We start from the raw sequence: 139,994 nt of genomic DNA, 5'->3' as shown, positions 1-139,994 counted from the left end.
GGTGTTTGCTTTGCAGATTTGTGCCATCCCCGTGTCACTGCCCTTGTCAGTGACTGCCACAGGAGCTGTCAATGCAGGTGCCAGTTCATCTTGTGATGGGATGAGTGAAAATCTCTGCTGCTTGTCCCTCCTCTGGGCATGTCCCTTCACAGGCCCTGTTAGGCTGTTTGGATGCACCCCCTTCCATAAGGAACCTCCAGGAGCCCAGAGGAGGGGAAGGGGCTCTGTGTGAGCACACTGCTCCCAGCTGGGTCTCAGATACATGCAGGCAGGCTTCCCTGCAATGGTTTGGCACTTGTATTTCTCATTGGGCCAGATATTCTGAGGAGAAAGAAATATATTTAACTATTACAATTTGTCAAAGTTCCAGTTTAGCTTGACATTAGACGAAAAGGAAAGCAGAGCTAGGGAATAGAATAATTTTTTATCAGTGACTCAAGATAAAAGATTCAGTGAGAGGCACCCTCTGAAGTGCTAAACTGATGATGAGTTCTGAAGACATGCCTCGGTTCTGACAGGACCTAATACTACATAAAAGATATTTTTCAAGAAGCAGCACTTTAAATATTTACTGGTCAGAGAAGAGGCTCTTAATGTGTACATTTATGCAAAATATAAACCACAATATTAACCTTCACTAAGAGCAGATAAACATTCTGTGCATTGCTTGGAAGGCATTAAAGACGTAATTTCAAACATCCTGATTTTCTTCTGCCTCTTCTTTTTCGTCATAGAGTGGGAATAATGTGCAAGATCAGGTCATGCAAGACTGCAGCTTGCACATGCTGCCTGTGGGACCGAGGCACACAGCTCCCATGGTTTGGCAACCAGAGTCACAGCTCTGAACCAGCTCAGGACACTCCAGAATTCTGCTGCTCTCAGCATCCACGCAGCACATGCAGCAGTGTGGGTGTCAGGGTGTCAGGGTGCTGTTCCCAAGCTGCTGGAGCCTGGGCACTGGGCTCACACTTCTCCTTGTGCAACAGCTCAGGAGCAGCTCCACTCCATCCTGCAGCATTCTCCTGCAGCCACCTGCCTGCACCAGCCTGTCCTCTTGCTCCAAGCTAGGTTGGCATCTGTACCAGGAGATTTGGCAACTGAGTGCTGTTCTGAGGAAGCTGATGGCATGTTCTGGAAGCCAAGGGGTTTATCAATTGCTTTAGTTACTGAGTAAGACACACCCAGTCCAGCTAGAATCCAAGTTCCACGTCCTCTGTTAATGGCTGTCCAACTGAGGCCAGCAGCATGCTTTAGTGCCCTGGCCCACAGGAATCAGCCTTTGCTTTACCCAGACAAAGAGGGCCTTTGTTCCTTGGGAAGAAGGCACCTGACTGAAGCAGGTGACACTGATTTGATCCTGAGACTTGGGGAGGTTAAAACTCCCTCACACTTTGTTATCCAGTGCCTGTAGAGGAAAAGTCCCCTCCAAGATACCCTGCTCTGGCTGATTGGGCTGTTTGCTGATGCTGTTATCATTCTGCTATCAGTGGTGTGATCTACCCCTCTCCATGCTTGGTGAGTTTCCCTTTGTTGTCATCCAGGTCACCAGGTGATCCCTCAGCTGTGGTCCCCATGATGAGCTCCACTGGAGCCCAACTTTGTTTGTTTCCCTGGGATTTCACAGGAGCAGCCAGTCGTGGAGTCCAGGCACGCGTTCCTCTGAAGTGATAAAAACAATATTTCTGATGAAGCTAGAAATGTTGCTGTGAAACATTTTCTGTGAAAAATCAGACAAATTAGTGAGGGAACAGGGAGGAGGAGCACAGGTCTGATGGAGAGTGGCTGAGGGGGTGCTCAGCCTGGAGAAAAGGAGGCTCAGGAACTCCCTGACAGGAGGTTGTAGCCAGGTGGAGTTCAGGCTCTTTTCCCAGCCAACAGGGGTCAGGACAAAACAGCTTCAAATTGCACCAGGGGAAGTTTAGGTTGGATATTGGGAAAATTTATTTTCTTTCCAGAAAGGACTGTCCCTGGAGGACATTTATCCCTGCAGGGATTTAACAGGCACGTGGACGTGGGTCAGTGGTGGCCTGGGCAGCGCTGGGGAAGCAGCTGGACCTGATGATCTCTTTCCAACCTCAGTGCTGCTGTGATTCTGTGCCTAAGGAGGAAGTGGAGAAGAAGAAAAAGGGATGGAAACTCAGGTGGAAGTTTGCTGGCTCAGTCCAACAGGAGTGCATTCTGTGCCAGTCATTCACATGAACATGCTGAGATATGATTAGCTTTGACTTCTCTGATACTTATCTGCATAATTTGTTCTATGTTTTCACTTATCTCTCCTTTAATAAGGAAATGTGCCAATAACTGAATGTGTGGGTCAAGTTCTATTTGTCAATTTAATTTGTTTTGGCTACAACATGAAGATTAAAACATGCAAGTGAGAGGGAAATAGGCTGAATACGAAAGCAAGTGATCTGAAAGCACAGCCAGAAACCTGGGCTTGGACCATCCACTGCAAACCCCCTACCTGGGTCAATAACACTTTCCTATAAAAGGGATCTGATGTAATCAGGTTCAAAGTTGCTTCTGGTGAACCAGATGTGACCAAAAAGGATCTGCTCATTAAATATGAAACACAAATATCTCAGACCTCCCATTCTGGATTGTCCTAAACACGTCTGATTTTATTTTTTTTAAATTGGCTAGTAAATGCAGCTGAAAATAATTTTTCTTTTTGTAGCTGCTGGTATCATACAGATATCACATACCTAGAGCATTTTGGAAGGAGGATTTAAGGGAAGGTGCTGTCTGCTCAGCTGAAAAACAGAAATTCAAAGGAGAGGCAGACCTTCCCTGGCATTCACAACATCCTGCCCTGAGTGGAAAGGGTGTTGGACACCACCACAGGTGTAAGGGGCTTTTACAGAGGGAGCAGTTCATCCTGCAGGCCATCCAGGTACACCCCCTGAGCAAAGATATTTTTCCCACAAGAAAAGGGGATGTAAGAAAGAGTGATATTTAATGTGATGTGAGAGGTAATTATTCGTGGCAGATGATGGTGACAGCTGGGGAATCACAGTGTCAAACTCAACAGAGTGATGGAGAGGTTGTGCACACTGGGAATTGTTCCTTTCCCCCTGAATAAAACATACTTTGCTTTCACACATACTCACTGGTGTGGCAGGCAGGACAGTGCAAAGGATAAAGGAAACTTTCACTTAAGAGCTTCTAGGAAGGAAATCTTGTTTTGTTGAGTTTCTTATTTCGCAGAAGAATCTTGTGTTTAAAACCAACCCTGCCTGCTCTCAGCAGAAGGCAGCTGAAACTGAACCCTCACACAATTTAGGGTAATTTTGTGTGTGGGAGCAGTGGGGTAATAGTTAGATTTGATGATCTTAAAGGTCTTTTCCAACCTAAACGATTCTGTGACTCAATGGAAATCCTGATTAGCTGGGGTAACAGTTAGGACAGACCTGAAAGGACTGTCTGCTTCTCCTTGACTCCAAAGACAGACTATGATACCTGGGCATGCTTCTCGTTAGAGAGCCTGATCAGGGCTGGCTCTTCTTGCTGTGGGGTTTTACCGAGGCTGAGGAATATCCACTGCCAGAGCAGGCAGCACACAGTGACTCTCTGCTATGACTCACTTCTTGCCCAGGCTCAAAGCAAGCTGGAAAATCTTGAGTTGAAGCTGAGCCAGACTCAAGGGACATCCATCAGCTGCCTGAAGGATTCTGCTGGCTCCTGGCTGGGTCATGGCAGCCCAGCCCACCTCACCTCTCTGCTTCCAGCCGTGACAGGATGAGGGATCTCTCCCCAGACCAGAGGGGGTCACCCATCAGGAGAGCAATTCCGTGTGTGTTACCTGCTTCTACCTTCTCCCCGGAGCCAGGAATGTCACAAGTGAGCGAGCAGCTACAAAAGAACCATCTAATTAAGACCTGAAGTCATAAATCTGTGGTAGTTTGTTTTCACTGTGGCTTTATTTGATATTTGCCTCAAAAAGATCAAGAGAGTCAAGGGCAAACCAGGCTGTAAGGAATGACGTGATGGCTTTGTCCACTGTTTCCTCCTGCACCAGCAGGGCCCAGTGTGCTACAGGCAGCTGTGGACAACCCTCCCCTCCACCCTGAGGAAACATGCCAGGCAGGAGGGGCTCTGTGGGCTCCTCACACTCCTCACACTGCCCACAGGGCTCTGCTGAGCTGGGTCTCACAAGTCTTCCTGGTCTGGGGAGTCTTTGGGCTTGTGTTCATCCATGGACATATCTCACCCTCTGGAGAAAATAGGAGATTTGGAAAAGCTGAGGTCTGCAGCTGGGTGAGCATTTCTGTCCAAAGCATTCAGATCAAAGTCAGACAGGGAAGATGTTGGAGGCAGGAAGGAAAAAACGTTATCTGGTTTGTTTTTCTCTTCCAAAAGAAAATGAGCCTAGGAAGAAACATATCAAAGAGTGACATTGCCTGGATTTCTGAGCAACTTTCCTGGGCACTCCAAGGGCTTGGGCCAATAAATGTTTGAAGCTGTGAGTGCACTGGGTCCTTCAGAACAGACTGACACAATGACAGCCTCCTCCATGATGTGCACCAAGAGAAATTGTGGCCTGGGCCCCTCTTTAAGCAGTTTCTATCTTTCAGCCCCACATCCCAACCTGGCAGCACTGGAGCTGCCTGCCCCTGTGCCCATGATCACTGTGCTGTGAAAATGACCTGCAACAGACTCATGGACATGGCTGCTCATTTATAATGTAGCAGAAAAAGTTATTATCACTGCCAAGAAAAGACAAAAGGCCACCAAACAATAACCCAGCCGTAAATGAAGGCTATAAATATGGAGATGGGTGGGAGGTAACTGCAGGCTTCCTCTCATACCAGCCTGGAAAGTGTCCTTCAGGTCAAGATGCTGTGTGTGCCATAGCAGCTTTTTCTGATCAGAAATTTTTCAGTGGGGGGGAAAAAAAAAATAAATCTGCTTTTCTTACTTTCCATTGGTCAACCTTAGGATGCAAGGTCAGAGCTCAACTTTGAGTGGAAAACAGGGATAAGTGATGCCTGTGGCCCCTGGACACCCTGTGTCTCACACAGAGGGAGCTCCTGCAAGGATTTCAAAGTAAGTTTGAAAAATCAATTCAAAAATATGATCAATTGCATGGAATGAAGCTGAGGGGACAAGTGAGAGCAAAAGGATGCACAAAGATCATGGTACATTAAAAAATTGCACTGATTGTAGCTGCCTGCATGCTGTTACTGTCACCCTGAAACAGCTCTCTGCAAGTTTCATTGGGCAAAGGCTGAAATGTTACTTAGTTCTACAATAACGCCATAACTGTGCCACAGCCATAATTGTTGCCAGGTGGATAAGAACAATTATTTGCATTAAATCCTGAGGACATACTTTAGGCAGCAGCTGCTCCTGCCATTGCTGGGTTTCAGCCCAATTCCTGATCCCAGATGCAGCTCTGGCAGAGGATGCACACACATTTAGGGCTGGACTCTGTTCTGCTGGGGATGGACTGTGCTGGCCACATCACAGCATGTCCTACGAGTCAGATGGACTCAGCGGCAGCAAGCGAAACCAGAAAATCTTCCGGAGAGGAGAGGACGAGTGAAACGGGGTGCAACAACAGCAGGTGAGAAAAGGACAAGGTACAACTGAATCTGTGAGCTCCGTGCACACCTCGAGCCCCGGGAAGCTGCTGATGCTCGGTAGGGCAGGCTCCCGGCGATCACCCAGTGCCCTCTGCTGACGCCAGACCGGAGCAGCCTCTTGATACCGAGAGGAATCAACCGAGTCGTTCAACAGAGATCCCGAGCTCTTAATTCTTCTGGCAGCACAAAACCACAACAATTCACCTCTGGGAAAATGCTGGAAGCTCTCTGGCCTGTCCCTTCCCGCAGCTCCTGCGGGGATGCCCCGTGTCCTGCCCGTGCCTGCCTGCCCGAGTGCGCCAGGGAAACACCCGTCACCCAGCCTTGCTGGGGAAAAACACCCCTGTGAGACGGACTTCTGCACCACATCGTGTGTTAAGGGGTGATCCTCCCGTCCCAGAGGGTATTTCTGCGTCCGTGTGTCCCTGTGTCCGTATGTCCGTGTGCGGGGGGTGCTCACGATCTGCTTCGCCTCCCCAGCAGATTCTTGCCTGGTCTCGGTGCCCTCTAGTGTTGTGAACACTCCAATATGTAAAAAAACCCTGTAAAACTGATCTCTGCTTCAGAATTCCTGGCTTTGCAAAGTCTTAATGCACTAATTCTGTTAATTATGCAGCATAGTTACAATTTAACAGAGACAATGTGACCCTGGGAATATCAGATCATCACCACCACCAGACACCTGAGAACACGGTTCTGTAAGCTGAAGTGAACATCTCTAGGGCCTCAGCCTGCAAACCACACCTAAATCTGCTGGCTGTACAGCACTCTACCTGCTGCCATCCCTGCATCTGGGATTATCAGCTCTCCCAGATGTTCTCCTGGCTGTGACTGCGAGGTGCTGACTGAGCTGGGAAAAAAATCCACCTCAGCAACATCTGGCCCCAACAGACAGGAAAGGGGATTAGAGCAGGACTGCCTGGTTTGGTCTCAGACCCGGAGCTGGTGGGCTCAGGCTGGTCAGAGCAGGGTGGCTTCACAGGACCTCAGTGAGGACCACCACAAACCAACCACAAACTATCACTAACGGCCACAAACTACCACAAACCACTACAAACTATCACTAACCACCATAAAAACTACCACAAACCACTACAAACTATCACTAACCACCATAAAAACTATCACTAACCACTACAAACTATCACTAACCAACCACAAACCACTACAAACTATCACAAACTACCACCAACCACTACAAACTATCACTAACCAACCACTAACCACCCACAAACCACGACTAATCACCACAAACTATCACCAGCCACTAACAACTACAAACTATCTCTAACCAACCACAAACCACCACTAACCAATCACAAACCACTACAAACTATCACCAGCCACTAACAACTGCAAACTATCTCTAACCAACCACAAAATTATCACTAACCACCACTACTAACCACAAACCACCACAAACTATCACTAACCACTACTAACCACAAACCACCACAAACCACCATTAACCAACCACAAACCACCATTAACCAACCACAAACCACCATTAACCAACCACAAACCACAATTAACCAAGCACAAATCACCACAAACTATCACTAACCACCACTACTAACCACAAACCAACACAAGCTATTACTAACCACCACAAACCACTACAAACTATCACTAACCACTACAAACTACCACTAACCAACCACTACAAATGATCACTACCACAAACCACCAAACTATCACTAACCACTACAAACTATCACTAACCACCCACAAACTACCACCAACCACTAACAACTACACACTGTCTCTAACCAACCACAAAACTATCACTAACCGCCACTACTAACCACTAACCACCACAAACTATCACTAACCACCACTACTAACCACAAACCAACACAAGCTATTACTAACCACCACAAACCACTACAAACTATCACTAACCACCATAAACTGTCACCAACCAACTGCTAACTGCCCACAAATCACCACTAACCACCACAAACTATCACTAACCTCTACAAACTACCACTAACCAACCACTATAAATGATCACTACCACAAACCACCAAACTATCACTAACCACTACAAACTATCACTAACCACCACTAACCACCCACAAACCACCACCAACCACTAACAACTACACACTATCTCTAACCAACCACAAAACTATCACTAACCGCCACTACTAACCACTAACCACCACAAACTATCACTAACCACCACTACTAACCACTAACCACCACAAACTATCACTAACCAACCACAAACCACCATTAACCAAGCACAAATCACCACAAACTATCACTAACCAACCACAAACCACCATTAACCAAGCACAAATCACCACAAACTATCATTAACCACCACTAACCAACCACAAACTATCACTAACCAAGCACAAACCACCACTAACCAAGCACAAATCACCATTAACCAACCACATACCACCATTAACCAAGCACAAATCACCACAAACTATCACTAACCAAGCACAAACCACCATTAACCAAGCACAAATCACCACAAACTATCATTAACCACCACTAACCAACCACAAACTATCACTAACCAAGCACAAACCACCACTAACCAAGCACAAATCACCATTAACCAACCACATACCACCATTAACCAAGCACAAATCACCACAAACTATCATTAACCACCACTAACCAACCACAAACTATCACTAACCAAGCACAAACCACCACTAACCAAGCACAAATCACCATTAACCAACCACAAACCACCATTAACCAAGCACAAATCACCAGAAACTACCACTAACCACCACTACTAACCACAAACCACCACTAACCAAGCACAAACCACCAACCCCCACCCCGAACCAGCCGCAGCAGCTCTGACCAGGGCAGCTGTGCCCGTGCCCGTGCCCACCCAGCAGCGGGGCGCTCTGCGGGCACAGCCCTCCCTCTGCTGCAATGGGCTCGGAGCAGAAATCAGCTCTGCAGGTGCTGCCTGCGGCCGGACTGTGCTCAGCGAGCATCTCTGGTGCCAGGTTCCCGCAGGGCAGCCGCCGGTGTGTCTGTCCCACCGCGGGAGCCCCCCCGTCCCGTGGCCGTGGGTGATGCAATGGGGAGATTGCATCAGACTGAGCCCGTGTGAGCGATGGAATCATCCTCACCGCCCAGAACGGCTCTGCCGAGCTCCCCTCGCCTGCGAGGATATTCACTGAGCGGCTGAAGAACCGGGCTGAGAAATCCCACCAGGTAGTGGGGGAGCAGTGGGAGAGAGAGCAGCTCCCACGGGGAGCGGCTGAGGGAGCTGGAAAGGGGCTCAGCCTGGAGAAAAGGAGGCTCAGGGGGACCCTGTGACTCTGCACAACTCCCTGGAGCGGGGGATCGGGCTCTGCTCCCACGGAACAGGGTCCGGATGAGAGGAAACGGCCCCAAATTGCACTATGGGAGGTTCAGGTTGAATATGAGGGAAAACTTCTTCCCTGAAAAGTAGTCAGGCACAGGTTGCCCAAGGCACTGATGGAGTCACCATCCCTGGAGGTGTCCAAAAGGAGTGTGGTGTGGCACCTGGGAGCATTGTTTAGTGTGAACACGATACGTGCCAGCGTAACATTTGGACTCGATGTTCTTAAAGGTCTTTTCGAACCGTAATAATTTTGTGAAGCTGACTAGTTAATAGAATTAATTATTTAATTATTTAATTATTTAACTATTTAACAGATTTAATTTCATTAAAGCCTTTCAGTTATTCCAGTTTGACAGTCTGGCTTCTGTTGAAGCTGCTCCACAATGACAGTGGGGAGCTGAGGAGAGATCTCAGAAGCATTAGCTGGAATGAGAGCGCTTGAAGTTTGAAAGGAAAGAGAGAGAAATGGGGTCCATTCCCCAAAATAACAGGTTTAAACCCGAACACTGTTCAGGTATTCATCCTGGCACAGCAACCAGTATGTCCCAGGGCACAGAAATGCACAGCACTGACTGCACATGCTGCCCCTCCACGAGGCTGGGAAGGCAGCAGGGTCCTGTCGTGGGCCTGGGTCGGGACTGAGGAGCAGCAGTTTGGGGACATGGCACTGAAGGGGAGCGCTGAGGGCTGTCACAGGGAGAGTTAACTCCGGTTAAGGAGGTTCAGTTCCACACACCAGCTTGGTTCACACTGCCGTAGAGTCAGTCATGTCACGGCAATCTTGGGATACCTCCGGCGCGGCTCCCCAGAACCACCCAGACAAAGGGTGGCTCACGGCTGGCACAGTTAATGCTGAGCCTGGAGAAGCCGTGTGTCCTGGGCCCGGTGTGTGCTGCCCACACAAACGACACACACAGAGCACACGGTGCACACACACAGCACACGGTGCACACACACACAGCACACGGTGCACACACACAGAGCACACGGTGCACACACAGAGCACAGGGTGCACACACACACAGCACACGGTGCACACACACACACAGCACACGGTGCACACACACACAGCACACGGTGCACACACAGCACACGGTGCACACACACAGCACACGGTGCACACACACACACACAGCACACGGTGCACACACACACAGCACACGGTGCACACACACACAGCACACGGTGCACACACACAGAGCACACGGTGCACACACAGAGCACACCGTGCACACACCCTGTGCAAGGCACAGCCGCATCGGAACCCGCCAGTTTATTCCTTTCTGGTGCGTGTTCCCCACGGCTGCAGAGGGACGGCCGGGCCCGGGGCTCCTTCAGCCTCCACCTGAGCTGCCGGACAGCCTCAGGTCCCGCAAACCCGCGGGCTCTCTAGTGTCACACCCCGGCGGGTGACAGCGAGCTGTCCCGGCCTGCGCTCGGCGCTGAGCTCCGGCCCCGCCACCCCCCGGGCCCGCCCCGGCGGCGCCGCCGCCAATGGGGGCTGCGGGGCGGGACGTGGGGCACTCCCGCTGCCCGGGCCGGGACGGGCTTCGAGCCGCTCCGCTCCACGCGGGGCAGCCGAGTCACTGCCGGTGCGGTGCCGGTCCGGATCCGGGTCTGGGTCCGGGTCCGGGTCCGCGCCTCTCTGCCGGTCTCGCCGCTCTGCCGGTCCCGCTCCGCGCCGTGCTGCCGGCACCGGGACCCAGGTAAGCCGCGGGGGTCGCGCACCTGCCCGCCCGCTCTCGGCGGTGCCGGTTCTCCCCGGTGCCGGTGTCACCGCCGGGCCGAGGCGGTTGCGGGTCGGGGGGAGCGGCGGGCCTGCGGCGGGTCCCGCTCCCGGCAGCGATACACGTGGGCTGCAGCCGGCTCCGCGATCACTTCCGAACGCCGGCGGTACCGGGCCGGGCGGTACCGGGCCGGGCGGCACCGGGCCGATGGCTGGGTGGGACGGGAGATGCGGAGACCGGAGCCAGGGTCCCAGCGGGTGCCGGGCGGGTGATGCGGGGCGGCCGCGCCGCGGTGGAGCTCCTGGCCGGGATGTGCCCGGGCATATCCCGGAGCGCCGCCGCCTTCCCCGAGCGGGCGGCGGGGGGCGCCGGCGGGGTCCGGCCGGGCTGCGGGGGCGGTGGGCGGTGGGCGGTGGGCGAGCCGGGCTGGCGCTCCCGGGGCGCACCCACGGCCGGCACCCGCGGGGGCTCCGCGCACCGCGCTGCCCCCGCACCGTCCCGCCGCCAGCCTCGCCTCGCCTGCTTTTCCAGAAACGAGCAGCTGCCAGATGTGGGGGTCGCTAGGTTTAGGTCGCGCATTAGGAATAAGTTCTTCCCCAAAAAAATTCTTGCCCCGCCACAGGCAGTGGTGAAGTCACCGACTGGGGGGATTTCATGGACGCGTGGATATGGCCCTTGGGGACGTGGCTTGGTGGTGGCCTTAGCAGTGCTGGGGAACAGTTGGACTCCATGGTCTCACAGAGCTTTCACGGCTTCGGCGGTTCTCTGATTATTTCAGGAAGATGGTGAAAGTTACTGAGAATTAGATGTGGGGCAAAAAACCAGATGGAAATTCAGAGTTTTGTGCAAATTGATAGGAGCTTTAGGGGTGTTACTTGAGATACCTGTTAAGGCAGAGTGTGGGTTTCCAAAGTGGGCAGCCCTGACTTGGCAAAAATCACTGGAAAGTGGGTATTTTGCCCTGGGGACTCGTTCTGTGCAGGAGTGAGAGTGTGAGAGGAGCTCGGAGCACTTCCTCTCCCATCCGAGCACACGGTGCTTTCACTTACAGCAAACACAAGCCCCCAGCCACTCCAGATAAAACAATTAGTGGGCAATTGTGTGCGCAGAATCTCCAGTTGGGAAACCTGCTGATTTTTGAGCCACGTGGAAAGCCTCAGATTCCACCCTTTTTCCTCTTTTTTTGCTTGTGTGAGAAGCCCTTTGCCCAGAGGAGTCCCAGTGCTGCAGAGGTTCTCCCAGCACGGTTTGTAGCACAAGGAGATGAGGAGACACGGCCTGGACCAGAGTGAGGGAATGACTGAGCAGGAGGCTCGAACTGACTGTGGCCAACCATGAAGCATGCACTCATATTTTCCAGATAACATTTTTTTCCCCCTGCCTTTCACTTGCAGTTCTTATTTAGGATTTCGGCTCTCTGTTCTTAGGTTCCAATGTATACAAGTGTCTCATCTTGTGCCAGTCAGTCCTGCAGCAGAGTAGAAATCTGTAATGTGTGTGCTGGCTCACGTGGTGACATGGAAGAGCCACTGCTGGGGTGGTGGGTGGGTGTCTGAGCCCCTGAGGGTGGCTCTGGGCACCTCCTGTCCCAGGCAAACAGAGATCCATGGCTGGAGGGGACAGAGTTTGTGGCTGGGATGGGAAGCAGCCCACCCCATCTCCTCCTGTCCTGCCTGCATCCCTGCCAGCCCCCCCTGCCCCAGTACCTGCTGGGCAGATGGGGAGAATCAGCAGCCCTGAAGGTTTCACTGACTACTTTCATTTTCTACCTTTTCACTTACTATTTTCCTCACTCTTGTTTTTCTCCCAGAATCCTTTAGCTGCACACAAAAGAAATAGATTGGACTCCAATACTAATTTTTTGAAAGTCTAATTTTGTTTTGAAAATTATACTTTCATAGAGAAAAGACAATGGCTGAGCTGTAGTGTTGTCACAGGGTGGATAAACTGCAGCTCATGCTGTGGCACTGCTGGAACCATTTCATCTCATGCAGTGAAACTCATTCAGGAGCTCGTGGTTTTGGTATCTCAAGGGCTGATACAGTGGGGAACCTATTCTGCTTTCCTGCTCAGGCAGGATGTCTCTTTAAGACAATAAAAGAGTTCTTTAACAAATTAATTATGTTTTTAAGTTAGATATCATGTTTCTGGGACTGATGGCAGGGAGGTTCTTCTTTCCCTCAGCCTCTAAGTACATTGCTACTGTGTCCCATGTGTACTCATTGTTACTGTGTCACCTTTATATTCCCTTGTGCCAGAGCTCTGGCAGTCTCAGGGAGGCTCCATGTGGGTCCCAAAGAAGTGGGAATTGTTGACTTTGGCTTTTCCTTTAGCCTCAGTAAGACCGGTTGGTGATCCGAGGTTGCTGCCATACCAGGGCAGCGCCAGGTGGTTTAGGTGTGTCCTCCATGTACAAATCAAATGTCTTGGGTCTGCTGGTGTTGGAATAAGAAGCACAAAGATCCCCCAACTCTGAATTTCATGCCAGATATTCAACAAAATGTTGAGCAGCAGCAGACCTGCCCTGTGCCCAGTATCCTGCTGGCACATGGGGTATGGCTGCCTCCTCCATCCTGAGTGATTCCATCATCCTGGCAGACGTCCTTGTGCTTGGAGCAGCTCTGACACAGGATTCCTTTGGCCTGTGTAACTTTCTGTATTTGGCAAACTGCTTTAAACCGGGTTCTTGTGGGGAGGGGGCTTCGAGGGCATTGTCTCAGCTTCAGGCCCTTTGAAAGGCTGGGAAATCCTGTAAATAGATGAGAAAAGGTGGCAAAGTTGTGTTCAGAGGACAGTTTCACCAAAAACCCTGCTGGTCTGGGGGTTTTTTTGTTTTGTTGAGGTTTTTTTCACCAGTGCCTTTTTCCTTGTATTACAGCACTTTAGAGAATAAGTAAAAATCAGCCCCTTGCTTTCCATATTCTCCATATTCTGGTATCTGGGCTCCTTTCCTGTTGCCTGCAATTCTGTTTCATTCATTTTGTGCTGTTATTTAGGGGCAGAAGCCTGAACCAAACTCCAGACCAGAGCATCAGCAGTGCAGAGGCAGCTGCTGCCAGGGGCGAGCAGGGCTGTGAGCCCTGAACTCACCCAGAGGCTGGGCTCAGGCCCCTGGCACGCTGACCTGCCAGAGCAGCTGGGTGACTCCTGCCCGCTGTGCCAGCCCCCCAAAGGACGTGTGTGTCACTCATCTGGGACCTGGCTTTCCTCTTTTTATTCTCCCTCCTGCATTCAACCTGTAGCTGAACCCTGACACCAAACCCTGTGCATCTCCTGGGGCGGTGACACCGGGCTCCCTTTTCACCACCTTCTGAGATGGTGACAAATCTTCTATTTAATGGTGTCAGGAACCTTTATGCTAGTTATAAGCTGTGCCCACGCCCCTCCCGAGGTGCTTGCAGGACAGATTTAGTCCCTTCAGCTCCTCCTGTCGCCGTGGATTTGGCTGCTGATCCTTGTATCAGTCCATGTGCTGCAAGCAGGAGCTACGTGAGGGTGACTCATGCGCTGTGCTGGTCTGGACAGACCTCATCTCCCATGAATCCAGGCCCTCCAGAGCCGGGGGAGCCCAGCCAAGTGTCCGCTTCCAAAAGGCAGCGGCAAGGGAGTGGTGGGATTAGGCAGAGGAGGCAGAAAAAGCCTGCAGAGGAATGCTGCTGTGGGAGGGGAAGGAGCTGTGGCAGGAGGTGCTGGGGGTCCTGTAAATAATCCCCTCTGCTGCAAGAGCCTTGCAGGGGCCAGACATCTGGCCAAGCTTCCCTCCTAGAGAGCAGCTCTGGTTGAAGTGCCAGGTTCTTCAAGGCAGTTCAGGGTGGTGCCTTCCAAAAGGTGTTCACTATTCCTGATGGGTGTTGAGAACTTGCTCCCAAGGCAGCTTGAACAGGTTTTCTCCTGATTTTCTGCACAGGGTATTAGGAGAAGCAGAGTGGAGATTGGTCTAGTGAAAGTGGATTTTATTCCCTGTTGACATGGGAAGAACCCATCTAGAATTTGCAGAAATAATCAGGCAGCTCCAAAACTCCAAATAGATTGCTCAGTTTTGCAACTTCAGTCTGAACTGCTTGCCCTGATCAAGATGCTGGTCCTGTGCTGCCCTTTGAGCCCTCCTTTCTAACAGTGTAGCCCTGTGGCTCCTGGGCTGGTTCTGTTGTTCTGCTGAGCCATTAATGCACCTCAGGAAGGCTCTGAAGGGTGTTTCAGAGGGAGGTGAGAGCTTCTGTGCTGGTCCTCTGAGTTAGCTGTGAGCGATGCCATGCAGAGCTGAAACGTGCATGGAGCAAGAGGCTGAGCGACTGCACAGCTCCAGGGTGGAGCAGCAGGACCACAGGGGTGTGTGTGTGTCCCTTTCTGCTGGCGGTGCAGGGTGTGTGTGGAGCAGTGTGTCCTGTTCTGCCAGGGACACATCAGCCACCAGCATTTGGTGCTGTCACACCAATGCTGGATCCTGAAGCTGGGACTTTGCTGAGCCTTTGCTGGGGCCAAGCTCTCTACTGATTGTCTGTGGTACCCAGAGCCATGGAACAGAATGGGGAGGCTCATCACGAGCCTTGCTGGGAAGCCTGGAATGGATGGAGCCATGTGGAAGGAGCCAGGAATTACCCCCTGCCCAAGTCCCACCCATGGCGCTCAGCAGTGTCGGCTGCTGTCCTGGCCGGGTGGAGATGTCCACACTGATCATCCCAAATGTGTTAGGGCTGGCTTTGATCCCTCTGCCTTCTCTTCCTCCTGTTCTCAAGCTCCCCTCTCCTCTTCAGCACAATGGCCTGCCAAGAGAGCGAGTACCTGGATGACCAGAAGAAATGTGTCCCCTGCAGAAAGTGCATGCCTGGGCAGGAGCTTTCCAAGGTAAATTGACTTCCCTGTAAGGAGCAGAAATCATCATGGGTGGCACAGCTGGGTTAATCCTCTGCCAGCCTCCCTTCAGAAAGATGATCTTAGGTCCCAGCATGTTGGGAAGAGCAGAAACTTGGTAGGATGGGATGGTGGATTGTTTCACTTACCCTGGTAGAAGGGTGAGACAACGGAAGCAGGAGGTGGTGGGGGATTTAAGACAGCACAAGAAGCAACTTGATTTCCTTTTTTTTACTGGTAGAAGTCAAAATTTCCCCTGGTCTGTAGCCCTGAGCAAGGTCACACTGCCTGGCTGGGCTGCACATGGGTGGGTGCCAGCAGGACACTGCTGCAGGGGGTCCCAGCCTGGCCTCAGGGGTGGGAGGTTTGGACTGGTGGGAGGCAGCAGGGTTCCCCTGGTGGTGCCTCCTGGGGCGTGGTGCTGCTGGAGCTTTCCAAAACCCAAAGCACACCAGTGAGCCCCAGCTGGGCATCAGACAGGTCCCCCACTGTCTCCTGGGGACTGCACTGGTGGCAGCTGCTCTCAGCTGGGTTCTGAAGAACATGAGCTGTGGCCCTGCCACCCTTTGCCCCCAAAGAGGGGACACTGTTTCCCTCAGTTCCTTTTGGAACCCACGGTGGCCCCTCACCACAGCCATGCCCCCAACCTCATACCTTGCAGGACTGCGGCGACGGCAGCGGCGGGGACGCGCAGTGCGTGGCCTGCCCGCCCAGGAAGTTCAAGGACCGCTGGGGACATCACGGCTGCAAGCCCTGCCTGTCCTGTGCCCTCATCAACCGCCTCCAGAAGTCCAACTGCACAGCCACGGCTGACGCAGTCTGCGGGGAGTGCCTGCCAGGGTGAGCGGGGCAGAGCCACCACAGTCACACCTGGGGACAGGCAGCGAGGGGCTGGGCAGAGGGGGCTTCACCTGAGCCCCCCATGGTCCCATGTGGGACCTGAGAGAAGCCTGGTGACCCAGTGATGCCTCTGTGAGGACACTGCTAATGACATGGAAGTCAGACCCATCTGGTGGGTCCCATTGTAGCTCCAGAGAAGGGAACCTGAAGGTTCCTGGAAAAGAGCTGTGAAAGAGAACTTCCAGACTCTAGGTGTTCTGTAGACACCAGGGTGGCTGAGCCATGGAAGATGGAGGGTTGTAGACCACTATGGTTGGTAGTCCCCAGAGAGGGGGTTTAAGGGGTGACTGAAATGAAGTGGCTGTGTTCAGGCAGCCTGTACCAAACCCAGGTGCTGCAGACACCGCTGGCCAGTGGTGGGCCTGGGACAGGAGTGAGTCAGGGCTCCAGTGTATGAGCCTCTTCTCACTCAGAGCTGTAGCTGGGGTGTTCCCAGCCCTGTGGGGAGCCATTAATCATTAAAATCCACTTCAGCAGACACAGGGGTGGGAGTGCTGTTAGAAAGATGTTGCTTCTTGACAAATGTCTCGACATGAACGAGTAGGTGTGGTGTGGCTCCAGCCAGCGCTGACAGCCCTGCTGCTCCTGTTTGTTGCCAGCCAGGCAGGAGCGCAGGGTCAGCTGTCCCCCTCTGCTGTGGGGTGGGTGGCACAGCTGGCTGCACAGGCAGGGTGGTGGGAGCTCACTGGGGACCAGGCTGAGCCTGTCTGCTCTGTTGGCAGGTTTTACAGGAAGGCACGGATCAGCGGGCAGCTGGAGTGGGAGTGCATTCCCTGCACCAAGCAGACGCCATCCTCCGAGCCACAGTGTAGGTGCCCCCACGCTGGTGGGCTCGGGGCAGGTGATGTGGGCACAGGGGAGCCTCAGCCCTGCTGGAGGAGGCACAGTCATGGCATGTGACATGGGATGGGCAGGGAAGGGGTGGTCCAAGCCTCGGAGTTTGGCTCTGAGCCAATCCAGCATTTTGTGGATTATGTTTGCAGGTCGGTCCAGAACAAACCTGGTGAAGGTTGCTGTCCCTACTGTACCTCCACAGGACACAGCCCTTCTTGCTCTGACCAGCAGTGCCCTGGTCATCATTGTCTTGGTGCTTCTGGCACTTTCCATCATCTACTGCAAGCGATTCTGGAAAAGCCAGTGCCAGAGAGGTGAGTTGGTGCTCTCCTCCTTGCTGTGCCATTCACCCGTGCCCATGGCCCCTTCTTGCTGGTTAGAGCATTGCAGCTTTCACAGCACAGTGACCCAGCTGTTCCTGGGTTCAGCCCATACAGAGCAGGCACCTCATCCTCCTTCTCATGCCTGCAGGACCTCTGCTGTGCTTTACCTGCTCAGTGTCACAGAGGAGCCTCCCTCCTTCCTAGGGCCATCAGGTGCAGGAGGCTATTTCACAGTCAGAACTGCCAGTCTTCCCTTCTGAGGTGTTTCTGCTTGGGTGGCTCTTTGCTGCAGAATGAAGAGGGCTGTAGGTTTGGTGGCCAGGGTTGGGGCAGGATGGCATCCAGCAGCATGCCAGGGAGCTGCTGGGCTCCCAGCTCCTCGCTGGCAGACATACCACAGGGCTGAGGACATGCTAGGGAAGCGAGCCAAACCTCTGCTCAGGCTGTTTCTCCTCTATCCTCCAAGTCTTCCTGAGGACACAGAACTTCTCGGGCCAGCGAGCAACGTTCCCGACTGCAGCCACACCCGGCAGGTTCCTGTGCGAGGAGCAGATGTCTGGACCCTGCTGCCTGGGTGTGAAGAATTTGAGCCCTTGCTACAGGCAGGCAGAAGGTACCAGCTCTTGCTGCCTTCCCTGGGGAGGGGAGGGTGGTGCTGGGCTCCAGCTCACATGGTCCCAGGATGAGATGCCCTTAGGCAGAAGGATGGAGCTGGATGTTGAGCTTCACTGATCCATGCTGGTTTCTGGTTCCAGGCCCCGTGGAAGCGGTGCAGTTCATTTCGGATGGGGAAGCCGTGGGTCTGCAGCTCCCCTCTCTCCAGCCAGAGATGGACTTGCCACCAGCCACTGCAGTCAGCACTGCCTCCAAGGCCCAGCTGGGCAGGAGCCTCCTGGAGAGCCAGCCCCTCATCCGAACCTCGGGCCACGGTGACTGCCTGGAGGGGGTCCTGCCACCCCCCACCCCCAGGCAGGGCCGGCCGGGCACGGTGGAGGCCCTGGCCCCGCTCTCCTCCTGTGCCTCCGAGATGCAGCACAAGTGGCCACATGCACCCGTGGAGTGCACTGAGCTGGACCTCCAGAAGTTCTCCACCCAGGCGGAGTTTGTGGGCGGTGAGCGGCTGGAGGATGCAGCAAGCTGGGCGATGAAGAGGATTCCAGCAGAGAGTGGTGCTGTGGTGCAGGAGGGGGCTCATCACTTGCCCATGGCCGAAATCCCACCTGGGGAGCAGCCGGTGAGTTCCTCCAGCCTCATCACTCCTCAGAACTGCTGCCAGTTGCCCAAGGCTCAGGCACAGAGGCTGGGCTCAACACAGGGGTGGGAACATGGACTGAGTTACATTAATATAGGGTGGTAAGGCTGGAGGGACCATTCCCTGAGCCCCTTTGACAGCCCTGGGAGCAGAGCCAGGCATTGCTGTTCTCAGTAGACTGCCACCAACCTTGGGGTCTTTGTCTCGCCAGGTGGATGATGCCCAGAGCCTGGTGACTCAGATCAGCAGCACAGCCAAAGGTAAGGGGCCTTCCAGTCTCACCTCTGTACTCCAAGTATGGGCATATCAGAGGCAGGTTCTTGGAAGGGAGCTCCTCCAGAAGCCCACCATGTCCCCACCAGGGACTTACCTGACTTGTGGCCTTTGGTGCTGCTCCACAGGGTATAATTTCTGTGATGCTGCCTGGAGTGGCCTGTGGGCAGGTGGCCCAGCTGGTCACCAGTTACCAGCTCTCCCAGGACTGAGCCAGCTCCATGTTGCTGGGCTCTAAAAGTGATGTTGGAGGAAATACCTGCCCTGGCAGGGTGGCCTTTCACCTGCTCATCAGGGGCTGAGGCTGGAGGCTGGCTGTTCTCTTTGCCCTTATTCTGTTTGGGTAGGGTGAGTACTAACCCAGCTTCGCTGTGTTGCTGCCCCCAGGTCTCCCCATAGCAGAGCTGCCCCATTCCTTGGTGCAGTCACTTGCCTTCTTGTTGGACCCTTCCTTGAACGGTGTGAAGAACTTCAGCCACGTGGCACTGGAGCTGGGGCTCATGCCCCAGTTGCTGGGACGGATTTCGGGGTTCGAGCAGTTGGTCACACACTTCACCTACGCGGGAGCCGCCGTCACCGTCCCGCTGCTGGCGCAGGCGCTGCAGCGGCTCCAGCGGTTTGACGCCTTGCTCCTGCTCTGCGACCACTTCACACTCAGCCCCACGCCGGACCGCCAGCACTAGAGGACAGGGAGGGACAGAGGAAGCTGCATGCACTCATGTGAGAGAGGATCTGGTGGCCTGCAGTCACATAACCTCCCTGGAGCGCATGGCAGGAGCACACAGAGGTGGTCTTTGCGTCGCGGAATGGAAGGACACAACAGGGGCATCTCTGCACAGGGGTTCCAGGAAGCACAGCTGTGCCTTTTCCCTGCTCCTGGGGGAGGGCTTGCTCAGGCCCCTCCAGAGGCTGTTTTTCTCTGGCTGTGACACCCTTGCCTGTCAGTCATTATGCTGCCTGTGCTGTGGTGCTCTGGCTCTGCAGCCTCTGCCCCACTGTTGCCACAGGGCTCCCTCAGCCATGGGGCTCTGTCTTTGTGGGCAGTGTCCTCCTATGGACCCAGCCATCTTCTCCCTTCCATTTCAGCTTTCCCATCCTTCCTCTGGCCCATGCTCTGCTTTCCTGGGTGCCAGTTGCCACTTTGTTTACTTTTCAGTTGCTTCTCTCCCTCTGTGTTGCAGTTTCCTGGCAGAAGACCTGGCCATGGCTGATGTGCCAGGCTCCAGCCTTTGTCCCTCTGTGCCACCCGGGCACCTTCCTCTCATGTTCATTTGTGGTGCAGTGTGGCATCCTGGCACAAGTTTCAGACAGGTTCCCAAGATGGGCTGATGTAAATCCTCGTTGGGCTGTGGCTGTTGGCTGTGGGCAGGTGCAGGCTCACCCCAGCCTCGTGGCTGTTCCCTGCCCATCACCTCCAAAGCTTCACAAACCACCTGTGGTGGCACAGGGTGTCAGGGGCAGGGACACTGTGCCGTGGGTGGCAGCTGAGAGCTGAAGCTGTGACCAGTCACAAGCAGCAGTGACGTTCCTGTGTCAGCCACAGCAGGAGCTCCTCCTCTTTTAAAATAATATTTTTCTTTTTTTTTCCTGCCTAAAAATGGCCAGATTTCTCATTCCTGGGAGCTGCTGCTGGGAAGGGGGAGCACCCTTCTGCTTGGTATTTCATCCTGGGGGGATTTGTCATAACTTGCCACAGTCTTGCTGTCACCGCTCACCCTGATTTCGGTGTTGTGCCTGAGCCTGGGGGCTGCAGGCAGCTGGGCTGCTCTCGGTCTGCCCTGGCCACTGGGGCTGTGCTGGTGGCCCTGGACAGGAGCGGGGGCTGCAGGACACGTTCCTGAGCGGGGCACAGCGCTGCGGGGGCGGCCAGGCACGCAGGCGGCGGCTCCTCCAGGGTCACGGGCAGAGCAGCTGCCGGCGGGGCTGCAGCCGTGGCTCAGAGCCCAGCAGCGCTGACAGGGCTGAGGCTTCAGTCCCTCCATGGGCCATTCACTTAGGAGTTAGACTCCAGGATCTTTGTGGTCCCTTCCAGCTCAGGAAGTGAGTGTGGTGTCACCCTAGCTGTCCCGAGACTCCCAGACAGCATCACTGGGGCTCTGCCTCTGTTGCTTTGTTCCTCACTGCCATGGAGTGCTTTCTGCTCCTGCCTGTCACCGGGGTCTCAGGCCGGTGGTGTGGTGGTCACCAGCAAGTGGCACTGTTACCCCACTGCCTGCTGCCCCCACCCAGGCCCCCTCGGCTGAGCCCACAGAATTCTCCTTTATCTGACCACAGTACCTGAAAGAAGAGGGTGCCCTTTCAGGAAGGCAGACCCCCCCCCAGCCCAGGTAATAACAGCTGCTGGTGTTTCCTTTCCCTGTTTAAAGATGTTGAGGCTTGAGCACGCCCAGGGCGTGCTCAGATAAGTGAAGTCATGGGCAGTTTGAGCTGGACCTGGCACCTCCCCTCACTGCTTGTTTCTTACACAGTCGAGGTCATTTTGCTGCTCTTTGCTCCCCAAGACCCACAGGGTTGAACCTTGTTCCATGTGGGGCCAGGATTAGTCAGACTCTTGCTGCACAATCGCTGTTAGGGAGCAGCCAGGAGTGTTGCTATAGCACACACAGCCTGGGGCCAGGGATTTCCTGTTTGAGGCTTTTCTGTGGCAGGGAGAGTGCTGGGTTTAATCACCTCACAAAATCCAATAAATATTTAATCCCTCTGTGGACATAGTCACTTCCAGTGGGAGGAAAATAACTTCACCCACTCCATCTGACTAAGAGCCTCCCTGCAGCTCAGCTTGCTGGCCCTGGCTTTGAAGCTGGAACTGGGCTGGGTGGGTTGTCCTGTGTGTTCCCATGTCACCAGTGCCACCAGCATGTGGTCACTTGGGACAGCCAGGCAGGATGGCAGAGCCAGCCTGCTCCTGTCACATGGCAGTGTCAGGAGCAAGAGGTGAGCAGGAAGGGCTGTTAAATTAGAGCTGTGGATAGCAGGGACATGTCACAGGTGTGTGCTGCAAATCTCTTCACATGCTGAGCAGCTCCATCGCTGTGCCAGGGTGGGACTCTGGGCCAAGCAAATGGAGTGAGGCTTTAGTTCATTTGTTTGGAGATTTTCCTCATTTTTATAAAGAAATCACCCCTTTTCCTTCATAGCCTTTAAGGTAAACTTACATTTCAATTGTTTGCTATCTGAGCAATATTGCAGTCAAAACTTAACCCCTGCCTTGAGGGTGCAGCGCTGTGCTGTGTGTGGGTCTGAGCCACGCCATACAGGGTGTGTAGGGTGGTGTGTGCCATGCCACAGCTCCTGCCCCTCAGGAGGCTGTGCCACAGGGTGTGCTGCCTCAGCACTGCTTGCCAGGGACTGGTTTCATGTGTTTGAGCTGTTGTGGTTCCCCCGCAGAGCCTCAGGTCGGTGCAGGTTGCACTGGTGGTGCTCCAGCAGGGCTGGACACTGCACAAGAGCATTGCAGGACGTGGCTGTGAGGCTCCCCCAGCTCCCAGCCAAGGGCTGCTCCCCACTCTCACTGTGCTCATGGCAGGCACCTTCCTTCAGCTGTGGTGACAAAGCCAGCTGTGTTTACAAGGGCCAAAAGTTCAACAGGTAGCCTTTAGCCCACCCTAAGACCCTTTGGCCAGGCTGCCTCCAGCCCAGCCAGAGCCCTCAGGGAACCATGAGAGCCTTGAAAACCAGGATAATGCCATGACTGGGGCATCAGAGCCACGGTGATCCCTGAGCAGGGAACTGCTTCAGTGGGGAACCAATGGATTTGATACTTGACTTTTACTTTTTAATAGTATTTTCAACATTACACATGAAATGTAAGGGAGGGAAATTCCTGTAGTGCTGGATCTCATGCCACAGCCTCAGGAAGCCATTTGTGCCAAGCTGGCATGGCTCACAGAGAGGTGAAAGAAATCAAATAACTCTGCATCTGTGCAAGCTTGAGCTAGGACTGAACAGTGGAAACACTCCAGTGCAATGGGGTTATTTTTTTACAAGTGATTGGTTTCCACACCACTCTTGCCTGGAAGTCTGATTTGCAGAGGAATTTGTATGATAAGTTTAAATCCAGCCCTGTTCTGGGAAGCTCTTAAGCATAGACTTAAAATAGACACATACTTCACTGTTGTTAAAGTGTTTATTCTGGTAAACAATTGGTGAACATCCCTCGGGTACTGTTCCTGAACAGGGGGCTCATGAGAGCTGTCCCTCCAATGTGCTTTTAACAGGAATGGGCAATACTGAAGAAACCTTGGTGTTACTGATCTGGGCACACTTCTTGGAAGAGTCTGCAAGTGCTGGGGGGAGATCCCATCTCTGTGCTGGATTATTTAATACTTCAGACTCTGGTGCTTTTCAAAAAAAATAATCACTACATTTCTGTAGCCACGGTTTACCCAAGGGAATACATGTTGTTTTTTATGGTAGATGTTATTTTTCTTTAAGGTTATGAATAGGTTATTTATATTTTTGTAAATTCTGTGCTGTTACCATTGGAATTCTTCTGTAGCGTTGTTACTGTTGGGTTTGGGGTGTTGTTTGTGTTCAAATCAAGCAGAAGTTGAAGCTCCTACCCCCTTTTAATGGAAGGGGGTTGGTCCCTCACATTCCTCCAGACCTGGTGCTCTTGAGTGATGTGTGTTTGTAGTTCAATAAACTTTGGAGCCAGACATGGTGACGCTTGGTGAGTTTTGCTTCCTCTCCCCATTGCTGCGGGCCCCCTGCCCACCTGCTGGTGGGGCTGAGGCTGCTGGGCCCTGGCTGGCAGGGCAGGCAGCGCTTCCCAGAGAGATGCTGCAGCAGCCGAGGTCAGCAGCCTCATCCCTGGTGTGGGAACGGGCAGGAGGGGCTGCAGTGGGTGGTGCTGGATGGGGGGGCCATGGCCCTGTCCCCTCAGGGCCCCCCAGAGCACCACACAGGCATCAGCTTTGGTTTTTACGTGGGTTTAACATTCCCCATAGTGGCCAAGTCTCAGGTGTGGTTCACTGCATGGCCTGGGGCCATGGGGAGGAAGGGACCCCTAAACAATGCCCAAGGAACTCCCATTCCAGAAGCTTCACTAAGGAACAGTTACTGTTTAAGCTCGGTAATTACAGGGCTCATTAAGCCTATCCATGCCCTTATGCTGGTATGTTTAAAATAATTATTAGCATGAAGGATGTTTTCTATTCTAATTAAAGCTATGATACTTGCCCAGACTCTGGCAGGCTCTAGGAGTGCTTGCAGTGCTGCAGCTCATCCTGCATGTGAGGATGCAGTGCTGTGGCAGCAGGCCTGGCTGCCTCTGTCATTCCCCAGGACAACAGCTATGGACAGCACAGCCAGGGCCCAGAAGAGCCACTCATCCACCACCAAACACAAAGCCATGGCAGTGGTGGGGGAACTCAGCATCCACAGCTTCCAAAGAAGCCTTTTCTGTGGAGCATGGTGCCTGGAGCCTGCTGTCACAGATGCTGTACGTGCTGCAGCCCAGGTGTTCTGAGAGTGCCCAATCTCCCCACAGTCTGCACAGGTTCAGTCTCAGTGTTCCTGCCTGCACCAGCCTGAGGCTGAAGGTATGGGCAGGGTGCTGTGGCCCTCCCGTGGGTGACCTGAGCCCAAAGCTCTGCCTGTGCCTGTCACCTGGCTGAGGCCACTGTCGCTGCAGGAGGAGAGGGCCAGAAGTGTCCATTGGGAGAGAAGCTTCCTGCATGCTTTTGGGGTGGGATTCAACCAATGTCATGCCTTACTTTCGAGTGATTCCTGGCTCTGGGGTTGTAACCATCAGGACTCTGCATTCTCAGGTGGCTGGACACACTGCAGTAGGCAAAGGGAGGTGGGTTTGGCCACACCTCGAGTCTGTTCTGGAAGAACAGGGCTGCCCCTCCCATGCAGAGCAGATGCTCCCACCCAAGGCAGGAACTCCCAGGGATCAAGAGGTTTACACCCCCTCTGCTCCTCACCTCAGACCACTTGTGCTGTCTGGTCTTGCCTTGTTTTTGGCTGAAGCCCAAGGAGCGATGCTAAATCAATCATGTTCTCTTCAAAGTGCTTTGGATTCTTGTACTCCAAGCTGGGATAAGAGGCAGCTCCTGTGAAGCAGAGCTGGCAGAGAAACACACGTACTCCATGTGAGCAGACAAGTGTGTGGCTGAGGACCTTGGTGGTCAGAGCAAGGCTGGCTTCTGCCCCCAGCACTGGAGCCACCTCAGCCACTCTTCCCAGAGAGGCTGGCAGCAGGTCAGGGTGCTGAGGTACCCGCTCCTTCCCTCAGCTGCCTCCAGCAGGAACATCTCCAGCTGGGATGCAGAGCCGTGCAAAGGCACTCACAGCTTGGCAAGCCTCCAGCTACAGGGGGAATGCCAGGGAATGCTGTTTGGCCCATGAGACACACGCACTGGGCCCTCTCCTGAGCTGTCTTTGAAGGCAGATGAGTGTCCTGCTGCCCCCAGCAGTCACAGATCACAGCCAGCAGTTCTGCTGAGACACATGCTCCTGACAGATGGGGTTTTGCTTTAAAGAGCCCAGGTGAAATGTGTGTGGTGTGGATACCTCACCTGCACGCCCTGAAATGAACCTGTAGAGGTGGGGACCGTGGCCCTGTCCTTGTGCAGACAGGGACCCCTGAGCTGAGCTTATCTCAGACCTGCTGGGGTGAGATTGCAGTCACATGAGGTCTTTGCATCCTTCTCACAGGAGACCCTGCTGGGGGGGCATGTCCTTCTCCCCATGAGCACTGAGAGGCAAAGGGGAGCTGCTGGAGGTGTTCCCACTAATGAAGTGTTCCGAGTGGGATCCTGCTTGGAACCAGGCTAATTAATGAGCCCTGTGTTAACAAGAGCTGCATGGTCTACAGACAGTGGACTCAGAGGAGCTTTCTAAGATCTCCCTCATGTGCAGGTTCTGGAGGCACAGAGCAAGAGCTTTCACAGTTGCGTTTTTTACTAAAACCCTGTGTTTGCTCTGGGCTGAGGTGACCTGGATTAAGAACAGTGTTTTGTTAAAGCACTGACTGAAATTCTGTAGTTACAGGGAGGGGGTGGCTGCCCTTTTCCGTGCAGGAGAGGGTAAGCACAAAGTCCTCAGGGGAGTCTGATCTGCAGCATTTAGTGAGAAAAGGGCAGGAATGACACCAACAGCTCTGGAATGCCTTGGCAAACAGCTTCCCTGCTTTCACACTTCATTTCCTTGTCTAACCCTAACCAGGAGGCTCACCAGTAAAGAAACCTTAAACACCTGCCCTCATGTGCCCCTGGCCCCTGCACAGGGGCTGGGGGACAGGCAGATCAATTTCCATTGCTAAAACTGAAGACTGAAATTGGTTAGAGAGACATGAATTTCCTTACAGAAGTTCCTTTCCTTCTCCACTTTCCTTCCCCGCAGGTGTTTTTTACTGTTTCTTCTTTACTGTTTCTTCTCTGATTTTCTCATTCTGTATTTCCCCCAGGCTTCCTCTGCATGCTCGGTTCTTACCTCACTGTGTCTCTGCAGGACATGAGGGCAATCACAAGCAAAGGAAAACACATTTTGCAGCACATTATTGAATTGGATGTGTTTGCCAGGAGGCAGAAATCCATTGTTCTTCTGCCTTGCACCCTCACCTTCCCAACCTGTCAGCTCACTCACAGGGAGTGAAAAAGCAGCTGAAGAGGTTCACAGGGCATGTTTGGGGCACGGAGTTCAAGGCTGCTGGGTGGCCCTGCAGGGAGTGCCACTGTCACCCACAGCCTTGGTGGGCAAAAGAGCCACCAGATTCTGAGGAACTGGGCAGAATGCTTGGGGGAGCATTAATGAGCAAAAACCATCTCATCTAGGACCAAACTGTGAGCAGCATCCACAAAAAAACAAAAACAAACAAAAAAAACCCCAAAACAAACAAGCAAACAAAAAACACCAAACCCACCTGATTCTTTTTATTGGCAGCAGATGTTGATTTTTTAAGGGGAAACAAATCCAGCTCCAATCCCAGAGCTCTGCTGGAGGCAAAGAAACACTGTCTTTGGGGACAACCTGATGCCAATAGTTATTATTATCCTTCCAAAATACATTATTATCCCAAATGAAATTCCTATATTCCTGCCCTGAGCCCTGGTGGTAAATGAGGTTTTTGAGCCTGGCCAGCCTGTTTCTCTATGACAATTAAAGGAAGCTGATAGCCTGGGTACTGGGCTGGTTTGCCTTCTAACGCAGCAGCACTAGGGATGGAATTTTAGCAAAAGAATAAAGTGTTATAAAAACCATTAAATACCTTTTCACACACCCCCTCATTCTCCTCTGAGCTGGTTTGAAGGAATTAGAGGATTACAAATAAATACCCCAATCAAGTGCAGTAACAACAGGGCCAAGGTTCATCATTTCTCACCTCCTAGAGCTAATGTGAACACGTGGAGCAAGGAGCACCCAATGCCCCAGGTCTGTGCCCTGGCCACCTCCAAAGTCAGACCAGCCAGACGTGACCCCAGGCTGGGGCTCCCATCCTGCCCCAGCCCAAGGATATCTCCATCGACAGCAGGTGGGCTGTGAGCTGCTCTGCTCCACACCATGACCTTACCCTGGTCCTGTCCCGCGGGTCTTCCCAAGGCATCAGCCCCACATCCTCTGCCCTGGGTACCAACAGGGCTGTGCTCCCGCCCTGAGGCACCTGTGCCATGGAAAGGCATTAGAAATGGCAGCTTGGAGTCCAGAGTGTGTGTGTGGACACAAACACATCAATACAGACAGAAAAGAAATGGGGGAAAGGCTCCTGTGCCCACTTTGTACGGGGAGGGGAGCAGAGAACGTGTCAGCAATGCTCAACACTGCAGACAGGAAAATGGGACACTTGTCCTACCTTCCCCCTCAATCCCTCCTTCCTTCACAGTGACCAGGAGAAACAAAGGCAAAACAAACAAATTGGCAACTTGGCTTCACAAAGAAGCTGAGAATTAGTCAAGTGGTGATGTTCCCATTTACAGCTGAGATGCCTGAATATTTTGCTAAATATTCATGGTCTTTATTAGCTCTGTTAATCATAACAGTTCTCCTGGAGAATGAACCTCCCTACACCCTGCCCTGCAAGCCATGCAAGACAGCAAAATACTTATATTCTCCTGAATGGAAGGCAAAGTAAGGCAAGTTAGTGCAATTCTGTTAAATACAACGCAGGGTGTGTCAAATCTAATAATGGGGGAAAAATGTATATCCTGCCATAGAAAAATGAACATAAAGAGGAAAGGGACACTGCATTAAAGACTTTATTTGGAGTGCAGCCATTGCCATCTCCATGAGGGAATGGTCGGCATCAGTCACTGTTTGTCAGCACGAGCAACTGGTGCATTTAATTCCAGAACAGGGTGGGAAATGGAGACAAACAGTTAAATAATTGAACTGTGAAGAGTTCAGGAATGACAATGTACTGTGAAAGAAAAGCTGTAATGGTAAAACCTAAAACTCGATTCCTTTCCAGCCCTTAGGAGAGACTTGGTTTATGAACCTGAATATGAAAGGTGCAAGCGGTGTATCACAGTTCAGTAGCAAATTAAACTCTCCAAAATAGCCCAGAGCCACCCAGCCTACTCTAACTCCCCACTGATGGAACTGTGGTAAATCCATCATGGAAATGATCCAGGCACTCCTTGTGTTCTGAATTCTGCCATGTTTGCCATGTATCACCAGTAAAAGGTCAAAATAAGCTGTGAAAAGAGAAGGAAGCTGCAAAAGGTTAAGGCTATTGATTAATTGATCACTTAATTCCTGTGGAAAACTGCCTGAGGCAGGATGTGGCTGCAAAAAAAAACATTGTCTCAAAAATAGAAACAAAATCTGCTGCTCTGAAACTTGCTGCCATCATTTTTGTTAGGTATGATAAATTATCTCCTAACAGTACCCACAGTCTGGGCACCCTGGAATCACACTGATTGTGGTGTTCAGCTTGGCTCCAGGTGTGGGTTTGAAATGGAAATTACTTCTGCAGTGCTGTAGGAACAGCAAGAAACTATCAAAATGAGGCATTGAAAATTCCTGTAGCTGCTGTCAGCTACAAACAGCAACTGCAGGTCCCTGCAGAGTGGAAATCCTGGAGACAGGAGACCACCAAGGTGCCACAGCCTGCAGAACCCCATAGCAGATACAGATGAATGCAATGAGAGCATGTGGGAATGATATAGAGGATATAAACCTTTATGCTCTGAAGCCCCATTAACTGTAAAGTAATAAGCAGGAATTCCATTAATGGGGACCCTCCCTGTACTTGCCCCTTACAGTGTCCCATAAAGCAACTTTGTCTCCAGCAGATGCATTAGATGGTCCATTCATCTGATTTTATAAAGCAATTAGTCTGTTCTCATCTGCCAAGAAGACTTTTATGGGCCTGTCACGGAGAAGTCTCTTCAAGTGACAGACTATTGTGTTGTACAACCAGTCCTGGCTCCTGCAGGGCTCAGCCTGTGGCTTTTGGGGGGGTTTATTACTATTTTAATTTCCCTCTCACGTCTGGTGTCAGTGACAGCTGCCCTCCACTTCTACAGTTTGGCACTACTGAACTGGGCATCATCAGCCAGTGTGGGCTGCTGGGGGAGTGAAACATCAATCAAGGACCAAGCACATTAACTCAGCCCTTATTACCAGGGCAAATAACAAAATACCAGGGATGGGCAGCAGGGCAAGAGGTGCTTTTGCTTTGCTGCCTGTGGAGGCTCCATGTGAGCTCCCGAGGCAGGGCTGGCTCCAGCACAGCCCCCAGCACAGCACCCACACCCCGCCTGCTCTGGGTCCCTCCTGCTCTCCCAGCACTGCTCAGAGCAGCGTTTGGGACCGGCTGCTGGCCCATGTCCCATCCCATCGGGGACCACAGAAACATTAGTCCTGCTCCAGTGCAGAAACCTGCCATCACAGCACACCTGGGCAAAGTCTCCAATGTACCTGCTCAGCACGGATTGGGAAGAGCTGAGCTCTGGGAGTGCTCTGGTATCACCTCAGGGGAGCAGTTTAGGAGCAGATCCTGGAACTGGGGTGGGGTCTGAGCACCGGTGGGACAGGGCAGCTTGTGAAATGCCCTTAGTCTTCAAACCAAGCGCTGACTGCAGCCCGTGCCTGGTGCTAAACCTGTCCTCACTTGCCAGTATTCCTGCCTGGGCTCCATCCAAAGTCTGGGAGATCAGAAGCGTTCCTTTGCCCACCGCAGTGCAGGAGCGGTGCTGGGAGGAGGCAGCGGGGGAGAGCAGGCGGGATCTGTGGGGACAGGTGAGTTCTTTGGGGACAGGCGGGCTCTGTGGGGACAGGTGAGTTCTTTGGGGACAGGATGGCTCTGTGGGGACAGGTGAGTTCTTTGGGGACAGGATGGCTCTGTGGGGACAGGTGAGTTCTTTGGGGGACAGGATGGCTCTGTGGGGACAGGTGAGTTCTTTGGGGGGCAGGCAGGCTCTGTGGGGACAGGTGAGTTCTTTGGGGGTCAGGTGGGCTCTGTGAGGACAGGTGAGTTCTTTGGGGGGCAGGTGGGCTCTGTGGGGACAGGTGAGTTCTTTGGGGGGGCAGGTGGGCTCTGTGGGGACAGGTGAGTTCTTTGGGGGTCAGGCAGGCTCTGTGGGGACAGGGGAGTTCTTTGGGGGGCAGGTGGGCTCTGTGGGGACAGGTGAGTTCTTTGGGGGGCAGGTGGGCTCTGTGGGGACAGGTGAGTTCTTTGGGAACAGGATGGCTCTGTGGGGACAGGTGAGTTCTTTGGGGACAGGATGGCTCTGTGGGGACAGGTGAGTTCTTTGGGGGGCAGGAACGTTGTCTCCACAGTCAGTGAGAGAGCAGAGCTGTGTGCCCCGGCTCAAAGGAGAGATTTTGCTGCTGCCTGGGGCACAGGGTGGCTGCACATCGTCTCCCACGCGGGAATTCAGGGTGTGCCTTTCACATCCAGTCTCCCAGGTAAGGGCCAGGCTCCTTCCTCCTTCTTCCTCCCCTGATCTGTGAGTGACTTAAGATGCCAAGTTACTTCCCAGTACAAGATGATGGTTTGACACTGGCCCACCTACACCCCCACTTCCAGGGCTTAAACTGGATTTAACTGAGGACATTCCCCTTTATTCCTGCAGCATGCTTTGGCCAGCCCCTCTGTGCTGTTTTCCACTTGAAGAGCTAAGTGATGATAATTGTATTCTGTTTCTCCTTCCTGAGCTAATTTTCTGACTCATTGTGGGGTTTTTTCTGCTAGCTTTTTGTTAATCTAGTTGGCATGTTGTGGTTTCTTTGTTCATTATATGGTGGGGCTATATAAGAGGATTTGCCTCTGGAATTCAGGTATTCCCTGCACTGTGCTCCCCGTTATCGTCTTCATCAGCAACTCTGCTGAAGGCACTCTGCTGCATTTGGCATGAGCTAATCTTAATAAATTCGGGCTGTTAATCACTCAGACATGTCTTGCTGGATCTTTGCACGCTGATTTGTGCGTGCTCAAATAGTTTCCCGGGAGTAGGCCTGCGGTGACTCAGTGTTTCAATAATCTGAAACTGTCCCTGGGGGTTCTCCCTCCCGGGGGGCTTCGCCTGCCCAGGGCACCGGGTGAGGGCTCGGTCTGCAATGGGAAGAGGGAGAGGTCTCCTCATGGCAGAGGCCTCCTGGTGGATTCTCCCACCCCACACTCCTGGGTTTGGACCGAACCGAAGCGGCAGCACAGCCTCGGTCTCCAGGAGCTCCCCCTCAGGAAGCCACTTCCACAGGTGGGTGGTTGCAGGACTGGAGACAGCTTGGGGAATGTTTGTAAGGAATGTTTAAGCATCTGTTTACGTGCTGAGTTGACTCCGACCCAGCAGAAGCCGAACTTCACAGATTCCCGTTTCCAGAGCCTGGCTTGGAGTCCAGCAGAGATGCAGCTCCTGCCCCCCAGGCACTGGCCATGCCCTGGTCAAACAATGCTCAGGTTATACTTTTATATATATATATATATATATATATATATATATATATATATAGTGCATTCCATGTTTGCCTGAGAGCTGCTGGGATTCAGGGCATCCTCAAGTGATAGAGGAGCCTTGAAGCACTGGGTGAAGCATGTGAGGCTCTGAATCTCACTCAGGCATTGATAATTATCAGTCCAGATAGCTGAGCCATTACAGAGATTCGATACAGTCAGCTCTTACATCCTGCCCATTTAGGGGAGAAAAATTCAGCAATGAGGAGATGCTGCAATTGACAGATCCAAGGAAAACCAGCCAGGTTCTTTCTGACAGCAAGAGATAGCTAACTACAGGGTTAGTTACCAGATTAGCAGAAGATCAAGGGAGTGTGGAGAGACCCCTTCTTTGGAGTAAAGGCTTGGATTCCTCCAGGAAAAAGTTATTCAGCCATTTAAAGAAAGAAAGGAAGGAAAACAAACCTAAGAAATAGTAAAGACAATACATGGCAGTTTGAGAGCTGCTCACCAAAAGCTAGTGAGGAGTGAGGAACAGTAAAAAAAGCAAATGATAGCTTCTCTTAATAATTCAATGAGGTGATGCTTATTAATTAGAGATGATTTTAACATTTTGAAAAAACTCACAATGATGTTTTTTGACTGAAAACAAACCCTGCTGAACACTGAGTGAGGACAGTGCTGGCACCCAGCACAGACAGCTTTGAATTCCGATGTTCAATAATTGTGAGCTCTGAGCAAAGTGCCTCAGGGCCCAAGCATTCACCCATTCCTGTTGCCACTCCTCATGTTCTGCTGTTTTCTTCTGGTGCAGGCATTACAGTGCACACCCAAGGTGCCCAACTGGGGACAAGTGGCCTGAAGCAAGGACCCCCCTCCTTTCTGTCCTTTTCCTTCTCACTGCACAAATGGAAAATAACAAAAAATAAAAATAAATCAGTCCTTAGTTTCCCTTCTTTGGTCTGGCTTATCTTCCCCCAGGAAGGGGGTGGGAGTATGTTCTTATTCCCTCAAGCCACTCAGGCCCCCACAGCGTCTCTGGGCAGAAGATCTGTCTGGGCTATTGCCAGCACAGACCAGGAGCCCCCCAGCAGACACAGCTGCCCTTGGGCTACTGAAATCCATCACCTGGTTTGCACCAGCTAGACAGCCCCAGAGACCTTGGTTGCTCCTCACAGGACATTCCTTCCAGCCCTGTCTTGCCCTCCTGTTGTTTAAATGAGACTTTTACAGCAACTAGTAACAATGCAGAATGATTCCATTCTTCAGTGAGTGAATGCTACAGCCCTGATGAAATATTTTGTGGCCTTTTGTAAAGTGCCAGTGTAGCTCTCTTTACTGAATTAATATATTTATAATAAGAAGAACTTCTCAGTGGACTAGATTAATCTGTCATCGTGCCAGCTGAGCCCACGGCCATGGCTCCTGGGGTGCGTCTCTGCTCCCCTTGTCTTGGGGCTGGCTCCCAGCTGCTGTGGGTGGGACAGAGACAGGGCAGGAGAGCAGCAGAATCTGAGAGCAAAATTGCTGTTAAAATCCTTACCTCTGTTGGAGGCTTTGCTATACACTAACTGGTGAGACTCCCTGTGGATGGAGTTCCTCTGCATGTCCAAGTCCTTCCTTCAAACACCTTTCATCACAGATTTGTTTCTGCTGCTGTGCAGAGCCCCACGCTATTGCACGTGCTACAGGCCAGTGGCTCAGGCCAGTGACAGAAACCCGGGTCCAATCCCTCTGCTAGCAATAAATGGGAAAACCTGAAAGCAAATCACCATGTCTGAGAAGCTCCATGTCCCCCATACACATTCCTGCCCCCTGGACCAGCTGCAGCATGGATTTTACTGGTGGAGTGCTGGAGAGACTGTGTGCCCACCATGCCAAGCAGAGGAGGGGCTACAGTAAGACAAGCCAAAAGTCAGCAATGAAACAGCAGCGCAGCAATGCTGGCTCCTAAGGAGAGACTGGAGATGCCCTTTGATGCCTCCCACAAGCAGGTAACTCCCCTCAGCCCCGTGGCTCACAGGTCCGTGTTGGCCGTCGGGAGGTTTCTGCTGGAGCTGCTGGCCTGGGAGGCAGGTCCCTTCCTGCACCTGGTCTGTTCCAGCCACGCCTCGCGGCAGGACACGGCCCTGGCTGGCAGCGCCTGGCCCCGAGCCTGTGGCACCTTCTGGCAGAGGCAGAGCAGGGAGCGGAGCTCCGTGCGGAAGCTCTCGTTCAGCCAGCAGTAGATGAAGGGGTTGTAGCAGGTGCTGCTCATGGCAAACCAGTGCAGGGCGAAATAGAGCGAGTTCTTTGTCTTGATGCCCAGACTGGAGATGAGCACCACATAGCAGTTCAGGGGGAACCAGCAGACTGCAAAGACCACCACCACCAGCATCAGCATCTTGATACTCCTCTTCTTGTTCCTGTGGTGGGTGACATACTGCTGCGTGGTGATGTCCCCGATGGCATTGCGGAGCCACAGCTTCTTGGCCAGACGCATGTAGGTGACGGTGATGATCAGCAGAGGCAGGAGGTAAAGAAGGAGAAAGGTAGACAGGTCCAGATACTTCCAGACCAACTCTGCGGGCTCAGGGAAATCAGGGAGGCACAGACTCCGGACAGTGGCTTCCCTTGAAAACAAGAAATACAGATTTGGCACATGGCCATTGCTGTCCCATGGGTGCTGCTGGCTCAAACCACAGTGGGGGTCTCACGGTGCCCACAGCCACCTGCTCACAGGTGCAGTGAGGACAGAGGGAGGACACAGAGCCAAAGTTCTGGCATGTCTCTCTCAGGCTGGACCTGCAGCCCCTGCCCTCCATGGGAGCACCCACCCTGCTGTGCCCCACAGCAGCCAGGAGCCCCTGCCCTGCCATACCCACCAGCACAGGATCCCTGCAGCAAGTGGCCAAAGCTGCTCTGGCTGGAGGTTGTGAGAAAGACTCACAGGCCTGACCAACCCACCTCCCTTCCCCACCCACCATTCCCTTGCCATCAGCTCCTACAACCTTCCTGCTACCTCTTAAAACTGGTGTGATGATTAGTGACTCGGCTCCAGTTGAACCACTGACAATTAACTAAGAACCGACTGTAACCATACACACAACAGCTCATTTTAACAACTTACACCTGTCGCATCCCATCCAGCCCCAGGATCCGAGTGTGTTCTCACTGCCTGGCCAGCAGTGGCTCTCATCCCATCACCCTTCACTGCACTGAGTGTCCCCTCCACACCCTGCAGCTGGTGACTGGAAGTGATGGAATTCATTTCCAGTGGAGGTTTCCTCCTTTTCTTTCCTTTTCCCTTTATTTTTCTTTCTCTTATTCCATTTTATTCTTCTCTCTTCATCCCTTGTCCTTGGTTCTTCTCTATTCAGCATAGATTTTTGCCCCCCATCAAGCTGCACTATTCATTGCAGTATTGATTAATATCTTTAATATCCTGTTTTCAACTGCTGGAGCTACCTTTTGTGCCACAAATAAGAGATTGCTGAGAACAGGCAGCTGGAGCAGGAGATGAGGTCAGAGGAGGGTCAATGGGTCCACCGAGTGCAGAGGACCCAGAGATGCCACTCAAGAGGGGAACTGACGCAGAAGGGAAAATCATCTTGTTTGAACTGCAGTCTTGACTTTTCCTCCCCTGGATCTGGGGGACCTCACCACTGGAACAGAGGACTCGCCAAAGAGGATCTGGCAGGACATGGTTTTGGTGAATTCTGATATGATCAGGGACTCAGGTGACTGCTGTGTAGTGCAGCCGGAGATGGATGCTGCTGGAGCCCCTGCTTCCCATTCCAGAACCCTAACCAGTCCCTGGTAGTAATCTCAGGAGCCCTGGCCCTGCAGGAGCTATTACAAGCAATATTACAACAGTGATTTTTTTTTTTTCAATGGAAGGCAGGGACAGGAATAGCATGTCCTGGAAGTCCTTATATCGCTGAGCTGCCTCGTGCCAACACAGGGCTCAGTTTCCTCTGGCCATGCCAAAGGATGAGCAGAGACAGGTGCCCCGAAACAGATCGTAGGTTTCGTTCATTCATGAGCAATTTGTTCCCTAATCCCCAAGCACAGCTGCAGAGCAACACAAGCACAGAGTAACCCTGCCCTGTGTTTACAGTCTGGACAGTTGGAGGTATGACATCCCCTGGCTATCTCAGGCACATCAGGCACAAGCACAGGCAGGGGAGGGCTGCGAGGCCCCCATCACACTTCCAGCTGGTGCAGCCCCACGTACACCAAAAGCAGGAGCAGCCTATGCAGGCACTCACACTCTCCTGCCTCGTAAACAGGAGGGATCTGGCTGGGCTGCAGGAAATTAGATTTGTCCTTTATACAGAAGGTCAGTGTCTACAACAGAAGCCTCATTCCTGCTGCCTGTCACAGTGTCTCCTTGCCCCACTCCCTGGGATGCTGATCTCAGCCTGAAAATACAGGTCATGGTAAGATTATCCCCTTGGCCTCGAGGCTGGCATTCCTGCGAAGGGCAGCACCAGCAGCGTGACACCCGCCACAAAAATCCCACTTGGGTACTGTTACGGACTGTTTTCTAGACAAGAGAGGTCACAGCAATGCCACAGGCTGGTGGGGACAGGAGGGACAGAACAGGATGGGTACCACAGAGGAAAGAACTGCAAGGACAAAGAACCCCAGAGTTTGGGTTTTGTATTTCTCCCTGGCAGAGGGTGACAGCAGAGACAAGTGTGATTGCTGGGCCTTTTGTGGGGAGATAAGCTTCTGCTTTCAATTTTTTTTCTTTTTCTTTCCCTCTACATCAGAACCTTCTCCTTTTTTCTGGTATTTCAGTCCTCATATGGATGTGAAATTCCACTTCATCAGCTGTCATTGTGTTCAGCCAAGCAAAGGGTTCCTTTTCCTGAGGGGAGGCACCATGGCACACCAGGAGAGCTCCAGCTCCTCCAAAGCACTGGTCCCTCACTGGGGCCCTCCCAGCTCCACAGTTGTCCCCCCACAGCCCTGTTTCATGAAGAAGGGGGTGGGGGCTCCTCTTTGTTTTTCTCATTAGTGTAACATTGGGCAGAGGAACCTCACACTTCAGGGAAGGTGGGTCCTGCTTTGTAAATCCACATGGATGAAATACAGGGGAGTCACAACCTGAGACTCAGTGTATGAAATCCCGGGGAAGAGGGATCAGTAGCCCTGCTGACAAACCAGGGTGGTCTCCTGCTCCCTGCAGAGCCTCGGTGATGTCAGCACAGGTATTCCCAACAGAAGGTTTCTTTTCTTTCTTTTTGAAACTGCAGTTTGACTCTCTCTGTCTCCTCCCTGCCTGAGCAAGTTGGAAGGGCTTGGTCTTGCTGGGTCTGAAGAACCGAGCAGGCAAAAGGAGGGAAGAGGAAAGTCCCTCAGGAGAAAATTAACTTCTTGGGACAGAGGCTCTCCTGGCAATGCCATGGCACTGGAGGAGGTGTGTGTTGCCAGCAGCTGTGCCCCAGCCAGGCTGTGCCTGGGACTGCCCCAGCACATGGCTGGGAGTGGAACCCAGAGCCTCGTCTGAGCACGCAGGAGGTGGTGAGAGCAAACTCCAGACAGCAGCCCAGGCAGCTCTTCCACAGCCCCAGCCTCTGCTGTGGGAATTGGGATGTCACCCACACCCCAACTCCCTCTCATCCCACATCGCCCCTCCCCATGCCTGGGACACTCCGGTGCCCTCCCTGCTGAGCGAGTGACACTGCACAAGGGCTGACAGGCCTCCAACACTCACTGGGGAGAAACACTCACCTGTAGTTGTACTGGAAAAGCTTTTGATAGACAGCATGGGGCAGGGAGAAACAGGTTGCCATCAGCCAGATAACAGAGATGCTGAGAGCTCCCTTTGTCAGGGACATCCTCTGCTTCAGCGGGTTCAGGATGACCTACAACAGAGACTCCAGCATGATTCCTGTCCCATGGGAAGCAAAGGCCCTCACAGCCCATGAGGGGAGTGGGCAGTTTGTGACATAATCTCACACAGCTAATGATAGGAAAATGACAACCATGATTAGGAAAATGTCCTATTCATTAGAATGACCTGGAAAATGGGAAACGTTGAACTTCTCAGTCTGCTCAGAGGAGCTTTCAAACTTTATCCTCAGTCTTGTTATGTGAGAATCATTTTCCTTAAGCTGGAGGTTACATTAGGTCAAGAAAAAAAAAAAAGAATGTATCTAGCCAAGTGTCTTCACTCAAGGGTGTGTTTTTTATTCTATATGAACTATATAAGAAATGTCTCTTGTTTCAGCTGGGCCTGTGAAACTGAGCTTTTCTCCCCTCTGCTGAGGCAGAAATTCACCTTTCACAAAATTTTCTTTGTTAGACCTTTAAGCGGATAAAATCTGATAGTTTGGAACTTACTTAGTATTTGACAACAGCACGGGAAAGGGGAGTGATTGCTAGGGACAAGCACATGGCCTGGGCTGTCCTTGCTGCCCTGCCCTGGACACACAGCCAGTGTTTGACATGGCCATGGACAGACACGGGTCTGTCTCACAGCTGAAGTCTCCTTCCAGAGCCTTGCAAGGAGGAGAGGGTGGGCAGTGTCACCTGGTGCCTGTCGAGAGCGATGGCCGTCAGGGTCAGCGTGGAGACGTGGAGGGAGCAGTACTGCACAAAGCGGCTGATGTGGCACATGGCCTTCCCAAAAATCCATGTGCTGTTCACAAACCGGACCTGATGGGAAACAGCAGCTCATCAGCCAGAAAACTTGGTGAAAAAAAATCCATGGGGATTGGCTTTGTTTTCTAACAAGTCCTTTGGCTGGAACCTGAGCTGGCTCAGGGGTTCTGGCTGGTTGGGCAGCTTCACCTGAAACTCATAGAAAGATCAGCTAACCTGATCTCTGAAACACCTTTATAGAAGAGTTTATAGGGTCAAACCCCACTGATTATGAAGTGGTGATGCCACAGCCCTCCTGGCCTGTTCTACAAACATTGCTTGTGAACAGTGGTAGAAACTTTTTATTACGCTAACAACTATACTTGGAAAAAGTGGACCAAGGTTTTATGTCAACCCCACTGTCAGATTTGGAGAGCTTCCATTGAAGCCTTAATCCAGCTGGCATCTCTGAAAAGCTTGACTGCTTTCTTCCAGTCACCCAATATGACTGGCATTCAGACTGTTCTGACCCACTAAGGGACTCTCTAGTTCTCTCCTGCATGAACTTTAAAAACACTTGTTCTCATTCCCCAAGAAACTCTTGCTGGGGTTTGGTAGCATACATTGTGGTAGACTTTGGAGTTTCTACAAGTTACAGAATCTAACAGAGCAACAGAGAGCCCACAGGTCACTGAACAATGCTTTACTTCCCTGGCAGTTCTCAGTTAGACTTGGTGGTGTTGGGTTCCCACCTCAGCCCTAGGAGAGAGTGCACGGAAAGCCTGTGACCACCAGGCAGAGTTCTGGTGGGGGGGAGACTCTGTCCTGGTTGAAGGGACAGCAAGACCAGCTACTTACCAAGGTGAAAGGCGTGTTGAGCAATGTGATCATGATGTCTGACACTGCCAGGTTGACGATGAAGAGGCTGGTGGCTGAGTGCATCCTCTTGTTCTTCAGCACCACGTGGCACACCAGCATGTTCCCAAAGAGAGACATGACAATGATGACTGAGTATGCCACGATTAGGAGCGCTTTCACTGTTGGTTTCTGGGATTCTGGCTCATATTTGGCCAGCTCAGCAAATTTCTCCCACTCGACAATGCGGCTCTCTGTCCAGTTGAAGATGGTCCTGTTAGTTGCGTGGTAGATGGACATGAGTTTGGCCAGGGAAGAGTAATGGTCAAACTCCTCAAGAAACGCCATCACCTGTGACCTGTATGGCTGCAGCAGTGAGTGAGGCATGGTAGGTCAACGCTGGTCTTCCCTGTTGGGGAGCAGCTCCAATGGTGTGGCAGGAAGGGGCTGGTTTGGGATCACACACTCCCTCACACAGCAAGAGCAAGAAGTTCACAGGTGAGCTCTGGGCTCAAGCAGGCTGCCTGACCATCCTGCGCTGCTGTCACAGAGATTTCTTCCCAATGCAGAAGCCTTCACCTTCCACTCTAAACAAATCCAAACAAGTCTCTCCAGCAACGATCTGAATTCTGAATAGAAAACAACACTTCACTTCCTACATCAGACAGGTGACAGTGCATACATTACAGCATAATTACACCCCTGTTCCCTGCACACTCCAACAAGGAGAAACCAGACTCCCCACCCTCACCCCCATCCCTAACCTTACCCTTACCCCCCCTCACTCACCTTGCACTGCCTGAACGTTTTTGATCCCGGCGGTGCCCGGTCCTAAGGGGCAGCAGCGGCTCCTCCGGCTCCCGGGCACACCCCACACACCCCGCACCCCACACACCCCACACCACACACCCCACACACCCCACACACCCCACACACCCCGCACCACACACCCTACACTGCACACTCTGCACCCCACACACCCCGTACCACACACACCCCACACACCCCACACACTCCGCACACTCCGCACACCCCGCACACTCCGCACACCCCACACACTCCGCACACCCCGCACACCCCGCACACCCCACACACCCCACACACTCCGCACACCCCACACACCCCGCACACCCCACACACCCCACACACTCCGCACACCCCACACACCCCGCACACCCCACACACCCCACACACTCCGCACAGTCCGCACACCCCGCAGCGCACACCCTGCACACCCCGCACTCTCCGCACACCCCGCACCACGCGCACACTCTGCACTCACCGCCGCACGCCTTCCGCACCGCAGCCCTGCACCGCACACAGCCCTCAGACCCCGCACACCTCGCACATCGCTCTCACCCCTGTCACCCCGGAGGTGTGTCACCTCTCCGCGCTGCACCGCGCACCTCTCTCTCACCGCGCACCTCTCTCTCACCGCGCACCCCCCTGTCACCCCTCTCACCGCGCACCCCTGTCACCCCTCCTGTCACCCCCCTGTCACCCCTCTCTCACCGCGCACCCCCGGCCCTCCCGCACGTGCAGCCGCGGGGGCGGAGCCGCCGCTCGGGGCGGGGCTGCTCCATTCACAAGCGGCCGGCCCGGCAGTCCTTACCGGGGGTTACCGGTGCCGGGGGTTACCGGTGCCGGGGGTTACGGGTGCCGGGGGTTACCGGTGCCGGGGTTATCGGTGCCGGGGTTATCGGTGCCGGGGGTTACCGGTACCGGGGTTACCGGTACCGGGGTTACCGGTGCCGGGGTTACCGGTGCCGGGGGTTACCGGTACCGGGGGTTATCGGTGCCGCGCTCCCTGCGCTCACACGCCGCCGCCGCCGAGGCTGCTCCCGCGGGACCCACGGGGCTGCTGCGGGGCCGGGGCGGAGGGCAGCGCCCACCACAGCGGAGCATCCGTGCTTGCGGAGTCCCCGGCAGTGCCTTAACGGGAAAAGGGGAAAGCCGTCCCCACAAACCTCTCCCGGCCCGGGTCTTTGCGGAAAGGCTCCTGGTGCAGTTTCAGCGCTTGTGCTGACACAGAAGACAGTTTAGGTTTCAAAGACTTTAGGCAACGTATTTTTAAACTAGGTATTATAATCTTTCTCATTTTGCATTCCATATGTGTCACTTATTCCATATACATATATATATAGAGAGAGTTTTTTCCTGTCCATTTCCAGTCACCTGCATTGATCTCCTTCCCCTGCCCATGGCTCTCCCTCTCCATGTCCATGCTGTGGCCAGGCAATGCAAGGAGTAAGGCAGGGGAGTAGCTACAGGATGGGGAACACATGGGAGGGCATGGGTCATGGGATGTGGGTCTTGCCAGACTCCAAATTCTGCTTCTGAGTGAAAAGTTCCCATGCTGACATGTGGAGCCAAGAATCCACTTTCATTGTGAGTCCAACTATGGTCCTCCTGTGTATTCCAATGATAATAACACTTCTATCTTCCAAATTATCTGATTTTTCCTGATTCCACTTAATAACACATTTAAAAATGTTGTTCACAGCACCCTGATGTCTGTCCTGGTCCTGGCATTTGTAACCTTTATCAGGGCATATATACCATGATGACAGGTTAAACATTAGATTTTTCCTAGTTTGGGGGCTATTTGCCATGGAGTAAACTGGGCATCACAGCTTGCACTATGTCAGCCATAGGCTCTTTGAGAGACTAATGAAGATATTCTTGGCAAATAGTAGAAAAAGATTCCAGATGAAGACAGGAATTCCTTCTGCAGGAGGAAAGATTTGTATATTTGGTGTACATTTCCAAGGAACTGGTTCTTTGCTCAGAATTTTGTATTTATGGATTCACAGGTCTAAGAGATTCATCAGTTCCTGACTGTGGCAGAACTCCAGTTGCTTCAGCAGAAGTAGAATGAGCTTTGCATTTCCTCTCTGGAGTTTCTTGCCAGAGGGCTACAGAAAGACACACTGGATGTTTACTACAGGTATAGCAAGATGATCTGGGAGGCTTCTGCTATTTTTTGGTCCCCCTGAAGCCATTTTTACTGTGGCTGTGAGATTCTTGTGCATCCAAAGAGCCGTTTCATTATCCTCCCATGCTGTTCCTGCTGGCATACATCATCACTGGCTTTAGAGCTGCAAGCTCAGAAAAGGAGTGCTATGAGTTTAGTGCAATCATATTTCCAGCAAAATCCCGGGCATGTTAGCTTTCTCCAGGTGCTAATTATCGAACTACAGGTATGTGTTAGAACATCCTGAAACACTCAGGCCCTCACTGGTTAAGGAATTAAGATTTGACCCCTTTCACAGCAATAATCCCAACCAGCCTCTCCTGCCCTCAGACCCCTGATGGAGCTGCTGGTCCTATGTGTTCCAGGTTATTAGACAAGTCTCTGATTGATGCCTGTCTGGTTTTTATCTATTTAACACTTCAGGAGCAGGAATGGCTGTGTTGTGCAATAAAATTGCTAGAGATTTTTCCCTGTCCCTCTTGAGCAAAATTCCAGTTACCTGTCTGTCTCTGAGGAGACTCCATATGCTGGATGCATTAAAGGTATTCTGTGTCTTTCTTTCTTGTGTCTTACTCTTAAATGTCAGAAGGTCTTTTTGTTTCCTGCAGGGCTGGCTCCTCTCTGGACAGAAGAATTAATATGAGTGCAGATACACAGGCACCAGAGGCTTTGGAACTGAGGAGCTGCAGAACTCTTCCTTTTGCCCTCAGACATTGGTGTCTGTTAGATTTTAGGGCCGAAAGTATAGCTGAGCCCCTGAAATATAAATTACCAAGCTTTACATTGCTGTGCTACTAATGTGCACAGCCCAGACGTGTGTTAGAACCCAGCTCGGGTTTGCCCAAGGTGGCAGCAGGGTGGGAGCTCCCTGAGTGTCTCTGGAACCTCCCTCCCAGCTGAGCTTTCAGCAGCCCCACAGAGGCTTTGAGTTTCCTCTCACCTGGCATGGACACACCAGATTTCTAAACAATGGAGGTAGCACATCTAAAACAGAAACTACAACCAAATTTTAAATTCATCCTCCAACTTAAGTCAAATTAAAATTCAGGCAGCAGGAACTGGGAAGTGCAAATAGTCCTCCATGATAACCAAAGCTCAGTTTCCTCAGGGTCAGAGTATGATCTGGCATTAGTTGCCACTGACATGGGAACAGTGCTTTCATGTGCATTATGTCAGGCTAGAGCCTGCTGTTATCATATTCTCTGACTGGCTCTGAGATTCAGCACAGGCAAGTGGGTGGAGGGGCACATTGTACAAAATGGGCTTCAAAAGGAGAAATAAGAAAAGAGCAACAATGCCATAGCAATTGATGTCCTGTGAATAGTTACAGACTTTATTATTCAAAATACAAATGGCAATTACATAATAGCTACTAATAATACAACTTCAGGGTAGTTGGAAAAGAAAAGCTCTGTAATGCATTTGATAGTCCTTGAGGTTCAGCTGTAAGGTTTGGGTGATAGAACAAAGAGAACTACCATTTTAACAATCTATTACAGTACACCATTGTAACTGTGCCCCCTCTCCACTCTGATGGGCTTTGTCTAGTGATCCACTGGAGCTGGATCTTCAGACTTCTTTTTCTTTTTCTCTTTCTTGGAAACCATCATACAGAATGACTGACAGCACATCCGATTCCTGTCTGATTGCTGGCCCCCTGATTTTGAATGGGATGTGAAACCCTAGCAGGTGATGCTAAGAGCCAGCTCCTGCCTGTGCTGTCCTACCAGCTCTGAGTGCTCCAGCCTGGCCATGGCTTGGGCCATCAAAGTCTGCCCTTTGGTTTGGTGCAGCCCATCTGTGTGGGAATTCAACCCATCAATGTGCATTGTCCTTTGCTGGGGTGAACTCTCAGATTCAGAAGCCTCTGAGCCTTGAACACTCTTTACTGTGTGTTTTCTTTTTAGGAGGTTCTTCTCCCCCCTCTGTGTGGTAGTCGAGACAGAAAAACAAACAAACAAAACCCAAAAAATCCTGTTTTCCTCAACAGAAAACTCTTTGCTAATGAAGAGGGTCTTGGCAAAGAGTGGAAGGGGTAAGTCACTTTCTGTGTGTGGTGTACATGGGGGCTTTATTTGGGATGTTAATTCCCTCATCCCTGTCTGCAGCTCACTCTGCGGGGGCTTCTTTGAGTCCTCCTGCACAGGTACAGGAACAGTGAGCAGGGACCCCCCCACATCCAGGCACTGAGCTCACAAGGAGCCTTCTCATCTTTGACAAACAGTTCAAACTCGTAACCTCTCACATTGTGTAAACTCAGCCCTTCTGCAAGCACATCACTGGTTTGAGGCCAGAGAGCTGCAGCTCTGCAAGCAGGACTTTGTCAGAGGAGCTCCCCTTCAGAGGTGTCTGGAGTGGAGGCCAGCAGCTGACAGACACTGCACAGACCCTGTCACAAGCTCAGGAGAGAGGTGGATATGTTTGACAAGGTGAGGAAGACTCAGGCAGCACCCTCCCCTGTGCTGTACATTCCCTGGCTTTTAAGAAATGCCGTCCTGGAATGGCTCATTACCTCTGTTCTCTTCCAAGACCCAATTAATTTAAAGCATGATAGGTCTGCTGGGTTGACTCACACACCAAAGGAAGGGAAGAATGAAGATAGGACGTCAAAAGTATTGGTACAATATGCATTTACTTCAAAACTCTGTCCCTTGTGTAGCTCTGATCAAAGGAAGAGACGTGACAAAGGCTGAAGTTGCCTGAGCTATCAAGAGAAGTTATGCAGAGGCTGACAGCAGCTGTAGCATCCTGCTGAGTTTTATCTGGGGACAAGTCACCAGCAGGGCCCTGATTCAGGGACCTCACTGTGTGGCCAACGTCTGTGGGTGGCTGTTGAGGGTTGTGTCAGCTCAGAAAGCTCCTGAGCTGTGGAGCTGTGGAGCTGTGGAGCTGTGGAGCTCACTCCCTCAGCTGGACAGATCCCTCATGGATTCTGGGAAGGATCCCCCAGGATCTATGTGTTTGCCCAGTTTCTGGGTTTGGGAGGAATGTTTCAGCCACCAGCAGCACTGGTGACAGGTACCTTGCTGTGTCACCCCTGGCCAGGGGTGCGGCTCTGCCACACAGCCCAGGGCAGCCAGGACTCAGGAGAAGCTTGGCCAGAGGACAGAGGGTGATGAGGCTCTGCCAGATTCCTGATCAGCAGAACGACCACAGGCACCAGCAGCTGCTTGTGATGGGCACTGGGGGCAGGAGCCTCTGCCAGGCTGAGCTGCAGGGTCCCAGCAGGGTGCCGAAAGTCCATCACTCTGGGTTTGCAAACGCATGGAAGCAGGAGCACAAACAGCCAGGAAAGGAGGGGCAGTTCTGAGAGACACTTGTGCTGAAGCATTTAAAACTTAATTTTCAGCTCATTCAGTCAAAAGAGGTTATGAAATCACGGCAATAAAATCTGAAGAGCATAATCCAAATGGCACTTTCCTGGGAGGTCTAAAGAGCTCAAGCACAAAAGTACTGATTATTGTGCTTTTAAATTATAAGTTAAACTACTTTACCACCAAGGGAACAAAAAATGGCCAGTAGGGCATCCTTTCTGAAAGGGGGCTCCAGGGGCAATCTTGGTTATTTTACATCCAAATTCCCTTCCAAGCAGTCTGAAAAAAAGGATTAATACACACTGGAGAAATGTGATTTACTGGAGTATGCAGACACATACATGTCAGACAAATGTCCTTCCCTTGCTGGAAGGAGGCACTGTGGATAAAGGGGATCTCTCAACACAACCCCTTTGGATCCCTATGAGGATTTCCATGGTTTCCCCTGCAAAAGCTCTTGAAGAAACTGATCTGGGTGGGATGGTGGGCATGGAGTAGCTTTGACGATGGACAGACCTGGCAGAGGGTGATTCTCTGCCTGCACTGGATACACGGATAGCTGTGGGATAGCTTCAGGGAACTGCAACAAAGAGGAACAGCTGGACAGGTTTAGGATGAAAAGGGCATTTCTCACTGCTGTGCAAAACTGGAGAGTGCTGGGATTGTTCAGGCACGTCCCTATGCAGCTCCACATTGCCCCTCTGCCTCTGGAGCAGCCAGGCAGCACTGGGGTGACTCACCAAAATCTAGCACTGGAGAAAACTGGAGCCTCAAAAGCTCAGTGTCAGGAGCTAACAAGAGCTCTGGCCCTAGGATCAAGCAGCACAAAGATTTCCAGGGCCACTTGGAGACTTACATTTCTGTAACAACTGTGGACAAGGCAGTAATTTTCCATTTCTGTACTTACTGGTGCAGAATTCTAAACAACCCAGGCAATCAACACACAAACCACCCAGACAGCATATGGCTGCAGAACACTGCCAGCCAGCATCCTCTTCTCCCAGCTGCAATTATCCAGCAAAACACATTACCTGGGCCAGCTTTGGCTGGTTTAGCTGCAGAATTTTGAATAACTTAAATGGAAACAGGCCCATAGGGTGAAGTCAAGGCCCATCAATGTGCACTGCTGGGTAAAGTTAGGGCGGGTTTTTCCTCTTCACAACAGTAATACATTACTTCTATCAAAAGCTTTTGTACTTAAATCCTCTGGAACTATGTGGAATAAGTTCAGAAATCAGCAAAACCAGAAGACACACCTTAAGGTATATGTCTTCCTCTTGTCAGTTCCCTTGGTTTCCAGCCACCAGCATCACTTGACCCTTGGCCACTGGAACCTCTCCTGCAGCAGAGACCAGGCGAGCAGTGATGGGTGGGCATCTGCTGGGAGCCAGCCCAGCTCAAGGGAAAAACATGCCATTTTATTAACCTGAAGATTAAGTTTTCAGACAAACAAACAAACAAATAAACAAACACAAAAACAACTAAGCTACTATTAGAGAGCTCAGCTAATAAAGCCTCCCAGGCTGTCACACTGGCAGTGAGGTCACATCTCAGCCCCCCAGCTGCTGCTGGACAGGAGCTGCTTGCTGCAGCCCGGTTACTGCCCTTTGGGTTTGGGTTCTGCAGGGGCTGGGCACCTCCCCAGCCATGGTGGGCAATATTCTCCTTGCCAAAATGAAGCTTGGCTATATTTTGAAATTCCTGTGTTTCTCCTGGATTCAGGGAGCTCTGCTCAGGGTTCAGAACCTGTCAGAACAGAGGAGGGGTTGTTCCTCTGCTCCAGAGCTAAGGTACCTCAGGTACCAGGAGAGGTTTCAGGAATGCTGATTTCTTTTTTCTGCTCAGCTTTCTTGCTCCAGGGACTGATCTAAATCACAGTCTTGTGGGGTTCCTCCCTTTCCAGGTGTAAGAGGAAAAAATTACAAAACCTCTTCTTGCTTTTGATATGTTCAGCAAGGAGGAGGCACAAACCCCTCGGGGCTGCTTCTGGGGCAGGGACCACTGGGCCAGGGCTGAAAGCAGCAGGGATGGGGAGAGAATGCTGGCAGGGGCTGCCCATGCTTCTTGCCTGCCCTCCCCAGCACCTGCACAGTGCCCAGCACATCTCTGAAATGCTGAAACCCTGAAACCCTGAAATCCTGAAACCCTGAAATCCTGAAACCCTGAAATCCTGACCATGAGGCTGCAGAGCCTTTGGTAGCACAAAGAGACCCACATGTGGCAGGGGGCTCCTGCTGGGAAAAATCTGGAGACCAAGAGAAATGCTGCTGCTGCTGCTGAGGCTTTTCTGAGGAAGAAACACAGAGAAGGATTTCAAAGACTTTGGTCGGTTCAGTGCCATCCCCCTTGGCACTGGAACCTCCGGCAAGCCTGCCTGGATCCTCCCTGGAAACCCATTACTCCTGTCCACAATGCTTAATTACACTGGATGATGAATTAATTTCTGTATTTGAGGTTTATCCAGTCTGGGACTCAGGTCCTCTCCATTTTTCTTCCAGTTTTTTCCTGCCCTAGCTGATAAACTCATTCAGGAAACTTCACCTCAAAGAAGCCCCTCCTGTTAGATTTTCCCAGCTGAGGCCCTCAAGGCTGGGGGCATCAGGTGATATATCTGCCAAACATTATTTCTATTTTCTTGAGACTTTAGAGTGCCTGGGATTTAAATGCACTAATGTTCTGTGTTTTCTCTTTCCTTGATTAGCCTGGCAAGCACAGAAGCCAAACCTTTCCCAGAGGCACATGAATGGCTGCAAAGGAGAACCAGGAGCCTCTCTTTGTTCACTTAAGAATTTGTGAATAAAAACTGAAAAGAAACTGAAGAGACAGGCATTTCCTTTCTGTATAGAGAATTCAATGCCAGAGCTGGGCTCAAGGATGCATTTTCCACTTTCTATTCAGCTCATTTGTGCTAATCAACATGGGTATAATCTAAGTGAAACAAGTAAGTGCAGGTCAGTGGCCCTGATGTGGCTTGCTGGGATGGAGGGATGGCTGGATTAGACCAGCCTGAACTGATCTGTGGACCTGAACCCTAAAACACTCCTGTGAAGGAAACAGTCTGTTGTCAGCACTGGAGACCTCATCTGAGAGCAGAGGTACACCACAGGTCTTGGGCTGGCTCCTTTTTTTTGGCAGTCTAAATCCTCCCATTCTGATTCAGGAGAAAATACTGAATTCCCTGGGAAGAGGGAAAGCACAGAACTCAGTGTTGCAGTTGTGTGGCAGCTGTGAACAAAGTCGATAAGCCAATATGATTCTGCTTTGCTTGTAGCCCAGGTGATAATAAAATGACAGATTCCCAATGTACCAGAAGATCATTGATGTGCTTAAACTCAGTGTGGCTTTGGAGGCAGCTACACCCCTACACCTGACCACCAGCCTGTGTTTTGTACTCCAGTCAGTCAGCACTGACACGGAGCACTGGATGGCCTGAGTGCCTTTGTTGCTGTGACAAGGAGGGAACTTCAGCAGTGAGGTTCTTTGCCAGGCTGTTCAGTGAGCAATCTTCTCTCTTCCCTCCTTAGTGTGTGATTGGGCTCAAACACAGCTTTTAAAAAAGCTTTAAACAGAAGACTCTGCTGTGTGTATGTGTGGGGAAATAGGAACAGCAAAATAATAGTATCCTGTAACATAAACCATGTCCTAGGTCCAGGGGGTTCCAGCTCTAGGTGCTGCCAGGAGCAGGGGCAGCTCAGGCTCCTGCAGCAGATACCACTGGTTCAGAGCACCCTCTCCCAGCTCAGGATTTTTCCAGACTCACCTGCAATTTCAGCCATGAGCAGGTGCCTCAGCAGAGCCCTCACTAAGCTCAGAGCCAGAGAAGAGCTAATCAATACGACCTGAGTGAAGATCTCTTGAGCAACATGAACCCTGACTAACCACATGTCTGTTTGATGACAGTCTGCTTTTACAGTTCCCCTTCAGGACTTCTGTTTCTTCTCCAGGACTGAATAATTCTTATTCAATGAGCACTTCATCAATAAGCAGCTACATTCTGAAAATGAGCTGCCAGGACATGACAGACATTTTCTGCTGGATGATATTCAAATTTCTTACATAGGCATTTTGATTCAAATGAATCTAATTCTCTAATAAAAGCTTTGAATCAACCTGTAAAACACTGGAGTAGTCTGGAGATAAACAATGAATATTTAGAACTCCAAATCGAGATAAAACAATGGTTTTTTCTCCATGTTTGCTCATACCTCCTTTCTAGGGGTCAGTGCATTAAAGGAATTGATGTGAAGTGTAATTGTCCTCCTAGTGCCTCCCTCTGTGCTGTCCATCACCTGCTGGGGCTGCCGGGGGGTCACCAGTCAAGTGGGTTCATGTTCTCCATAATATGATGGCCTTCAGCAATCTGTTCCCTCTCTCAAAGCTGCCCGTTACACCAGGAGAGCACAACGTGGGCTTTGGTGCTGTTATCTGCCTTTGCTCCCTTGTTTATCAAACACTTTGAAATATGTGACACTCCTTTTGCAGGCACTCCAAACCATCCAAGCACTCCCTTTCCACAGGGCTCAGCAATTAACACTGATCTCTGGCAAAAAAAACATAAGAGGAACCAGAAGACAAGCGGCAGCTCTTCACAGGCTGGGAACGTGCCTTTAGAGTTGCTGCAAGAAAACTATTCCTGGATACTCAGGCAGTTTATCCCTGGGTTAGGACAGAGATTTCCTAGAATCTCTTCAGATAGCTTGCAGGATTTTGTTCATTAAGATGCCAGAAAAACAGCATCCCCTCTCCTGTGCCCTTTTGCACTGTGTCTCTTCCCCAGCCAGGAAAGACAGAGAAAACTTTTCTTGAGAAATTTATAAAGATACAGAAGTTTGCAAGGATGGCCAGAGGGGACAGCTCCTGGTGCCGACCTGCTGAGCAGAGGGACTCAGGGAGGGAAGAGGCACCTCTGGGGATGGTTGTGTTGCTCCTCCCATTCCCTCTGCTCAGCACAGCCTCGTTCTCTTTGTGATCTTTAACACCCCCCCGCCCTCCATGGGTTCATTTTTCCTTATCTGAGCACATGCTTGGCTTAATGCTCCCTTAGCATGAAAAACTGCACACAGACAGGGTTGACCATGCTCTCAGAAACAAAAAGTGAAGGTAACTGCAGCTGAGCTAATCCTTCATCAGGATGCTGTTCAAAGTGCAAAAGGATTGGGGGCAAACTGAGGTTCTGCATTTTCAGGAGTTCTGAACTCCTAGCATCACAAAATAGTGTCTTTCCTGCATTACAGATAATTTGGACTATGAGAGGCAAAAAGGGCACAATAATCTGATGCCATTGAACCCTCACAGGACTGCAGTGACACTCAGGGAAGCGAGAGCTGTGGAACAGCCTGACCAGCAGCAGAGGAGAGAGAGGTATAGAAGTTTTCCCTGGAGGGAGAAACCACTTCACAACTCCGAAAATCAGACAAGAATAGACAATTATACTGCTATGGCAGCAAATTAGGCTTTTAGGTGCAAAGTGAAGCCTAAACTTCTCCTGAAATTCTTAAATACTTCACGATCTGGGAACTGGAACTTCAGCCACATCCCTGTGAGGAGCAGAGCCCCTGCTCAGTGTGAGTACCAAGCTGGAGGAGGCCAGAAACACAGAGCAAACACAACCAGACCCTGCTGTGCCCCCCAGCTCCCCACAGCCCAGAGGAATCAGTTCTGGCTGCAGACCCACCAGACCCCTCCACTCATACAGCTGGGACCTTCCCAAACCTCCTGGGCCTCAGCCCTTCACAAACCTCCTGCCAAAACCACCACTCCATGGGCAATTCTGCAGGTCTATTAAATACACAACAGTTCATGCACAAACCCCAGCACAGCCAGTGCAGCCAGGAGCACACAGGGATTCGCTGCCCCCCAGATATCCTTTTCCAGTGGTATAAATAAGACCCACTGAGCTCCAGGCTTCTTCATTTATGCTCCTCCTGAAGCTGGAGCTTACTGAAGATGAAGATGAATCTCTAACCTACACTATATCATCGAGCACAAACCTGCTCACCGACTCTAAGGCTGTGAAGAGTTATCTGATCCTCAGAAAATGCTGTACAATCTGCCCTATCCTGATTTTCTTGCTCCTCCAGCAAATCACTCTGCAATTTCCTGCTGTACAGTGCTAAAATAGAAGGGAAATTGTTTCCTTATGAATCAGCACAACCAGCATTTTTTGCTTGTTTTATCTGGCTAAGAAATTTTTTCTTAGGAGAGAGAAAATAGTGCCCATGATCTTGTGAAACATCCATGGTCAAACACCCTATATCCAAGGGAAAGTGAGTGACTCTGGACTTGGGAGCCAAATACTGAGATGCAATATTATTTTTTCATCTGCCATGAGTGGACCTGTGGGCTCTGCTGGGGTGCACAGGCAACATCTCCCTGGTTCCAGGGGAGTGAAGCAGAGAGCATCACTGGGGCAGCGCCGCGCCAGTTTGCCACACACGCTGCTCTGCGTGCTCCCACTCTGGGAAGGGAGCCAGTGGGTGAGACAGCCAGGACAGCCCCAGAGTTCATGCATTGCAGACAGACCATCACTGCTCTGCTCCATGTGCTTGTGAAGTTTGGAGTTTCTGTGGAGACACAGAACAGGATGTGACATGACAAGTACTCTGCCTATGACCTTAAAAAAGACTTATTTTTATTAACAAGGAATGCACGCAGACAAATATTCCTCCTCTGCTGGCAGCCGTCTGTGTGGCTTGGCAGGCGTCACATCCCAGGGAGTGGGAGGGCAGGGGGATGGACAGACCTCAGCTGGGTCACAGCTTCACCCCTGATACAGGGCACAGACACTCTTGCTCCCTGTGCCAGCTGGAGGAGCTGGGAGAGAGGGAGCCCCAAGGGGACACTTCTTTGTGGGGCTGGATGCCTCATGGTGTCAGAGCCAGGTTCTCCCCCTGCAGCAGCTTCCCCAAAAGAGTCCTCAGACAGAGTGTGATCGAGGATCCCACAGATCCCTGCTCAGGACAAAACTTTTCCTCTCAGCCTCTGCACAACAGGTCAGTGTTGTAAAGCCCCTGAGATGGAGCATCCCCAGCCCTGATGAGGATCCACCTGCATCTGTCCCTGCAGAGCCAGGTCTGGAGTTCTGTGGCCACTCTCACAACGGGACTCAATTTGTCTCTGAAACTGAGTTTCTTGCAGTTACAGCAATCCACAAGGAATTGTGAGCTTCATAGGAATGACTGATAACTCCACTTTCTGATTAAACACGACTTGACACAAGCTTAAAGGGCTTTTAAAATGTTGATGATGAAGAAGAAGCTGTAATTAATTTCTGGAAGCTGGAATTAATTACTGCTCTTAATCACATTAAGCAGAGAATGCACATTCTTTGCAAGGAGTGATCTTGAGTGATGATAGGTAAAACAGTTAAGCTCAAGAGAGTGGAATTACCCTTTTCTTCAGGAAAACCAGAGAAAGAGAAGGAGAAATAGATTCATCTGAAGCTCCTCACGCCCTTTAGTTTTCTGTCCCCCCCTCCAGGACATGCCCAGTTTCTTCCCTCTCTCCAAAGCTGGCCATGCTGAACCATTTTGTCATTCTCACCTGGATCCCTAGGATCCCATCCAAATGAGCTCAGGCTCTCTGCAGTGCTATTTGAAAGGTCAGGATCTGACTCATGACTCCAGTATGGTGATATTTTTGGCTCTGCTTTAATCATTTTCTCCTGTATGTCTCATGCACCGCCTGCCACAACCCCTTGTCCTCCCAATTATGGTGAAAATAGATAATTAGTAATAGCCTAATTCAGGAACTACTTGGAATTATTGACAAACAGACTCTAGTCCAACAATATGAATTCTTCATTTATCTTTTCCACTTCAGTGCTGGCACAGGAATAAATGCTGGATCAGGCTTTCCAAGGGAGACTCTTGTCGGCTGCTGGGAATGTTTATGTTAGAATCCTGACATGTAATGCTAACATGCTGGTGCAAAAAGGGAGACAAAGCCTCTCACTAGGATCCCTGGTGTTCCCTTGGGATCTCCTCTCAACTCCCGATGACAGAACTCTTTTCTGTGCTCTGCAGAAAAGCAGTACCCTGCTCCTCAAACCTTGGGCTCTCACCACGCCAGCCACAGGCATTCCAGATCACATGAACTGCCAAATCTTTCTGACATTAATTTGTGCTCCTCAGTCTAGACCCATCATGTCCAGCTATTTAATTCCTGAGAACCCAAAAATTTCAAAACTGCATTTCCTCTGCAGAAGTTTTATTCCACATAAATATTGTTTTTAATGTCTCATATTATTTGACAAATATTAATTCAAACTCAGCCCTCCTGTGGAGCTGAAAAATGCTATAATTAATTTCACTTTATGGACAGGAAAGAGAGGAGAAATTATTTGCTGAGGGCAAAGAGGGAAAATTGCTTTTAACGTGGGAGTAAGAGCTCCTAGGCCTCATTTCTGAGCCTTAATTCTCCTCAGCAGAGCAGTGCCAGGCATCCTTTTTTGGGTGGCCAGCAGAGACATACATGGCACTTTGCTCACATCTGCCCTTCTGTTTCATTCCCCACAACCTGATCAATAAACACCAGGGTTGCCCAGGCACAAGAACAACATGGGAAGCCACCTTGCCTTCCCTCCCTTGCCTGCGCTGCAGCAGCATCCCTTCAGAGTCCCTGCACTCAGTGCCCCTTTTCCTCAGCCTGAAGATGACCCTACAGAGAGAGAACACCCCCAGCCCTCACCTGGGACCCATCACTGGGCTTTGTCCTCACTCTGGCCACCACTGCAGGGGCAGCTGGGGCAGATTCGACAGCCTGGGCACCAACGCATTTACTGCAGGCACCGCCACACACACCAGGGACACCACTGCTGTGTGCCACGGGCACTGCTGCACATCCATGGGCATCACAGGGGCTCTGCCACGTCTGTGGGAACAAACTGGCACAAACCCTGCACATCACAGCAGGGTGAAACACTAAAGCTGCCCCCAGCAGCATCCTGGCTGTGACAGGGGAACAGACTTTGCTGTGCTCTGAAGGCAGGGCTTTCTCAGCTGGGTTTATTTTTACCAAGTTACTTGTCTGACCCACTGAGGGGTGGCCTAGTCCCAGCTGTTGTATGGCTGAGCCACAGCGAATGTGCCAACAGCCCTTGACACTGGCACAAAGCAGCCTTCCCCCTTTTTAATGGCACATATAGTGGAAACTCCTATCTCAGAAGCCCAGACTGCCCAACACTCCCTCTCAGCATGGAGAGGTGTCAGGGAAGATATTTTTGAAGTTCTGGGCAAACTCAGTCAGTGAAGTGCAATTACTACGAAAAGCTCTTTGTGTAGCTGATTAATTTTGCTGTGCACACAGGATCCCTCACTCCCCAAACAGAACCAAGATATAAAGCAGAGTACACATTCAGGGGACACGCTTTCCTGATACTAATGCCACAGATATTTATTGAGGCTTAGGAGAAGGGACAGTTATCTGACTGACATTGCACTTTACTTTTCCTCTTTCTCTCCCCTGCAAAATGCATGTGGGTTTTATGGAACAGGAAACAGGTGTTATTAGAAGTCACTATAGAGACACCTTTAATGGTTGGAGATTTTTATTTTGGAGGAAACTGTTTCTCTACTGCAGTTTTCCTGGTCTTCTGGATATGTGTTGAATTTTCCAATGAATGTATCCATTAAAAATTATTTTGTCTGTAGCCCAAAGTATGACTTTATCACCAAAAATTCCTCTGCCAAAAGCCCTTGTCAGCTGCCTGACTGATTGCTGAAGGCTAAGCACAATTAATGAGACTGCCAATACTCAGGATTCCTGCATGACCAGGGCAAGAGGAAGTATTCAAGACATAAAACGCTTTTTCCACCCAAGAGGTGAAAGTTAAAATAGCATTAATAATAGTAGAATGGGGTTGCAGCAGCCTTCCATTCCCAGGCTACCAAGAAACTCAAATATATAATTCATAGCAGTTTTGGGATCATTTTAAAACACTTTGTGTTGAGCAATTTGCAGAAAACTGGGTAAGACTCCAAGAAAGACAGGCTTTCCTGATTGTTCTTTGATTGCTTTTATGATTTTTCCATGTTTGAACAGCAGCACACAGCAGCACTCAGGCTGTTGGTGGTCCTGGGGACACCTGGCTGGAGCACAGTGAGGGGACACAGGACAGGGTGCCAGCATGGGCTGGAAAGCATTGCCCTGCATGGGCACCCTGCTCCTCCACCTGCTTTGCCTGCAGGTGGCTCTGCCTGGAGACAGCAAAGGCTGAGCACTGGATGAAGGGCAGAGCCCAGGCTCCTGTTTCACCAAACACAAATGCTTATCACTGCCAAACCTGCTAGATGTCCCTCTCCCTGGATAAGTGCCCATGAAGCTGGGACAAGCAGGAGAGGAGCTCTGGAGCTGGGCTTAGAAAAGCAAGTTTTGATCCTTGCCAAGGTCTCAGACGTGGTACCATGCACATTCCTGTGAAAGACTGCATTTCTCAGTGCTTCCTGTGCCCCTCAGTGCCTCCTGTGGGGATGTTCATGGGGTTGTGAGTGCCTGCTCAGCCCCACTTTCAGCTGATGCCTCTCCCCCTACTTTGGCTGAGCTGAGCAGGTCCCTACTGAACTGCAGAGGAACTAATTATTGTCTTAGATGATTTTCAACTTACACACACCATTGAAGTAGAACAGCTTCCACAGGAAGGCTTGTGCTTCAAACAGTCTGCGCATGTGGGTGACTGCTGGAGGCAAGGGTATTCTTGGAGGAAGGAGGTACACTGGCCAAAGCCCCCCAGCCCAGGAGCTTTTCCCACCAAGGAGGAAGCCTTCCACTTGCTGGGCAAGGATTTAATTGCATGGTTTCAAGACATACTTAGCTGTGAGGATCATTCCAGCTCTGTGTCTGGCATTCCCTGAGGGAGTCTCCCTGACCAAGTCCTTCAAACACACTGGTGGGAGAATCTCTTTTCTGTGTCCTATCCAGTTACTGGCTTCCCAAGCACCCTGCCTCTTTCCAAAGCACGTGGCTTTCATGGGAAAACAGAGGGGGTTATTGGGAGCAATTGGAGAGGCAGCTTTTGATGGTTGGAGCTCTAGAGATTGCTTCTGTGGTTGTAATGTTCCCTCAAGCTGGATGGCGACACATACCTAAGGGTGTCAGCCAGCCCCACTCCTGGCCCTTTAAGCCCTGGTCTGAAATGCAACACTTTAGAAATATGATGGTTTAGACAACTTTAGCCAGTGAGTCAATTCCGGATTATCAGCCCACAGATGGAGGATACTGACTATCCCTCAGAAATTAGCAACCAGCAAGCTCTTTCCTTTGATGAATGTTATTTTAAAGAGTCAGTTCACTTCTTTGCTCCAAGAACACTTCCCATTAATCACTGCACAGGGACATTGTGACCTCCTCCTCCAATGGCTTTATGCCCAGGATGACTAATTCAGCACCATCAGAAAACAAGAAAGAGGGACAGGAGCTGGAGAAGAAGTGGTCCCACCAAAGATGTGGGGAAATAGGTGCCACTATGGGAAAGTCACTTCAAGGGATGGGAGAGATGGGAAGCAATATGCAAGTGCTCACAAGACTTTCAGACCTAAAAGTATTACAAAACAACTAAACTTTTGCCTCCTTCAGAAAAAAATTAAAAATAAAAATAAAAAAAAAAAAAGAGGAAGAAGGAAAAGAAAAAAAAAAAAAAAAAAGGAAGGAAAAAGAAGGGGAAAAAAAAATGGGAAAGGTCCTGTGCTCCTGTGCCAAGATATGAACAGTTTAGAGCCTGGGCCGAGCAGGCTCCCGTTGCCTCATCTGACTGATCTCCCTGGCTGCCACAGACCCTCCCAATTTCCAGTGAGCTGTGCTTATTGCTATGACCACTGCTGTCTCACCAGTACCTAACCCCTGCAGTGCTGCAACGAGTGCCTCAGTTCAGTGCCTCTGCTGCTCTCCAGCAGCTGTGATTTACCCAGAATGAGCAGCAGTGAAACAGATCATGACAGCAGATAAAGCTGCTGAGGAACAAGTTCCTTCTTATGCCTTGGACTTCACATCTCAGTTTCTAGAAACTGAGAGAATCTGTGATTACTCTTTACATAAAGTTAGTGATACCAGAGAAGAGCCTCTGGGTATGACTGAGTGGGGGGAAATGCCCAGAAGCATCAATTCCGTGAATATTTACTCTAATTTGCAAGGCCCCATGAAAGGGTGGTAGCTACAAGCCTGATCAACTCAGGCTGATTGCAACTTGCTCCAAGAGACTTTAAAATCATAGAGCTTAGAATCAAGTAGTAGAAGGTTGTGGGAACCCTCCCATTAAACTTCCAGGCCTAGCAAAACCCCACCATTAGTTCTACAATTCTTTCTTTCCATTGTATCCATATTTCATACTCCAGACCTTTCTGTGGCTTACACTGTATTACCAAGTGCTCCCTGACGAATTAAGAGGAGACTCACTCACACTCTTACAGGTTGTCAGGCATTAGTAAAGGTATTAAAACCAAGCTTGAATGTCTTAAAACTACTAAAGCACCGTTGTGGTACATCCAACACCTTTAACGTTGTCCAGGCTATGGGAGGAGGATGAAGCAGGCCCCAGCCAGGGTGCTCAGGCAGCCCCAGGGGAAGCAGCTTCCCAGGGGACAGCAGGAACATGGTCTGGTCAGTACCAGGCACAGGGAAGGGTCTTTCTTCAGGGACTCATCAGCTTAATGAGGAAATCTTTAAACCAAGGTCAGTGGGGTTGGTGATGTGAGCCTGCAGGTGGGTCCAAACCATAGAGCCCTGGGCAGCAGCCTGAGCACAACACAGTTGGAATGGAAACAAGAAAGAAAACACTGGCTCATTTTTGTTCCTCTGCTTTGATGTCCCTGACCCAGTGACAGAAATGCAGCAGCCAGCACCAGCAATAGCAGATTTCCATACAAAAACATGCAAACAGAAGGTTGTCTGCAATAGGGAAATATTGCAAAAGAATACTTCTTAATTTGCTACCAGAAAATATTTTTCATCCAAGATTTTTCCAATTTCAGATTGATAGTGCTAGCTTGTATTTTAAGCTAAAACATTTTGATTTTCCAATGGTAAATGGCAAACCTGATAGTGCTAGCTTGTATTTTAAGCTAAAACCTTTTGATTTTCCAATGGCAAATGGCAAACCCTTTTGCTGGCTGGATCTCCTGTGAAACTTCCCTTTCCCATAAAACACTTTGTGTGTCTTGTATGACTGACAGCTGTCATACTGACATCACAGACTCTTCTTTTATCCCTGTCATCTTCTTCCTTGTGTCTGAATTATCTCAGGGACTTTGGGAAACTTTTTAAAAGCTCCCAATAGAGGAGCAGGACCCCTGGAATCCCTTTCTTCACCCCACACAGTAGTTTTAGATCATGATCATCTCCAGCAGACAATGATAAAATAACAGTTACCTGAAGGGAACAGGTTCTCCTTTTCAACCAGTGCCTCTGGGGGATTTTCTCTGTTGTGTGCTTGCTTGGGTTTCAGGCAGGTGAACAATTCACAAAAAAATTATAATTAGAATCTTTCTTTATCCAGAGGTGGAAGTTTATGTTTTTCACTAAATATTTCTAGAAATAGAAGGAACAGCTGCTAAAGAAAACTGTCGTTTTCAGAAAAAGAGAGTAACTCTTAACTTCAGATTTGAAGTGATTTTTGCTTTCTTTAACACCTGCCAAGTTCTAGCTTTCCATTCTTTTCAGCTTCATTTAAAAAGGTTGTCATACAAGGAACAAAAAACAGAGCTCTTTGAATTCTGAGTGCCAGACTTTTGAAGTCTCCAGCAGTTTAGGGTGAAAATTGCCAAGGAAAAGAGGGCAAAAAATGTTTTAACAGACAGACAGACATTTATCATCACAGGAAAAAATGAGGTAAATCATCTAAAGTTCATCGAAAATACCCAGATCACCAAGAAAATTGAGCTGACATTTATACACGCACACTAATTACTAGGGACATGAGCACATCAGAGGAGTTCCTTAGGTTGAAAATATCACAAACTGCATTTCCTGAGTACCTGGCATTGGGTGCTGCTGCCCAATAGATCCACTAAAGAAAAGCTGTGCTTCAGCATAAGGGTGACTGAGAGCACAGCCAAGACTGAAACAGCAAAGGCTAAAACAGGCTGAAAATAATTCCAAAGAAATAACAAATAATATAGGGCAAGACTGAAGGGACAGCCTGGTCAAAAGAAGCATGACAAATTGACAATTGAAACAAAATTATCAGGTTACCTTCCAGCCCCAGCAGCAGGCCCTGGGATGGCAGCCAGCTCTCCTCAGCTGGGAGCAAAACACCAAAGCACATCCCTAATCCCAGGAAGGGGCCCACAGAACACAGCTAAGACTGGTTCTTGAGGACATGGGGAAAGGCAAATGGTCCCTGAATTTCACTTAGCCCGTTGTACCTGGACTCACACTTCGCAGTGTCTGTAGGAAGCAACACAGTCAATAAACAACCTTTAGTTCATGGCCACGGGTACTCAGGGCACGATGCTCCACAGGATTAGGTTAAAACTGACTCAGACTGAGTGACACCTGCTGGTCTGTCTGGGTCCTCAGATGCCTGATCCCACCAGGCTGACCTGTGTGAAGCTCTGGGGCATCTCCAGAAAACCTGTGCTTGGCTGCAGTACCACCGGGTCTGTGAACTCAGTTACACAGCCAAGGAAAGGTTTTATTGCTTCCCTGAAAGCCATGGAAACAAGTAATGATTTATAGTGGTTTATTGATGGTTTGATTCTGCTACCTCAGAAGACTCAGGAGAAGAGTGAACAAAAGACAGGATGCTGACTCATGAGCAGATATGGAGAAGAAAGATGACACTGTTCAAACCAGCCTTCAGAGCAGTGATGATATCCTGGGAGACATTAATGACTGGGAGAAGAATCTGTAGGATTCATCTGTTTAACTTTCCCAGGGCAAGTGTTTTTCAGCTGTGGGCTTTCATGTATTTTAGGTGCAATATTATTACTCACAAATCATCGGCTGGAGAGACATTATGTCAGAGGATGAAAACTGACACCCCCAACATATGGTTCAGCTTCACCGGAAATCTGTCACCTCTCTGGTCTTTTTTGGAAGAGTCTGAAGATTTAAGTTCAGTGTATCAGAGGTATTTGGCTACTCTGCCCTGGCTGACCACTGCAAGCCGTCAAGACCTATTTTTAGACACATGAATAACGAAGGATTTTGGAGTGGATCCTGAAATGTCCTGAGCCTCAACAGGAATGTGGCAGTGGCACTCAAAAGGGTTTGTTTGCAAGTGTTTGATTTGTTCATTTGCTCAGAACTCTCCATCCCAGTGTGTGCTGTGAGTCACATCTCGTCTGCCCACAGCCTTCCCGTGGAAGTGGTTCCAACTGGGGGGGGTATGTGCTTACTTGGGGTTCAGGCAGGGTCCAGGCAATTCCACCTTCTACTGCTGTTTGTGTGGCTGTGAGTGCCACAGCCCTGGCACAGTCCCCCCGCAGCCCCCCAGCCCCCTGCCAGGCCAGCAGTTTGGGTCTGTCAGGGAGGTGTTGGGGACAAAACTGCTGCCTTTCTTTGGCCACTCTGTGCTGCCACTCTCGGGAGCCCACGGCTCGGGGCAGTAACTGGAGCTTGAGCTCAGGCTGCCTTGTCTCGTTTGTTTGACTGTTCTGTCAGCTGAGACACCAAACTCCTCGGCCACTGCTGTATCCAAGGCTCAAGGGGTCCCTGCAAAGGCACCAGCACAGCTCCAGAACTCCAGCACCGGCATCGGCACGAGCAGTGTCACTGTGGCACATCCCAAAGGAGCAGGGTGCAGTGTCACTGTGGCACATCCCAAAGGAGCAGGGTGCAGTGTCCCTGTGGCACATCCCAAAGGAGCAGGGTACACTGTCACTGTGGCACATCCCAGATGAGAAGGGTGCAGTGTCACTGTGGCACATCCCACATGAGAAGGGTGCCTGGTTTATCGGCACCTGGGGTCTCTGGAATAGCAGTGAACCCCCAGGGACAGGTGGGCACATGCACATACTCTTTATCACACGTCACATTCTTCTCTCCTGTAACAGATGAAGCTCGAATTGGTGCCCAAGTCTGTGCGGTGTTCCTCAAACCCTGAATTACATTTTGATACAATTTTTCGATTTTTTTTTTTTTTTATACAATTTTCCGTTCACTCGGAGCACGCCAGCACTGCTCTGCAGTCAGTGAGGGCTGGGTGCGACAGCCTCACCCACCGCTACCGCCAGGGTGAGCGGATGGGGATGAGCCCAGCGGCCCACCGCGGGTCCCGGGGACCCTCGCGGGGCCTCCCCGCCCCGGTCCCGGGGACCCTCGCCGGGCCTCCCCGCCCCGGTCCCGGGGACCCTCGCCGGGCCGCCCCGCCCCGCTCCCGGGGACCCTCGCCGGGCCTCCCCGCCCCGGTCCCGGCAGTCCCGGAGCCTTTTCCCCCTCAGGGCCCTCAGGGCGCCGCGTCCAGGCAGGGCAGGAACCGCGGGCCGCCAGGGGGCGCTGCGGGGCCGTGCGTCCGCCCTCACGGCCGAGCGGTGCCACAGCGCCCCCTGGCGGCTTCCGCCGTTCCCGATCTCCCGGTGCCCTTTCCCAGCTCTCGCCGCCGTTCCCGATCTCCCGGAGCCCTCTCCCGGCTCTCGCCGCCGTCTCCGATCTCCCGGAGCCCTCTCCCGGCTCTCGCCGCCGTTCCCGATCTCCCGGAGCCCTCTCCCGGCTCTCGCCGCCGTTCCCGATCTCCCGGTGCCCTCTCCCGGCTCTCGCCGCCGTTCCCGATCTCCCGGAGCCCTCTCCCGGCTCTCGCTGCCATTCCCGATCTCCCGGTGCCCTCTCCCGGCTCTCGCCGCCGTTCCCACTCCCCGATGCCCTCTCCCGGGTCACTCTCTCCATTTAACTAGGCTGTTGTGGCGCTTCCCGGTGGCCCTCGGACAGCACCGGTCATTAGACACGGGCAGCTCAGCTCTGGGCTCCCCGGGACCGCTTGAGCCGGTGAGACCCGTGTGTATTTTCCTGCTTGTTGAACTCAAGGTTTCCTCGGCACAGGAGCAGCCGAGCGAGCTGGAATGGGCAGGGTGAACCCCGCAGGATACAGCCCGGTTACGGCGTGTTTGAGCGGGCAGAGGTGGGGGCACTTTCTCCTGTGAGAAGTCGGTTCCACACCTCACATTCTGGAACATAGCAAAGCAAACCTCCAGGAGAAATGAAGCACTGGAGACATCAATCCCTGCATTTCACAGACAGGCAGAGGTGAAACAGCTGAGCCAGCACAGGTGTATAAAGTACCTGTACAAAGCCCTGTTGGCAATGCAGATCTTTTATAGAATCACAAGACCTTCGGCAATGACAGGACCTGAGTGTGACACATTCCAGCTGAAAAATACTCTGCTCTTTCAGGCCTTTGGATTTACAGTGGGTGAGAGATGGGACAGGACACAGCCTGTGTCATGTGCCACCCTCTGGGTCCTCAGCCTTCCCAAAAGCCACCAGCAGCTTGGTCCCCTCCAGGCTCCATCCTGCTCCTGCAGTGCCCCTGTGCTTGAAGCCTCTCTCCCATCTCCTTGTGGCAGTCATTCACCCCCATCCCCTTGCCCACACATGTCCTGGCAGGACACTTCACACCAGGTCTCTGTGTGGTGAATGTCAATACAAACCCCATTTACTCTTGTCCGCATAGTGACAGAAAAATATTAAAAATGAAAACGAAATCAGGGTTATTTAAGGGTCAGCACAAATACCACAGATGAAGATTTTCTGCTAAGAAAGCTGAGTTTTGTCCTTCTATGAAAAAAAGAGTGGCTTCTCATTTTGATGTGTAGGAAACCAGGCCCATTCTTCTTTACATGAGGTACTGGTCTCTGTGCAAACAAAAGCACTGTGTGAGTTAACACTTCTCTTGTATGGAAAAATCATCAAGAAGAAGCAATTCCTGTACCTGAGTCAGGGATCAAAATTTTTAAAAATGGCCAAAGTCCACAGCAGAGTGAAGTGTCAGACCAAGTAACTTGGTTTTTCCAGCTTAATAGTTATTCAGTTAGCTAATAATTACTTCACTGGCAGGCTTAACTGCTGCCCAATGAGCACTGGACTCTTTGACAATAGCAACAATCCCAAACTGAGTATCACTTCAGGGGACCCCTCTAGTGTGTTCAACACTGTGTGTTGGGGAGCAGAGCACCCTATGAGCAAACCCTCAGGTGTCTTCTTACCACAGTTAAATCCAACGCAAGAGGAGCCCTCCATGGAGGGATGTCTTTCCCATTCCTCTGGCTCACACATTCCTATTCCTACATCTCCCCATTTTTCAAATTAAAGCCATTTGGTCTGGATTTGGAGGGTACTACAGTGTTTTGGGCAATGTTGAAGTGAAACCAGTTAACAGCTTCCATTTTAATCACTCATAAGTGACTCAAAAAGCCTGTGAGCTCTCTGTGGACCTGCACAAAGCTCATCAGGGCTGGTTAAATGATTCACAGCTGCAGGTTCATTATTCTGCTTGGAAAGTTTCTTCAAAAGGAGAGATAAGAAGCAGCTCTTCAGAGAGGGCAATAAAATATTCTCTTTTGGTAAAGGCACCTGATTTTAACACTTTGAATGCTAAAGGGTAATTTTAATGTAGCTCTGTATTTGGCATATTGCTAGTTTTCAGTAGATGTGTAGCTGGAAATTGATGTAACATTTTTGGTGAAGTTGCCTGTGCCCTTGCTGCCCTACTTGCAGCATTGCCCAATGAGCCTGGGTCTGTCACAGTCATAGTGTACGTGTTGTTACTGAACAGCCCCTCCCGAACAAATCTGACTTTGATGACCACTTTTCACGTGTGGCAGAGCTGCAGCAGACTTGCTGTGCACAGTTCCTGCCCTGTTTGTTTGCAGTCAGGTGAGGGACAGCACAAGTTCCCCAGCAAGAGGAAGGGAGCTGGGGTATGGCTGCGCATCCCAGCAGGAGCACCAGGAGAAATGCACAAGGAATTGATCAGGCTGTGCTTTCCTTCATGGAAGCGTTTATTGGAGAATAACAATTAAATTCAAGGAGACCTCTAAGTATCCCATGCTCCTGCCTAAACCAAGGTGCCAGGCAAAAAGTGCTGCTGGGACCAGCTATTGAGTGCACAAGCTGCAGGGAAGCACATGACAATGAAACAGTATTTGCAGTCAGGGCACATCCATGGCTGACTCCCCACCTGGGTAACCACAGCACTTCTTTGTGCAAAGGGCTTTTCATGCTGAAAGAAGTCAAAGCACATGGAGACAAAAGCTTTGGTCATGAAGCAGTCTATGCTTTCTTGCTAATCCTCTTGTAAGAGGGAATATCATCTCCTTTTCATAACTCCAAAGTTACACAAAACCCAGGGGAGAGAGAGGGTACTGAACCAGTATTTTATTTGACTGTTAGCCCCCAAAGAACATTGGTGGATCAAATCTTACTAAATTACAACCACAGAGATGTTTTAACAGAGCGCATATTAAAGCAAGAGCATCCAGTGAGAGGTTGTGTGTAATCAGGAAGAAGTTTGCCAGACTTTTACAAAAACAATCACCTCAAATAAACAATGTTTGTTAAGGCAGCTCAACATTGCCAGACTGCAGGCTCCTAGTGAGGAAAGCGCTGCTGCGCAAGGATCAGCATGGGATGTGCTGTGAGGAAACAATGTCAGCTTTTCATCTGGGAGCAAACTGTCCCTTGGAGAGCGGTTGCCAGGTGAGGGATGTCTGCCTGCTGCCATGGTCAGACAGGCAGCCTGTGAGTTTGACCTTGGTCTGCACCATCCGTCCATTCACACGAGGCTGAGGGATGCTGAGCCAGAATGCTGAAGGATGTGAGGCAAAACCAGATTCATTTAGCCCAGAGTAAGGAGTTTGACAGTTCTCTGGGAGTGAGTTGGGAAATACATGCAAACGGCGTTATTTAATCTCATTGATTTTTTCAATGTAAAGAGAAGAGCATTTGAATGAGAATAAGTTTTATTAAGTTACAGTAACAATGTTTGTTTGCGTTTGTGATTGGTTTGTTTTTTTAAGAAGAGACATCTTGTTTTTAGAAACCTCCAGACAGTAATAGTAGGGAAATGCCATTTTCAGTGTCATGGATTCCCAGTTTTCCAGACAGTAAAACAGCCAGCTTAGGAGTAATGTCTGGTTTATGCTGTAATTTACTTGTAACACAGAATTAAAGGTTTTGGTACTGCCTCTGTGGTGCCAGCTCCAGGGAGGACTCCACTCCAGTGGAACCAAATTGAAGGCTCACCTGGTCAGAGCTGATACCTGAGCCTTGAGTATTTGCCCTCTGAAGAGATGTTTCTAATTCCATTTCCCCCCCCATAGCATATCCTCTGCAGAGTATTTCCTGCAGATGTGAAGGAAAAGAGATCACTGTGCCTCAAATGGGAGCACAGACCCAAAGCCTTGGTACTGTCAATGCCACTGGAATTGCAGTGTCCCAAGCCATGCCACGCCCCTGCCCCTGTCCATGTCCCAAATGCTGTTGTCCTCCTTCTTCCCACAATAACTTAGGAAAAAGCAAGATTAGTGTTGCTCTTACTCTTTCTTCCCCCTCACAGTTTCTTTTTGAAGTACAAGTACATTCTCCAGTCACATATTTTTGTACCCATCAAAGCATCTTGATTTGCAAATTTAAGCAGCCTTTCACACAGGTCTGCAGCTGTGACAGGCTGCCAGTCTGGGTGGAAATGCTCAGCTATAGAGGTGTAATTTAGAGTATTTTGCACAGGAAGACCGAAGCTAAGTTCCTTTTAACTGTCTTTTGAAGCTCAACCCTTTACCATCACAAAGGCTGAGCTGGTACAGAATGGACATAAAGAAACTGGTTATCCTTTCTGAGAAAGAGGAAAACACAACTTTGGTGGCTTTTCATAGCCATAGGCTGAAGTTGGCCGTGTGCTCCCACTGGGTATCTCTCACTAGTGACCTAAACCCAGCTCTGAAATGTGGTGGCTGCCTCTGCTGTGAGCCCCCAGAACAGCAGCTGCTGGTGCCAGCTGCCAGGCACACACATCCCAGGAGTCCAGTTATCTCTTGAATTCCAGAGGCACCATTTGGACCAGGAGCAGCACTGCTGGTGCACCCTGCCACCAGCGATGTAACTGGAACACAAGGATCTGTGTTTGAGGAGAACACTGTGGCACAGTGTCTGGTGTTCAGTTTAACTGAGCAGGGAATACATGACTGTTTACATGTTACAGGTTAAACTTCTTCCATCTCCTGCCTTTTGGGTTGAAAACCTTCAGGACTGGTTTGTTCCATTGTGATGGAACCAACACAATGCTGGTTCCATCTGAGACAAAGGCAGAACCCCCAGTTCCATAGTTGTTGAAAGGTTGCTGCTGCCCACAGGATAACTACAGGACAGGGAGACAGGCTGACCCAGTGGGGAAGGACTGCCAGGCTGGCAGGGAAGCCACAAAGAACACAGTTCTTGAGGACTGGTAAAAAATAATATTATTGAAAGTAAAAATAATTTAGATTTTATGCCAAAGAAATCTCAATTCACAAAGTTAAAACCCTAACAGCTTTGCATCAAGCCACAGTGGGCAGCTGGTGTGTGTATAACCAGTGTAGCTTCCCCATGTGTGCTTAGATGATGAAAGGCTTCATGTGCTGTTAAATAATTCTTTTCATTTTTGCTGACTGTTCCAATGAAAAAAATCACTTAAAACCCCTCATTCTGGAGCCCACAAGTGGGCAATTCATCCACAGAGAATTTTGATACCTGAGAGAACAAGGTCCTGAATGACCCTGTCAAAGGCAGAAGTTTGCATGCTGTGGGCAGAAGGTTGACTTGATGGTCTCCAGAGGCTTTTCCAAACCCATTTTCCCCATGATTTTGCAATCCCTATGTGATGCTTCCCATCTGTCAGATGAAGGCTTCAGCTTTCTGCCACAATCGGCTGCACGCTGGATATGTCTGTCCTTGCAGAGTTCCTCTGGGAGGGTGTCTGTGCCTTCTGGCACGTGCTGCTTCTTTTGCACGGGCAGTTCTCAGCCTTGGCATGCCGGAAGAGTGGGGAGATGGGCTGCAGAGCGTGGCCCTGAGCCGTGCTCCTGCGCTGGCACACACACAGCAGGGAGCGGAGCTCTGTGCGGAAGCTCTCGTTCAGCCAGCAGTAGATGAAGGGGTTGTAGCAGGTGCTGCTCATGGCAAACCAGTGGAAAGCAAAGTACAGAGCATTGCTGCTGTGGATGGCCCTGCAGGAGATCAGCACCACGTAGCAGTTCAGGGGAAACCAGCAGACGGCAAACACAACCACCACCACCACCAGCATCTTCAGCGTCATCTTCTTCTTCCGCTGATGGGCATAGTATTGCTCCATGGTGAGGTCCCCAATGGCATTCCTCAGCCAGAGCTTTTTGGCCACTATGGTGTATGTGATGGAGATCACAAGCAAGGGCAGAACATACAAGAGAACAAATGTAGTCAGGTCCAAATACTTCCAGAAAAGGTCAGCAGGAGGAGGGAAGCTGGGGAGGCAGACCATTCGGATGGTTCTGTTTCTGAAGATCAAAGAGAAAGAGCTCTCAATTCCACTGCCAGCTGCACATGACTGAGGACAAACACCTCAGACATTCAGGCAAGTTTCAGTACAGGTAGCAGACCTCATTTGGTGTCATGGGCAGGTGCCACTTTGAATGGAAAATTTTACTCTAGGTTTGACTTTTGGCTCCAATAAAGGTTATCTTAAACACATCCCCAGGAAAATAAAGAAATCATCCATATTGACATCTGTGTCCTCTGCTGACAAGGAGTCCCTCTCCCCTGTGCCTGCCCCAAATGACATGGTTGAACCTCTGAGCCCAAAACAACTAATGAACCAGCCTGGAAACAATTCCATTGATTGGCATTGTCCCTGTGTGACAGACACAGCACCCATGTGAAGGGAATAAAAACTTCTCTGTTTCACCACCCTTTCTGCTCTAATAACATGGATGGAAGGGTGTGGCCTTGGCTTCTCTGGGGCTTTGCAGATGTCATACAACAAAAAATATGTAAATGTCTTACCCAATATAAAACCTTGTCAGAGTCTGATAAATGGCGTGAGGCAGCGAGAAGCAGCTGGCCATAACCCAGATGACGATGATGCAAATCCCTCCTTTCACCATGGACATACGTGGCTTGAGAGGGTGCATGATCACCTGCAGACAACAACGACTCCTGAGGACTTACAGCATCTTGGTCACTCTTTGAGCCCCATGTTGCATGTGACATGTAGCATCAGCTCCACATGTCTTCAGTGTTAAAAGGCAGAGACTTGCTTTACAGGACTTCAGGGAGCACAAGGGCTGGGAAATGCACGGATTTGTGCACATATTGGGTGTTTCTGCTGGCCTAGAGCCTGAGCAGAAAAACACATTCTGTGTGACACATCAGCAAGACTTCAGAGACCACGGTGGTGAGATCTCTGTTGAGCTATACACACTCTGGAGGATTACCCTAGGCAATGAAACAATAATTAAAAATAGACCTATTGTCTCATCCAGATGATCACTTGGCTGATGAAGTCTTTGGTATTTTATGCATGTTTTTTCTAGTCCCATTGTAAATACCTACTTAATCAAGTTAACTCCCCCGGAGTATCTGTCTGCTGTGGTACTTCTCAAGATTAGCAATATTTTTAGAGGCAAGTGCTGGTTTCTCTTTTGTCTGGGACAGACCCTCACTTGTCTTTATCTCCTGGGGCCATACTAGTTCATTGCAGCTCTGAGGAACCCACTCCACTCAATTTAAAGGCATGAATTGTTTGGCCTTAATTAAACAAACAGTTCTTGATATCTAGCCGTGCCTCGCAATCAACCCAGAATCTACTGATTAAAATGCATCACTGTCAAAGTGCTTTGATTTCAGGAGCTGTAATATTGCACATGAAGTGGGCAGACTGTAAAACCCTTTGTGGTAAAAAGAACAGAAGTGGCTGATCTATGCTCCAGCAGTCCCTAAGATTCTCTGACACCAGATGGAGCCAGTTCTTGCTCTCAATTTCATCCAGCCACGGCATTTATCATGTGAAGTTGCTTTTCCGTAGCAACTGTTTCAGTGACTCCAGCACTGTAAGAAATCCAGTCTGCCTGAGAGCTCACTTTGCTGGATCTGGCCACTCAGCACTCATCAGCTAAAGAAGAAATTATAAACTCTCTTAAAGAAACCCTTCAGTCTGTACTCATTGCTTGACCTGAAAGGTTTTCCTAGTTGGTAAGTATCAGGGCTGGAGGAGAAGGAGGGAATTTCGTACCTTGAACTGGATGAGTTAACATAGTTCTTCCTGCTTCCAGCCTTAGGCAAGGAATGGGGCAAATGTCAGAACAAACAGACTCTCATAAATTGTGGAGAGAATGTGTGGGCTGGCTGATGTTTGAATTCAGCACTAATCCTCACCCTGCTGGCAGAGCTGTGCTCTGAGGCAGGGCTGAGGAGGGCAGGGAGTCCACGAGCCCACTGGCCCAGGCAGAGCAGGGTTGGACCAGGCTGTCTGGCACCAATCTCCTGAGGATTTCAGTATCTCCAAGGACAGAGACTCCCACTAACCACATCCTCTCTGGATAGCCTGTTGCAGTATTTCATCACCCTCACTAAAAAATATGTGTGTTTTGTCACTGCCATGAAAGCTGGAGTTCTCCCCTCTGTTCCCTGAGCCTCTAGACAGTGCAGGTTCCCAGGTACTGGGATTTGAGAAGGAAAAAAACTATGTATTTAGCACATTATTTTCTAGCAAACATAGGGGCAATGTCTTCAACATACCTGGTGTCGGTCCAGTGCAATGGCAGCAAGGGTCAGCACAGACACGTGGACAGAGCAGTACTGAACAAACCGGCTGATGTGACACATCAGCTTTCCAAAAACCCAGGTGCTGCTCACAAACCTCACCTGAAGAAAAGACAACATCAGATTAAGAGGAGCAGTACCTGAAGAGAAGCAAACTGGCAAAAGGTGTACAGTACAGAATAAATGCTTTAATACAGCTTCCTGAGGCTTTGGAGGTGCTTTATCCTCAGTTTTTCCTTGAGAAACAGTGACTGTGCAAGAGAGGTCTCAAACTGAGGTGAGATTTACTGCACTGTGCAAACCAATGGCTTGAGCAGTGCTCTGTGTATGTTGTGTACATTTGTACATTTAACATGGCCCTTCTGGAATACATAAAGAAATCTTAGCTCTGCTCCTCAGCGTGGCTCTGCAAGGGATACTGGGTTCCTCCCAGAAAACATTATTGCTTTGGACATGTGGATGCTGAAAGCCGCATTGTCTCCAAACTTAGTGAGAGAAATCTGGAATCCATCACCTGTTCCCAGAGAGGTGTAACTGATGATGGCATCTCTGCAGAGAAGAATGTGCCAAATTGCCTCATTCACTTATTATTCCTGACTGTGTAATATTAAGTACAAATTAATGTCACTCATTTTTCTGCAGATGAAGCTAATTTGAAGTAAAGTATATTTACTACAAAGCATCTGTCCACAGAAAATTAGTCAAGACTAGCTAATCTGTTTTCAATTAATCTAATTAATTTCCCTGTAGGGGCAACTCTTGCAGTGCTGACTTTCACTGAACTGGAGCAGTGTGTTGGATCTCTGGAGCTGGTGCAAAGCTTGCTCCTGAGAGAGCAGATAGAAATTTAATTACACGTGCCTTGTGTGTGGCTGTTGGTGTGCGAACACACAAGAGGGCACCAGGCTCTCCCTGAACAAATTATGGATGCAAATCCCATCAGAGCAAGGCAAAGAAATCCCACCAAAGAAACAGCATCAGTTCAGGAAAGGGTGAATTCAAATAGCTAATTCAAGACCTGCTTTTGGAAGGCAGAAGAGCACTCTGGGCAGGGATGAAGCAGGAGCATTTTGAACAGGAATGCTAGGTCAAATCCAGGAGCAGAGTCCTGTTTATATGGCATTTATAGTCTGTGACAGTGGGGCAAGAGATTGATCTTTAATTTTTCCCACCTCATACATTTAATGTTCTTTTGTATAATATATATATTTTAGTCACTGAAAATGAGAAAGGACTGTTAGTCCCAGGAAGCACCGTCTGTAGTGGCCGAGGGAGGGACATGCCACTGACACTGTTCAGTGCAGCCTGAGCACTTCCCTGAGTTGTTGCACAGGGACTGACTTGGTTCATGTTGTTTCCATAGGAAACCAGCCCTTAGCTGTATTTTCTCGTGTCAAACTTGTCCCCACTTCCTTCCCCATCTACAGGCAGAAAGGGCTCCCAGATCTGTGCCTTGCCCAGAGAGATGGAAAGCTGCATCAGAGTGACCGCTGCAATGGACTGCGAGGTGAGGGCATGAGCCCCCAGCTCCGCTTGCTCAGGGGGTGTTTGGGATGGGGGCTGTGACTGCACCCTCTGCAGAAGGCAAAAGGGGAAGGGGGGCAAAAGTTAACTCTGGATACCAGCCTGATCCCAGCCCATTCCATCCTAGTGCACACAGCTGACAGCACACACAGACACCAGCAGGCACGGCAGGACAGGGCTCACCAGTGTGAAGGGGGTGTTCAGGGTGGTGATCATCACGTCAGCAACGGCCAGATTTACGATGAAAAGGTTGGTGGCAGAGTGCATCCTCTTGTTCTTGATGACCACGTGGCACACCAGGATGTTGCCGAAGAGAGAGATGCAGATGATCACAGAGTAGGCGACAATCAGCAGCGCCTTCACTGTCCGGCTCTGGGACTCGCCCTCATACTTGGCTCCGCTATCAAAGTCCCCCAGGTCCTCCAGGTTCAAGTCACTGTGGAAGAAGGACTGGTTAGGGAAGCCGTACAGTGCAGAGAAGAAGTCGGTCACGTTGTGGTTCTCTGCTCTCCAGAAGGGCTTGGGCATGTACTGCAGGGGGAACCAGGTGTGCTGTCTCATGGCTGGGGCAGCAGAGCCCTGGTCCAGCCACAAGCTCATCAGCGCCTTCTGCCAGCTCAGTTGCTAAAGACAGTGGTTGCAGGAGGGAATACACACACTTGCATTTTAAAAATCTGCCCCATGGCTGCAAACTAGAGAAAAGAGTTGATAAATGGATCCTTCTGCCTGTGCTGGGCACACATCAGCTTCACCTCAGAGGATCCCTGTCGGCTGTCCTTGTTAAGTCCCATATGTCCCCCACAGAGAAGCTGATTCAGAGGCTGAAATAGCAGAAATCCCCAAATATTTTCTCTCTGCACCAAGGAAGAAATCTTAGTGAATATTTCCTTTTTGGGCACTGTTCTTCTTTGGTCTGCAACTTATCCTTGGAAATCTGCTTTACTAGTTCTCCACACAGTGCTTAATCCATCAGGTTTCTGTTTCCCAAGAGTTTTCGGAGCTTGGCAGAAACAAAAAAGCAAGGGCTGCCTTTCACTTTGCTTTTCCCCCTCCAAGTATCTCTGGCTACTCAGTGAAGCAGCTTTGCTCAGCAGCAGAGTGGTCCCTGTGTTCCCTGTGATATACACAGCTGCCAGATGACACACTGCACAGGAAGGAGCCAATGGCAGATCTCTTCCCAGTTTTTCCTGAGGTGTATCACAACCCACACGTCAGCAACAGCACAGCCTGACGTGCAGATCCAGAGAGCAGCAAACACAGATGAAGGGTGATGTGTTATGATCTCCTCTGTCTGCTCTGCTCTTCTCTGGACACCCAGCACAGCAGCTGCATGGGGGTGAAACATCTTCACTGCTTTGTGGCATCCCTCGTTCTCTTCATCCCAGAGTTTTAGCAGAGAACATCTGAGGGCCTTGTGCTTGGTCCCAGCCCCTTCCTGCTCACATGTGGTGCAGAGGATAGAGTGAAGAGTGAAATGCAATCTGACAATGAGAGCAGCAGCCCAGCATGCACAGGGGGCACCCAGGATGGTCGGCTGTACTCCACATCCTGGCTGGGCTGGGGTGTGCACTCAGCCCTGGGGTGTTCAGGCATCTGCTGGCATCTCTGCAGCAGCCTGGCAAAGGCTGCAGGAACACACAGGGCTCCATCCCTGGGCTCCTTTGCCCTGTTCCCTGCCATTTCCCTGCAGTGCACCAGGAGGGTGAGTGGGCAGACCAGCACTGGCATGCATGAACCCAACAGCAGTGAGATGTCCTGGGTGCCAGAGGTGGGTGACTCTCATCCCATATTCCTGCAGAACAGATTTATTCTATTGCAGGTACAAACACTTCAGCAATCACATGCTGGTTTGCTGCAGTTATTATTCACTTGTAAACATTATGAGCTGCTCAAAGCAGGCTTTGGGATTCATAATGCGTTGGTGCTGGCTCCTCTCAGTCAGAAAGACAAAGCAAGGCAGAAATGTACTTTTGCCAACTCATCCAGGTGAGCTGTGCCACCTTTTGTTTCTGTACAAGATTTTTGCCTTTCACATGTTGACACTATTTGAGACACAAATTCTTGGAAATTTTCTTTTTTGTGAGATTATTTAGCATTTTCCTTGTTAGTGCTCTTTTGAAAGGAAATGTCAGATTGCTGAAATGTCAGTTGAGATTCATATCCACCTTCTGAACAGATCTAATGTGGTCTAACATAATCTCATCAACAGATCAATGTTGATGAGGGCCAGAGAAATCAGAACTATACTATAAAAATTCAGATCCTTGGGAATGTTAAAACAGCACATTTCAAGCATTTTCACAGGTCATTGCCATGGTTCATCACCTCTGCTCATGGAGGCCAAGGGGGCTGTTTGGAACAAGTCCCTGAGCTCGGTGGGTTCATGGAATCTTTCCTGTACTTCTCTCCAGGGACTTTTTCCTTCCTGACAGAGAGAAGTGAGAGAATTCAGCAGTCATGCTCATTGTACAGCATGTAAAAGCATTCAGGGTCGAGGCTGCTTGCACTTGCAACTGAATTTAAGCTAATATTAAGGAAATGAGCTCTAAAGACATGATTCATCTCCATTACTGGGCAGAATTTAATGATGAGGCAGATCATAATAGCGATGGAGATTTTCTCCCCAGGCTGTTACTATAAGCTCAGTGGGTACATGCATTCAAATACTTGGCCCTGTCTGCTCCCATGAAGATGTACAGAAAATACTTTCATGACTGGAGTATTGAGCTCAAAAACTGAATAAAATTGTCCCCACAGGTCCCTGCAGATTGTTATATTTCATATTTATGAGGTATATAAAGACTTCACAAGAGGGCAGACAAGAAATCCTGCAAACTAGAGACCACAGTGTTAAAACTTTTCCTAATGCAGATATTCCCATCATGCTCCAACTGTGCATTTTTTGGCTTCTTGGTCTTCTCCATCCATCCTTCCCCAAGCTCCATGCCTGATGCTGAGTGCAGGCTTCCCACATAATCAGCAAAGGAGGTGAGAGCTACTGGAGACAAAGTGCTACTCTGCTTTGGGTCTGCACAGAGCTGATGTCCCGAGCACTCACCAAGAAAGCGTCCAGCCTTTGAGAGAATCCCCGCTCCTACCAGCTGGGAGCTGTGCCACATGAAGCAGGGAGCACATGGATCCTGGCAAAGCCTAAACCAAGGCCTGCTGGTGCAATAATGAGATTCCTGGATTGAAAAATAAAGTGTCTCTGCTCTGCCATTCAGACCTGAAAGCAGTTGGAGGCAGACAGGAAGTTTTAGTGCCCAAGCCTCGTCCAAAGGGAGAAAATTCGACAGCTGAAATTGTCAAGTCCAAACAAGGAAAATTTAATTCAATGTGTCTGTTGCACCATGCAGCTTCTTGCAAGATTTCTCCACCCTAGAGAATTTCACAGTTTATCCTTTTCTATGTTAAATATAAATTTGTTAAATAACAGAAACAAGAATGACTATATACCAGCCCCTGAAGTTTTATTTCTCTCAAAATGTATGTTAGAAGTGAGTCTGGACAATACTCATAAATCATGAATGTCAGCTCTGACTTTTTTCGTATTTGCTTTAGTGCACTTAGGACACTGTACTCCTCTTCATTTGCAATGACTAGTCCTGCTTTTGTGACTCAGAAAACATGGGATGAGCAGGCACAGGCATTTTCCAGGATATTTCATGGACTTCATCATAAGACTTAATAAATAAACCACATTCGGTAGTAACAGAGTGAATACCCCAGTAATACATTAAATAAAGCAGTTCTGTAATTCAGACAGGTGCTAACCATTCAGAACCACACTATGCACGATGCCTTTCTGTACAAGAGAGCCAAGGTTTGGCTCCTGGAGAGGGAAAAATCCTCTCAGCCCACAGCAACACGAGGGTCACCTCTGTGTTCCTCCATCCCACTCACATCATTCACTGCATGCTCCCTCTTGATATATGAGAGCCATTATAGCTATAATCCAGCTTTTACAAAGCTTTTTCACATTTTCACTTCCTGAGGGCAGAATTTTAGGCAAAATCATAACATTTACCACTCTCAATATGGTAAATTTACCAGTCTCAATGGCTTTTGTTTTTTTCCCCTGAGAAAAATCCCTCTTTGTGGGGAAAAATTTGGAAGGAAAGTGCTGGGCACAAATTGTCTCTGCCAGTTACTCAATTACATCCTCTTGAAAGAGTATTTGAGCTTTTATTCTCAGAGCTTTCTTGGAGGCAGTGTAATTGGATTCTCATGCTTCAGACTGACGGAAGGAACAAACAATGCAGGACATGTGTGGGATACCAGGGTGCTGATGCTTGACTTAGGAGCTGGAAATTACTTCTTCAAATACGCTAGAGCAGCCTTTCTGCAGTGAAGCCTGACATCTAAATTCTTCACAGTGAACTGGAACACTGGGGAGGAGCTGCCTGGCCTTGGATCCAACTGCTGTGCTGTAATGAACCACGTCCTTTCCTAGAGAGCAGCCTGGGTGAGCTGATTGTCCCTCACCTGGCGAGGAAGAACTCCCCAGAGCCTGAGGAAGAGTCAGCTCCAGGCCATTGCCTTTATGAAGCTCGATACAATGTACCTGACAAGTTTACCGTGACTTCTCTACTGTACCTGCAATTATTTCTAATTCCATGTGCCAGAGACACAGCAGGGACCAGCTGTAGCACACACAGCAAACAGCTTGAGGAGGGTAGAGGCATGTTGTTCTCAGCTGAAAGGACAAAGTTTTATTCTAAAATTTCAGGTTATTCCCTATGACTGCCAAATGGCTGTAAATTAAGGCCAAGGGAGTCTCTATTGGCTCAGGACATGGAATTTGACATGCACCAATCCAGAAGATTGGCTCTTGGCAAAGAAGGCTCAGCAGATACAGAGGAGACAGGACACCCAGGGAGTTGGCATGGCAACTCTCACTCATGTCCCTCAGGAGATGGAATGAGCACTGCCAGGTTCCAGCAATATCGGGAGTTTTTCACTTTCTAGAGGTTTCAACACCAGGAGAAAAAGCCAGATGGGTTTTTCCAGAGCCAGGTGACATTGGCAAAGGAAGGCAAGTTGCTCTGGAAGCCTCTGTCAAGCCTTTTTTCCTTTGTTTGAAGAGTACTCCTCTGAATGGATGGAGTAGACCAAAAACTACTTTGAAGTTTCAAAAAATGACAAAAAAAAATCCCCAGTCTGACTTTGCTAGCAGCTACAATGTTCAGACAGGAATCAAGAGCCAGGGTTCTTGAATAAGTGATGCAGAAGATAAAATATGATTTGAAAAGAAACATTTCTGAAGACAGGGATACCATGAGCCCTGAACACACAGTTCCAAAACCCACCCATGAACAGCAGATTTCTTTTTCAGAAAATGACTGAAGAATGGGTGGTGTTCTGCAGGTTGTATTCTGAAAATGCTGTTTTTTCACTGAAAATCTGAATCAAAGTCAGGACATAAATGTCATCCCCAACAATCTGAAGTTTTAGCTATGGACCATCCATTTTACCCCATTCAATTAAAAAACTAATAAAAATACCTTGTTATACTTCAGAAGCAAATACATCTTTAAAATAACAAAATTTCCAACTTTAGTCTCTCAACCCAGAGTTCAGCTGCTGAGTCTGGGGTCTTGATACAGAGCTGAGGAAGCAAATGCCTTCAGGGGACGTGGCCCTGCACAGGGGTCCCTCAGGGAGGAGAGTGGTGGTAGATCAGTGGTGATGACAGTGAGAAGCAGAAAATGGCCTCATCTCAGGTGTGGGGAGGTCTGGAAGCAGCTCAGCCAAGAGATCACTCCTCACCCCCACCTGCCAGCACTCATCTACCCCACGGTGCCCTTCACATCCTTGCCAGTCTGGGCATCTCCCACTGGGATTCTTTTGCCCTTAAAGCATTCACAGCCTTTTTCAGTGCCTCTTACTCATTCTTGGATTTTGTTTTTTCTTTTTAATTTCTTCAAATATTTCAGGGGCTAAGTTTTGGAAATACTGATGACAATTCCAGCTTGGGTTAGTTTGCATTCCTAGTATGAAAAACATTTCTTGCATTCGTTCCCTTCTCTCTTTTCAACTACCCTTTATCTGACTGCTCCAGGGAAAGCAGAATTAGCCACTGCTTTGTTTTCTCTCCTTACAGCCCCAGCTGCACTCATTACAATTCCTGGCTTGCAAGAGGAAAAGAAAAATTTACATTTACTTTTTCCTCTAGATGCCACATTTCTGGATGATCTGTGAATGCCCACGTCTCTTTTCAACATCCAAAATTTCAGGGACAGAGGCACCACACACCCCGAAGGCAAGACTCTCTGTCCCTCCTGAGAGCCCTCCTGACTCTCTGGGCTCCAAAAGGCTCCTTGGCAAGCTGCAAGAGTGATGTCAGTGCTCAGAAGTGAGTTCCAAACAAGGGCTGTAGCTGGAGGAAAGCTTGGCAGGATGTGTGCAGCAGGGGCACAGCTGGTATTAAGGGGGTTTTGAACATTTTCCAGCTAAACCCTACCAGCTCTCAGCACTTCTTCACAGAGATGGAAACCAACTGCAGAACTTAAAGTAAAATGCACAGCTTCACTGCTGTCCTGATGGAAGGGTGATGGCCCTACCAGCTCATTCCTCTCACTGACCCATTTCTGAGCACAGACCAACTGCACAAAACCAGACATTATTATGCTACAATCAGCTGAAACCTCCCAAAATTGTGCTGTTATGTAAAATTACACAGCTGCTACCCTCTCTCCATAACATCCCAGCCTTTCTTCTCTTCGATCTGGGGAAAGCCAGGTGGGTGGTATCAGCAGTCAGTTCAGGGAAACAGAGAGCCTTTGGAAGAGCAAAAATCAGAGCCCAAACTGCTGCTCCTTGGGTTTGGCTTTGGGTAATGTAGCAGGAGGTGGTCTCAGAGCAGTTCTTCCCAGCTGAGAGCAGAAGCTGGGGACAGTCCCAAGCTCCCTCTGTGGCACCAGGTGGTTCCATAGCCCCCACCAGGCAGCTCCATTCCGAAATGAGTAGGCTGCCCTGGAGCTGCTGCTCCAGCACAGTGCAGGTGGCAGCAGCTTGGTCTTGAGGGACTGCATGTGACACTTGGATTTGAAAGAAATCTGGGAAGAAAGCTGAATGTGTGTCCAGGAAGAGATGGTTATTTGAGCTAAAGGTAAAGAGATACTAGAAAAACCACAAAATCCTTTGGAAATATCCTTTTACCTATTCAGCCTCAGGCTTCTGGTCTCAGTGTGTCTCCTGCTGTAGAGGTCTGATGCTGGCCAGGACACAGGGCTGTGGCATTATCCACTGCCCTGGCACAGGTCCCTTCATGGGGGACTGCATTTTTTTCAAAGTACCACCAGGAATTTGATGAGGTGACTTGGCAAAGGTATGGGAGATTACGGGGTGTATTTATAAAAATTACTGTGTAGAAGTATTTTCAAGACAGAAGAGTGAACAGTCAGGTCAAACCCTGCTCTCTTCCCACCACCTGCCCAGGGCAGCCAGGGGAGCTTGGGACACCACAGCCTGAACTCCCCACTCAACACCTGGACACCTGGGAGCTGTGGCCACCAGGATACTTCCAAGGAATGGGGTGCACTGACCCCTCCTGCAGCCCAGCCTGAGCACATGGCCAGCACCTGTCGTCCCTGCTGCTGCCCCCAGCATCGACCCCAGCACTGCTCTGCTGACCCTCAGGTCAGCACCAGGCACCTCTGCAGTCCCAACACCAGCACCCTATCAGTCTCAAAATTTCCCCAGTAAATCGCTTTCTCCTTTAAAACCTTTCCTGAAACTTATTTAACTCAAAGTTACTGTATTTTAAAGTTCTTGTCCATACTGTAAATTGACAATGATCAGCAGAGTAGAAATTATTTGGTCTTGTTTTCTCCCCAGTACACAACATTCTACATTCCAGAAACACAAACACATCCCAAAACAGTTACTTGGCAGTGCAAGTGTAATGAGACAGCCTTTGTTCTTCTTTATTTCTCTGCAACATGAGTGACAAGAGTGAGTGTGGGGAAAAAAAGTCAACCTCACCCAGCTAAAATAAGCAAGGGACAAGAACATCTTCATGTGTTCCCTGTTAAGCAGAAGGAACACAGCTCAGCCAGACCCATTGGCAAGTGCTGAACCATTCACTGTCCTGGAAGTAACAAAAAAGGAAAAAAATGTTCTGAACGTCAGATAAAGCCATTCCAAAGGACTGAATCACTGAGAATAATGGAAGCTCCTTGGTGCAGGGAAGTATGTGCTAGGGAAAGAAAAAAGTGTCTGAGTCAAATTACCCTAAAGGCTTTGCTTGATGAAGCAGCCTGATGAGATCCCACCTGCTTCCAGAACACATTTTTTAAGGTAATGTCATTAATACTGGTGAATCTCAAGGAGGAACAATGCCACCAGGGCTGCAGTCATCATCATAACAATTTTCCTTCGAAGACTACCATTGTATCTGGGCTCTCAGACTGGAAGAAATGCCTGAAAGGAGGTAACTGAAAAAGAGAAAGAAATAAAGTTTGAGACTGTATTACCTCTTTTCTAACAGTCAGAATTTGAAAAGAAATACAAAAGTCGATGAAAGGTTTCCTTTGTGAGAGAGACTACACAGACTACAAATTCCTACATTTTTTTTATTTTCTGCTGCTGTTTACTTAAGTGAAGGACCTTCTCCTTAGGCTGGACAGGCTCAGGCATTAATCAAACACAGGCAGCTTCTCTGAGGGCTTACATCTCATCTGGTCACCAATAGATCACGGCTGCAATTGCATCTGTCCTGAAATCAGTTGTGGGGGAAGAGGGGAAGATGCAATTTGGGAGCCAAATAATCTAATTTAGAAATGTTTCTCTCCAATCACTTCTTAGTGATTTGGTTTGGGTGATTACACATCACCCTGGAATGGGTACACTGCGTACCAAGGGAGAAATAGAGGAGAAAAAAAAATAAGGGAGGGGAAAAAAACCCCTGACATCCTAGCAGCTCCAAAGGTGCTTAACCGAGGACTGCCCCAAAACACAGAGAAATGCACCTAATTTTATAAATGTAGCTTAGAAGTTTACATGGCTATTCCTGTCTTTAGCCCTAATCTTGATCCCTTCAAAATGAACTGTTTGTGTTTTCATAAAATTTCCCAGAACTTTGCCCCATGACAGTTCAAAAATAATAAGCTGTTTGGGAACAGGTTGTCTCCTTTCAACACCTCTAACACTGGCCAAAAAAGGTTTTATGCACTTGTGTACCTGATTTGCACATAAATCTCACCTCCAGAAGGTATTATGAAATTTTAATTATAGTCCATCTGAAGCAAAGTGGTCCTGGATTACATCCAAACTTCTCCCATGCTGAGCAAAGGATTTTGTGCCTGGCAGTTTTACAAACCTCTTCTGCTGCCAACTTAACAGGATAATACTCAAAAACCTTGAGAGCCCTGAGTGGAAGTGGCTATTAGTTATGAGGGTTCAATTATCAACAACAGCACCTGAATTGCTGAACCTCCGACCCAGCACAGCATGTCTCCATAACCAAATATTGTCTCTTTCTGAATCACTGGAACATTTGCATGAGTCAAACTGAAGCAAAACAACCAGCCCTGCACACAAAGGATGCCTTTCTGTCCCTTGATCCATAGTGCTGCTTTGACCCATGCTGGGCAGGTCCTGGAGCCAGTGCTGAGCAGCTGGAGCTGCTGGAGGGAGAAGCAGTTGTAAGCATAAGCAGACAGCCAGATTTGCAAGAACACTGGAAACGTCCCCATCCGTGTGAAACAAAAATCAAAGAAACTACTTCTGCATAAGCATTTGGTTTAGGATTTTTTGTTTGTTGTAGCGTCCTTTTGCCGCAGAAAAGCAGGCAAAAGCAGCCCTGAATCTCTGGCCACCACCTTGCTCCATCTGTTACTGATCAGCATCTTGGACAATACGACTTTTTTCCTGTGTTCTGTGTGGCCGAATTCCCAGAGCTTACACGCAGGACACAGAAGGTGTGCTAATGCCTGTGCTAAATGCCCTGCCAGCAATGAAAACATCTCAGGCGTTGGTGAGGAGCATCAGAACAAATGTAGCTGTTTTGGGAGTGCATTGGCAAGGCCTGGAGGTGATGAGCCAGGCCTGGAATCCACAGCGCTGGCCTGGAGCAACCAGCCACAAACCCCAGATAAACAGAGCAGGTTGGTGCTGCCAGGGCAGCAGTCACACACACAAACTGCAACTCACATTTCTGGCTGAAGCTCCTTCAGGACCCTCCTTCCTTGCAAAGTTCTGCAGACTTTCCCTCAATCAATTCTCACATTGCCTCTCTGCGCTCTGCTCCACAGACCTGGCTGGTCACGTTTGCCACAGCCAATATCACTGTGACACACACCCAGGAGCCAGCAAGGGGCTCACTCAGCAGGAACAGAACAAATTACTTGTCTTCACAGAGGTTTGGTATCAAAATGTCAAATGGAACAGGTAAACAACCTGCTGAAAAAATACTTTTTTATCACACAAAAAACCCCCAGAACATCAGAGAAGCCCGGCTGAGCTCTATCATGTGTGGGACTGTGCCCTGCAGTCAGGAATTTGTTGTGCTAGGTATGAATCCAGTTAAGGTTTGTTGCCCTTCCAGTCCACACTGTGACATTTATTTGCCATCACCTCGAGACAAGATATCCAGGGATTCACTCACACTCCTCCATTTGGTTTAGTAATTTATGTATCTTTAGTGTACAGAAAGCTGGGTCATGACTGTCAGCTGGCAGGCCAGGGACAGACCCAGAAAGGTGTAGGACATGTTCAGAACATGCTTTATGACTTCCTACCCTGTTCCATCAAAATCATCATCTGCTCTCTGATTCCAGATTCTTGGTTACAGGACGTACCTGTACAGGTCCAGGTACAAACAGGCACAAGATCCGGATGTGGCATTGCCATGGCAACACACTTGTAAAATGAATTGGCTGCTTTTCTGAGATTCACCATTTAGAGAGAAGCAGCAGTAAAGCTGGATGTTGCAGATGACTCAAAGAACTGTTCAGTGGAGCGTGTAGAGCAGGAGACCCTGGGAGAGGTGGTCAGTGGGACAAATCCTGGTGGGTAGGCAGGGATGGAGCCCATAAAGCAGCCACTGTCATGAAGCACTGCTGCGGCAGTGAGGTTATAGAAGGGCAGATAAATAAAGAAGCACAAAGCAGCCTAAGGAAAAGGATTCACAGGAAAGCCCCAACAGAGTGTGACTGTGTAGCTAAAGAGCTGTCAGAGGTCACAGATCAAATGTAGGAGCCACGTGGCTCAGGACACAAGAATTTGATGATATTGATTGAATATGGGCAAAGTCTGAGGAGGTGTTTGGTTTGATTGGGCAATATTTGGGCAAACTGGAATGAGAATAACTTTAAATCTTGGTTCCACTTCACTTGACTATTCAAAATACCCCAGATTAGGATATAGTTTGTGTTTCAGCAATACTGATATCCTGGGTAAGAATAAAATTGCTGTCTGAAATGTGGGGTGAAATACCAACATCACCTATTGCTATTTAAATTCTTAGAAAATTAAAAGCAGCAGCAATTTATTCCCAAAACCTTGTATAACCTTTTGAGTTGCCCACTGCTTCCTTACAGACCCTGAGGTCACAGCATGTAGGCATCAACCATTATCCTAAATTATGCCCCTGGGCATTTCAAGCACTGTGTTACTGTGGCTCAGCTTGATGATTCCAGAGCCTTCCCCACAGCCTCTCCACCTCTAACCAGTCTTCAGGCTCTCAACATGACAGAAGATGATGACTTACCCTGACAGTGATTATCTGAGTTTCTCAAAGCATTAAAAGCTGTGGCCTAGTCTCTCATCCTGTATCACTGCAGAAAGTAATTTGATGCTCTGCTCTTCGGGCTCTCAACATGACTGAAAATGATGACTTATCTTGACAGTGATTATCTGAGTTTCTCAAAGCATTAAAATCTGTGGCCTAGTCTCCCATCCTGTATCACTGCAGTCAGTAATTTGATGCTCTGCTGAACGATCAGCCTTTTGGTAATTTGCTGGCTAATAAAACAGTGCTATCAGTTTTATTAAATCTTTGTAGAGCTTCACCCAAGGGAAATCACATAACTCAGCCACAGCACCAGCAATCAATTTCCCAGAAGGGTCCTCATAAAGCAACTGTGAAACCTGGTATTTTTACACCTAAAATTTGCAGTTCTGCCATAAGGTTGAGGGTTCCACTCACTGAGGATCAGAACAGAACCCATGAAGATCCATTTCTAAGCTGTGCATCTGGAACATTAACAAAGGCATAAAAGCCGTAACACCCAGGGGTGGTTCCTCACCCACTGGGCTTCTCAGAGGGGCAATTAGCAATGCCAAGGAATCCTGACCAGTTCTTCCAGGCTAACTCATGAAACACCCTCAAGCTAAAAATCTCTAAAGGCTGTAGAGAGAAAACCATGAGCCACAATCCATTCTGACACAAGACTTGCAGCCAGAACGTCAGAGGGAGTAAGGATGGGCAGGGAGGTGGAGGAAGGAGCCCACAAGGAAAAGGCAGCTTGGACTGGTGGCAGCTTCACTTAAGGACAATCTTTGGTCCTTCCCAGGCAGCTGCCTTGGGTCTGTGCCAATGATGGGAGAAAGGGACAAACTCAAACTTCAGTTACTGTAGGCTCTAGTCCCAGCCTAAAAGGTTGATATACATTTTTTTTCATAGTTTCAGTCATACCTTGTGAAAATCAAATTAATCATTCTGGTCACATCAAAACAGCTTTGTGAACTGAAAGGATAATTTCCATTTTCCACTGTGAAGACTTTTCGAAAGAAAGGGGGTAGTTTTGAAACAAATTTCCCTCAGATATTCAGAAAGTAGAGCTGGAATGCCTGTTTCAGCTTTATTGAAGCAAAATCTTTCAGTCATGAAAGGTGCATTGTCTTTTTTTGTGAAACAAGAGATTATAACTTTAAGGCATGACATGCCTTCAGCAGTGGCAAATGGTTTTAACTGCTCAGCAATGCACAGAGTGACATGTTTAAGTGTGTGGCCAGACCTTGGTGCTGGACAGGAGCCAGGCACTGCTCCAGGGCTGGCAGTGGGCAACAGGACCCCTCCCTTGTGGTTGTACAGCCCTTGGAATAAGGTATTATACACTGGGCTGGTGCAAAAATGTGCTTGTATCCATGAACATCTGTACACAGGTTTATAGCAGGACTATCTTGAACATCTGGACCATGGAGCAGATAAATCAAACAGCAGCTCTTCCCAAGAAAAAATATTTCTTTTGCATTGATAAAATGAAGCAGAAAGGAAGTTTTCTGGGGTCACATGCCAGCTGTAACCTACTGAGTTGTATCTTCACAGAGTATTGATGAAAGGAGACTGAAGATTGTTTCAGCTCAGTGCAGCACTAACAAGCTCTTCTGGCCCTGCTGGAGCACTGCAGTGCTCACCAGCCCACCAGCCACGTCCTCACACCCATGCTGCTCTCACTCTGTGTGGTTTTTTGATGTTTAACAAACTGAGAGTCTGCAAATTGGACTAGTCACAATGCTCATGCTCAGCCTTGTACAAGAGGCTCAGTTTTGATAAGCCCATCCAAATCTGGCTGTACATCCCTTGCCCCATTGACTCCAAAGCACAACGGCCTGGAAGTTTTCAAAAGGACTGGCAGGAAACACCAAACCTGGAGGGACTGGTGCCCACACCAGTGGCCTCACCCATATTTTATGTTTTGCTTAAGACCTTCCTGCATTTGGCAGTGACATGGGGAATAGAACTGTCTCACCACTGACCCCATTCCCTCACACAGCCACTGCCATCCCAGCACAGCCTCCAGCAGCAGGAGCCCACGGGCAGGCAGGGACACACTCTGCTCACCACCATCCTCAGCTTTGCTTTGTGCCTGTTTGCTTCTCACAGAGCAGGTCAGACTGACCCAAAGATGTCTGATCTTCACTTACCTCTGAAGAGGAAAGCTTTCCTTGGAAGATAAAAACCCTAAATATGAAAAATAAGGATCCAGTAGGAAGGTTCTATAGGCAGGATTTTCAGTCAGTTCCTTACAGTGACAGATTGCAAAGCTTCCCATATTGACATACACAAAGTAAGACATAATTTCTTTGTTATACTTGGTAACATTGAGTAAGAGAATATTTCTCTCTCCTGTGCCTACCAGACATGTACAGCACATGCTGAACTGTCTCTTATACAGCAAGTTCTTAGCCCACACCTTTTCCCAACAGGCTGAACTCCTCCTTCACTGTTTCCTTGTGTCTCTTCAGGGACAGGTTACTGTTTCATCTTGCCCATCCTTCCCACAGTTAAAGAATGCAGAATGAAGCCTGTTTCTCAAGAACACCAAAGGACACTTGGTTTATAAAGCACCTGGTGAGCAACAGATTTACTTTCCCCAAAATAAGAGCAAATTAACAAACAAATTGATTTCCAAGATGGGCTATCTTTGATTTTTAACACTATAAATGTTAATTTCAGCAACAGCTGTTTGATCAATCACATGCCCAGTCCTGCTCTTCTCACATCCCAGAACAGTCTGTGACTGAATTCATTGATTGTTTCCAAGACAAGTGTTACAGCAGGTCTGGTACCTCATGTATGTACACTGCTTATTTGTACATCCCATATCCCAGATGCCATAGATTAATAAATCAGATTCAGCTTTCTTTTCTGCTCAGATCCATCCTCTGATTTTACCCTGCAGATCCCCTTGTTCTGGCCGCTGCTGTGCCTGAATTCCTCTCCCCAGGCAGTTTATAAGCACATCACTCCAGACTTGCTATCACTCCTATAGTTTGCCATGCCAACAAAATTGCAAACATCCTGCATGGCCAGTCTGCATCACCAAGCAATTTAGTTTAAAATTAGAGGTTGCACAACTGTTGAGAGCCCAGCAAACCCTTTCACTGACAATTACCAGTGTCAGCTGTTTTATGGAGTGCCACAGGTTAATTCCACACTAATTTTTGTGTTTAGAGAAAAAAGGACAAAGACAGTTGTTTTTATTTCCACGAGCACAACCAAAAAGCTTTTGCCTCACACATCTCCCATGCAGCTGGAGTGGGAGTCAGCAGGAGGCTGAGCCACATGGCTGTGGCTGAGGGCAGGGCTGCCTGCCCATTGCTGAGCAGGGTGACAGCACAGGAATCCCACCCCAGCCCTGCTGCAAACAGCCAGCTGCTGCAATGTAACAAGCAAGCCTGCATTGCTGTCACCTGAGAGAGCCTGGAAGGCTTCAAAGAGGTGAGTGATCATCTGGGTCAACTTTTGAAAATGTCATCACAGCTAATGAGGGTCTAGGAAGGACAGTGTTCAAACTGCAGACAAAAAGCGCTACCTAAAGTGACTACAACAAGCAGCAGTAACTGCTTCTTACATTTATCCCATACAAAAGCTGAAACACCCGTTCTTCCATGGCAGTAAAGCTGTTCTGAACTCATACTGGCAGTGTGGGTTAAAGTGTGGTGGGTTTATGGTGGAGGTTTATTGGACTAGCCCAGCTGGTTAGAGCATGGTGCTAATAATGCCAGGGGTGAGGGTTCAATCCCTGTATGGGCCATTCACCCAAGAACCAGACTCTCTGATCCTTGTAGGTCCCTTCCAACTCAGAATATTCTGTGATTCTCTTATCTCTCCTCCTCCTCACATTTACACTGGCTGGGAGAGCTGAGTCCCGCTTAGATGCAGTTGTGAACTTGCTGATAAACTGTGCTTTGTCAGTTTGCTACAATTTTTCTAGAAGGTTCTAGAAAAATTATCTGTTTCTGTTTTGTCCAAAGCTTTCCCTTGAGTTTTCCCAGTTTGAGAAGGAATTGGTGCTCACAGGACACAACCCTCACACCACAGGCTTCTCCAGAGCCTGCCCCCAGTGCTCTTCACAACCCCTGCTGGAGAGGAGACCTCTGCCACTGATGCTCCAAAAAAACCTTACATTGGCCCAAAAAAACCTTACATTGGAGGGATTTTGGCAGCCTGCTGTTTATGGAATGTGTGAAATCCAGCTCCTAGCCCTCTGCTGTCCTGCTTGGGGCCAGCACCTAAAGCCCAGTCTGGAACCAGGCTGCAGAGCTACAGGAAGGGCAATTTCCCTGTTCTGCTTCCCTGAAGCAAGGGAATATATTTAAACTCACTCTTTAATCTAAATGCAGGCCCAAAACATTTTTGATCTATTTTTTAACAAGTCAAGGGGGAAAAAATAAAGACTTTCTTCATTCTTATATCTCATACCATAGCCTCTAAAATTCCCTACAACTGATGGGTTTGGAAACCTCTGGTTTGCATTAGCAACTGAAGCAGGCTTGAATCTGAGCAAGGACCATCCATATTCAGAGTATTCAACAGCCCTCCTGCCCCTCACCAGGCTTAATGAAGTATAATGAAAGAAAAATAATGAGCTTTGTCCTCACTGCCAAAGGAAAAGGCAGCTAGAAATATGCAGGGGCTTGATATGAATTGAACATGATTAAGTATGTGATAACCACTGTTCTGAAGAAAATGGTGCTGTTATACCTAAGGAGCCCGCAGCAGTCTCTTGTAATTAGAGCCACTTAGCTCCTTTAATTGCCTCTGAAAGCCACCCAGAACAAATCGCTTTTATGCTTTTTCCATTTTTAAACCAGGCACAGAAATATGGAAGCACTAACCTGCATCCAATTTGAGTAATGGGGATTCAGGGGAGGGAGCTGGACACAGGGAAGGCTCGGTACTTGACCCACAGGGTGATGGGACAGTGGGATGTGTGGGCACACACAGGATGACGGTGTGGTGCTGTGTGTGGGCACAGCTGATGATGGAAGACAGCTACCACAGCTACAGGACTCTGGTCCCACCACCCAGCCCCAGTTTTGCCCCAGCAAAGAACAAACGGATGTGTCACAGCAAGGCTGACAGAGAGGCACAGCTCATCATGGTCCTGGATGGGGTTCTCACAGTGGCATCCAGTACCCTGAATTTGTGTCTGCCCACTTACTCATTAAAAACAGCAATCCAACTCTAACTTAACAATCTTTTTTCTGTATTCTTCATTGATTCACAAAACCGAAAATTATATCTTCCTCTCCTTCAAATTAATTACTTTAATAGTTCACAGTTTCTTGGCAAACAAGTCCCAACTCACTTCTGGCAATGGAGCAAGACTGGAATATGGCCTAAGCTATTCTGCTAGGAAAGACCAATTGGAGCTGTTCTGGAGATAAGAAAATGTCCCCTCTCTTCCTTGGGGAGGAAGAGTATTCCAGAAGGACCTTTTTTAATCATTACTTGTCTTCAGTCAGTTCAAAGAGTCCTTGGATCTCTCCTGGATTTTCTTTACAGAGGGCTCAGGAGAATATATGAAGGGGTCAGGGCTCCAGCTTTCCCTCCTCAGTGCACAATTGAAATGATGCCCCAAAATCTTTGCTGTGGAAAGGATCCAGCCCCTGCTCCAAGCACACAGCCCAATGTTTGTACATGGCTTTCAGAGACCAGAATTCTTTTGAGACATGAGTTTGAAGCTGTCATCCAGGATGGATCTCCGATTGCGTCGTAACCTCCTTTGCCTCTCGAGATGGATGACTGCTCCCAGGAGGACACCAGCAGCCAGGAGCAGCAGGACTCCTACAACAGCCAGAGAGATGACTGTGGCCTCTATTTGCTCTTGGGTCACCTTAGATCCAAAAAGCATCAATCTCTGGGATTCATCCTCATCCTCAAGCGGCAAACCTGAGAGACAAACAGAGAGGTATTTTCAACAAGAGCCAGCAATACCAGAATTAAAAGGTTGCAATAAATGGGATGAAGTTGCATTAAGGAAAACCTGATGCAAAGTAGTAGAATCACCATCCCTGGAAACATTCAAAAGATGTGTAGATATGGAGCTTAGAGACAAATTTCAGTGGTAGACATGACAGTGCTGAGTTAATGTTGGACTCAATGATGTTAGAGGTCTTTTCCAACCTTAATGATTCAATGATTCAAAGTAGGCCCCAGTGCCATCCAGTGTCAGACCCTCATCCCTGAGCCCACACAGATTTGAGATGGAAGGGTCCTTCCCTAACCTGCTCCACCCCAGAACCTGTCAGTGTGTCACAGGTGTCCATCCCAATCAGCCACTGCTGTCCCCAGCCCAGAGATGAGAACATGGCCAGGCTGGGGCTGCTGCAAGATCTCCCAGTACACACTCCCTGTGCCCATGGCTGCTGTCCTGCACACCACTGAATGTACTCAGCCATGCCCATGGTGAGCCACCAAGATCCTGAGCTTGCTTGTGTCTCCACAGAGGCAGCAGCCACCTCTTGAGAAAAGGGGCTGTCTGCTCAGGCAAGGTTTCAGTCTGCTTGGCCAAGGTATCTGCCTGGTGAGCACACACAAGCTGATATCTGCGCTTGCTATAAAACCAGATTATTTAATATTGCCACTACTGCTCTCATTTATTTCCTACTCCTCTTCTGGTTTGTCCATTTTGAGTGAGAAAAATGTTGGGGAGAAAATTACTAAAATAACAGTGGAGAAAGCCTGCTGAGTTGTAGGTAGGTGGCTGCATTTGTAGCTGGCCTGAACTGGCTCTAAAATCAGCTCAGCTGAATTTCCTCACAGCAGCTGAAAAATGGAGTTGTGAAGAGAGATGAAAAACCAGAAAAATAAACCACCAGTACACTACTCACTACCACAAAAAATTTCAAAGGGATCATACTCCCCTCCTCCCTGTGCTGGTCACAACCAAATGTCTTCTCACATCTGTTCTTTACAATGCCCAAAAAACTCCAGGCACGTGCTTGGGCTCTTTTCTCAGGGGGATATCAGAGCAGAAGACAGATGTGCTTGTTTACATGCTGACTCCATCCCTTCAGCTTGTAGAAATGATTGTGAAACTTCCCTAAACACAAGGTCATTGACAGTCCAAAGAGGGAGGACAACCCATCCCAGGCACCCTGCTCCAAATCTCTGCCAGTACCTAAGCTCATACTCTGAATCTGAATCCATACATAGCAGGCACAACAGGGTGTGAGGTCACTAACCTTTTCCACCTAAGCCAAACAAGCCTACCCAGCCCAACTTCCTTATTCCTATCACCAGAGGACAGACTGGTGCCCTCCCAGTTATCTCCTGAGGCAGGGCCTCGCACTGAGGCACTGCCAGGCTGGCAGAGTAGAAGCTGTGGGTGCTGTGTGTGTTCCTCCCTCCAAACCTCTGTGCTGCTCAGGGATCTGCCCTCTCCCCTTCCCACAGACAGGTTTGGCAGTGCTGTACACACCCTACCTGGGGTGGCAGGCAAGTCTTCCAGCTCTGACTCTGAAAGGAAACAAAAAGGAGGGTGAGAAGGTGTTGGGCTGAGCAGGCAAAGACCAGAACAGGGCACATCTGGCAAGGATCAGATCCAAAGGCAGCATGGTTTTCCAGGACTAGCAGGCTGTCCTTTGTCCTGTCCATGTTTTCCCTCTCTAGATGAGACAAGAGAATTTTTGAATCACCTCCTTCAGAGGCAGCCCCAGTTCCAGTGCACAACCCTTTCCATACTTCAAAAGCAAAGTGCTGAGGGAGAAACAGAGATGGCCCTGACAGTGGGCAGGTGCTGGTCACTCACAGCTGAAACACTGGGCATTCACTATTTTGGAAATACATCTAAAACCACATCACCATGTGGCCTCCACTGCAGGCAAACCCAGTACTGAGAGTCACTCACCTCTGAGCACCACCCAGCTCTCAGTAAGAGCAATTACTGGCTGAGAGTTGAACACAGCAATTCAGACACAAGCTAAAAATCAAGCTCAGAATAACACAGGCAATGTAAACTCCAGAAAACAATTTGTTTTCAACTCCAGCTCCAGGTATTACCATATTTAAAGGGAGCATAATAATTTAATAACACTTAAGTATATTATCTTCTCCATTAACTGTTTTTTTATAGTATGTAAGAGAGTTGAGATACAAACACTCAGAATCTTACAGCAATGACAGGAAGTGCTGCTGGATGTTTTACAGTGACAGCTCCCTACCTCCTCTAGGCAGGACAGTGAAGAGGATCTCCATCCCAGCATGGATATGGTCAGACACGTGGCAGTGAAGCAGCCATGTCCCAGGGTTCCCAACCAGCATCTCCACCATTTCAAAGGTCCCAGGGAACAGATCCACAACATCTGCTCTGTAGCTTTTGCCATTCTGTCAGAAAAGGGAGGCCATTAGCTGCAGTGCTCAATGCATCTTCTCAGAAGGAAAATTCTGCCAGTGCTGCTGGGGACCACTTCAGCTTTTTAATGATCAAAAAACCCCAAAGCTTTCAAAAAGCAGCTCCAGGACTGCAGCTTGCAAAGAAAACAATCTGACAATGCCTCACCCTAACAAGGATTAAGCTGGACATCTCAGCACAACAGAGACTCAGAGAGTCAGGCTGGGATGTGTAAATCCACATCCTTTTCCTAGCTGGGTGAAGCTTCAGAGTCATTAAAAGACGTTCAAATACAGAGTCAAGTAAAAGTGCTGATATCAGTGGTCAGTATCTGCTTTACCATCAGCAGATATTCTTACCTTGTATATGAAAGTCTCAGCATGAAAATGGACTGTGTGGACATCAACCTCGTGACCCATTCCCAGCAGGTACCAGTCCACCCTCTCTCCCTGGTACATGGTCAGCCCAGGCAAGGTGGCATAGAGCCTGCCATTGATTGCTGTGCAGGAATAACACAGAGGGGAAAAGGCTGTTAGTGAAATCAAATGGGTGCTGCACTTCCTCAGAGGAAGGCAGAAAATTGAAGGCTACAAAGCTCATACAAAACCCAGTGTATCAGGAGTTAGTGTCCCCCACAGGATGGTCCCCCCAGCTCAGCTATTTATCCATTCTTACACTCAAGGCCATGCTGTAGCTCAGCTCAAATAAATCTCAAAAACTACCTTTGCTGAAAGCCTGCAGTCAGCCATCAGAAGTGGTTGCTTCTAGAAGTCAAAATGCATAAAAATGGCATTTTCAGCCCAGGGATGGAGAAACATATATACCTACATACACATATATATCTGAGCAATTTCCTTGATGGACATTGAAAAGGGGTAATTCCTGCCAGTGAGGCAGCCCTCTGGTGCTGTGCCTCAGGCTGGCCACACACATCTCATTCCAACTACCTTCAAAATCCCTGCATGGCAGGACTTTACCTCTCAAGTAGCACAGCTGGAAGAAATCCTGTTGTGACTGCACATGCAGATGACAACAGAGGGAATAAGTTGGAAAGAGGCAGGATCTGAGGGCAGAGCACCAGGTTTTTACTCCCAGGTATGCCCTGGGTACTTTGTGTACCCTAAAACAAGTATCCAACTTCAGCATGCTGGTTCTGCTAGCTGTAATATTGGGTTAACAATTACATCTTCATGGAGGTGTATTTGGAGAGGTGTATTTACCTCTCCCATACAAAACCAGTAGTAATGAGAGTACACAAAATGCAGCACCTCAGTATTTTTATCCCCACAATTGCCAAGGGACCTGTTTTGCTGAGGGTATCTTAGATATAATATGGAGAGGCTAACATAAATAACACACTAATTTAAACAAATGTGTTCATCCTTCTATGGTGGAAATAACCTAAAACAGCTAAAACTGAGCCACATCTTGCAGCCACATAGCTCTGAAAATTAATTTGATGTCTAATATATTCTGATGGTCCCTGAGACAAACAGAATTAAATTTGTCTGACAAGTTAATTTCATGCTTAATTTAATTTCCTTTTCTGAGTCACTCAGACACATTAGAGATTAACCTCTCTGGCCAGGATGTTGCTATTCCTCCTTACAGGAACAGCCACAATGATCAGCCTTCACTGCAGATCAAAGATTTGTGCTGTAGGTGTGCTGCAATATTGAGAACAGACAGTTTAATTCTGTTTGTGCCACTGATAATGGTAAAGGATGAGGACATTCACCACAAGTCAGACCTCCCTACCTAGAGAGGTTGCAGAATCAACACCAACATTACCGTGCATTTTGTTGCTTTCCACAAATGTCTCATCCAGCAGGTTGATCTCCTTGTGATTTCCCTTACTGAAACGTTCCACATTCTCCTCCAAGTACCAGGACTGATTTTCATCAAAAACCAGGAAGAGCAGAGCAAACTCCCTCTTTACATCCTTCCTGGTCCCACTGGAGTGCAGGGCCCCTCTGCGGCACACCTTCAGGGGCCCGATCAGCCCACTGTACATATCCTAATCGGAAGGAAGGAGAGCTCTGAGGCAAGGACCTTCTCACCCTCTCACACACAGTTCTTTGCCTTTCAGCAATCATTTCCTATTCCCACATCACCCCACTTAAAACAACCAGTGCTGCCACACAAGTATTCTTGTTGGAGAGCATCAGCCACTGAAGCACAGGAACAGGAACTGTATGTGCTCTTATAAATGTAAATCCAAAAGTCATAAATATGGATGGTATCAAAGTATTTTCCACTCAGTGACTGCAAAAACATCTGCAACTTGAGATAAAAAGGCCATTATTTCTGGGTTGAATGCAATGGTTTACTGCAGGATCCTCCAGGTTGCTGCCCTGTGAAATCAGTGTTATGACACTTCTAGCAATGGTCAAATCTGCCTGCTTTATTCATGAGATTTATTTTGGACAATTTCTGCCTTTACTGGCTCTCACCAGTAGAAATCATGACCAACTGGGAGATGTTCTCATAGCCTAGAAATAACTGGAGGAAGGTTAGTAGCAAGGAGAGACAGTGGAATTGTTTCATGAAGGTTTGTTAGGAAAGAACAAGGACAGACATCAGGACAAATTCAGATGATTTCCTTGCCAAGGAGAAGACTGGACATGTTACCAGGTGATTCTTCCACCTCTATCTCTAAATTGTACCCAACTCACACTGTTTTCTAAAGAGAGTAAAAAAATGGTCCAATTAGGCTTTTCTGGTTATAACTTTTATTTTACCTTTACTGGGTCCACAGCAGAGTAGTAGACCCAAGGAACACAGGCTGAATCATTTGGCCCTGGACCAGATCTCTCAGGAACTTCCCATCGGTATGTCACAATGTCACCTGAGGGACAGAACAGCACCATACACCAGCTGACACACCCACTCACTAGGCAGCAAAACCAAATGGAAAAAGAAAATCATGTCTCCAAAGCCCAAATTCAATTCTGTATTTGCCAGATACTGCATCTGCCTTTCCCAAACACAAAGCAGGATGGAAGGTCCCCTCTCAGAGCAAGAGAGGGGTCACAGGATGCAAACACTGTCTGGTACCAGAAAAATGCAGGTTTATCTGCTGCTTTCGAGACTGGACCTGACCATGGAAGCTCATTCACATGAAGCTTAGGATAATCTCTCTTCTCTTTGAAGTGAATTTATGATGCTGATTCAAATCAGGGTTTAAAATTACCCTTTTTTTATATTAGCAGCCCATTTCACAAAGACAGAAACTGGTTAACAGCCTGACTGTGTCTTTGACAGTCTGGGCAAGCTGGAGGGGACCAAAAATTAAATACACTGGCATCTGAATCATGAGACAAAGTGGCCATTTCAGTCAGATCCCATCAAGCAATTGTGTGTTTCTCCTATTTCACACTATTGTGCTCATGCATCCCAAAGAAGAGGCTCCCCCATCTCAGGACCAGCTGAGCTGTCACCTGCCATCACCCTCCCCTTCCCACAGCAGGACCACACTCAAGGATAAGGCTGCACACAGAAGAATGTCCTACACACATCCCAGATGGCTGCCATCCCCACACAAATGGCATCACTAAAACTCTGCTGGACCTGAAAGACCAGCTACTGCTCAGTTCCAGCACCCTACTGTAACAAAACCAGGACATCTGAGGCTGCTTAAGGAAACCAGTCTGGCTCTGGGATAAAATCAGCTGCGTGAGCTCACACAGGAATGCTGCTAGAGACAGGGACCTACCAGGGTTTGCCACTTGAGGATGTCCAGGCTGCTGCTCCAGCACCCCATGTGCATGGATAGAGTAGGGTCGTGAGGCGTTGTTCTTGAACACGATGTTGAGAATATCACCCACTTCCGCCCACAGAAAAGGGCCTTGAGACAGGAAGAGTGTACTCTGAGACCAGCAAAATCCATCAGCACATCTCCTGGGATATTCCCACCCCTCTGTCAACATCTTCTCCCCAGAAACATTACTTTATAATACTTATGATTTTCCTCTTCCTTGTCACTACCTCCCAAAAAAAGAATTGGATGTCAGTCCCAATCCAAGTCTTAGGAAACTGGTCTGATTTTCACGATGAGGACAATGAAGGTGGTTACACATCTTAACTGGGCCCAGCACAGCTAAGGCTTGACTTCTGAGTACTGTTGTGCTAAATGTCACATGTTGATCACCCCTTGCTATTGGCTTCAAAAAATGTGGTAATATTCAACTGAGCCTGACAGTGTCACAAATCACAGCTTCAGCCTATTTTGAGTAGCAGATGCTGCCTCAGCATGGCTGCCCTGACACCACTTACAGCCTTGGGATCATAACACAGAGTTCTGTCTCCACAGCCCTCCACTAGTCAGTGCAAAATGCTCCTCCACTTCCCAAGTCTGCCTGCATTTGCCCCAGCAGCATTTCTCACAGCTACAGATTCTCCCCACTATTTCTCAGACCCAGCTCTAGAAGTCAGTGGCTGTTTCTGTCCCACAGCCAGAGAAATGCAGCTGTGAAACATGCTTTGTCCAAGCCATGACAGAACACAGGTACAAAGGCAAGTGAAGAAGCCCAGGCTTTCCTATAAGCTGTGCACAGGACTCTTCTAACTGCTGTCTCTAAGGTGGCAGATGTGAGTAGGAGACAGTCCAAGTTTCTCTGCACTTACATACACAGCAGATGCCTAAATATCCAGTGAGCCTTCAGCTTACAGCTATGAGCCACTGCAGCTTCAGAGCCCCAGTCCCACTGCTGTGTGAGAGGAAGGTGAACCCTCTGCTCACATTCTTACCCAGTATCCCTAGGTGTTCATCACCACTTATCCTGGTCTTTGGGGTTTGGAAGGTGCCATCCGTGTACTCCCTGTAAACTGCTTTCTTGTACCTGGAGCCGAGCAGTCCATTCTCGTTGTTCAGAAACACATCAGCATAGCTGAGAAATGCAGAATGAGTGCTGAGTTAACAAAACCTCATGGGGAACAAACAACTGGGGTTCACAAGTTGAAGGGGCTTCCCAGAGCCAGCTTGGGCTGCAATGACGTGGAGCGCTGCACCCCTATCAGCAGCACCACCAACATATGCACCAGGTCACAGGGTGGCCAAGACACCCAACAGGCTCCACCAGGGTCTGCTGGGACGCTGCCAAAGGCTTCCCCAGAAGGTGGGCTGTACCTCTGTGCAGAGTGGTTGTGTCGTTCCCGCTCCCAGCTGCGGTCGGGTGCGTAGTCCCACACCACCTCCTCCGCCGCGATGTAGAACGTCCGCACTCCCGTGTAGCGACGGGCAGAGGCAGTGCCCGGCTTTCCACACTTGGAAACAACATACTGTTGCCTCATCCCAGACTGGTAATGATTGCTTGTCTGGCAGTAGATCTCAAAAGTCCCTGAGGGAGGCAGGATGAACAAGGAGATCAGCTGCTTTTGAAGATTCCGGGAAACAGCTCCTTCCCCAACCGACCGGGTGTCAGTATGTGCTTGGTGTATCCCTGTGGTGCTTAGGGAGCTTGGTTAGCACAGGCCAAGGTTAAAAGGAGTCATTGGAGAAATCAAGCAGGGGTGGTACAACAAAGTCCTACACATAAATCATCTCAGGAAGCTTTCTTACACAATAAGCACCTTTAGCACAGCTCACCCTGTAAGAGTTCCTACCACGCTAGAGAATCTGCCACAGGAGCAAATCCCACAAAGGGAGACTCTTCCATCTGCCCTGTCAGCTGTGCAGGCACTCACCACTGTTATCAGGCTGCATGAAAGCAGTGGCAAACGTGTGGGGGAACAGATTGGCTGAGTCTCTCCTCATCCCGTTCATCTGTATGGTGTTTCCCTGAAACACAGCTCCGTGGATATCTGCTTCGCTGCCCAAGCCCAGGAGGTGCCAGGACACTTTGTCTCCTTCACACACGTCCAGCCCAGGCAAGTTACCAAACATAAGTCCATTGATAGCTGGAAAGGAGAAAGCAATTAACTCTGTTCAGGTAGGTGTCAGCCAGGAGATTTTGAGCATACACCTTGTAGGACAGGCCTGCCAGTCAGAAGGGTAACTTGTTTGTAATTCACCCCTGAATACACTGAGAGCACACTTCTCCAGACAGCTGTGCTGCTTGTCCATGTCTCACCTGGTGCCTCCAGCCTGGCTTGATTCCAGCCCGACACCACACAGCCCTTCCAGCCCCCAGCTCAGCCTTTTAGGTGAACATCAGCCCATGCTTTGCAGGTTCATCCCTGCTGTCATAAAGCAGCAGCCAACCATACCATGCATCCTGTTGGATTCCTCAAAGCCATCATCCTTTTTCACAGATGTCTCTTCCATCCTCAAGTAGTATTTTATGTTGGCATTTAAATACCAGCTGAGGTTCTCGTCAAACACGTTGAAGAGAAGATAAAATTCTTTGTCGATCCCTTTCTATAATTACAATGATGGCTGTTAACTTTTAAAATGCGACAATTAACTATTCTTAGTTAAAACTGTTTTGATTGGCTCTTGTATTCCCCTTTATTTTAAAACATGGCTTATTGAAGGACAAGACTCTGTCCCTTTACTCATGCTGAACATTCCTCTTCTTTCACAAAAGGCACCACTTGTGCATTTTCCATGATATTTCGCATGAATAAAATGAACAAAACTCGGACAAGGCCAAGAAGTCAGTGCCCCCTTCCTCCCTCACACCTAAGGTGTCTGTCCAAACTAGACCCAAGGCCAGAGCCCAGACACAAGGCAGGATGATGACCACACCATGCCCTCCTGCTTCCTATCACAGGCCTGGATTGGGGATTTTTTAATTACCCTAAATCCTTGAGAGTGTTAATTCTCCTAAGAAATGCATTCCAAAGCATGGTGTTTCCTCACTGAAAGAAGTGATTGTGATGGTGTCCAGACACTCCCACTGGTGTCACTTTCCCCAGCAGCACACAGGCAGCCAGCCTGCTGAGAAGGTGAGCAATTCCCAGGCTGCAGCACATGGGTACAGCAGAGTGGCCATGCACCTTCCACAATTAAGCATTCATTAAAGGTTTGCCTGAGATTGTGGAGCCAGAATTGCCACCCCAGGTGATTTTCCCCTGTCTTACAATTACAAAGGTCTGTCTCTTTTGCTTATACCCTTCCAATAGCTGCCCGTGTTTATCGTTATCACAACTCCTTCACCTTGAGGGTTGTATGTATTCACAATCCTCTCTGCTCAGCAGATCCACACTTTCACCCTGGGTAGCATGTTCATTTCTTCTGCACTCCTAATTTAGTCTCACGGTGCCCCCACTGGATGTGAGCTCCCCCAGGAAGGCTCTGGGGTCTGGTATCTCCCCAGGGATATCAATTTACTGTCTTCCCTAGATTTACTGCCAGGAATAGACTACTCCTGAATGAAATTCCAAGAGGAAGTTCTGTCTGCCCTTCAGGTTTCACCTCTCCATCAAAAGCCTAAGACTGACATGGATTTTCACATGCCTTTTTGTAGCCAGCTCTGCTTGGAAATTAACTTGTCCGAGAAAATAAATGAGGCTCACTCAAACCTCAAAGCATTGTATCACCCAAGCATAACACCTGTAAGCAAAAATGTCTTTTCAGTGTTTCTGGGACTGCAGGGACTCTTCCACATGCCTCTCTGAAAGCAGCCTGCTACACAAGCCTCAGGACAAGTTACCTATAAGGTAACTGTTCCAAGGTACAGTCGTTCAGCCAAGTTTGTCTGTGAATTAAAAGCAGAGCTCAGGAACTGTTTTGAGGGCAGCTCTTGAGAGCCCAGAACACTACTGGCCCTTCCCAGGAAAGACCTGGACACCAGCTGTACCAGCATTAACTGGGCCAATAACAAGGCTTTGATTTTACTCTCTTGGACTTACATTACTGCACATTTGTTTTTAATACGCTCCCTAATGTTTTGCTGATGCTTCGCTTCTCTATATGAAAGCAAAAACCTGGTAGGAACAAGGCAGGAAAACCCTTTTACCTGCTTGTTGTTGTCATCCAAAGTGCCTGACTTGCAGATGAGCAGAGGCCCCACTAAGCCTGAGCTGGAGTCTTTGACAGGATTGGCAGCCGAGCTGTACATCCAGGTGAGGCAGGGAGGGTCGCTGGACGTGGGCCCCACGTGCCTTGGCACAGTCCAGCGGTACGTGAAGTTGTGCAGTGGCACCACAGAAACCCCACTCTGGGACAGGCCTTTAAAACAGGGATTACAGGGTTACTCCTGAGTCCCTGCACAAACTTGGTTACACCTTCTCACCAGCTACTTTCAGAGCAGGCTTTGCTTCATTGGTGTCAACCAAACACCCAGCACCTCTGAAGGGTGACAGGGCTGTACTCAAGAAAAGGGATCCACCAACCATCATGGTACCACATCCCTTCCGATGCCTTCCCATAGGACACTCCATGTGGATGGATGCTGAAGGGCCAGGAGGCTTTGTTAAAAAATGTCACCAGGATGGTGTCTCCAACTTCAGCTTTGATCACTGGACCTAGAATATAGCAAAGAGAGCACATCAACAACAGAGCACTTCCCCAGGCCATCAAGCAAACCAAAGCAGACAGGGCACCTTCCTCCAAGCTGTAGGGCCAAAGATGAGAGGCAGCAGATAGCCCGGCCTTGTTGCTGCTGAAGGGAACTCAAGGGGAGCAGGAGCTGGCAAGGATTGTCTGAAAGCAGTTTGGGTCCACAGGAAAACTCAGAACTCAGAGTGGCATCATGCCTTCACACACACAGGTTAGTGACAGAACAGCCAGATGTGCTGGAATGCCCTCAGGATAGGCCCATGTCTCTCCCCCACCTATGTAAGGTCCCCTCAGCTATCCAGAACATGTGCCTCAGAGGTGTGAGATGCTCCAAGCCCACGACCCAGCCAGCCAGAGGAGCTATGAGCCTTTACCATGCTGTCCCTGAGCATTTATTCAGGAGAGGAAGCGCTCTGTGAGAACAGGGGTTTGCAGCATGCCTTGAAGCAGTTCAGTCAAAACCACATAACCAGGAGCTATTGCTGTGACCTGTTTAGCTCTAGTCACACATACTACACTGTGTCTCTTACTGCTGGAACACCTTCAGAATGACCCCCAAAGTGATTCTATCCATTCAACCACCCACTCACCTTGGCCTGTTCCCTTTGCTCTCAGATGTGACTGGTGTGAAGCACCTCTTATGCCCCTCTCTGCCCTTCAAAATGATCAGGGAGGTAGAGCCACCTGGCACTCCCAGCATCAGCGTCCTTCTCACAGACACTGACAGAGGATTTGTGTTCCTGGATGATTCTTACCAAGTATTCCAAGGTGTTTCTCCTCTTCTGATTGCTGCTTTTCCTCACGGAAGCTCTCATCAGTATATTCCACATACTTTGCCTTCCAATAGACACCCCCAATTCGGTAGAGGCTACGTTTGAAATACTCCTCAGCAGGACTAAATGCAAAAAGCAAATGTCAGGTCATGTGATAGAAAAATCAAGCCTGTTCTCCTGCTCCAACTGGCAAGGCCATCAGCATCTCCAAATCAAGCAGTATTTCAGACAAGAAGAGCACCTCTAGTTTGGAACAAGCACAGCTTTGACTCTGCAAAGCTTTTTTTCCCCTTAAAGACTCACAGAACACACCTGTGCATTCAGGGAGCACTTGTAGCACACAGCCCTCTCCCAGTGAACCTGCCAGGTGTGATCAGCATCACTACACAAGATGTGTGAAGGAATGAACAAAACTGCAGTGCAGTCAGTGAGAAAGCAGTGCTAGAACTCCGACCTCTTCAGAAGCTGGAGACAGCCCCAATCATAACTAAAATAAACAGCTGTAAAGGTATTTATTTCCTCCACTACCACCCTCATCAAATATAAGTAACAAGCCTTGCAGGAGAGGCAGTGCAGTTACAAAGGCAGCTGACAGGTCTAAGGTCTGCAAGGCCTGCTGCATGGCATTGGGTAAATAATTAACCACTCTACATTTTCTCTTCTCCATCTGAATAAGGTATATCCTCTCCAACAGGTTACCAGGGAAGGGAAGTGATCTCTGTGGAAGGAGAAGAATCTCTCTTTCAGTTAGCCAAAGACTGAATGGAAAGTCACTCAACTGCTATCCCAGTCACCTGACCATGGGATGGAGGGCTGCCATCCAAGTCCTTCTATCTGATTTCCTAGAAATTGCTTCCTGCAGCAACACCAGCCTGAGGCCCATCTGCAGGCCAGCTCTGCCACCCTGTGTCTGCTGCACCAGGGGCTTTTTGAATCATTTTTCAAATAGATCAATCTGTTCCTAGGTTAGGCACAGCAAGCAGAAATGAAGCCCAGAGACAGATGTGGCAGCTCACATTGTACATCTGCTGGGACTTTCTACTGCTTGTGGGTACAGCTGTGCCACACAGCACTCTCATGGGAAAGCCTCAAGGTACCTGTGCTGCTCTTGGTGCAGTCCAGTTACAGCAGCCTCCCTTTCTAGATGGGGTGATTTGCCTTCCCAGGAAATGTACCCCACGTGTGCAGCAGGCATGGATTTTGAAAACAAAAGAAATTCCGCATTTTCCTGAGCAGCCTTGCTCACACAGGCCAGACTCCCCAAACAGTGCCCAAGCCCAGCAACCTCTCACTTACCTGCCTGTGTCACTGAGCGGCTTCCCACTGATCCGGTTGAACCCCGTGGGTCCGTAGTCCCACTGCACCTCCTTGGCAGCTATGTAGTACTTCCGAACTCTCCCACCCAGGCTGGGCGCCGCAGCTTGCCGAGAACAGGGCCGGACTTCATAGAGTGCTGCCATCCCAGCTGTCCAAGACATGAAGGTGGACACTCACTTAGCCCCTCCAGCCAGCAGAATGGGCAGTCCCACCTTCTCTGCTGTCCCAAATGGATATCCTCCATGGATGGAAGAAAGCAAGTGACCAAAGCAAGGAGTTCTGTGAGCAGAACTTCCAACCTTAGATATTGGATGCTATGGAATTATGGACAGAGAGTGACTAGAGTGTTCTGCTGTCCTCAGATCTATCATGCAAGTGCCTCTTACAGAGCTCTTAAGGCACTGCCTCATCTCAGCTTTCAGCTATACCAAACATCACACCATGGTACAAGTTAGCCCCACCAAAGCTGCCCTGCACATTAGTTACCAGCCCACTCCAATTTTTACAAGACAAGGCATCACCCATTCATCTGAGGACATTTTTCATGTCCAAGGCACTGTTCCCAACCACACTGTACATCACGTACATCAAAAACAGAGGACACAGAGTCCAGGACACATTCCACCCTCTGCCTTACCTTGTATGTGATCATTGACCTGGCAGCTCAGCAGCCATCTCCCAGGGTTCCTGGGGATCATCTCTGCTGTAACAAAAGTGGCTGGGAAGAGGCTGGCCACATCTGTCCTGTGGCCCCGGATTTTGAGTGTCTCTCCATGGAAGTAGGCTGTGTGAACATCAATTTCATTGCCCATCCCGAAGAGGTACCATGAAACAGAATCCCCAGAACACATCTTCAGCTCAGGGAGGTTGCCAAACACATAACCATTAATAGCTGCAAAACCAAGCAAGCCAAAATTAGAGAGCAGGAAAGGGGCCTTCAGAGCTCCTGTCAGCAGGTGACAGCGCAGACATGATAGGAGGATGGAACTAACAGAACTCCTCCTCCTCTTCTGCTTTGGAGATCCCAGCTCCACAGCTCATTCCTAAAACAAACGGTATAAAAGCTCACCCAAGCCAAAGATAAAACCTAAACAATGCTTCCATTTTCTGGAGCTAAGCACATGATCTCAGAGCAGATCCTGGAGCACTGACACTCCTGAGTGTCTTGGCAGACACCATGGCCTCACAGAGGTGACACTGACCATGCATTTTGTTGCTCTCCTGAAATTCCTCATCTTCTTTGTCTACAGAGCCAGGATCTGTGCAGAATGATGCAATGTTCTCATCCAGGTACCAGCTTAGGTTCTCATCCACCACACTGAACATCAGAAAGAAATCAACATCAACATCCCAGCGTCTCTGAGAGCTGCCAGTCAGAATTCCTGAGGTGAGAGAAGAATGAATGAAAAAAATCACTCATGCAGAAAATCATACATCAGGCAACAGATCAGAACCACACTAGCAGAGTAAGTCTTGTCACATGAGCTGGAGACAGATGCTTTCCCACCATCCTCACAGCTCACCACAGAGTGGCAAGCTCACACTTTTCCAATACATCCCTGCCAATACAGATCTCTCTCCCAAGCATCTCTGCCACTGCAGGCCTCAACTACAACACCTTCAGTCTTCTCACTCCTGCTCAAACCAGCCAGTCACCATGTTTTTCATACACAAACTAGATCTTGGACAAGAGTCTTGCTTTTACCATGGATTCAAGCAGCTCTCTTGGATCAAGAGGCCTGAGAGCTCACCTGCCCAACCATTAAGGGATAAGGGCAATGCAATGACCAGAATCCAGCTAGAACCCAGGTACTGTCCTCTATAACCAAGCTGCATTTCCCCCTGAAGCTGGAAGCTGCACACCAGAGTATCTTCACATCCTATCCTTGTTCATGTCACCACAAGACCTTTACATTATGGAACTGCAGGCCTCAGCTGCTTTCTCTAGTTGTTTTTACCTGTTTTGCATGTAAGTAAAGGCCCAATTAATCCAGATGCAATGTCCCTTGGTGCATCAATATGAGAGTGGTAGATCCAGGTCAAGCAGTTTGGGTCATCAGCAGTTGGACTGTGATCTTCAGGGACAGTCCAAGTATAGGTGTAATTCCTTCCTGGGAAAACAGCATCATCCTTCTTCTGATCCTGGGGGGACATATCAGGATACAGGGATCCTAGAACAATTGAGCAATCACAACATCCATTCAAGAAGAGCCAAGATGCCCACACATGTAACCTTAAACTGAACTGAGACTCACCATCCCAATGCTGAAATAGTGTTTAATCATCACTTCCTCAAAGAGGCACTGAGGCATAGAGCCACTGTAAGGCAACTTCCCCAGCAAACAGGACAGCACAGAGTCAGCAGGATTACTTCCATTCTGCCTAGTGCCTTCCATTCTGCACTGTACCCCCACAGACAGTCTTTCTACAATCTCTAGAACTGATCAGTGTTTTGGAGGTTCTAAAATCAAGAAACCTGGGCCCAAGTCAGGACTCCAGCCCCACGACCCATGCCCCAACACCTAGTGTCTTCATCAAACACCCAAAGGCAGTTGCTTTCCAGCTGGGGCTTTATGGACAGTTGTCCTCCATGCATACTCCTAAATTACCAGTGAGAAAAATCTGTCTCCATGATGGCAGTAGCTCATTTACCTTCAGAGTCCTTTTTGTAGAAAACACCATGAGGATGGATTGTATACGGGCGAGTAGCAAAATTTTTTAGGTGCACTTGAATGGTATCCCCCACTTCTGCTCGGATGACAGGCCCAAGGAAGCCCAGCCAGACAGGTTTGGGGATCTCAGCGGTGTATGTGGAGTCCGTGTATTGCTTATAGACAGATTTCTTGTACGTGCTTCCCACCCTGTCTTTCCCAGACTGCAGGAATTCTGAGGCCTGGCTGTCGAGTTCAAAAGGAAAGGCACTATGAGTCATCATTATACACAACAGCTGGTCAATACTGCAGCAGAGTGATGGTGACACTCCACTTTCCAGGGTGCAGCCAAAAACTTTGGCATTAGATGGGATGCTCTAAGCCAGCCACACATGGTCACAACCTCAACCCCAGCTCTTCACCAACAGACAAAAAGTGCACCCTGGCCTGTGCCCTGCAAACAAGAAATGGGAACAGAATTCCCAGACAATCCCATGTGGGTGTCACTGGGAGAACCCCTCTCATGCTTCCTTCAGCCTTCACTGGGCTCTTCAAAACTCACTTTGGTTCCTTTGTGGCATTTCTAGCTAAATTACAAGACAGGTAGAGTGGAGTCCTGAGCTCTCTGGCCAAAATTTTAAGTCTGAAAGACGATCTTCTACTTAACAGTTTCCAAATTCCTTCCAGAGTGGCAGACGAGTCAGGCAGGAACATAGTCAGCATATAACCAGCTTCCAGAGTTAAAACCTCATACAGGTACTAAAGTTTAACTCATGAGCATATTTGCTCTTTATGGGTAATTCTTAATAGATAAGAGATGAATCACAGTCCAGGTATTAGTGGAACCAGCCTAAATGAGAACCAAGGTCACTCCCCTCACTTCTCCCTTTGGATTGATCACCCACAGCAGCAGAGCAGCCCTGGAAGGGAGGGAAACTCTACTGCACATCTCAGAGAATGAACAGTGGAGACCCAAATATTAAGCATTGTCCTCATCATTCAAAAACAGGCAGGGCTTGGCTCTGGCTATACAATCCAGAGTTCAGGCCTTTGCCAAGGCATCCCTGCAGCCATTATCAGCAAAGATTTTAAGATAATTCACACTTTGTTTTACAGATGTGTCTCTTTTCCCCCACACAGTCCACTTCTTCCCAACAACAAAAAAAAATCCTTGAAATTATTTGCTATCTCTATCAATCATATCAACATGTCATCCCTTCCTAATTGCCAGTAGTTTCATTTCTGTAACCATTGCAAAAATAGGTCCCATTAATTGTTTGCAGTGACAACAGTTTTTAAATTGCTTTTAAGTTCCATTGTCCTGAATTTCATTCCCTTCTCTTCATGTATTATGAGAGAAACCAAACAAAATCCACTACATTCATTATCACTTTAGGAGTCTTAATTAACCCTGAATTTTGGGTGTTTCCTATGAACTTATTTACATCTACACAGCATCTTCACAGAACAGACTGAAAATTACTTATTTCCAGAGAAAAACTAACAGACCTTGATGTTTCTGCACTCCCTTCCTGTTCCCACTGTGCTGCTTCTGAAGGAGCTGTCTGAACCTGAGTGTTACCTATTATGGAGAGCAGGTTAAAAAATACCAGCTATTTGCCACAGAAAATGAGGGTAAGGAAAAAAAGCACAAATGCCTTTAAAATGCCATGGAAACCTTTTAAAAAACAAAACAAACCACACACACAAAAAAACACTGACCAAAGAAAAAGGCTTGAGGTTTTGAAAGCTAAACCCAAAACACTGTTTGTGTAGTAACTCAAACCAATTATTGCAGTTTCCAGATTTACTGTTGCAAGAAAAACAAAACTGTTTTTCAAACAGCCCCTAAAATCCCATGCAGGAAGTCCCATTAAGTCTAAGGCTTGAAATTCCACTGAAACAAAAACAAGCTGGCTCTGTGAAGTCATTTATATAAAGATGAAAAGTCAACATGCTTCAGGATAAACAGGCTGATCACCAGCTGGAACTAAGCAAAATGAAACTCCAGGGTAGAGTATTGCAAAATCTGGGCAATTTTAGAACTATCTGTTCTGTATCTGCTCTATTTTCTGTTCCATGTTTTTTTCTCTGTACACTTCTCTCTAGTGTATGGGCTCTGGACTCTCCAGACTTACCATCCCTTTTCCCACTGACACGGGTTTTACCACAGGAGCATAAAACAAGTTAAACATTAAGCTCATAAAGATCACAATCTACGGGAGTGTGTCTCTTGCTTGCTCAGATGCCCCAAAATACTTTCATTAAATTACACATCAAATGACAGCTTAAGGCCAGCCCCAGACCAAATTCTGCTAGAAGCCAACGTACTGGTTTCGTGCGATACTCTGGTTAGCGAGCACGTTCCTCCCCGTTGGAGCATAGTTCCAGTTCACCTCATGGATCCCCAGGTAATAGACTCGGGTGACACCCCCAGCAAACGTGGGTGACAGCACAGGGATGCAGAGCAGCAACCACCAGACTGATCCCATCGCAGCCTACAGGGAAGGCGTTTTTGGAAGCTACACCTGTTTGAGAAACACAAAAAGAATGAAACAGAATATGACCATTTGGTTTGAAGGTGCTGGACATTTCGAGAGAGTTTGAAGAAATCAGGTGTAAGTACTATGGGGATCATTACTCAAATATTAAAGAAGGAAATCACTCTGTAACCAAATTGACACACGAGGTGTATGGAGAGCATGCCTTGGTAAATGAGTCCCCAGTACCAAATGTGCAGCTCTCATAATAGTTTAATTAACCCTTTTTTTCACTACTGCTCACATTCCAAATCATCTTACAGGGCCACATACAAAGCTCAAGGAAATAGTTCTGAGCAAGTATCTGTATATTGTAGACTGTCTCCAAGATCCCTCTATTCTAAGTCACCTGAGAAAGTACAGTTTAGTCACTATGAAGTAATTTTAAATTTTAACATTTTAAAGATGGCTCTTAGCAAGCAGCTATCTGTAACCCAGGAGTACATCTCAAATAGGCTGCACAAGGTTTTTCCTTTCTGTTCCATTTTTTCCCCATGATTTTGATCAATAAGTAGCTTACTCATAAAACTTCCAGTTGACACCAAGCTTGTTAGCAATAAGCATTAGAAATACTCCTTAGAGAGTTGGGAAAAAGTTGGGGAAACTGTCTAAAATCAAACACAGTTGTGTGAATACAGGCTCAAAGAAATGCCTGTGTGAAGGAGAAGCTGATGCAATATGGGGCAGTAGAATTACACCAAAAGATAAGGAAGGATTAAACTGCATTTAAAAATCACATGAAAATGACTACAAAAGTTCTCACACAATGAGACCCTTAACAAAGCTGGATGTAGCCAACAAACAAACCGCACCTAACCAAGATGCTGAGATACAGCTCTTGAGACATGTAACAGCAACTCAGAATAGCAGAGAGAAAGAGAAAGCAAGAGAATAAGAAATGTGACCTAGCAAGAAAACTCAGAAGAATCAGTTTTCCTTTTCATACAGAAAAGGATGGTGACGCAGCACCAGGGCAAGGTTTTTCATAGACTGTCATTATTTATTCTTACTGTCTTTGTAACAGCAGCATGAATGTATAAGGTTTGCCCACAGCAAAACTGGATATTCTGTAAGCTTTCAGTCAGCACAGCATCACACAGAGCTGCTTTGAAACCTCTTCTAACATCTGATACCCAACAGACATGATTCAACCCTAGCACATGGCAATAGACTAAACATCTTCCAAAGCTTCTCTTCTTGATCTCCAAACATGCTGTGCTATTCCCAGAAGCTAATGATAACCAAGTATTGCTGTTTCCAATTAGTCATTAAATTGGACAAAGTTTCGAGACACCTTCTTTCCCTCCTTTCTCAGAAGGGAGCTGTAGGAATCTCAGATTTAGAGGTCAACACAGTATAGCTCTGCTCCAGTGGCTCCAGCAGCCAGTCCCCTTCATAAGCTCCTGGTCATACAGCTGATAAAAACTCGGATACAGAACAGCCCCTTCAAAGTAGCTTCAGCAGTGTGGGAACAACAGCAGCACACTAGCTCATGCCCACCCCTACACACTACTCAGTTGCAGACTTATTCCCTGCTGCTGTTCACAGGGAGGTAAAATACCCTTTTTGATTCCCTCTGTGCCAATGCCGACTCAAAGGAAGGAGCTTGGAAAGCCATACCTGCGCCGTTTCACACAGCAGACCAGCAAAAGGCAGTGCTGACAGCAATGTGGAAAGAAACAGCAGCACCCGTCCTCAGGCTGAGAGCTGCCACCCTGCCAACACACACCCCGAGGGAAGGGCAGCGAGATGCTCCTGACTCAGCCCAAGCTGCGGCCCTCGTGTCAGCTCAGGGCAAAGTTCGCGGGAGCTTCCTGAGCACAGGGCGGCCTCCTCAAGGCCCGGGAGCGCCGGCAGCCGGGGCAGGCTGGTCTTTGTGTGCTCTCATCTCCGTGATGTGCAGGCAGTACCACAGCACGGGAGAACAGCGGCTCTCAAGGCTGGGCGTGAAAACTGCCCCTGGAGACAATCCCGCGGTGGCAGAGCCGCTGCTCACCGCTCCGAGCCCCCGCACGGCGCCCGGCAGGGCAGGGCGGTCACACACAGCCACTCCGTGCTGGCCTCTGCCACTGAAGAGTCAAGGACATGTCCTTGGGACAGCCTTCCCAAGGCTTTCCAAGAGTCCCACCTGGACTCTGCTTGGAGTTCACCACAACCTCGCACACACCTCTGGGGTAATTCTAGGGAACAGCAAGAAATATCCCTGAATGGAGATGTAGCAGATGACACAAAGTCTCTGTGCTCACATACCCTTCACAGTAACTAATCACCATTTAGTTACCCGATTAGTGCAAGGTGAAAGTAGCTAAATTCCTATCAAAAGGGTTTTTTACATTTTTCTTTCATATTAATATTTGCCTTGATTAAGGAAAAGTAAAAAAAGAAAAAAAAAACAAAACCAACCCGAGTTTTATATTACATCCATCCCTGAACCTTGTACTTTACAACAGAATCCTCCCCCACGACTATCCTTTACCGGGTCCCCGACAGCACAGGAATCACAAATGAACGAAAATCAGATTTCAGGCGGGTTGGTGGGATCCAGCTCCCATTTGATCCAGGCGGACGATGCATAGATATTCCCCGACACCCAACTACAGGGAAACCACAGCCCGAGAGCGAGGGGAAAGCACAGAAGGACGGCAGAAGGACGGACGGCTCATCCCTTACGTGCGGAGCGGGAGGCGGCGCGGCGGGGCTGCAGAGCGGGACGCGGGAGCGCCGGCGGGGACCGGCCCGGGAGGGACAAAGGGACGCTTCCTCCGCGGGCTGACCGAGCCCGAGCCCAGCCCGGCCCCGCAGCGCCGACCGCGCCCGCTCCCGCCCACAGGGCGGGCCGGGCTGCTCCGCCCCGCACCTGCGGGAGCGCCTCGGCCCCGCCGCGCCTCAGCCGAGCCGCGCCTCGGAGCCCGATCCGCGCCGTGCACCTGCCCGCCCCGCCCAGGGCTCGGTGCGGGGAGCCTCGGGAAGGCGGGCGGGGGCAGAGCTGCGGCAGGGGGCCAGCGGCACCCACCTGTTGGGCGGGACCGGCGGCGGCACCGGGAGAGCGCTCCCCAGGGACCGACCGGGGCGGCGGCCGCGGCCCCTTTAAATGCGTGCGGTGACGTCACGCGGCCGCGCGCTCCCCCGGGAGCACAACAAGAGTCACGCTCGCGGCCGCCGGGGCGAGGGGCGGGGTCTGGCGGCTTCCGCCAATCAGCGGCCGCTCCGCGCGCCGGCCCCGCCCCTCGCTGCGTCGCGCGGCCCCGCGCGGCCCGGCCCCGCTCGCGCGGCGCGTCGCGGTCCGAGGATGCGGGAGGCGCCCGCGCTGCCCCGCGGCCCCGCCGCCCCCGCCGCGCCCGCGCCCGCCTCCGCGCCCGTCCCCGGCTTCCTCGCCAAGCTCTGGGCCTTGCTGGAGGATCCGGACAGCGACGACGTCATCTGCTGGAGCAGGGTGAGGTGGCCGCCCGGGCCCGGCCCGGGGAGGCCCGCGCGAAGGACTCGAGGGTGGTGGGGACGCCGGGCCGGGGCTGCGGAGCTCTGCGGGCGGGCGGTGGCGGAGGGTCCCCGGCTGCCCGGAGCGTGCCGAGCCCGCCTCCCCGCCCCGCTTGCGGGGGTGCTGGCGGACCGGCGTGCGCGGGGCCGTGCCCGGGCCCTCCCCCGTTGCCCGGGCCCTCCCCGCGTGCGGCCCGCGGCGGCGGTGCTGGCGCAGCGGGACATCCCTCGGGGACAGTCCCGAATCCCCGGGCTGCAGCTCAGAGCGGTGAAAGGACGCTCTCAGGAGCCATTAACTGTCCATTTTCCTTCCGGAGCGGAGACAGATGTGCCCCGCGGGCACAGAGCACGGGCACACCGACCAGACACCCCAGACACGCACTGTGTTTATTTTTGTTCCCTGTAATTTTTAAATCCGTAGGATTTTTCTCCACTTTTTTTCCAGCCGTTTGCCCTTTATAAAGACAAAGATTAAAAGAAACACAATGTTTTTGTTTTCTTCATGAACAACATAAAAGTGATGCAAAAAGCTCTTCCTGTTTCCAGGAAGTTTGATCCTGAGCATGTGATAAATCCGGCACTGCTGGTGTCACCCTGGTCACCGCTGGGTTGTGTTGTCTGAACTTTCGGTAACTCAGCAACATTACGTGGTTATTTTTAGTGATGACATAGCACGTACAATGGAAGAATCTTGTCAGGAGCTGGGCAGGCTGATGAAGGGAGATGAAATCTCTCTAGTGGCATGAATTCCATTGGGCTTGTGCAATGCTAATGCTTCCTGGGGACAAAGGGAACAGGTTTTTTAGAACAGTTTTGCTTTGGATTAAGATGGGTGTGTCAGGGCCTTAAGAAAATTCCCTGTTCAGTAGAAGTGTTTTGTGTAATTGTGTCTTTGAATTCAAACCTTTTAGTCCAGTCCCAAGTACTCAGAAGTGTTCCCACAGACAGTTGACTTAGCAAAGTCTTTTGCCTTTCTCTGCTGTCAGAACAGTCTCTGCTGATTTATGATCTTCATGTAAGGGCAACACCTTAGAAAAGCTGTGCTTATTCACTAACTGTTACTTCTGCTTATTTCCTAGAATGGCGAGAATTTCTGCATTCTGGATGAGCAGAGGTTTGCCAAGGAGCTGCTCCCCAAGTACTTCAAACACAACAATATCTCCAGCTTCATACGGCAGCTCAACATGTGTAAGCATCAGTAGTTCCTACACACTCTGTCTGCCAAGTTCATAGCTACTTGGCTTTGTTTGGATTTCTTTAAACAAGCAAATGGGACTTGGAAAGTTTTTCATCTCTAGAAACCTGAGCCCTGGCCTTGAGTTTGCTTTGCAAAAGAAAAGACTGATGGTAGAGCTTGGTTTACTGTTTGGTTTTTGTGTTCTAGCTACAAGTCCTTTTGAGTAACAGCTGTAGGAATGCAGTGTGCTGGTAACTAAAGGTAGTGTAAGGTTCCCTGAGGTTGGTCTTGCAGCAAACGTGTGTACCCAGGGGAGTAGAGGCTGTGCATAACCCTTATACCTAGAATGTGAAAAAAAAATTTCCTGTATTTTGGAGCTACCACTGCTCTCGTCTGCTTTGCAGGCAGTCTGGTGTTGGAACCAGATCAGTCCTGCTGATGGGCCAAGCTGGACTACATTTCTCATTGTTTTTTATATTTTATTATGTTTTCTCTGCTCAACCAGTGAGCATCACTTGGCAGTGTTAGGTAGCAGATGTACAGCATGGCCAGGCAGAGGGGTGCAGTGAGGGTGGCTCAGGGGAACAGTGCAGCATGCAGGGCTGCAGGAACCATCAGGAATAACTGCAGAAGCTTCTGGGGCCAGTGAAGGGCCAACATCCCAGGAGGTGCTGCCTTAGTTAGAATTTCAGACTCTCGGAGAAGAGCTCTCTGTCCTTGCACAGTAGGTTTGCCTGATCTCTCCAGCTGATGCCTATATAGGTTTTGTAACCTACAGCACATCTGTTTAGTCTCTGGACAGAGGGTAGATGCTCCTGTTTGTGTCATGTGCTTGTGTTTGTAAGATCCATCACTTAAATGACAGGATAATCCAAAAAAAACAAGTGTCTCTTCCCTTGTAGCCAGGATAAATGAAAAAAAAAGCAAATGCTCCTATGTAGATATACAATGTAGTGGCAGCCTCCTTTTCCTGCTGGATATATCCTGGCTTTCTAATAATAGTTGGAGTGCATTAATTGTGTTAAAACCTTGACTGAGGAGAGACGTGGATTGGCCTGTTAGCTGAATCATGCATCTAGCCTGTGGTGTTTGAGCCGTGATGGAAATAGAACTGGCAATATCTTACTTTGTGCAGGCAGTCTAGTATGAAGAAGGTGCTCTGCTGCAGGTGTTTGCTTAGGCAGGCAAAGAACTAACTTCTCTGCCTTGCTTTATTCTGTAGACCATGGTGGTACATGAAAGCATTTGTTTTGATGTGTAGCTGTCAAGGTTAAAAGGGAAAGTGTACCATTCCTCTGCATACACTGGGACATGATGCTATTCAAGATGTCATAATAAATCTCATTTCTAACTAACTGTTGGGAAGGTTTGTACGTGGCTGTGATGGTTTGGCCATGGCTATCTTTCCCACAGACACACACTGGCCTCTGGTGTGCAGCCTGCCAAGGGCAGCCAGTGGTACTGTGGACATATTCTCTAGCTGTGAAGATCAGAGCAATGAAATCATTGAGCACCAACAAAAGCCACCTTGGCTGTTTTTCATAGTTTCTGCTCCCAGTAACTGGAGTGCAGTGGATGTTTTGGACTTTTCTTAAGCTGTATGTATTCCAAGTCAGCTTTCAACTGGAAGAAATGCCTTTGTTGATTTCCTCTCCACAGATGGTTTCAGGAAGGTGATTGCTCTGGAGAATGGTATCATTACAGCAGAGAAAAGCTCAGTCATTGAGTTCCAGCACCCTTTCTTCAAGCAAGGCAAGGCACATTTACTGGAGAACATCAAGCGCAAGGTATAGTCTAAGCACATATTTCATTCACTTAGTTACGAAAAGTGGCTTATCAGGAGCACATATGGGTGTTTCAAACACAGCCAGCAAATACCGTGGGAACCAAGGAAACTCCCTCATGATGACAGGCCAGTGCCTGGCTGGGCCTCCTTGTGCCAGTGCTTAGACAAAACCTGCTCAGCTCTTGGTTGTCAACTGGGGTAGGACCATGTTCTACATCATCATCAAACCACAGCCCTTCTCCACAGAGTTATATCCCTGATTGCAGCTTACCATGGTCTGCAGTTCTGTCAGCATCTCCAACTGCAAGAAAGGCACAAAGTGAAAGAAGCAAAAGAAAATACATTCCTGTTTGGCACTCATTAAAAATTAGCAAAGTCATCAGTAACTTGTTAATTTGGATGAGTTTGCGTAAATTATATTGCCCCTCCAAAAATGTGTTGCCACTAAGCTACATCCTTATGAGCACTTTCTGCTTTTCTTGTGTAAGTTCAGGCCTTGTCTGACCTGTTTCTGCACAGATATTTATCCTCTATTGGCACATTACAGCCCATAATATCCTGAGGAAGAGAGTATCATGATACATCACGTTGACATTTGAACAGCAGAATCTTTTCTTTAGGCTGTCGTCAGGTGTGGCTGCATTGCCCAGGGTAATAAAAGCCCAGGGTAGGCTGGAGAGCCACAATTATGTTTGGATTGATTCTTCACTGAGCTGCCCCTGCTTGGAGCCAGAATCAATTGAGTGGCTGTGGCTCAGGCCTGTGCTCCCCCCGCTGCTGTGACCGGCGTGTCCCAGCGTGCACGCCTGGCAGGGCAGGTGCAGGGTGACGTCAGGTGTGGCACCATGTGTCCCAGGGGTGGTGCACTGGGTGGAGTGTTCTAGATGGAAAGACTAAAGCTCTGCTCAGTGCCAAGGACATTGGTATGAAGTGTTGAATAGGTTGGTGAAAGACATTCTTTGTTGTACAGGAAATGCTAGTGATTTTTTTTTGTAAAAAAGTCATTAATTTTCTTCCTCTTTTACTGCCTGGAATGGGGCCATATTCCAGTATTGGCTGTAAACTGTATTTGAAGCCTCTGTCAGCACTGCAGATTTGAATGCAGGACTTGCTTTATTTACTCCCTTTCACTTTCAGCTCTGCTGGTGTGCAGATAGCCTGTGTGTCTTCACAGAACACCAGAATGGTTTGAGTTGGGAGGCATTTTAGAGCTCATCTCATTCCCCCCACTGCCATGGACAGGGACACCTCCCACTAGACCAGCCTGCTGCAAGCCCCGTCCAACCAGGGATGGGACAGCCAAGTTTCCCTGGGCAGCCTGTGCCAGTGCTTCAGCACCCAAGGACTAGACACCATGATTAGCCAGTTGGGGACTCTGAAGCTCGGTTCCTTGTACTTGGGCAGAATTTAGGTTGGCCCTTGTTTTTTTAGAGGCTAGCTGGCTGCATTTGGAATTTCCACCCACTTCCTGCAGCTTTTGGTTGTCTTCCCACAGAGAGGTGGTGTGCAAAAGAGAAATCAGACAGCCTTGAATTCCATTTGGGATGCACCCTGTGTACATTAGCATAAGTTATTAACTGCAGCAAAAGCAAAGCATCTAGACTGCAGACAGGGAGGAGAACTGTCAGACCCTTCAATCCATCCTTTGTACCATGGGATTGTGTCAAGAAAGTAGTTAGTCATGTCTGAGAAGTGATTGCACAACAACTGTGTCTGTTCCAGCACAAAGGGATGGGATGTTGGTTTATAACACCATAGATTCGTTTCTGACTATTCCACTCCCCTTTGGAAGACAAGACCTGTGAGCCAACCTGCACAGAAGTTACCTCATGCCTCAGCAGGCCAATCCCACATTGGTGTTTTCACCTCCCCGTTGGAATCCACATGGGATGCTTTCACAGCCTACTTGGAATTTAGCAGAGTAACAATAAAACTCCCAGCAGGCTGTAGGTTGGGAGGGGCACCTTGTTCAGCTCTGTGTGGCTCAGTTCTAGTCAGAATTTGGCAATATGATGTTCAAAATCATGCCCACAAAACCTGGGTGTGTCATTCAGACACATGCATGTGATGCACTATAAACCTGTCTTTTTCAAAATCCTGAATTGTGTTGCAGCCAGCAATGCTTCTGCTGCAGAGAGTTGCTGAAAGAACTGGAAAATGTTTAGTATAGAAGTGCAGGAAGGAGACTGTGAACTCTTTGCTCGCCGATGGTTCTTCCACCATCATTTGAAGTAGCAGCATTCACGGATTGTGCTGTGAGCAGAAGAGCAATTTGGACTCTTCTTTCTGCAGACAAGTCTCCATAACTTTGGAATCACTGAGCTGAGAGGTAGTAGAGGAAACACCAGTAGGGGAATCTGCAATTCAACTGGTACAGGATAGATTTTCAGATTGAGTAGAATGCATCTAAGTAGATGCCTTCATCTCCCAGTAAGTTCATGGAAATTAAGTTACTCCTTTGCTGGCAGATTTACCCACACCTAGAAGGAATGTGATCATCTTGTTCTTCCACTATCAGCTGTGGGGTTTTTTTGGCTGGTGTACGCTCTGTGACACTAGAGGGCAAACTGTCACCAAGCCTGGCAGAGAACCCCCAGAGAAAGCCCTTTGCAGTCAGTGGTCTTTATTGTGAATTACAGTCATGAATGTACTGTCTCCAAGCAGGAAGTACTAATCTCATGTTTTCATTGGCATCTTGCTTTTTATATACAGTGCAGCCTGTCCTAAGGATTGTCACCTGTAGCAGTTGTGGTGTTTTGTGCCATGTAAGACTTGCAGTCTTACCTGGTCTTTCCATGGGGCTTGGTCTGCCCTGCAGGCTGACTGCACTCTCCCTGCAGCAATGAGCATGCTCTGTTTGTAGTAAAGCGTGTGTACCTGTTCCAGGTGTCTGCAGTGAGAACTGAGGATCTCAAGGTCTGCACAGAGGATTTGCACAAAGTCCTGTCTGAGGTGCAGGAGATGAGAGAGCAGCAGAACAACATGGATGTCAGGCTGGCTAACATGAAGAGGTAGACTCGGCTGTTTCGGGGCACTTCTGAATTGAATGTTGCTTATATCTGATGGAGATTGGCTAAATATGGGTTTCATTTGAACTGGAAACAGGTGAAGCTATATTTTTTCCTGAGAATGCCCATTCCACCCCACACAACATTCTGAATCTTGTTTGGTTTTGTAATTCAGTCATGACTGGTGATTTAGACTGGGAGTTTGTTGGCTGCCTTGAGATTTCACTCTGGTTGCCAGCACCTGTAGTAGTTTTTTAGTTCAATAAAAACATTTAATTTTTTGAATACAAACAGGATTAGATGCAGTGAGTGACAATTGGTGTTTTGTTTTCTTTCTAACTGAAAGTGGACTTTGCACATCCTCATCTCTGTTCTCTCAGATCCCCTTCATATAGGCACTGGTAACTCATTCAGGTCATTGGTATGCCTGCAGATATCAACCAGAGTTCAGAAGATACCTTTCTCTCTCTGTTCCTTAAAGAAAAACAACCAAACCACCTTTAGATCTGTCCCAAGGCTGTCAGTGTTTGGAAACAGGCTGAGTATAACACTAAGTCCTTATTCAACAGCTTTGAGGCTTTGAAGGAATACTTCAGATAAAGATTATTGGTGGAGCAGCAGAGGATGAGGGTGTCCTTATTAAGTGAGTGTTTGATGCTGTTGATGGAAAATGGAGTTAAGTTAACCCAGAGTTTATGCTAGTGGATCAAATTAACCGAGGGTTAGTTATCCACAGAGGGAATGTTGCCATTGGTTCTGCGAGGTACTCTAAAAGTTTGAAAGCTGTAAAACTAGAGCATATAAAGTAAACTCTGTTCATCCTCTGTCTTCTGATTTATTCTGCATTGCAGAGAAAATAAGGCCCTGTGGAAAGAAGTGGCAGTTCTAAGGCAGAAGCACAGTCAACAACAGAAGCTGCTGTCTAAGGTACCATTGCAGCATCTTCAGTGCTACCATCCTTATTCCTGCCTCTGTGATACTTCATGGCATTCTTTGCTTATGTAGAATGACAAATGACACAGAGCTGAACAGGCTGTATTAATACAGCATAAAGAAAATGTTCACAGTTCCTGAGTGTCCCAGAAGTAGCACAGTAAAGAACCACGAGCAAAGCACTAAGGAAAAGTCATAGTAGGATATCAGTGTGTGGAGACAGTGCATGGTAACAGGAGCTCAGAACTTGAGAGTTTGCAGGCACATGGAATGGAGTCTGTGAAAGATCTTGGACCAGGATACACTTAGACCACTTGAGAAGTGAACTTGGAACGCAGAAACTGTAGGAGCTTGCACGCTGGAAAAAAATTTCTCTGGTTTATTCCTCAGCTGTTTCTGGTCTGGAATCCTCTAGTGACTTGTGCTGTTATATTGCATTTCAAAAAAAGCCAACTGTGCAAGTGGGCTAATTTTTCTATGCAGTTTGTAACTCTTGCTTTCTTCTTTAAGATACATTGCAAATGGATTTTTAAAATACCTGTTAACTTCTGTCATGTAACTATATCATTTTATAGTAAAATCTGAATTAAGAATTTAATGTTAGGATTGCTATGCTGACCACTTTGTTTTGGCTTTCTTTTGTTTCTCCTTTTTAGATTCTTCAATTTATACTAAGTTTGATGCGAGGAAATTATATTGTTGGGGTCAAAAGAAAAAGGTAATTATTTGATAGGTCCCAGATCAGTGTCAGATTTGTAGGGATAAATCAGTTTCTGTTGTGTGACAGGTATTTTTATCACTTGTATATTCAAACTTGAGAAAGCTGATGGAAGTTCAGTCAAGCACAAAATAAGTATTTCCTCCTTATCACTAAAGCGGGTGGGAAGAAAATACTCTATACATTTTCAGTTCCAGAGAGCACAGTTATCAGAAGTGGTAGATCTCAAAATGTGCACATGTGACTGATTTCTTCCAAACCACAGCGTGTGTGTGTGTGTAGCACAGGCTGCCTGCAGTACCCTCCCTGACACAAAAGCCAGGCTTCTCAGGAGGGCAAGAATGATTACCATTACTGCCTGTCTTTGGCACTGCTGCAGCTCTTCCCTCTGGCAGTCAGGATGTACTAAAGCTGTGCTTTGTCTCAGGTCTCTCACGGATGCTGCAGGTGCTTCACCCTCCAAGTACAGTCGTCAGTATGTCCGCATCCCTGTGGAGAGTGGCCAAGCTGTAAGTCTCCCCAGGGACAGAGGCAGTGGGTTGGACAGGATGATACACTGTGATATCAGTCTTCCTCATAGCTACAAATACCCTAACCTGGTAATCAAATGCTCTCCCTTTTGTAATGGCCAGCTTTAGAGCAACATTCTGGCTGTAAAATCATACAAATCAGTGCAACTGGTCACACATGAAATGTGAACAGGAAAAAGAAGCTGCAAGGAGAATGGGGCTTCAGTACGAAAAAAGAAAAGGTCAGAGCCTGTGGTTTACTCATTCTGTCCTGTATCTGCAGATGGCTTTTTCTGAACATAGTGCAGATGAAGAGGATGGAAATGGTACAGGTCTGATAATCCGAGATATCACTGACACCCTGGAAAATGCCACCAATGGCCTCCTTGCTGTGGCACACACAAGTGGCAGAGCCAGGTATGTCCAGAGTATATGAAGTATTTATGCCTGGGTTCTTAACTGGGTAGTTATGTTAATGTTTGCAATCCATCTGGATTGTGGGAAACAGAATGTGTCTCTGAACGTCCATTTGTGCATGCCAGGCCTGTTGCAGGCTCTCCTTCTGCAGCATGTAGCATTGTCATTGTCAGAGCTCATGTCTCTTCAGGAGTCCCTGGAGGCCTGTCAGGCTGATGGGCATCACAGGTTTAATTTGCTGAGGCTTTTCTGTCCGTTCAACAAATGAACACATGCTTGACTTTTCAACTGAGCAGGGACCTGAATGCATATCTAGGTTTCTAATAATCCAAAATGTATAGAGGTTGCTAACAAATTGAGATACATAGTTTTATCTCCAGTTGCAATACTGCTCTCGCTAAGCATGTCCTAGGGAAGGCATTCTCTGTGTGGCAACAGATTTTACTGAAGACCCATTTAGTTGTTAATACCCAGAGTGAAATATGGACTGATTTGGAATCTTTCCAGAGTCTGTTACGAGTTTCTCTCCTGCCTAATTCCTATATACTATATTGCTGCTTTTTGCCTGGGAAAAAGAAGTATTTTGCTCTGATGCATGGTCTCTGTGTAAGCTGTAGTAAGAGATTCTTCATCTGCCACTTTGCTGCTTTTTCTAAAGACCAGTTTGTTACTTTAGTCCTTGACTGGCCTAATCTTATTAAGATTTGGGATACTAAACCAGAAATTAATAGTAATGCAATTGATAAATTCTCCTGTGTGTTGTTTCTGTTTGGGTCACATTTTAGAGAGCCACAGGCAGCTCTGGATCCTGGCTTACCTCTTTGTCAAGTATCACAGCCATGTGAGTTAAATTGTGCAGAACCTGTCCCATCAGTTCCTATAAACGATGTCAGCAAATCCGGTGAAATCGGCACGGCTGCTGTGGAGCTCCACGCTGCACAGCCAAATGCTCCAGAGGACCCAGTGTCAGTAATTGACTCCATCTTGAATGAGAACAACTCTGGAAACCAGAATGATCCTTTGCTGGACAGGTATTAACTTGTTTCTGAAAAGTGTTACCCTGTTGTCACCTTGGGATCCTGTCAGAGTTTTGGAGGGTGCCTTGTTTGGCAGAATGTAGGGAATTAGCTTTTGAATTGTCATTGATGAAGTGAATTCTCTGCACCTTTGTTACCAGGGCTTGAAAAAGCCAAATGTTGGCATCACACACTGAAAAAGGGCACGTGTCCCTCTCACCTTTATGGTAACACCTGTGCCTGACTGCTGGTGCATCCATCAGTGTGTCCCATCAGCCCACTGCTGCCACTGCCAGGTGCTGCCAAGCAGCAGGTAAAGGGCACTGATCTCGGGCTGGCATTGTGGGCACTTTGTTCCTGGGACCTGGATGTGGATTGTCCTGGTGGTCACCTCACTGTTCCTTTCCTTCTCTGCCCCTCATTTGTACAGAGCTGTTTCCCTTCATTTCCCAAAGCTGTGCCCTGTCAGATTACACAGCCCTGGATCAGGGGTGCAGTTTGTGGGTTTCCCACCCCACTGTGGCTGCAGGAGAGCTGTATCCAGGACAGAGCTTTAACCCTTGCTCCTGCAGCTCTTCTGCTGTGGTCAGCAACAGGTAGGAGGGCCTGGGGTGCTCTGAGCACTCATATGGTCTGAAGGCCCTGCTGTACCTTCCCTCCTGCAGGATGTGGGGCAGTGCCTTGGAACTGACCATTCCTCGGTGCTGGGAATTCAGTTCAGGAGCACCTCATGGCATAGTGAGACACGTCGTGTGGGCACTGTGCCTGCAGCTGCCTTCTCAGGTTCTTCACTGTCCCTCATGTCCTGCCCACTGTCCCTGGAAACATGTCTAGTTTGGCAGCAAGCTGATGTTTCAAAGCAGGTAGAGTTCCTTCAGGGCCAGATTATTTCCAGCCCTTTGCTGATCATTTATTGTCCCAGGGCAATGCTATCAGACCTTTGTTCAAACAGATATTGATGTACAGGCTGGGATCTGAGAACATTCACCAGATACTAAAATGAGGGAGGAAGGAGGAGCTGCTTTTTGACCTGATAGCTGTAGTTGTGCTTGATGTTCAGGTAGTCTTCCTTGTTCCTGTACCTCAAAGAGCTGGAGTGAGAGGTGATACAGGAATGCAGTTTCATCCATTTGGCTATTCTGGATTGTAGGCAACCTGCCCTGTAGGGCAAGAGAAGGCTCTGCCTGCCACCTGTGCCTTACAGTGCTGTGTAATTTTGTCTTTCTAGAGAGGAAATTCAGGATTTTCTGAACTGCATCGATGCCAGCCTTGAAGAGCTCCAAGCAATGCTGTCAGGGAAGCAGTACAACTTCGGTGCCGAAGCGTTCAGTGATGTGAGTGTCTTGTCACTGTTTCTGATTTCTGAGAAATACTGTTGTGTCATGAAATGCTGCTAGTTTATTCCATGTTGTAATGGGTAAGAGTCAGGAACATCTTGAAAAGCAAATAGTTGCAAATAGAATGATTGTTAGGTGTTGACAGTGTACAGGGTAATACTAGGAGCCTTTCCCAGGTTGTACAGGATTCCCGTTTTACAGAACTGAAGGAGGGAAAAAAAAAAAAAAGGAAAATATTTGCCTCACTTTTCCTTCTCAAAGCTAATCACATACCATCACATCCTGACTGTATATTTGATTCAGCTGGATGATATGGAGTGAAACTTAGCTGTATCCCTGGAATCACTGAGAAATAGGGTAACCTTTTCTCCTCCTGTGACATTAGTTTATTGGCACAGCTTGAAGGTCCCAGCTGAAGGTCCATGGAGGTGCCACTGTCCCCATGCTTCAGTGGAAGGAACAGCACACTGGGTCCTGCAGTCCTTTCGGGAGCTCTCTGCAGTTTGATTTCAAAAACTTTATTAGTTCACATACGGTCTGGTTTTATTTTCAGACATTTAATCCGGAGCTGCCAGCCCTGGATATGAGCTTGATGGAAACTCCCCCTGGTATTGAAAATGTAAGAGTAAGATTTACTTCTGTGGTGGGGAGAGTGAATGTGATGCTGGGAGTTGAATCTTGCTTGATGCAACTCAAGGGTGGGAACGGGGTTCATGGCACAGGGTGACACTGCTGGTTCATCTCATCCAGCTGACTCCAGTTTCAATTATCACTGTTGGCATGTTGGAATTTAAGAGGGTTCTCAAGATAATTTCCCGTTCTGCATTCCTAGTGCAGTCATACACTTGGAATGCCTGTCTGAAAACTGAAGGAAAAATACTAAAGGAACATTGTAATGCAATACACTATAGCTGTTCTGAACATGGCTCCATGGAATTTCCTCAGAAGATACACAGAAGTTCAGTACAAACTTACTTCTCTTGGTCCAGTTCCTATAATTGATTCATACTATTAAAAAAATACTCTCGCAAGTGTTATTTTTGTTGAAGTCCTGAAATAATATTTAAACTAGGATTTCCCAGTAAGAAGAGCTTTGACAACTGATGTAAAATGCAGCTGTGTTTAAGCAGTGCCTGCAAAATTCAATTACATGATGAAGTCACATTTAACTGTTACCCCAACAATACTGATTATAATAAAGCTTCTAGTTTGGAAGGTAAAACAAATATTTGCTAGACAGAAGTTTGTTTTGTTTAGAAAGTTAAGTTTGTCTGTATTTCACTGTGCCTCTTTTGAGAGCCTCTGTGTGAAGGCCTTCATGTGCAGGCTCACTGCTCCATCTCTTTTCCTCCTCCTTTCACATCTAATTCTGTTAACCAGACAGTAAAGACTTCTATTTTTTTGTTGTTGTTAAATAGTGTATCTTAACTCTCTGTTTCAGATGGCAAACTTGGCAGAGAGCACTGAAGGTCTGGGAGCAAGCGAGAGGGAAACAGCAGGAAGCAAAGGTGGGCAGGAAGGAGCACTGAGCAGTGTGGCAGTTCCACACTCTTTGAAAACCATATTGAAATGGGATTGTTGTAGCTTGTAATATCTCCTTCTTTGGTCTGGGCTTAAGCTTTTTGTGAAGACTGTGATGTTTCACTGATCTTGAAGTTGAGCCACAGTCTTAAAAGGCCCATCCTGTGCCCTGTGGTTTCTCACATAGAAAACATGGGTCCCATTCTGAGTCCCCCTGCACATAGAAATGTGACACAAGAGCCACGGTGGGGAGCTGAATGCAAATGCCCTTGTGGCAATATCTCCTGCACAAGCTGTGATCCCCCCACAAAGGCAGAGCTGCTCAGGTTCCCACAGGGCTGCCACTGCATGCTGTGAGTGCTTGGAGTGGGCTCCAGGCATTGATGTTTCCAGGCACAGGGGCAGTGGCTCCACTCTTACAGCTTTGGGTGTAGGGTTTGGCCCAGCCCAGCCTGGGCTTTCCTGTAGTGCACCAAGTTTGAAGCAACCTCTCCAGGTTTCTTTGCCTTGAATAAGAGCCTTCAGTTGGTGAAACTGTTTGAACTGTTTGTTTTCCCCTCAGATATGCAGCTGATCCAGTACAGGGCCAACCCTCTGCTTTCTTTATTTGAAGAGCTGCCTTCAGGTGAAGCTGCAGGGAAGGTGGATGATCCAAAAGACTTTCTGCTGCCTCCCCTGGAGGAGAAACCTGTTCTCCAGCCTCCATCAGCCAGTGGAACCGTTGTGCCGCTTGCAGCTCCAGCAAGCCAGGCCGAGCCTCTGGACACTCTGGGAATGGGTGATCCGCCTCTCCTCCCAGAAGACGGGAATGGAGAGTATAAACTGTTTCCACTCCTGCTTCTCAGTCCTGTTGCTAACTTCATAGATGAGGCCTCTGAGATAGAAATTTCTTGAACTCATAGAATATCTGTAACCAGCTTAGTGCTATGGAATAACCACCAAAGGAGTGGAGCAGCAAAAAGTGTGAGCTCGGTCCTCACCTGCTTCCTGGGGACCCTGCTCTGCGCAGACAAATGGAAGTTCTCTTGCTGCAAGCAGGGAGCACATCTGGGAGAACTGAACACAAGCTCAACAACAACAAGAGCTGGTGGAGTGAAGGCACCAGACAGAGAGGAAGAACAACAACCCTGTAAACATACCACAGTGTATTCCATAACTTTTTATCCAATATTCTTATTGCAAGAGGAAATCTGTTTGTATCCTGTTTGTAAAGTTTGGCTGGGTTGTTTTGTTGGGGGGGTGGTGTTTGTTTTTATTAGCTGGATAGTAATGTGGTGTGTAATATTTTAAACCTGGGTTTAAAGAGCCTGCTTCAATAGGTGGCTTGCCTACTGTTTGGAATTAAGTTGTTTTTAAGTTTTGTTTTTAATTTGAGATTTCTTTTTTGATAGTTACTGGCTACAATTGTTTGCATCTGCTTAAATTACTTTCGTACTCCTAGATTTGCTCCTAGGTATAGGGAACATTTTTCCTATGGAAAATGACATTTAACTGTGGAGTATTATTTTTTAACATGCTAGCACACATCCATTGCCCTGGATTGTAGGAGTTGTGGTAGGAAGTGCTTGCCCCCCTGTGTAGCGCTGATTTCTCATGCACATTGCATGGCAGTTCCGGGGTAACCTGCCCCCATTTCACAGGTCATGTGTCCTTGGAGATGGTCAGTAGGACTGATTCATGTTTAGCAAAGGCCAGCAACTGTCCCTGAAATGACAGGGGGAGCCCTGGGGTGCCTTGCACTGACACAGGCTGTCACATTAGGGTATCTCCATGCTGGTAGCAGCTATTGCTCCCTGCCCCTGTGTGGACACCAGGTTTCACACTGCAGTTTCCACTGCCTGTGGAATCTTAAAGCCAAATTAGCCTGATGCATCTGAGTCTTTTGACAGTGAATTATATAAACTTGGTGTCTACGTCACCAAAAAGTCTTTCCCCAGAGTTTCTTTTGGCACTGTTTCCCAAGTTCTCTGAGCAGCTGCACTGTGGAACCCAGCCCCGGTGTCAGTGGCGCAGCAAGTTGTGTGCTGGTACCAAGCATGTCCCAGCTTCACCAGCCCACACAAACCGGGTGTTTGCTGAAGTGACAGCAAACTGCTGGGGCTGCAAGAGGCCTGGATGCAGGTAGAAATCCTTGGATAATATCACCTGATATTTCCTACCAGCACAGTTACTTTCATTTTTTTTCCAGTTTTAGGAATTCAGGCTACCTGCAGGCTTTGTTCTCTCTAACGTTCAGTAAGTGCTGAGCTCTTTTACATTCAAGAATCCAAGGCAGATATTCTGAAGCCTGCTAGATAATGCACGTTACCTGTGCTGGCCCAACTTTATTGGATTTGTGCTTCACTGTCAAATCTCTGAGTTGCAGAGGAAGGTCCTGCTCCTGAGTGTGTAATACCTTCAGTGTCATTTTATTTCTGTGCTTCTGTACCTGTTGTTACCTCATGACCCTTGTCATTTCCATCTTTTGAATTGCCTTTTGTCAAGTTTGTCTTATTCAAGCCTTCACAGTCTTTCTTTTGCTGACTTGTTGAGGCCAAGGGCTGAATAGTCTCAAGTTTTCATGAGCTGAAGGGAGTGGGGGAAGCGAGCATGTTGCATCTGTCCCAGGTCAGGTTTGGTTTGTTAATTTCTTCCCAAAGGTCACAGTTTTGCCAAGAGTGAATCAGTGAAAACCAGGCTTTTCTGATGTGCTGTTTGACAGCACCATGCAACAACAGAGTTCTTTGGGAGGTTGATCTGCACCTCTGACCTCCCTGCACTGGTTGCATTGTAATTTCCATCATGGATTAGTGTCATGTTCCTCTGTCTCAGAGTCCTCTCCTCTCAGCGCAGCCCACTGTCAGATACTGGGTCTGAGTGCATCATGGGTTTTTAGTACACTTTCTCTCTTAAGAAGTTAAGAAACCAAGGCTTAAGAAAATTGAAAAAAAAAAAAAAAAAAAAAAAGTTTGTGCATCTGTGTGTCTGGTTTATGTACAGGTCTGGGAAAAGTATTTGTGCAACTTTCCTAAGAAAGATTGCAATGGAAAGGGGAAGACTGAATAACAAGAACCCACATGCTGAAGTAATTAAACTCAAGAATTGCAAAAAGATTACTGTGTTTCTTGTACATTCTTTGTGTGTGTTCCTGTCTGTGCCAATATTTCTCAAACGTGTTTACTGATTTTTCCAGAATTAGTAGCTTTCATGCTCCTGGGGTGTGGTCTCTTGATGCAGCTGCTGCTGGTTCAGGAATAACTAGGGTGATGAGTAAAGCCTAGTGTCTGTCTCCAGAGCCTGGGAGAACAGCACCTGGGACTGCTTTTTCAAAAGGGTTCATGTGAAAGCTCAAAATACCATGTGTGGTGAAAAACACACAGATGTAGTGCACATGTTCTCTATGGACTCAGTAGGAAAGGCCCTCAGCTCCATCAGGTATGGATTAAAATATCGAGATAACAGAAGGAAATGGAACAGCCCACATCATCAGACAGACCCCAGATCTGGCACCCCTGTGCAGCCTCTGCCCAGGGTGACTGGCACCATGGGCATTACAGTTTTTGTGGGATTTTCCTAGAAGTAAGGTTTGCTCATCATTTCCACTGCCAAGAAAAAGGATCTTAATACAGAACTTGCTGCTCTTCAGGATAAAGGCAAGGACACAGCAGTGGAGTTAGCACATGGAGCTATGGACAGACTCCTCTGCTATGACAAGCTGGCTGAATCTGCAGCCCAGTGCACCTCCAGCACAGTGCCCAGCCTGTGCCCGAGGGCCAGTGGCCAGGCACTGGGTCACCACCCCTATGTGCCAGCCTGGGTGGGGGCACTGCCCCACTGCAGCCTGGGGTGGCACCAGTTTGTTACAGACAACCACGGGGGTTTCACTGCAGCAGCAGCTTCCTTCCTTCTCCAGCATCAGTGCACATGGCTGCAGATTCAGCCTGGCTCCTCAGCTTTACCACTCTGTGTCCAGTGAGGAAAGATTGCTCTCACATGCTGGGAATCCACTGAACACTCCCAGGCATTGCAGGTGCAGACTGAGAAAGTGCCAAGTGCCCCTGGCATGCTCCTTTCAGATCTCCTTTTGCCCTGTTCCAACCCTGCCTTCCCCACACCGACCATGGGAGCCTTGCCATCAGTTCCTATCTCCTGTGTGCTTGCTAGCAGAGCTTTCCAGAATACAAGAAAAACTGATTTTGCTCTGTCTTTCCTGGGATGTGTGATACCACCTCATCCAGCCATGCTCAGGATGTTTTGCTGTCTCCTAAAACAAGATTCTTGTTTTGGAAAGCAGCATCATGGTATCACAGATGCCCAAAGCAGGAGCAAGGGCTTGCTGCCACAGCCACCTTAGGTACAGGTGCTGCGCTGTATAAAGGACAAGACTTTTCCTGCCACTATTCCCCCAACCACCAGGGTAAATGTAAATACGTGAATAAATACCTACACATCTTTTTTAGTCACACAGAGTTTCAGCTTCCTTGTTGGTCCAGATCCCACTAGTGATACATTCCTGTTGTGTTTTCACAGCAATCAAGCCCCACGCAGCCACTCACCCACTCTCCTACTAGTGGGATTGTGGAGAAAATTGGAAAAGTAAAAGCTGGAAAACTCTTGGGTTGAGATAAAGACAGATTAATAGTGAAAGGAAAAGCTGGCACACAAGCAAAGAAAAACAAAGGATTCATTCACTGCTTCCCAGGGGCAGACAGGTCTCCAGCCACCTCCAGGAGAGCAGAGCCCTGTCACATGTAATGGGGATTTGGGAAGACAAACACCATCACCCCATATGTCCCCCCTCTTTCTTCCCCCCAGCTTTGTGTGCTGAGCATGATGCCATGCAGTGTGGTCAGTTGGGGTCACCTGTCCTGTGTCCCCTCCCCATCTCCCATGTGCCCTCAGCCCCCTCACCAGCATGTGACAGCAAAAGGCAGAAAAGGCCTTGGCCCTATGTAAACACTGATCAGCAATAACAAAAACATCTCTATATTATCAGCCTTGCGCTCAGCACAAATGGAAAACACAAGCCCATATTAGCCATTGTGGAGACAATTCATTCTACCCCAGCCAAACCATTGTCTTTGACTTGGTTCAAGACAACGTAGGCTTCTACCCTCCTCCAGCAAGCTCTGTTCCCTGAAAAGGAGTTCCAATTATTTGACCTTAATGTGGTTTTTTTCCTTCCTTGAGCCAAAAAGTACATGAACCTGCAGCCCACAGCAGCTTTTCCAGCTTCTCCCTATCCCACTGGCTGCAGGCTGGAGTGGTATCTCATGGGAAATATCTGATGAAGGAAGACAGAGCCACAAAGATGGATCCCAATGAACCACTGCAGGCCCAAAACATGTCTCACTATCACTACAGGAGAGCTTTTTCCAGACCAGGGACTGGGATTTGGTTGGCTGCATTGAATTAGTCTGATTACTTGTATTTGAGGATGGGATGTTGAATTTGGGTGTAACAACAGCAAATGCTCACTTCAGTTCAGCTGAATGCAATGAAGCAGAAGAGATTATTTTGCTGAAGCAGAAGAAAAATTGAGAGCTGTAGAAATCAGCAAAGGCAGTAAAATCCCTTGAAAGGGATATTTCAGTAGAAAACAGGTACTTCTCTTAGACAGGGCTAGTGCTCAATTACTGAATTACAGAGATCAACTATAACATTTAATGAATAGTAATATATCATTACAGTTAAGAAACCGTGATTTCACGGTCTCAAAGATTTTCTACTTTGACAAATTCCTCTTTTTCTCTCTGGGCATCTTCATGTTCACCTTTTTCCCAAGTAGTCTGCAGGCATTGGAGGGAAGTATGGCCCCAGTCACAGCTTGTAACTGAAAACAATTAATCAATTAAACCAAGCAGCTAAATTGCTCTGTGAGAAGGGAGCATCCATCTGTGAGGTGCAGTGGGATTGGTGGCCCAGATGTCTGCAGCTCTTGGGGAATTTTTTTGCTTTAGATTTGTATACCTGAATTCTTCCTCTCTTAAATGTGGTAGAGTGATATAGAATATTTCAGTTGGAAGAGGCTACAACAATTATCTGTCTTGCATTGGTAACGTAAAGATTTAAGGGGTTTCATGAACCTTAACTTAAAGCATAGTGGTGATTGTCACAGAAGCTGGTGAGAAAGTGAATTGTGAGGACCTAGATGGTTCAGCTCCTTATGACCTCTCTCTCAGACCTGTGTGTGTGTAATTGTGTGTTAAAGCTTATTTGTCAGCAAGCAACACAAGGAAAAGAGGAAGAAATGGTTGCCTAGGAATCAGAAAAAATAAAGGAAAAAAATTAAAAAACAGAAGGGGGGAAAAACATACTCAGCAGAAAATATGAAATAGTGTGGAAATAATTTTTAAGCTTTCCTCTCTGCACCCTTTCCTTAGGGTTTCCGCTGTGCCCACGCCTCTGACAGTGGTCACTGAGACACTTGTTTTCTGATAAAGAGGAAGGAAAAACAACCAGCAGCTATCCTGGATGCTCAGTGACAGGGTGAGCCCAGGCAGGGAGGTGTTCCTGATTTGCAGCAGCTTGGGGAACGCGTGTCAGTGTGGCTGGAGAGGGAGCAGCCGTGCCCCGGGAAGGATGGGAATGGTGCTGCGAGTGGCCGTGCTCCTGAGTTCCCTTCTCCACTGCAGCGGTGAGTCTGGGCTGGGCACCAGCCCCTGCCCTGCGGTGTCTGCGTGTTTGGCAGGGGAGGCTCTGTTTTGGGAAGAGCTTAGATTCAGTACTCAGAGTGAGAGAAATGTACTGGGACAAAGGCAATGGTCATAATTTTTACAGGAAAAAGAGTTTTAGGTTTCTTCACCCAGCGGTTTAAGTTTCTCATGTTTGGCTTAGGCTGTGAGAGTGATGTGTTTCAGCAAAACAAATAGGCAATGGAGGAGGGAAGTCTTTGCTGTTCGTCAAAAGCCCCAGGGGTGATGTCTGGAACAGACACTGACTGAGACCAGGGAACCTTCAGCTTGGACTTTAGACCAACTCCTTCCCTCAGGCCTAAGTTATTGGATAACTCTGACCCTGTGCTCTACTCAGTGCTGGTGGTGGCAGGAAAGCACCAGGCAGAGCAGGGGAGGCAGGCTGCACGCTTGGCAGGAGTTGGTGCCCTCGGTGCCCCTGGCCATCAGCCACCTCCCACCTGTCTGCCTCATGCCACACTGACTTTTGGTTAACCCACCCCTGAGCAGCCCAACCCTCACACTCCCCACTGACTCCTTGTGTTCCTCATCTGGTGGGTTCTCTTTGCCAACACCCTTGCCATGGCTTCACCACCTGGGAGCTGCCTTCACCCTGGCTGCTTTGTGGCTTAGTTGCCATCCTTCTTTCTTCCTGCAGCTTTTCCGGACCTGAGTGGCCCCAGTGAGATCAAAGGTGTCTGGAAGGACTCTGCCACTCTGCCTTGTACCTATGTGCCTCTGGAGGACCTTGTGCAGCAAACCCTCACCTGGACTGTGGTACACGAAAAAGGTTCAGGCACCATCTTTCGGAGGGATGTCTCTGGTGACCACGTGTTCCTGTCTGAGTACAGGAACAGAGTCAGCATCCCAAAGGATGCCCCAGGAAATGTGTCTCTCCTCATCCTGAACCTGGAGATCTCTGACAGAGGAACCTACACTTGCCAGGTCACCTGGAGAGACAGCAACAACAGCCTGATAGCAAAGGAGATCACCACCAAATTGGAGGTTGTTAAAGGTAAATTCAGGAAGGAGGCTATTCAGGAGGAAAAAGGCTTGGCTCAGGAAGGCTTTTGGAAATTAGAGCAGGTAGGCAGTGACTGCGTGTTTCAATGCAGAAGCATTTTGCTGATCATTGTCAGCCTCAAGCAAGAAGCAGCAAATACATCAGAGGGAAATTCTGCCCGGGACACAGCACCCTGCAGCTGGGGGCGGACCTGTGGCTCCTCAAGTACCAGCCCATCCCTGGCTCTATTGCAGCCAATGGCTCAATGTTTCCCAGGGGCGTGCGGCAGTGGGGAAGTCCCAGGCACAGTGTATGGCTGCTCTTTGAAATTCAGCCGCCTGTGCTTGCCCTCCCTCTGCCCAGTGTGGGGGGATTACAGAGGCACAGAGAGCAGGACATCATGTGCGGCACAGCTGAGCTCATCCCGCGCAGGGAGGAGATGTGAGAGCCGAGCTGTTTCCTCCTGGGAAGGCAGCGACAGCGAGCACTGCTGTGCCAGGGGCACCGTCCCCACCACAGCCAGGGCTCCTGACCCGGGCCCCTCTGCTTTGTCTTCCAGTGGCAGCCACCAAGCCCATCATCAGAGCTGGACACCTGGGGCTGACGCTCCCGGCCGGAGGCAGCACCAGCCTGACCTGCGAGGCCAGGGGCTCCCCTCCCATCAGCTACCGCTGGTTCCGGGCCACCCCGGCGGGCAAAGCCGTGTTCCTGAGCAGCGGGGCCGAGCTGGCCTGGCCCAGCCTGCGGCCCTCGGACAGCGGGACGTACTTCTGCGAGGCAGAGAACAGGGCCGGCGCCGGGGCCGTGCAGCGCAGCGATGCCGTGCAGCTGACGGTGACAGGTGAGTGCCCACAGCCACAGCTGCCCGGGAACACCCGGCTGCAGGGCGGAGGAACAGCATCCTACTTCCCTGCCCGGAAAGAAGGAAATGCCCAACGCACTCTGACACATCCCTCCCGGCTGGCTCCGCTCTGTGCCCTTCTTTATTGCCTGGAGTCCATTTCCTCCTCGTTGAGGAACTGCTCTTTGCTGATGCAAAAGACGATTTCGACTTCAAACATTTACTTATTCCTCTGTGGGTATTTTAAAGCTCTCCCTGGTTCTGTAATGCTGCCCACTGCAGTTCAGCAAGTTCCGACAAGGAGTCGGGGCTTGATTTTGAGAACAAGGAACAAGTCAGTGGTAATTCAGTGGCAGAACAAACCAAGCTGGCCTTTGCTCCCCACCACAGCTGCGTGTCTCAGGGACACACACTGCACTTCACACACACCGGGCTCTGACTGCTCCAGCCTCTGCAGGACGGTGCGGGACAGCTTGGACTCAGCGGCCTCAGGGGCCTTTTCCAATCTCAGCCATTCCCTCTTGGCTGCCTGCTGGAAAACCTGCAGCTCTCCTTGCCTGGTTACTCCATCAGCAGAGCCGTGAAGCCCCTGCTGGCACAGCCAAGCACAGGGAGCACACCGTGGCCTGTGAAAGAGGCAGAGCCTGCTGAGCTCCCTCCCAGGCGCGAAGCTTTGGCTGAAGCCCTGTGCTGCTTTTCCCAGCAGTCACACATTGGAGGGAGCAGCACAGGAACGGGGCTCAGAGCTGCAGGTGCTGGCTGATGCTGCTGCCACAGCATCCCCCTCCTGTCAGCTGGGAGGGGGCTGCTTCCTCCTGCTCCTATCCCACCTCTGGGGAATTCTGTATCACAGCAGTGTCACCAACGTGGTCAAACCCCTGTGTAAGCCTCTCCCTCCCTCCCCCTCACCTTGCAGATCTGCCCACAACAACAGTGGCCTTGCGGAGGAATGTGGGAACCACGGGCGGACACCACCCAACCACAGGTCAGGGTGGGAGCAGTGACAGCTCATAGCGAGGATGGGGTGTTGGGGCAATGTGACACCAGTGCTTGCCAGTGGTTTTATTGTGGGGAACAGAATCTTGACAGTATTGAACTTCAGTCCATATGTGTTGCAGCGCAACACATATGCCTCAGTTTTTAACTCAGATGTTTCTGAAAGTAGATCTTCCTTCCCTCAGTTTCCAGCCCACAGGGGGTAATAGGTTTGCTTTGTAGCACTGAAAATGCCATTTCCTAATTTGTGGCTCACGTGGGAGGGGATATTCTGGGTTTCATTCTAATCTAAAGGGTTTTTTTGTTATCTGATCCTGAATGGAAGCTGCTGAGGGGAGGCAGATCTGGTGTCTCCAGTGGCAGACACAAGCATTGCAAAAGCTTCCTCAGACCTACATGCTGACCAGGGACAGCATTTTTGAGGGAGGGCTTGTGATTTCCCATTTGTTTTTGTGGGAATTTAGGCCTGGACTGGAGCAAGTCTGGTTGTGGAAACTTTCTATGGTTGGATTATGTCTCATTTGGATTTATGGTGCCCCAGCAATCACGTGGGGATTGTGGAAGCTGGTGTCGGTCACCAGAAGCTGAGGGAAGATGTTGACAGGCGTTGATTGTTCTTGCAGAAAAAACTCAAACAGAGCTGGTGTCTGGAGGTACCTCAGGAATCTCCTGGACTCTCTGGGGCCCCACCACTACTGCAGGTGTGTGTGTACAGGTCTACAAAACCACACAGATATCTGGTGGGTGTATCTGTAGTTTGTGTACACATGTATAGCATAAATATACTATATATAGTATCCATCCAATGACTACATGGTACTACCTGTATGCTCTCTATAGTACAGTCTATACATAGTGCTCATTTCTGCACTTTGCCTGCTTCCACTGCCTTGTAAAGGGGATGGAGGCATTCTCTTTGGATCCTACAGCTCTAATCCCAGGTCTCCTGCTGCTATGATGTGGGCTGGAAATGCACTGTCAGACTTTAATTCATGTTTGTTTTCCAGATCTGCCCATAATAGCAACGACTTCTGAGAGTGGTGTGGGATATCCAGGGAAGAATGAAACAATTCGTGGTAAGCAAGAGTAAAACCAAGCTGAGAAGAAGATTAAGGACTCAAACCAGATGTTCTGTAGCCAGGAACTTCAGCCTCAAAATTAGTATTCTGCTTTTTTAGCTGCAAATTGCATCAACTGCTGTTCTCAAAGGACCCAGATAATTCATGGTGACTCTTTAAAAGGCTCTGGATGTTTTTATGGAAGAAAAAAAAAAAAAAAAATTGATATATGGGGCACACAGTTGCCATGTTCCTCAGCAGTTGGTCCTTTTTTATCTTGGCAAACCTAAACCACTACAACTGTCAAAGCTGAAACAGCAGAAAGGCTTCAGTGTGTGCCTTGAGCAGATCTGCACATCCTCCAGCTTTGCAGCATTGTGACAGGTTTTTTTTGGAAATGTTCTCTTTCCAAACAGAACTGAGCAGCACCCTTGAAAGGAAAGCTTTATTTCATGATAATTGCAGTGCAATTATCCTGCCCAGCTCACATCCCTAATCACCTCATCACGAGATGGACATTGTCTGTACAACTGTGGCCTCTTGGTGAGCTGTACACAGTGCTGGGTCACACAAAACTCACTCAGGGCCACAGGACCAAGGGTCTGTGGGGACACAGCCCCATGTGCTCAGTCAGGGCTGGCTGCTGCTGTCCTCAGGGATATGGTAAATGTCATGGACCTGCTGCTGCTGTCACCCAGGAGGGATCTCCTGTCTGAAAGTCCTCTGTTGTGTTGCTTTAGATTTCCAGAGGACTGGCTTGTCCCTCTACCTGGTCATCCTGATTGCTGTGGTGTCTGGTGCTGTGGTTTTCCTTGTCATCTCTCTGATCATGTGCATTAGGAAGCCCAAAGGTGGTGAGTAGAATGTTCTGGAAAACCGGAATGTTTTATGCATGACCAGCACAGTTTTATCTTTGATGGGTTTGGGGCCTGGAGCAGTGCTTGCAGCCAGCAGCTGCAGCTCTGGCACCTGCAGGCAGTAGATGACATGCCTGGATTGACACTTGGTCAGTCCCACATTGGTGGGAGATCCAAAGAGGCAGAGAAGCCCTTGCAGTCAGGAGAGTCTTCCAGGCACCAGCCATGGGGTTGGGGCAGCAGTGGCCCTGTGCTCCTGAGCTGCACCCTCCCATGCCTGCACTGGCTCTGGGGCAGCTCAGTCCCTGCCCTGCAGCCCAGGTGTGTGATTGGCACTGCCACAGAGTCTTGGGATGGTTGTTTCTCACTGCTCCTCACAGACAGTCCAAGGCTCAGACTCACCTGCTTGGCCGGGCTCATTGTTCCAAATCTTTCAAGTCTCTGGCAGAGGGTTCATCCTGCCCTGCTGCTGGGAAGTGCCCTGGCACCAGTTGCTACTCAGTAGTTCCCACAGTTAGCAACCAGAGGGAAGAGGTCATTGTCAATTCTCCCTGTTCCACGTGAATTTGTTTCCTCTCTGGCCTTTAGTCACAGGATCCATTCACTGAATGCCTCTGTCTCTCCTGTACTGCCACCAGAAATCCCCTTGACCAAGTGTTCCTTGGAGCCCCCTCCTCACCAGCTCTGCTAGAGAGCACACAGGTGTGCTTTGGGGTTTGAGATACCACAGAATTCATGGTCTCCTTTGTTTCTCTAATGATCTTCCTATGATTCTATGCTACCAATTAAAAATATAATTGTCAGGTATTTCTTTTGCCACTTTTCTTACCTTTTTATTTTTTTTTTTAAAAAGGAATCCAGAATAGCCACTTTTAAAACTGTTCTTTATTGAACTTCTAATGAATAGGGAAACTGTGGACTTCTGGTTTCTAACCTCAACTTTATCTTTGACATTGGAACAGTTATTTTGACCCAGTTGTGTGATAGCTGGGTTGTTTTTGTTTTCTTCAACAGAATCCTGGGAAACTGAGTCACCACCCACCTGACATGATATCCAAGACTGTGTTTTTTTAGTTCTGTCTTCAGAAGTCATTTTCTTAAACCAAAAAGATAAACAAAGAAACTCCTTTTTTAAAGAATGTAAATGCAAATTATTGACACAAATTCTGATTTTTCTTTTCCAGCTCAAGCCTATGACGTAAAATTGTGAGTATAACCCTTTGTTTGGCACACTGATGTGTCCTGGGGGACTGTATCAGAGGAGAAATAAAAAGCACTGCTATTAGCTGTCATAATGAAAACCCCCTTAAGCAGTCTGGGTCAAGAGGTTCACAGCTCTACAGCATGTTGTAGGATGGCTCATGGGCTTTCCACAGCAACACAGAATGTGTGAAGAAAGATCTTTCTCGTGGCAATATCAGAATTGTAGAAGGGAGCAAGAGCTGCTTATTGACTCCTAAGCCCAGGGAGGGCTACTGAAGATGACTGCCAAGGCTAAATTCCCAGTGTTTTCTCAAATGCAAAGGAAAGGAACTCCCATTCTAGAGACCACTGGTTATACTCTGATTTATCCTCAAAACATCCCTGGCTGAATTTGCTTCTTCTACCCATAGCTGTGGCAGGCTCTTTCTAAACTCAGGTTTCACATCCTGATCTACCTGTAACCTGTGGAAGTTTACTGAAAAGCCTGATAATCTGGTCAAAACATACAAGGAGAACACTTCTCTAGGTATAAGGTGTGCTGACTTGAGTATCACAGTGGGATGTGCCAGGATCCCAGTGCTGGGCTTCCCCAGCTGTGTGCAAGGCAGCATTTAAAGCAATAATTGAACCCTGAGCAATGGAACAAATGCTGTGATGACATTTCTCCTTAGAGGATCTATCTTCATTTAAAAAATATTAGATACCGTAAGCCAGACAGTGGATGTGAGCTGCTTTCAGTTCTCAATTTGCCTTTCCTCCAGCATTTTTTATAAATATTTATTTTTATAAAGATTTCTTTCTCTTCAGCAATTATCTGATTGTGCCAGTGCAGGAAATGGGGGTAATCCTTTCACTGCTTGCACACCCTTTGCTGCCTCTCCCTGGAAACTTTCTCAGAATTGGAAGCCATGCTGCTACAATGCCCAAGGTTTTTCTGCCACCTGAAAGCAAAGGACAAAATTCTCTCCTTCAGAATATTGCCACAGTTCAGTGGCCCAGGTTTATATTGGTTTGAGTCAGACCACAATACTGGTCAAAATCCTGATGGTTGGGAGAGGCTTGGTTTACCCTGGTTGCTACTCTTCTTGCTTTTTGATTTCAGCCATAACTCGAGAGCAGCAGCTTCTTCAAGCACAGGTCACTATGAGGAACCCATCTCTTTCACTGAAAACAACTACGTGATGGAGTTCAGGGAAAACAAAATCTCTGAAGAAGTAAATAAGAACGAGTCTGACTGTGTTGCAAACCCCCAGGAATCGGAGTATGAAGTAGGGGACACTTCCTGAGAACCAACAATGTTCTGCAGATACCAGTCCTGAGGAGCACCTTCATCCAGACAAAATACATATTTCTTTTCACTTTTACTCCTGAGAAATAGGTTGGACAAGCAGTGGCTGCTCTCTCTTCAGAGAGAGTGCAAATGCATACCTCCTCAGGAACCTGAGTTACAGACTGCTGTATAGAACTCCTGGTTCGGTTCTCCCTGACTCCCTCTCACCACCTCTATCCAAGAAAGCACTTTGAATGCTGCAGCATGCAGGTCCCAGCTTAGGAGCACTGTACTGAATTTACTGCTTTCTATGGCCAAAAGGACCGGTGTTTCCAACCTTTGTGTGGTAGGGGGAGAGCCAGCACTGAGGGCTGCTCAGCATCCCCACCTGCGTGGGTGAGCAGGGCAGGATGCAGCTGGCTTGAGAATCAATGCTTCTTCTCCTGCCCACCTGAAGCTGGACAGATTTAATAGAAGAGAGATCTTGTAGGAACAAGAAACTCAGGACCCTGGCACACTAGGAGAAGCAGTGCAGGAAGCAGGAATGGCCTGTGCAGTCCTTGTGCTGCCCTTGATCCCCCTCCACAGCACTGCAGCGAGGTCACTGGCCACAGCTCTGGGTGCTTCTGATGCTGCAACCAGGCACATTCTTTCTGAGCTCACCTTCTCTGTTGTCTCTCTAAAATGCATGATGGATGTCATGAATAGAATCTCTCAAGAAATCCACCCCAGTTAAAATACTGTAAGTGGTTGTGTACAGTTAATGTTCTTGTCCCATTTGTAAGCCTTGTTTGTTGTGCCCCTTGTTTACCCCCATAGTTGTTAGTAATGTTAATTATTTACTGGTTGTTTTAAGAGTTCTCTTATGAGATGTACCTCTACCCCCTTTCCCTCACTTCCCTGTTCCTGTGTAATAATGCTGCTCCCAGGGGGCTGTGCACCCGAGTCATACACAAACTGAGGCACGCCAGACATAAAAACAACAAGCCAGCAAGGAAATAAAAGGTCAAAGAGACATATCCCAGCAAGCTATGATGGAAAACCGTCTTCTTGCATCACCTGAGCCTGCTTAAAAGGTGTCACCATGGCCTAAGAGGACCGGAAAAGAGTGACCCCCCTGGACAATGAGGCTGGCTGCTCCTGTGAGGATGGAAGCCCCAGCTCTGCAGGGTGTGCTCCAAAGCTGAATTGTGCCTCCTCCTTGGAGCTGCTGGTGTGGGAGCAGTGGTGGTGCGAGCAACCCCTCAGGCCCCCACCCCAAGGCTGAGTCCTAATAAAGCCATAAAACAGGAGTCTGTCTCGTGACCAATTTATTTCAATGGATATTTGAAAGAAGTTAGATACTTTTCCGTAAGTTTGGGGTAGGATTGCTTACACATGCCTCACATATTTTGCTGTGTGCATTTCTGAACAGCTGGCTCATTTTGGAATGCCAGCAAGCCACTCACAGCCCCTCACCAGATACTCAAGAAGTACTTTCCTCCTGGCTTAAATGGTCTGAAGGGTAAATCAGGAATAATTTCTACTGCCCTGACTAAACCTATCATGCAGAGTTATGGACGAAATAACCTTTTTATAACAAACAGGGCAACCCTGTGTCCCATTATAAAAACCACACAGACATGTAAAACAGGGGCAGGGACCCAAGCAATAAGCGAAACATTGGTAACACCGACACAGGATGAACAGGCCCCCAGCTGAGCTGCTCACACTCAGGACAGCTCTGCATCTGCAGCTCTCTGAGCATCACTTCAAAACTCACCAGAATGCAAAGGGAGTGTGAGGTGCTAATGGAAGGGTATTCCAGTTAAAGAACAGGATTGTGGTACCATAAAGCCCATGGAATATTGCTACCTTATGTATTCATGTTGGCCTCATCTTGGGTTTAGAAGAGCAAGAAAAGTTACTAAGAAAGATTGTAAAGGATAATTATTGGAACAAAACCACATCTGTAAACAGTCTCTTAGAAAAAAAGAGAAGAAGAAACAAATGAGCAACATGTGCCCATGGGTGTCAGGGCTGAGAAGATGAAGGGGCTATTTGTTTACAGCTCCTCTGAAATGGATGCAGAAATTAGTGATAATTGTCTGGTAGCACTTTCAAAAGGCAAAGAAAAGTACTTTTTTGTATGCAACACAGAAATAAATGTGGAACACAGTGCTGCTCACTGGGGGCTGAGAGCCAGAGGTCTAGTGGGAAATTAGAGGAATTAATGATGAAAAGATTCATCAGAAAGCACAAAGTACCAGGCACTCTTTCCAGGCACTTATCAGTGACCTTATACTTTCTCCTGTGCTGTAAGTTTTATTTTGCGTTGTTAAGAATGTACTTAAAATCAAGAGCTGGAACATCTTGATTTCTGAATGAAAAGGGAATACATGGCAGTTGCTGGTGCTGTCATAGAGAAAACTGCCAACATGTACATGCAGCTTCTTGCAGATGTGGAAAAAATTGGTGTGTGTGTTTCTGCATGTGTGAAGTCAGAGGAGGTGGGAAGGAAATGTGGCAGGTTCTGGAGCACAGCCCATCCATCTGAACTCAGCCTGACTGCTG

General features: G+C 48.8%; 6 protein-coding genes across 14 annotated transcripts; 3 read left to right on the top strand and 3 right to left on the bottom strand.

Moving 5' to 3' along the window:
• Window positions 1-10,508: 10,508 nt before the first annotated feature.
• On the top strand, window positions 10,509-21,812 carry EDA2R (ectodysplasin A2 receptor). 2 transcript variants are annotated; one of them, XM_058847443.1, is made up of 9 exons: window positions 10,509-10,640; window positions 15,398-15,506; window positions 16,174-16,352; window positions 17,135-17,220; window positions 17,396-17,560; window positions 18,036-18,182; window positions 18,325-18,803; window positions 19,033-19,081; window positions 19,482-21,812. In XM_058847443.1, exons 2-9 carry the CDS (start codon window positions 15,420-15,422, stop codon window positions 19,775-19,777), a joined length of 1,488 nt encoding a protein of 495 aa, XP_058703426.1. In that variant the 5' UTR covers window positions 10,509-10,640; window positions 15,398-15,419; the 3' UTR covers window positions 19,778-21,812. The 2 variants fall into 2 exon arrangements, with proteins under 2 accessions (XP_058703426.1, XP_058703427.1); XM_058847444.1 differs by having other exon boundaries at window positions 10,543-10,640; window positions 15,416-15,506.
• A 10,214-nt stretch (window positions 21,813-32,026) lies between these two features.
• Window positions 32,027-40,230, bottom strand: LOC131583409 (G-protein coupled receptor 83-like). Of its 3 annotated transcripts, none has more exons than XR_009278513.1 (6): window positions 40,153-40,230; window positions 39,367-39,992; window positions 38,458-38,583; window positions 37,657-37,790; window positions 33,479-34,547; window positions 32,027-32,835 (listed from the first exon to the last, which is right to left on the bottom strand). XR_009278513.1 is itself a non-coding variant. In XM_058847447.1 (6 exons), the coding sequence occupies exons 2-6, from the start codon at window positions 39,748-39,750 to the stop codon at window positions 33,953-33,955; spliced, it is 1,155 nt and encodes a 384-aa protein (XP_058703430.1). In that variant the 5' UTR covers window positions 39,751-39,992; window positions 40,153-40,230; the 3' UTR covers window positions 32,027-33,952. The 3 variants fall into 3 exon arrangements, 2 of the variants coding, with proteins under 2 accessions (XP_058703430.1, XP_058703429.1); XM_058847447.1 differs by having other exon boundaries at window positions 32,027-34,547; window positions 39,367-39,637; window positions 39,722-39,992; XM_058847446.1 differs by having other exon boundaries at window positions 32,027-34,547.
• A 24,745-nt stretch (window positions 40,231-64,975) lies between these two features.
• LOC131583408 (G-protein coupled receptor 83-like) lies at window positions 64,976-72,943 on the bottom strand. Its single transcript, XM_058847445.1, has 4 exons — window positions 72,055-72,943; window positions 70,324-70,449; window positions 68,590-68,723; window positions 64,976-68,084 (listed from the first exon to the last, which is right to left on the bottom strand). The coding sequence occupies exons 1-4, from the start codon at window positions 72,469-72,471 to the stop codon at window positions 67,460-67,462; spliced, it is 1,302 nt and encodes a 433-aa protein (XP_058703428.1). The 5' UTR covers window positions 72,472-72,943; the 3' UTR covers window positions 64,976-67,459.
• Window positions 72,944-88,788: 15,845 nt separating this feature from the next.
• Window positions 88,789-110,750, bottom strand: HEPH (hephaestin). Of its 4 annotated transcripts, none has more exons than XM_058847433.1 (21): window positions 110,678-110,750; window positions 107,456-107,652; window positions 105,126-105,370; window positions 104,432-104,644; window positions 103,676-103,855; window positions 103,111-103,365; window positions 102,453-102,621; window positions 101,139-101,278; window positions 100,218-100,349; window positions 99,842-100,053; window positions 98,148-98,298; window positions 97,626-97,838; window positions 97,069-97,279; window positions 96,690-96,829; window positions 95,656-95,787; window positions 94,682-94,788; window positions 93,732-93,957; window positions 92,300-92,439; window positions 91,771-91,933; window positions 91,034-91,066; window positions 88,789-89,497 (listed from the first exon to the last, which is right to left on the bottom strand). In XM_058847433.1, the coding sequence occupies exons 2-21, from the start codon at window positions 107,614-107,616 to the stop codon at window positions 89,253-89,255; spliced, it is 3,468 nt and encodes a 1,155-aa protein (XP_058703416.1). In that variant the 5' UTR covers window positions 107,617-107,652; window positions 110,678-110,750; the 3' UTR covers window positions 88,789-89,252. The 4 variants fall into 4 exon arrangements, with proteins under 4 accessions (XP_058703416.1, XP_058703415.1, XP_058703417.1 ...); XM_058847432.1 differs by lacking the exon at window positions 110,678-110,750 and adding an exon at window positions 110,335-110,649; XM_058847434.1 differs by lacking the exon at window positions 110,678-110,750 and adding an exon at window positions 110,141-110,299.
• LOC131583405 (heat shock factor protein 3-like) lies at window positions 110,720-126,652 on the top strand. The gene is made up of 13 exons (XM_058847441.1): window positions 110,720-111,097; window positions 112,218-112,326; window positions 113,975-114,102; window positions 116,988-117,112; window positions 117,961-118,036; window positions 118,699-118,760; window positions 119,188-119,269; window positions 119,553-119,686; window positions 120,472-120,717; window positions 121,931-122,036; window positions 122,593-122,658; window positions 123,481-123,547; window positions 124,123-126,652. The coding sequence occupies exons 1-13, from the start codon at window positions 110,756-110,758 to the stop codon at window positions 124,452-124,454; spliced, it is 1,875 nt and encodes a 624-aa protein (XP_058703424.1). The 5' UTR covers window positions 110,720-110,755; the 3' UTR covers window positions 124,455-126,652.
• Window positions 126,653-130,038: 3,386 nt separating this feature from the next.
• On the top strand, window positions 130,039-138,727 carry LOC131583410 (V-set and immunoglobulin domain-containing protein 4-like). 3 transcript variants are annotated; one of them, XM_058847449.1, is made up of 9 exons: window positions 130,039-130,176; window positions 130,872-131,228; window positions 131,776-132,057; window positions 132,974-133,042; window positions 133,677-133,754; window positions 134,061-134,129; window positions 134,852-134,965; window positions 136,153-136,174; window positions 137,274-138,727. In XM_058847449.1, the coding sequence occupies exons 1-9, from the start codon at window positions 130,122-130,124 to the stop codon at window positions 137,455-137,457; spliced, it is 1,230 nt and encodes a 409-aa protein (XP_058703432.1). In that variant the 5' UTR covers window positions 130,039-130,121; the 3' UTR covers window positions 137,458-138,727. The 3 variants fall into 3 exon arrangements, with proteins under 3 accessions (XP_058703432.1, XP_058703433.1, XP_058703434.1); XM_058847450.1 differs by lacking the exon at window positions 136,153-136,174; XM_058847451.1 differs by lacking the exons at window positions 132,974-133,042; window positions 133,677-133,754.
• Window positions 138,728-139,994: the final 1,267 nt, after the last annotated feature.

The sequence above is a fragment of the Poecile atricapillus genome, chromosome 12 (genome assembly GCF_030490865.1).
Source record: "Poecile atricapillus isolate bPoeAtr1 chromosome 12, bPoeAtr1.hap1, whole genome shotgun sequence".
In the NCBI taxonomy this organism is placed as follows: Eukaryota; Metazoa; Chordata; class Aves; order Passeriformes; family Paridae; genus Poecile; species Poecile atricapillus.
This window is presented reverse-complemented; position numbering and strand designations above follow the sequence as displayed.

Coding starts and splice junctions, on each gene's coding strand:
- EDA2R (XM_058847443.1), top strand. CDS start 15,420: ATGGCCTGCCAAGAGAGCGAGTACCTGGATGACCAGAAGAAATGTGTC. Junction 17,221..17,395: donor GCCATCCTCCGAGCCACAGT/GTAGGTGCCCCC, acceptor TTATGTTTGCAG/GTCGGTCCAGAACAAACCTG. Junction 19,082..19,481: donor GATCAGCAGCACAGCCAAAG/GTAAGGGGCCTT, acceptor TGCTGCCCCCAG/GTCTCCCCATAGCAGAGCTG.
- LOC131583409 (XM_058847446.1), bottom strand. CDS start 39,750: ATGCCTCACTCACTGCTGCAGCCATACAGGTCACAGGTGATGGCGTTT. Junction 38,584..39,366: donor TCAACACGCCTTTCACCTTG/GTAAGTAGCTGG, acceptor GTTTCCCATCAG/GTCCGGTTTGTGAACAGCAC. Junction 37,791..38,457: donor TCGCTCTCGACAGGCACCAG/GTGACACTGCCC, acceptor TCTCTGTTGTAG/GTCATCCTGAACCCGCTGAA.
- LOC131583408 (XM_058847445.1), bottom strand. CDS start 72,471: ATGAGCTTGTGGCTGGACCAGGGCTCTGCTGCCCCAGCCATGAGACAG. Junction 68,724..70,323: donor TTGCACTGGACCGACACCAG/GTATGTTGAAGA, acceptor TGTTGTCTGCAG/GTGATCATGCACCCTCTCAA. Junction 68,085..68,589: donor CTGACAAGGTTTTATATTGG/GTAAGACATTTA, acceptor TTTGATCTTCAG/AAACAGAACCATCCGAATGG.
- HEPH (XM_058847433.1), bottom strand. CDS start 107,616: ATGGGATCAGTCTGGTGGTTGCTGCTCTGCATCCCTGTGCTGTCACCC. Junction 103,366..103,675: donor GGAGAGCAACAAAATGCATG/GTCAGTGTCACC, acceptor TTGGTTTTGCAG/CTATTAATGGTTATGTGTTT. Junction 96,830..97,068: donor CACAACCACTCTGCACAGAG/GTACAGCCCACC, acceptor TGCATTTCTCAG/CTATGCTGATGTGTTTCTGA.
- LOC131583405 (XM_058847441.1), top strand. CDS start 110,756: ATGCGTGCGGTGACGTCACGCGGCCGCGCGCTCCCCCGGGAGCACAAC. Junction 112,327..113,974: donor CATACGGCAGCTCAACATGT/GTAAGCATCAGT, acceptor TCCTCTCCACAG/ATGGTTTCAGGAAGGTGATT. Junction 120,718..121,930: donor AATGATCCTTTGCTGGACAG/GTATTAACTTGT, acceptor TTGTCTTTCTAG/AGAGGAAATTCAGGATTTTC.
- LOC131583410 (XM_058847449.1), top strand. CDS start 130,122: ATGGGAATGGTGCTGCGAGTGGCCGTGCTCCTGAGTTCCCTTCTCCAC. Junction 130,177..130,871: donor TTCCCTTCTCCACTGCAGCG/GTGAGTCTGGGC, acceptor TTCTTCCTGCAG/CTTTTCCGGACCTGAGTGGC. Junction 134,966..136,152: donor CATTAGGAAGCCCAAAGGTG/GTGAGTAGAATG, acceptor TTTCTTTTCCAG/CTCAAGCCTATGACGTAAAA.